This window comes from Harpia harpyja, chromosome 14 (assembly GCF_026419915.1).
Source record: "Harpia harpyja isolate bHarHar1 chromosome 14, bHarHar1 primary haplotype, whole genome shotgun sequence".
NCBI classification, from domain to species: Eukaryota; Metazoa; Chordata; class Aves; order Accipitriformes; family Accipitridae; genus Harpia; species Harpia harpyja.
This window is the reverse complement of record NC_068953.1, coordinates 24,702,499-24,846,677: the sequence shown is the minus strand read 5'-3', so window position 1 is coordinate 24,846,677 and position 144,179 is coordinate 24,702,499. Positions and strand designations below refer to the sequence as shown.

General features: G+C 43.3%; 2 protein-coding genes across 4 annotated transcripts; both read left to right on the top strand.

The window, feature by feature from the left end:
- The first annotated feature begins 23,894 nt into the window (after positions 1-23,894).
- Positions 23,895-26,835, top strand: BCL2A1 (BCL2 related protein A1). The gene is made up of 2 exons (XM_052809047.1): positions 23,895-24,449; positions 25,948-26,835. The coding sequence occupies exons 1-2, from the start codon at positions 24,030-24,032 to the stop codon at positions 26,050-26,052; spliced, it is 525 nt and encodes a 174-aa protein (XP_052665007.1). The 5' UTR covers positions 23,895-24,029; the 3' UTR covers positions 26,053-26,835.
- A 2,282-nt stretch (positions 26,836-29,117) lies between these two features.
- On the top strand, positions 29,118-108,787 carry MTHFS (methenyltetrahydrofolate synthetase). 3 transcript variants are annotated; one of them, XM_052807790.1, is made up of 3 exons: positions 29,118-29,331; positions 32,875-33,139; positions 108,627-108,787. In XM_052807790.1, exons 1-3 carry the CDS (start codon positions 29,191-29,193, stop codon positions 108,770-108,772), a joined length of 552 nt encoding a protein of 183 aa, XP_052663750.1. In that variant the 5' UTR covers positions 29,118-29,190; the 3' UTR covers positions 108,773-108,787. The 3 variants fall into 3 exon arrangements, with proteins under 3 accessions (XP_052663750.1, XP_052663749.1, XP_052663751.1); XM_052807789.1 differs by lacking the exon at positions 108,627-108,787 and adding an exon at positions 52,303-53,127 and having other exon boundaries at positions 29,131-29,331; XM_052807791.1 differs by lacking the exons at positions 29,118-29,331; positions 108,627-108,787 and adding exons at positions 32,271-32,289; positions 52,303-53,127.
- The last annotated feature ends 35,392 nt before the right edge of the window (positions 108,788-144,179 follow it).

Here is a 144,179-nt window from a genome sequence, read left to right as displayed (position 1 = left end):
TCTCACTGGATTTTTTTTTCTACAGCCACTTTGACCTCTGTTCTATGTCTTACCTTAACAGGACGGGCTGGAGTTTCAGTTACCCAGACCTACTGGAAATTGGGCCCAGCAGTCATTTGGCAGTGGCCTTTCGAGAGCAGCAATGCCAGCTCCCTACTGCAATGCTTACATTCAGAGATCTGTAGAATCTGCAAATTCTGCTTGTATTTGCAAGTCCAGAACGTCACTGACTTCAAGGGGGTTGTAGGATTTTAGCCAAGAGCAGAAATTGGCCCCAGATTCCCTCATGCTTCTGGTTATATGATGTTACCATCAAGAACTAACAGCATGCTTCATGACGCATTTCACTTTTAAATTACATAAAGGATATTTGCTGTGCCGATGCTACATAATTTGCAAGATGCACATATGGAAATGAAAAAACACTAATCACACTTAGGATTTCCAGCTTTCAGCATTCATTTTCCAAAACAACCCTGGGACTATTTCTTATCAAAAAAATGCACAAATGAAAATCCCATTTCTTGGCATTTATGTATGGCATTCTGGAGTCTTACTCACAAGTCTGTTGTGAAAATGGTCAGAATAAAAAAAGCCTCATAATGTACAAAAAGTTCAATACTCTGCTTTTATTTTCTGTATACTGGTTTCCTAGGCAGAGACATGAGTCCATCTCCAAAAATAATTAACATTCTTCCGCCTTTCAAGGGCTGGGAGAAGAGAAGGAGATCTGGGGAAAGCTGAGTGATCACCAAGGACAACAGGTAAAAACTCAGGAAAAAGGTTGAGAATGAATGGATCAAAACTGTAAAAACAGGTAAGCGGGATGCCAGGCAGAGCACGTCAGACAATGCCCACTGCTGCCTGAAAGCATCCGAGCAGTCAGTGGAGCCAGGTCAGTGCTACCCTGCCCAGAGCGATGGCACCTGCTTCAGAGCCAGCAGCTCATGGATACTTTCGGAGGTGCAAAAAGAACCTGAGAGCAAACTAGCTGCTCAGTGTCTTTCTGGTGCGGGGAGCAGCATAGGATGGAGGTCCTCCACAGAGCAGAGCTCCACTCTGGTTTTAGTCGGAGCTACTGGGCTGCTCAGTATCCTTCAAAATGAGGCAGACTGTTTTGCCACATGGTTACAAATCTGGGAGCTTCCTTCTAGATAGCCTTGTTTAGAAATCTGGGCTGGGGCCTTTTAAAGCCTTAACAACTCCCTACTTAAGCTTTTAATATCCGTGTTAAATAGTTCATTGAGCATGGCCTGGTATTCAGGAGAACAGTGTGCCATTGTTGGCCGATGAGTAACTTTAGGCAAAGACATTATTTTGTACCTCTGTGCTTTTTCTTCTCCTGCATCTGCTTTGTCTACGTAGATAGTAAAGTCTTTCAGGAAAGGAGTGGCTCACACTATGCACGTCTAGTCATCAACACAGCCAACTCCAGTCTCACTGAGAGCCCCTATGTGCCCCTCAGTCCTACCCGTAACAGTAGCATCTTAACACATCAGCCTCTGTATACGCTTGCTTTTCACCCTACTGTAGAAGCAGGGGTTTAGTATTAATTACTATTTAAAGTCTGGAGTCCTAAATTCTCTAACATTAAAGTATACATATACTGTGCTTGCATAAACCCTTGCACAAATAGGTCACTGTACAGAAAGCCCAGAGGCTACTAACTGCTGTGGCAACCAGGTGCTAAATTGTGCGTATAAAGGCTCTAACAGGACAGCAATATTCCTTCGGCCACTGGAAAGTCACCACGCACACAAGAAATCTCACCCTATCTGACTCTGCTCTAGTCCTTGCAATTTAAGGGGAGCATCAGGGCAGCACTGCTTGGCGATCCCTTAATAGCAGCGTTCCTTCCAAGGCCTTTAAAAGCCAGCAGAATTTAGTGCATCCCTGAGGGTGCTCTGGGCCAATTTTTGCTTTTGCAACTTTCTGTTGCCTCTACTGCATGTAGCAGAGCTCTTGGCTCATACTGTGTCACTGGAGTCTTGGATTGAGAGGGCTGTTCTGTGTAAATAATCTTGGTGCCTGGGCACATCCTTGTGTCTAGAAAGCAAACAGTGTGCTCCAAGCGTCTGTCAAGGATCTAGATACAAATGTTCCAAATGACAAAAATGTCTGTTCATCCATCTACCTGCCTGCTTAGGAATGCTGAGAGCACCAGAGTGCTACGGGTTTGACGCTCTTGTTTGTTCTGTTACTGTCCATCTGACCTTGCTGTTTCAGATAGGCTATTTGTCAATGCCACAGAAATCTGCTGCAACAACAGAGGGAATATCTGGTGTCAGTATTCTCCAGCTCCTTGAGGGAACTACCTCATTAGAGAAGCTGAAATGTCGCTTTGATTGCTTAGAAGCAAGACATTTGTTTTGCAAAAATCTCCAAGCGGTTATTCACTTCTTGTAAAATCATAATGCCTGAAGTCTTTTTCTAAAGCAGTCTTGGATACTGGAATGACTTGAAATTTGCAGTCAATAAAAAGTTTTACAGCAAAGCAGATCTGATCAGTGTTTCCTTAAGTGAGACAATTAATCTTCTCTGTCAAAATGTCATCAGATTTTGGTGGATTTAAAAAACAATAAAATGTTTTACTGGAGAAAGTAATAAAACAGGACATCTCTATAGCTTCACAGATGTTCATAATGCATTTGAGATTCTGTATGCTTTCTTTAGGAAATTTGGAGCTGAGACTTTTAATATACCTACAGCACATATTTTTGTCCCATAATATCCAAGTATTTTGTCACGATCAGCTTTGACCTCTCTCATAAACTTTGGCAGGGGACATCGAGCTGAAACGGGATGACTGCTGTCCTGGTATTCTACCTTAGGAAAGAAGCCTATTGGAAGATTGATAGCTGTGTTTGCTTTTGGGTAGTACGTTTCATTCAAGGATCCTAAAGCAATCACAGAAATCCCAAAGTCCTCCTAGCCAGAAATATGACACAGCCTTACTGCTTTTCTGAAGTGTACTTTACTCATTGTTGTATTGCATCAGGAGGGACAGAGTCTATCCATCTCTCACCTCTGTGCTGGCAGTTTCCCAGGGTATTGCTAGTGAACATAGGTTACAGACCACGCTCCCTGCACTCTCTACACAGGGAGAAGGAAAGGCCAGAGAAAGAGAGCTATCATGTTCCTGTTCTCCTGTAACAGATGGAAGTCCCTTGGGTACCATCACATGTGAGCAGCTCCTATGCATATGTGAGGACCACAATGATGTAGAGAATCGGGGAACAGCAGAGGCCTGTCCATCCTCATTCCCACCCTATCCCTGCTACATTTTATAAAACCAGACCTGGTCCATCTCACATACTGTTTAATTTCATTTAATCTGAAGAAAGTCTGGTGCTCAATTCCCTATAACATCTCATGCACTGTACAGGAGATATTAAAAACACATACTAGTAACTTACCAGAGTTACACACAGTAAATGCCCGGTGGACTTCCTGAGCAAAAGTACACGTAGAACAAGGTTGAGGATTTGGATCATTGACAGGTCTATGTCTGAAGAGAGGTTTTGTCTTAACATAACACGCACAGGCACATTTGTGATCCTGCTGTAAATGGTTCAGCTAATGTTTCTTAATGCACAACAGTTGACTTAGAACTTCAGAGGTTTCCGATTCCTCCTTTCTTCCCCATGATCCTTTCCTCTCTTCGTCTTTCTCCCTCTCTGCTCTTCACATTCCTCTCTGCTGCTGCACTATGAAGTACTTACTACTGAGTAGTGGGATTATGACACAGTTGATAAACTGGGAGATTATGACATCAAAGCAATAAATCACACCTCCCTCCCAGCCTTCTCTCTGCTTCTTTCTTCCTTTTCTACTTCTCCTCTCCTAAAAGAAAGAGGAAAATTGTGATATTAGAAAGAAGCATCTTCTCCCAAGCTCTCTCCTCCCAATCAGCCCTCTTGGCTGTGGTGATTTTATCCTTTTGTTTAAACATCTCTAGAATTTGCGATAATAAATTTATGCCCCTTCAATCTCCAAAATGAATGCATGATATTTTATTTCCACAGTAAAAGCCATTTAACAATATTCTGACATCTTACAGGCTTGCAAAATTTTCCCTCCTTTGGGAAATTGCTAATTATCAGAGTTGCCACAATAAACAACAAGTTCTGTAGAAAAAGAGCAGCACACAACAGTACAGAGGTCCAGACTGCAGTTGATTTTTTTTTTTTTTTTTTGCTTAGCAAAACCCTGGTATTTCTGAAAGTCACACCTCCTAGAATATAGTGTCCCACGTGTGAAGATATGATGGGTTCCTGTACACTTCAGCCATGAGAAAGTTGGGGTGTATAAGTAATTCAAGTTCATAAATACTGCCTTATAAAATCTACTTTACACTGTGCTTTGCTCTTTTATGTAGCATTCTCTAGAATCTGCTTGGGAATATTCATTTTGCCTAATTTCTTGTCCTCACTGAACACCTTACCCCACACCAAGCTCACTAGCTCTCGCAAAGAATTGTGCTTAATATACTGCTGTCAATTTGCTGACATACCTAATTATATAGTTGAATATGTCAACATTAAGTTATGTCTACATGACAGGCATTAATGTGGCTGTTATGTAATACAGACGTACTCAAACCACCTTAAAACGAAGCTCAGGCACTGCTACCAGTGTAGTCATTGCTGAGCCACATGGCCTGCAAAACCAATCGGAATAATATTTATTGAGTTAGAATCACTAGCCTGTGCCAAACTCTTGTTTTAACAACTAGAATGCTACTGGTAATCAAACCAGCTCATGAAGACCTTGCCCGGTGTGTCTACCTACACAGCAGCGATCACAGCCTTAAGTCACAGCTCTGACATGAGCACTGGTGGACTTAGCCACAGCAGGATAAGGTTTCATCATCCCCCTCTGTCTGCATCTTTTTTCTCCTTGAGAAGTTTCCACCTTCGTGGTGGGGATGGGAGAAAGGGATGGTAACCTAGCTTATAATTCAGCTGGCCCAGCTCACAGCTTAAAGCAGTGGTGGAGATGCATTAGTGCTAAAATGCTGGATTATGAACTGCGGTATAGACACACAACCTTTTGTGCTACTTTTATGCTAGTGTCAATAATGTCCAGCAGAAAATACTGGGGGAGGCATTGATCATTTACAACACTACGGCTAAATGTGCTGGAGCTGGTCTGTCAGAGCCCTTGCTCTTGGAAGAGAGGAATTGGGAGAAATACAAACCATAAAACAGAAGGTTATCTACTAACAAGACATCCCAGTGTAGTTCAAAATCAATATTAAGTCTTGAGTAAATCAGAGAAAGTAAAGCAATAAGTAAAACAGGGAAAATCATAAACATTAAAGACCTATGTATTAGTCTATATCTAAACCAAAAAAAGTTACTTCTCCAGGATTTTTTTCTCCAGTGCTACAACAGATTTTCTGCATGAACTTGGGAATATGCATAATTTCTCTCTGGCATGGTGTTAGATAATACTTCCCTACCTTATAAAAGCTCATGTTGCAAGTTGCTGAGTGTCAAAGAGTACTCATTAGATAGGATTATATCAGGTCCTGAAGAAGGGAGAGGACTTGCAAAAGGCAGATAAAAATGGGATGAGTTCAGTTGTCTTTGGGAGTCAGTGGAAGCTGAGGGCATGGCAGATGCTCAGGTGTTCTCAGGCTCGGTCTCTTGATAAGGAAGAATTTCCCTAACCAACATACAGGGAGCAGGTTTAGCATAGGGGCAAGTATTCACACTCTTTAATACTCAGTGGGCAAACTGATTAATTGCAAAAAAATGTTGTTTGATTTCTCATTCACACCACCTGTAGAAAATATTTCAGTGGAGTCAGCACTGACTCGTCTCTTGAGGAATGAGTTCCTGGTAAGGTCTTGGGAAACATTTGAGTAAGGTTTCAAATGGGTCAGTCCTGTGAATGATGGGGTGGCAAAGAACAATCCTGCACAAGCTTTGCTTGTTCAACAAAGCAGTGTAGTTATGAGATGTGCAGGGGCTGCACCAGCATAGGGGTCCCTGGTGGTGAAAAGTCTAAATACACAGTGACAAAGATGGAAGAAGACAGGGTGAGCATTAGCAGATGGCTGGGCATGTTACTCCTTACAGCATTATGTATATTAACTTGAATAAGGCAGAATGGGAAACACTGAAGAGTGCCAGCATTTGGGAAGTCACCAGTACTTTGAATTCATCTAATAGCTAAACCAAGTGACATTTTTTATGCATGGGTTTTATACCCTTTAAAATGATTTCCACCTGTTATCAGTGTAATAACTATGGACAGATCAGAACAAGCAACACTGACCATTTCTGTGCACAGACAAGAATCTTCCACCTGCAGTTGAGTTCCATTCCTTGGCTGTTACCTTTATTGCGTTATGTATACCAGAGCATCAACCCTTCAGCTTTGCAGCACTTTGTCATGTCCAGGTAATTAAAAGAATGCCACTGCACCTGGTAGAACTATAAAAATGTCCTTATAAAAGTCTCAGCAGCATTTAATATTTTATTCATTGCTATGTTGTTGTGTTTTGCCTGCAGTAAAACAGCCTCATGGAAGTGAGACATTACCACTGAGGGCTAACAAACATTCTCCCTTCAACATGTTATATTAGCTCTGTGTCTTTTTTGCCCTTCCAGTTTTGGATCCTTGTTTTTAACAATCTTTCTGCTTTCTTGAAAAGAAAAAAAAAACCACCTTTCTTTTGCTAGAGCAGGCAACTAGGACAGGCAGTGTTTAAGCTTTCATCCCTTCTCCATATGTGGAAAAGACTGTCTGAAAACTTTATTTCCCAGGGAAATATATTCCATATTTTAACCTTGTAATGTCTGAATAATTGCCTTGCATATAACATTATCTCTCCTATTAGTGACCCAGGAACTAGAAAGAAAAATAAAACAAAGTTTCATATATACAAAAACACTGATAGTTCTATTACAGAAGGTGTAGGAGGCCAAACCACACAAGCACAGACATAGCTATTAAAGGAAAATTAGAAAGTTGCCGACACAAGCTGTTCAGAAATAAATTTTCAGGTCCCCCAAAGCCACATGATTAGCTTACAGACTTTTAGTTTTCAAAATACAGGTTCGGTGTGCTCTTATGTGTCTTTACTTTTTGATATGCTGGGGAATCACATGAAACCAGCTTTATTTTACAAGTACGGAGGCTGAAAGTTTAATAGATATTCTTGAGTGATAACATGACTCCAGAATTGAGAGATTTCAGAAAACGACTACCAAGGCCACATGGCCAGCGGCAACGCTTTAAGATTTAGCATCATTAGTCTGTTCAATTCTAGCAAACTAACTGATGTTCCCATACATGCATTTCCCTGTAGGCATGCTATGTTTTTCCATCGAGCAACTTTGTCTCAGAGAAAAAGGACTCTGTCTAGGATTTACAGACTTCTTGTCGCACAAAGGAAAGCAAAAGCAAGTTGGGACATCATGAAATTCCCATTATGTTCTGTGTATGCTCAGATCATCCATAAGTACATATGCAGTATGTCTGACTCATCCCCAAATCCTGGATGTGAGTATAGGAGTCCCAGGTGGAGATTGTGCCAACAGTGCAATAAGCAACATGACTAACATCTATCATATGTAGTTTGTTTTCTTGTCCTTTTTTTCCAAGGGAAGGACCGCATGTCTTGGCAGGTACTATTAGCGCTCTCTTTGTATCCAAGAACACAAGCTCTAGGAATTGCATCTAGCACAGGAAGCAGAAGGTGGTGATGCCTGTGACGGCCATGAGCCCCTGGGGGAATTCATTACTTATTCTGGGATGGGGCCTGTCCCCCGCCCAGACAAGCTGCACTGTCATTTTGCAGAATCCCATTTATCCAGGGGATGCGGCTGCCAGCTAGGTGTTTAGTCTGAGGGTCTGGATGATGGGGTATGCCAAGTCCAGCCATTTGAGCATCTTGCTGTAATGCTCAAAATCTATGTCGAGAAAAGAAAAAAAATGACACAAGGCTTGGAAAAAGAAAATACAGAATGATATTCAGTCTAACTGTACCAAGCTGTGTGAAGGTGAAGAGGTGAAGTGAATATGCCAAGCCCAAGCCAAATCAGTGGCACAGTCAGCCATAGGCTGAAAGCGCAGTCTCAGGGGACAGTCCACCCTACTGTGACTTTCATCCAACACCAACCCATTGATACAATTTTTAAAAAGTCTCAGCAAAAGCAATTTATACTTTCTCGAGTAGTTTGACATATTCAAACACTAAGTGATTCTGCTGATGTGAAAAGCAAAACCCTCATTCTAGATGGAAAAGGAAAAAATCACTCATTTAGTTTCACTAAGTACAGTCAGTGACAGCACCAGTGTTGCCAATTCTGGACATTAGGTCTTATAATATTCACTGTTTTTCTGAAAACAAGAAATTATGTGTAGCTCATGAGAAACGAATGCCCTGAATTTCTAGCCTTCATGGTTGCAAATAAGAGCTTGAAGACCTGAAATGGGTGTGCATCACAACCTTAGAAAACCCAAACACTAACTGAAAATATGCATTTTATTGTTTTTGATCATCCTTGTGATTTTAAGCCATGCATGACTTTTCTTGGAGGCCTGACTCACAGCTTTTAAATGTTCATATGGGGCTGCAGTATCCCACAAAGAATGAAATGCAACTGTAAGAGCTGTACCCATGTTATGGGGCAACCAAGAAAACATGAAGCATTTTGTATTTGCCACAAATTTTTGTTTCATGTTGGCAAACACAAGGAGTCTCATGCTCTTGGTGTTTTATGGGAGCAGAGAAAGCTGATGAAGAGCAAGGCGAGGGGAGGAAGGATTCCTGCCTAACTTGAAAATAGGTGAAAGTTGATCCTGAGAAAAAAAATAAACTGAATTTAACTGCTACCGCTGTGTTAATGAACGGTTGGGAAGACAGCAAGGGAAGGCATGTGTTTATATCGCAGAGCTGGTAATAAGGAATTCTTGTTCTTGCCCTGATTCTGCCACTGACTCATCCAGCAGGGTTAGGCCTACTTCAGTTCTCACTTCAGAGTAGATTAGAATTAACTATAGACCCAGCTGCTGTCACATTTACTCATGTTGAGTAACACTTTCTTCCCTGGTGATGCTATTTGTGAAGGAAGAAACTCCATAGTTCACAGAAGGTTACTAACTGAGCCCCAGTGTAGAAACAGAAAAGATAAGAAGCATCTGCAGCACAGAGGTGCTCTAAGGCTTAGCTAATTAGGTCTATGCCTAATGCATCTCTTAATTAGTTGAGCCGTATGTAGATATTGGGATCAGTTACTGATCTGCTTCTCTCCAGGCTTTCCTTTGGGAACAAATGATCAGGAACTGAGGAAGGTTTGGGAGTTGAGATTTGCTCAGCTGGCAAGCCCATGGACTCATCCCACGTAGCCATCAAGGTAACAGAGGACAACCTAGCCCCTCTTCCATGCTTAACTCTGAACCAGCGACAGAGAGGGTGAAGAATTCACAATATCTTTATGAAGATGCTTCTAAAAATTCTTTTACTTAAGTCTAAGATGCTCCGCTCCAGAACTGAGCTGAGTTTGGAGCCCAGTATAAACCCCGTTTGTAGTGCTGCCAGCCTTCAGCGCACACAGCGTACCAACACCCGAACTTGTTAGCAATCACTGACAGCACGAGAGTGCTATTCAGTAAACCCTTCCAGGGAGTTTTTTTCTCACACAACCAAATGTTTGATTGAAAAATAAAGTTTTAAAATTCAATCAGTTGCATAGATCCCTGGACATCATTTGTTCAGGAAATTATTTGGTTAATACTGATGAGTATTATCAACATTAATATATATATTATTTAGAGGTGCCAGTTAATATGATCTATCTGCTTTTGTCAATGTCAGCACTGTGCCATGCCTCCATTCCCTCTTGGAGGCATCCTTTGTAAAATGGCTGCAGATCTATTAATAAGCACTACATTAGAAACTAAATCTCATAAAAACTACATCTGTTACAAATGTATTATTGGGGCTATGTTGTTTAAAAATAAGAAGTGAACTTTTCTCTTGATAACCCCTCAGATTTCAAATAAACTACATGAGGAGTGGATTCAGGCCCGTGCATCATTTGTGCTCTTATGAAGGCCCTTACGTTTTTACTTTTGATTAGAAATGTTTTGCATCATCTTCCTTTGCTCAGTCATCTCAGAGAAAACATTGCCTTGCTACACTTCCCAATTCCTAAATGATCTAGTTCACATTTATTGTGATCTAGTCTGGTACACAAAAATCAGGCTGGGCAGCTAAAGACTATCTGGTATTAAACACACACTTCAGAACTTATAGCTGCCATAAACCCCTCACCTTTATGCTTACTGGCTCAAGAACTTCATGTCCCGCTTTTATGACACATCCATAACTTACAGCAACATAAAAACACATCTTGTCTTTCCTGATAATTTTGCCATCCTGCTATTTTATGAGCCAGTCGGTTGGTCTGCGAGTACATGCACCAGGTACTGTATCTTGACGAAGGAACTGGATTATTGCCAAATAAAACAGTCAGACTATTATTATGGCTAATATGCTAGAAGTGTTTGCAATGGGTTTTTAAATAATCCTCTACATTTATATTGCACCATTCATCCTGAAGAGAACCAAGGTGCTGTGGAGGCTGATAATGGGTCTTTTCACTCATTGCTAAAACGTAACTGCTGCTAAGCTGGAGAAATAGTGACCATCCTGCACGAACAGTGTTATGCGAGTGCAGTAGGTAATGAAGCAAACAATAATATTGCCATTTGAAATCGCAAGCTAATTACTTGATTTGGAATTTGATGAGGACATAAGAGCTGATATGGTGCTGCTTGTAAAAATATGCCCCGAAGTGTTTTGGGGTTGTTTCATCACTTGTGAGCGATGGTACTTCCACCACTGTTAGGTTCCCTGTCATCACACTTGGCACACTATTTCCAGCTGAGCTCAGGGACAAGATTGTGACTTGAGCACTGAAAGCTTCATTTCTAGCAGCGCACAAGTTTCTCTAAAATATTTCCTAAGCAGTCCAGTGACTTGTGAAGCCCAGCTCCCTTTGGCTTAGGAGAACTTGAGCATACACAGATTTACTCACTACAGCCCAAACACGTGATACACACAGGATGGTGCCCGACAGGCAGCCTTCAGCCAGGGATGTGTCAGTGCTTTGCTGATGTCTGAGTTGTAATGCAGATAATACCACACTATTTAACAGACAGTGAATCTTTCCTAAATGTGGTAGGAGGACATGTAGCATTCTCCTGGACTTGGGAGACGCATAAGTGGTGCATTCCCACAGTCTGCCCTAACTTCTGCTTTGGGGCTGGCTCTGCCACATATACTTAAAGGATAGGAAAATCAGAGTTGAATATAGGAAAGGTGAGAAATTCTTCTATCTACATCATTTTTTTTATTCGTTGTGTTGCTATATGTAATTATGAAAGGACTTGGTTATTATCTGAAATAGCAGTTAGTTCCTGACAGACTGTCCATATCATGCTGCCTATATAACCTATCATTATAGGAATAGATCTGTACTGCAAGTGAAGACAACTGATCAGACCTTCCCTTTAAAAATTATTGCCAAAGGCAGATGGGAAGTACCAAAACAGCATACACCAAAGCTGAAATCTTGCTTACAGGGAAGATATAGGAAAAATTCACTACAGAAGTAGTGGTTTGTGTCCAAATTGGATCCAACGCCAAATTCTTTGCATGTTAAAGATCACCTAGACCCTACAGCTGAGTGTCATTTTTGAATCCAGGAGCCCAACTCAGTCAAGAGTTGCCCAACTGGACTCTTGAGACCTAGAGTAAGAAAGGTGCATTCCTAGCAGCAGGATAAAAGCTGGATTCATGGTACAGGCTTTGGATCTGTTACAGCGAGCACTGATGTCCCAGGACATCTTTACCTTAACACCAGTCTCCCCCTCTCACTTAGAGTATTGGGAACTGAGACATTCGCATTGCAGTGCTGTATTTTCTCTCTGGCTCCCATGCATCAAGCATAGTATGTCAAACAAACAGTTTCAGATAGTGCTTGTTCTCTGTGCTTAACCAAAATCATTAGGCAAATTATTTAGCAGGGTGCACAGGGATTTAGCAGTAGGATTCCCATTAATATGACAAGACATACATGGCTAAATCTCTGCACTAACATTTCCCTACACAGTATTGCCTTAATACTCTTTTTAACTTCAATAGTTTGTTCTGTCTATACAGAGATGCTATAGACAAACTGAAGGTAAGGCTCCCCAGATTTTAATCACTCAAGAGTCAATATTCCCTTTCTTTGGGTTCCTCAAGCCAGAATAAATCCTGTGATATTGCATGACAAAAGTACAATGTGCCAAATTAAAAGCACTGTAATAGCTGAAACCAATTGCTATTAATCATTCCTTTGTAGGCTGATAACTCAACTGCTCTCTGGAAATAAATTTCTACAAATTCCTTAGGAGTCAACACTGACTGATGCAATCATTTACCCATGATAACAAGGGCTAGCCTGTGCTGACTCAGCATTCTTCCCAATTTAAATATGTCAGAAGGTACCAAAATCCCAAACTTTATTAAATTGGGGGTGGGGACTGGAGACATCAACATTAGTTTGTTTAGTGTTAAAGATGACACAATATCTTGTCACCATACCCTAACTCAAATAAGTACAGGGACGTGGGCAGAAAGACACCACCAGTGAAGGTATTTAGCTTTAACAGTGAACTTCTTATCTATCATTTTGGTTGTTTAACCACTGAGCCTGCTGTAAAACATACCGGTGTACAGAACAAACTTTCACTGAATATCAAACAGGTACCTCAGGGTAGAAAGATGATTTACAACATTAATGCACCACCATTCAGATAGCTCCAGAGTCACATGCAAGAATCATCTCTTGAAGGCTCCGATGGACAAGTGGGATTGATTTACAGTAAGGCAGCAAGAGAGATTTGCCTCTGCCGTCAGGCTGGCTCAGCTCTCACATCACAGCTACTGCACTGCTCCAAACTGAGACCCAGGGGATTAAGGACAACTGAAATCGGTGTTTGTCCACCTTGATCCGCTGAGTTCCAGGTTGCAGCAGTGCAGATTCCGCTTGATGAATAGTCAAGCTGTCTTTGCAGGAGGGGGGAGAGGTGGGAGGGAACGACTTCTGGGAGAAGGAACCACAACAGTTGGTTGCAAGGCAAGTCATCATCATGTGTGAATCAGACCACCCGTTCTGGATTGTTAGATCTCTGCAAAACCATTAAAAGGAACAAAAGAATAAAGCTGTGGGGAATTCATCTATCTAGCAGAGCCTGTCTTAGCTGGGAGTTATGAGCTACACACAAGAAGGTACTAATTTAAATTCTATGGTTTGTATTATCAAAGAGGGCTGACTAGATGATCTGACTCAAATAACCATACATTTATCAGAAGGAAGGAACCTATTTTGACCTTATTCACATCCAGTTGCAACCTGGCTAGTGTAAATATAAAGCAGAGGTAAAACGCTACGAAGCCATGACTGCAATAACTACCTGGGGAAATGACTACACAGGGTATAGGGCAACCAGCCTAGAGCACAACCCCTTTTTATGGCTGGTGGCTAAGAAACAGTATTGTATTTTTACTTGTAAACTGAGCACATTTGGTCTGGACTCGGCAAGAGCCAATAATCCTGCAGCTCGGAAGTGACATTTTTAGTGAGTCACTTTTCACAGCAGAACACCACTTTCAGCGTATTACTGGGGTTGTAAATGTTTGTCTCGGCACTCCTATCTTGTTAGTATCACCAGGAATCGGGGAATACATTTGCTAAAACCTATTCCAGAGTATGAACTTCTGGATCACACTTTGTTATCCAGCCCTGTTTCCTCAGAAGATAACAGAAGTATTCATAACTCTTTGGAACTGAGATGGAAGCTTTACAGGTTGGATCCTGCAGCTGCAAACTACCTCCCTCTGCACAGGAGGATGCGCCATTAGTAAAACTTACACATGTGCATGTGAGGCTGCAGGACAGGGCTTTAAATCTGCAGAAAGGAAGAAAGAAGTTTGGATTGCGTGGATGTTTCAGGATGAAAACATTAGCGTCTCAAAGAGACACAATAGCTAGACATCTCCAATGCACCTAAACCACTTCCTGATTTCACAGGAGGCCATGGTTAATGTAGAAAGTGTTGCCTGGCAAGGAATTATTAGAATAAAACCCCAGTTATTTTCTTTGTTGGGTATCCAGCTGGACACCATGAACAGAAAACCTGACTACATCATGCAAGTGTGTTGTGCTTTTTACCTTCTAAGGGAGATCAGTTTCTATTAGATTTATAGTTAATTAACTATAAATGTAGTTTATTACCATTACAATTACTTCCGATTTTCCATTTGGAAAACATGACATACTTACAAAACTATTTCTTTATTATAAAATGAGATTTTTACCTTTTTATGAAATCTATCATTTTAAAATATTTTGGAGAGCTACACAACAAGTTAATTTATTACACTAAACACTAAAGAATCTGACCATGACTGAATAGGAATCCACTCACAAATTGACTATCCAGAAAAAGTGATTAGCAAGTAACAAGGAGAGACTACAAAAGAAATGTTGTTCTACACCAATTTCCAGATTATACAAAATTAGCTTCTATCTCAATGGTTAAAAAGGAAAAATGTTTTCAGGAGCAAGTACCTTGGATCAAAGATCAATGCACAAGAAAACAAATTGCCTCAGAGTGTGGTATCACAGTTTAATAGAATAATTTTACAGCTAGCAAGCCTTACTGTGAAAAAAAAGTGATTTGAAAAGATGAACTTGATAAAACCATCTTTCAGATTGCCTCACAAGCACTCAATCTTTGGTGACTTGACCAAAACATATGTCCAAAGAATTACAAGTTCTACATCTTTGGCATCTCTAAGGCAGATCTATCTGCTAGCTACAGCGTCATGTGGGAGAAAAATGGGATCCGAGAGGTATACACGCACGTACATATATATATAAACACCAAAACCAGCATCTCACTCTATAACGTGCTACATTAGACTATGTATTAAAACTAGCACCTAGGCCTGGCTGAGATCAAGGTCCCAGCATGCTCACTGCTGTACAAATAAACAGCTCCACTGACTTCCAACAAAGGATGGAAGAAAACAAATATTAGGGCTCTGATTCACACACAGATGGCAAATGACTGGAGCGATGCGCCTTTGAGTCAGCTCTTACCTGCTTCAGCTCCATTTGGCTTGTGGCCACAGACTTGTTGTCATCAGTAGCCTAGGCTAAGACGTCCCAGCATGACCCAGAGCAGCTGAAACACACACATAAAATCCCCTTAACATGCCTCCTTGGGAAGGCTGCTAAATATAGGCAAAAGACACACACCTGAATGTAATTCTCTAATTTCCTCTATTTTAGAGGTGGGGAACTGAGTCACAGAGAGACGAGTAGTTTTTTTAAGGTTAGGTAGGAAAGCTGTGGTATAAGTAGAAAATTAAATCATATTTGCTGAATCAGCAAATCTTTTGGAGAAGCCCATCTAACAGATGGGGCAACCAAAACTCAGAGAGTTGGAGGGGTCTGCCAGGCCATAGGAACACCAAGTTTTATACCGAATATAATGATTCTAGGTTTTGTGGCTTGCCACCTTTTGTAGAGAGCACTGGTCCCTACCAATAGATCCAGCTAAGGACTGAGCTGTACTCAAGTGGGACAACAACTCTCAATCCCCTGTAGGCAGCCAGAAAAATGAACTCCCTCTGGAAATGCACTGGCCATTTATTAACTCAGGAATATAAAGGAGGGATGTAAAGCAAACTAATTACATTTGATGGGGGCTTTTTGGATCTGGGTTCTGAGTTGCAAAATAGATTGGGAATATTTATTGTCAAGCCTCCAAAAGGAGATTAAGGGAAAGGAGAAACAAGGATGTTGCTATTATTTACGTTGCTTGAGCACTGGCCATTGGAAATGCATTTCTCATTGAGTGATTAACAGTTATCCAGCACAAAGAGCAAATAGAAACCTTGTCTAACTCAGTCGATCCCATTCTCTCTGGTCTTGCTGCATTAAATCATGTGAAACTGGCTGTTTTATTTACTGTCGCTCCTTAATATCATTAGTCTGCTGTGATGTCATGTTTCAAAATCAGGAATAATTAAGAAAACGTAAGAGATCTTTAACTAAAGTTCTTTTCCCTTGAAAATCGATAACTTTAGCCTTCATTTAGCTCCCTGTAGATAGATTCACATCCCTGCACAGATGAAGTTACTAAAATCAATAGAGCTTTGCTGAGGCACAGGGGGTCAGTCTGTGCAGAGCTCCTCTGACTTCATGAGCAAAGCACTCGCTGCTGGGTCCAAGCTTCCATCTGCATTTGGGTTAAAAAGGTTTCTCAGCTCTAGAATACACTATGAAAGCCCTTGATTAAGTCATTATGATGCATAATACCCTGGCATGCCAAGAATCTAGTCCCAAATTGATACAAAGGCAAGTCTGCTAAGGATGAATGGGTATTCTGGGGTTTTATTGTGAAAACTCAAAATTACATACACTGAACTGCTGGTATGGAGTTTGCTTGCTGTTGCTACCGATAGCCATTAAAATGCCTCACGGATGAAATGCAATCATCCTCACTGTTGCCTAATGAAAGACTATGACAGTCCCACTCCCGCTGTTTTGTGAAGCCAGTGGGCTTTGTGTCAGCTCAGCACTTCTCCCCACGCTTAGTGAGCTGGGGCAGGAAACTCCTCCTGGCTTTCATGGGTGAAACACCCAGCACAAGACAATCCCTACTCCCGACTGGGGACTTTAGGTGTTGCTTTATTGCCTGTAACAGTCAGCACAAATAAGTAAATGCTCTGCATTATTTGAAAGGGTCTAAAAGAATTTGGCTTTCTGAAAGACAGAGCATTCTAGGGCCTGAGCAGACATTGGTATTAGCATCATTACTAACACGCTTACAGGCTTAATTCCCTAGATGAACTGGGGGCTCTATACACAGCCATGGCGATGAAGTGATGGGCAAATGTAATTCAAAGCACAGAGCACTGTAAAGTTATATGATTAAAAAATGAGCTCAAGAGCAAATTTCTTTCTGCTTTGGTTAAAGAATGGCAGCAGGTTTGGATAACTAGTCATGGTAGCATCAGCTTCCTTCACACTTATTTAATGGGATGTCATTTCACTTAAAAAGATTGAGGGGATAGTATTACATGCTCAGACAGCACAGCAATGAATGTGGTATAAATACCTGGGGAGACAGATTAGTTAGCTATTTCTGCTCACAGCCTTCTCCTAGGAGCACAGAAATGCCATCTCAGCATGCTTTTTTGGAGGATCAGAAAATCATAATAAACACAGGGATAAAAATATACCATGAGAGTTACAGCTAATTTCTTGCTATAATTTGCAGCAATTTACACATAATCATTGTGGGTTTGAAAATACTGCACAGTGCCAACAGGAGAGTGTCTGCTGAAATGGTGCAAATCAGAAGAATGAGACATGCAGTTTGGATTAAAAAACCCTCCAGAAGGGTTGTTTGGGATATTAGGTTCACAAGTTCTTCCCTGCAGTTGACTTATGCAGGAGATTTTATTCTACCACATGCAGTCCAGTTTCTTAGGCTATAGGTGGATGGAACGAGTTTCATACCAACTGCTTTTAGACTTCAGAAAAGTCTTATCGAACAGCAATGTAGTCTGTGTCTTCCTCGTATGTTAGATGAAGGGATTTTTTTTTAAAAAAAAAAAAAGGCTGTAAAACATAGGCACTAGCACCACAATATTTTCATGCAAATACACATTTAAGAAGGTAATAAAATTGTAGCAAAATTACTGAATTAGGGTTCAGAAATGTGTTTTAATTTAAATATTTATTTCCAGCATATGAAAATTACTGAAATCACATTACACATTAATTTCCTTAAACATAATTTCTATTCAAAGATCTGGATTGATTATAAAAGAGGAAAATATTGTACACTGTACATTTGTATTTTTGTCCATTTTTATAACTTAAAATAATTCAAAACAATTTGAAAGGGGAATAAAAACAAATGTGCCCCCAGACTGGAACCCTGCATATAAAACAAACTAAAGCTGAGTTATGAACCTCCATGAAGAGTGATTTATAGTAGAAATACTAGCATTCCTACAACACTTTTATGGGGTCATCAACAGAGGGGATATCATAAAAGGGGGGTAAAATGATTTATAAAAAGAATACATTATCTTCTAAAGGAAAGATATTTCATCTATGAATCACTAACACTTGACCCAGTGCAAAGGTTTCTAGTAGTAACAGAAGCAGATACAAGCTTGATTTAAATAAGGGAGAAGTACAGGAGCAGATGCAGGCCTGATTTAAATGAGGGAGAAGCACAGAAGCAAGCATGCTCCTGGGAGGGCTGATGCAGAGGACTGCAAACCTCCGAGGCATCCAGGTAAATTGTACCTGGTGAAGTGAGCTTGAATTTTGAAGTGATTTATTTTAAAACCATGAGATACATATGCTTCCCTTGGAAAATCAAATAGCAAAGAATTTAAAAGCATGCCTAACTTTAGATTGTTAGTAGCCTTATTGAATAGCTGCAATTTTTTTTCAAAGGTACCTAAAGGAACTGGGCACCTATATCCTGTTCACATTCAGTGGAAACTCTTTACCTAAATCTTGTTCATATTTTGAAACTCTCATCCTGTGGGACTCTGTACGCTATGTAGGGCTCAGATATGTTACTGAAATGCTGTCTCACCATATTTTGAGTAGCACCACTATGTAAAGTAGCCTTAAAGCATTGGTGCAGCTGATGTTGAATGCCTGTCTCTCCTGATGGCATTATGTCTTTGGAAGACACAGATCTGAACCAAAGCTGCAGATCAATATACAAATGGACTTTGCACATGTCCACGTTGCACCTGCTATAGCAGAATGAACCAGAAGTCAAGACCACCCTTGACTTGTGGGTGCGAGGGACACACAAAGTTTTGGTGATCACATTGAGGCATGAGCTCTCGACTTCTTATTTCATGAATACTCACAAGCAGACCTTTCTTATTTTCTTTTTCCTTCTGGGAGCAAGTATTTTCAGCAATGAAGCTGGCTTCAGCAGACAGTGTTTCTGCTGGCATCTGCGAGATCTTGCTAAGCTTCTACCAAGACTACTTGTTCTTGCTCCATTGTCTGGGAAGCTTAGGGAGCCTTACGTTTCTGTGGCTCACTGCTGACAGCTATGACTATTTGTTCAAATTCTTCTAATCCTAGACAAACATTTGGAAAGGCTTATGAGAATGTAGAACATGTGTCTACACACATGCATATGATGACACACGGCACATGCATAGTGGAGCAGTGTGTTCGGCCGCCCCGTTGATTCATGATGATGAGAGAAGCTGGGATCCAGAAGAAGCCAAGTTCTGAGTTGAGATGAGTTACCAGAGGAAGTGACAAGGCAGCAGCTGAACCCTGAGCACAGCCAAACCTGGCCCTTCCCATAGTCCCCTTATGTCACTGGAGCGCTATAGAGGAGTCATATGGGGAGCGGAATGGCCTCTCGGAGAATTCTTCTCATGCTTCAGCAATGGAGAGCCACAGTGTGCATCTTCATATGATCCATCCTCCCAGCATTTGCTGCGTAGTATTTTGGGAACAGGAGAGAGCTTATGCCGTATTGCTCAGCCCTCAGTCATTCTGGACTGCACCACAGCTCAACAGTAAGCTGGAGCAGCTTCTTGCTTTAGTTTATGCTGGGGACCACTTTGGCTTTCCAATTGGCCCAGAAAATCTAAGTTGGCCCAGAAGATGCAAAACCAGCTACATCCTCCTATCCTTCCTGGAGTTCATCTTCTGTGCTTCTCTGAGACACGCAGAATATAAGCTGGCTCTAAGTCTCTGTTTCAGTTGCCACAGAATTTAAGATCCAGGATCCTGCTATTTCGTCTCCATCCTAGAAACATTAGGAGATGGGCTGAAGTGTTTTAGAATGAACTGCTCCCAAAACTTTTTACGGAGATGACCTTTCCAAGCTTTGGACAGGAGACTTTGGTGCTTCTCAGCTGACGGAATTCTTCGGGAAACACAATACCATTTAGTAATTTAGATCATTACCGGGCCTGAGCCCCAATCCTGCTGTATTTTAGTTCTTTGCTGCATAGCGAACCTCAAAGCACAGACGACTTGAGCGCGTGTACTCGAGACCCGGGCAGGTGAGGGCTTTCTCCCGTGCCGGGCTCCTTCCTTCCTCTGCGTGCAGCCAGGCCGGCTGCGACTAGGTGGCAGCACTCCACTGGGCAAACCCAGCCTCTGAATTTAATACCAACGAACCATTCCAGCTCACAGAAAAGCCAGCTTGCATATTCCAGTTTACAGGAAAAACAGAGGGTAAATAAAAGTCACCAAAGCCTCCTGAAGTCTTATATCAGGGCTGTGCAGGACAGCTGGAAAGCTACAAGTGAACTGAGCTGTTCTTTTGCAATGAAATCCAATACCACACAAAAATCACCCTGGTTTGGATATCAAAAAGAGAAGAAAACCAGAAAAAATTCTGCAATAATTTTCTCAAGGCCTCAGACTGTTCCTCCAGACAAAGCTCACAGTTCCCACATTCACCTGGAACTGGAACAACTCTGGCAAGGCAGATGCCACACGAATAGCTCAATGAAGCTTTTGTCATTTTGGCTTAGTTTTGCCTTGAACGCGATGAGATAACATCGTCTCTCACAAGTCAATTTTATGAGGATCTGTCAACTCAGTTCCCATCTGTTCTGGAAAATAAGCCTTTTCAGGTTAGGGTAGGATGTGGAGTCAAATCCACAGAACACAGATTTAAACTGAAGTATTTGAAGCCCCGTGCTATTGCCAGGTAGCGAGGGGAGGGTTTGCATTTGAGCTTCCTTTTCAAGCTGGTTTCTGTTTCAAACCTTTTATTAACACTTACCATTTATAAAAGAAAAAGTGTATACAGCAAAGAGGAAAAGAAGGAAGAAGCAGTGCAGTGTATAAGAATGCAGTCTAAGCAGCACTGGGGAGACAGAGCAGGTAGGAAGAAAAGTAGAGATACATTAAGTTAAAGTATTCACTTACAAATACAAAATGCGAATAAAGTCTGGTAGGAGAAAGGAAGGCACTGCCTAACGCAGAAAATGAGAATCAGCGCGTTAGAGTGGCACAATACAGGCAAGAGATCCCAAAGCTGATTTCTTGCAGCGCTCAGAGCTGACCATTAGAGCTTGGGACGACTGGGCTATGCACTCTGGTCTGACTCTGTATGTGTGTATACAGATATATAAACTGTCATTGCTACTAAACATCCAACACTTGGAATTGCCCTCTCAGCTATATGCTATTGAAAAGCCAATGTGTCTAACATTGAAGTCAATAGACCTGGGGCAGCTTCAACAGCTACATCCTGAGCTCTGGTCACCAGTGTCACAGCCTGCTCTTAGAGATGCCTGCTCAGAGCTGCCACCCCCTTCTGGGAGCTGAGCACTGAGCTTCACCTTACAGCCCTTTCAGAGATCAAGAGACTGTAAGTGGCAGCATTTGCACCAAAATTGCCAAGGTATTATCACTGATTTCTTTCAAAAATGGTGACATATTCATAGCCTTATTTCATCACCCTCCTCAGTATACTAAACACTTCACTAATGAAGAAATATCTGCTTCTGCCTGTGCTCTGCTGCTGTCCATGGCGAAGAAAACAAAACATCTCCTTAGGTATTGTTCACTGTTCTCATGTTCAACTATTACTTATATTCACAAAGAATACAAAAAGCTTTTCTTTAATCGGTTATTAAGAGAGTCAAGAGTGATCTATAACTTCACAGACTGTGCTACACAGAAAATGGATTCTTGTGATTTTTCCTCGAGTACTTCTCTCAGGCCTGTTTGCAGCAAGCATCTGACAGGAAGGAAGCTGTCTGGGTAGAGCAATGCCTTCCCTTTGCCCCAGAAATTTCTGCCCAGATTTAGCTGAGTTGGGAAGAGTTAAGGACTGTCACATTCTCTTTTTTTTTCATTTGCATTCCTCATAAAATGTTGGCAGTTTGCTGAAATCACTGAACATAATAAAGGCAAATCCAGCCTAACAGTTCTGCCAAAGCAGCAGCTGCAGGTATTGGACAGAGGACACCGCTGAACTTTCAGAATGAGCTTTGGTAAGAACGTGCATGTGTATGGAGGAGGTGAGAGCTAGCTTCCCACCCCCAGCCCATTCCCAGTCCTAGCATCATATCCTTCCCTGGGGGTAACATCTAACATGAGAGTTTCTCCAGCTCACACTGCCCTCCTAGACCCATTCTCTTCCAAAGGTGAACACAGCACCAAGCCACCTCTTTCCCTGCTTCCAAGAGAAAGTGAGGGAAATGTTTTCCTGAATCACTGAAGTGATTTATGTCTGTGCTATGCTGGTGATAGCTTGAGGTTTCAAACCCTGCTGTGCATGGAAGACTAATGTGTCATTCTGAGCCAGACTCCCCACATACAGAAGAAAAAACCTGATAAGGAACTGGAAACTACCCTGGTCTTCTACTGAATGGGTTTCTGCAAAACTGTGATGTCAGAGCAGCAGCATACACATTGCGGGGGGGGGGCTAGCTAGGGTTAGCAATATACTGACACCACAGCTATATTACAGTCTAGATAGATACACTTTGCTCCAGTATGATTAGGGGCCAGTGCTATCCTGACATCTGAGACTCTAGCCCTGTGCTGGCCCCCAGGCATGCAGCTTTGCTCATCTTCCATAGATCTGAGCATCAGGGAGCACCTGGGACTGGAAACAGGCTCACTGCCATCCCTGGAGCAAAGAAGAGCTGTTGGTGTGTGGGGCTGGGAATGCCTTTTGCTTTCAGAGAAGGAAGAGGCATGAATGAGAGGTGGTAAGAAGTAGAGGGATGAAGAAAGGAGAAGGGAGAAAGAGAAGGGTCTCCAAGCATCAAATTGATTGCTGCTCTGAAGCCTTTGCAATGGGTTGAGGTTCTATACAGACACATCCTGACCCTTTAGCAAGATCAGGTTGCCTCAGGAGACGTTCATAAGGAAAGAGTGGGTTAGACACCCCTGCCCTTTCTGCCCCAAAAAATAACTGCTTGACTGAAAATCTGAATCTAAGAGCAGTTGTTGTATCATGATACTTCTTCGTTACCTCTCATGAAAGATTCAGATGGTATCACGCATCACTAGCTTGGCCCATATTTTCCATTCCATGTTCCAACATGCTGACTGCATTAGCATTGTCTTTCATACTAATAGTGTCTTTTACAGCAGAACTCCCCGTGGGGGAAAGAAATCTTTGAAGCTACGCATTCAAATCTTCAAAGAAGGACCTTGAAGAGCACTCACAGAGAGAGTGTGGGAAAGTCTGGAACAGGGGATAATGCTATAAAGCTGGCTTTCCCTGTTTTCCATCCATACTTGTACCACTGTGGTGTTCCCACTTTTTGCAGTTATGTAAAGCTCCCTGAGTGCTGAAGAGTTTATCCATTCTTCCATCCTGTTGGAAATGTCTACCAGTTTCTTCAAAGAGTTGTGAACCAGAAATAACCCATTAACCTGCAAAACAGATTGCAGCCTTCACCCCTGGCAATGAAAAGATTGGGGTGAGGGAAGATGGGTGTGGGGGGCTGCATCCTCCTATAGCATACACTTTTTAGGCATGTTTTTTCAAGCCAAATGCCTAACCTTTGCTAGCATACACCATTCTCAGCATTTTGTAACCCAAATGCCAAACCTTTGCTAGTGTTACATAGCAAAAGTCCCTAGCAAATGCCAATTTATACTGCTAAAGAATGTGGTAAAAGCTGGTAGATTTTAGTTGTGGAATCATACTATTTAGAGAAATAATAAATCACTCAAGAAGACATGTTTTCTCCCCTTGAGCAGACACTTTTTCTTTCATTTCCGCTGTGACATATTCCACAACCCACACAGTCAATAAGTCATTAGGTTTCTACAGGAACTTCTGTGGTAAAAGCAAAAAAATTCCACTGAAACCAGATGATACAAAGCTGTGTGCATGTCCTGTGGCTGCTCATTACTGACCCTCATTAAGAGTGGTACACTGCTCTCTGTATTTCGTTCTGAATGGAAACTGCTGAGTTCTATTACGTTTATTACTTGGCTCAAGATTATCTGCAATATGTGCTTCAGGAATCACATCTTGGACCAGCCCAAACCAGGGTTGCTCATGTCTTGCGAAACATTGCATCTTCGCTGCAAGATCAAACCGAGGAGGCTCTCAGACCATTCTTGGACAGGATTGATATTACTTCTGTAGCTGTGGCCAAGAGAATTTTCAATGGTGTCATGGAAGAAAAATTTGCTGATGGAAATACTAACTGGGGACGAATTATGACCATATTTACCTTTGGAGGTCTTCTCACTAAGAAGCTTCAAGAGCATGGAGTTCAGCTCACTGGAGAGGAGAAGGAGCAGATTTCTTATTTCATCACAGAGTACATAATAAACAACAAAGCCGAATGGATAGATGCGAATGGTGGCTGGGTAAGTTTTTCATTTCCCACCGAAGTCTAGATTAGGAGATTTTGTTTAATTAAGGGAAATTATTGTTACAGACACTGTCAAAAACATTTTATTCAGGGTTTTATTTGGTAGTTTAATATTTGATCTCTGTAATGTCTCCTTGAGACTTACAGTGGAAACTTTGCTTCTGCTTTAAATAGAACAATGCTAAAAGACAACTTTCTTTTTAAAAAGGCACTTTCTGTACCTGTAACAGTTGAAACCCTAGAGTTAGTCTGAATCATAGGATCATACAGTAATTCAGGTTGAGAGGGACCTTAGGAAATCATCTGGTCCAGCCTCCTGCTCAAAGCAGGTTAAACTATGCATGCCATGAAACTTCCCATTATTATATCTAAAATTAAGTGGCATCCTAAGGTTAGTGGAGCAGTTTTGCTTCCATAGAGGAGTTGGTCCAAAACCACTGAAGTTCAAGGTAAGGAAAGAATACACAGGCGTGATCCTCTCAGCTAAGTCAGTACTCTTGCTGTGGATTTCAACAAAGCCATTATTTAATCCCCCAAATCAGTTTTACTTAAACAAACTTACAGATAAGTGCAATTGGGGTTAAATCTTTTCTGTTTGGACTGAGATAATCCTAGAACTTCCATCTATCAATGGTCAATGCTGACAAAAACATTTGTCAATATGTGGATTATTTTGCCAAGCTGCTGAAACTCCCTTCTGCCAGGGGAGAGGAGGTCCCTTTTGCTTTGCAGAGTTTCATCACGCCAGTACTTTTTTTCTTTTGCAGTTAGGGGAAGATGAGAATCAATGACATCAGTGTCAGTTATTTCCCTGGTACTTTTTTCTTTTACCTATATGTAAATGTTACTCTTTCCATCCCTCTCTCATCCCACTTCTCTTACATTTCCTATTATTTGCTGTTACTTTTTTCCCTTATTTGTTTTCTGACATCTTGCTTTTCCTTTTTTCTTTTTGCTTGTTTTGATCCTTCTCTGTCTGGTAGCAGTGAAAAAAGGTGATAGTGCGTCATGGACCCTTGATGCATCAGATTTATTGTAAAGGCTTCTCTCTCCCATCTCTTTCAAACAGAGTCAATTTCATTTAAGAGAAGTATCAACTCCTTGCAACATTCTGTCATAATAGGTGGCTCATCATAGTAGAATAAGGAGGCTTAAAGGAAGATATTTATAAGGATATCACTACATCAGAAACATAGTACTTGTATCTTCCTTGAAGATGTGGGCAGGATGATACAGTTCACGTTCATTTTCTATTTACACAGGGAGGGCACAGTCTTGACTTACAGATAAAACAAACATTCAGCAAGGTGCAGCTATTTTCAGCTACTGTTTTTAAAGCTCCAAATTCATCTTTTGGAGTTAGGGCTCTGAAAACCTGTTCCTCCATGTACAACAGTGTAGCACTCTGTTAATCTGATACTAGCAGAGTGTGGTGTGTTTTTCCTACATGTTATTTTTAAGCTGCCCCTAACTGTGCATGTTCTTTTCCATAGGAAAATGGCTTCCTAACAAAGTTTGAAAGAAGATCACTACTATCTTTCTCCAAAATCACAGCCATGTTCATAGCTGTTTTTTCCTTGCTCAGAGAGTACTACTGAAATAAATGGACCTGCCATTCATGTATAATCTAGATATTGCCACAAGCTTCATTACTAAGCTTTCCTCCAAGCAATATCAACAAGAAAATAATTTTCTTCCATAATTTGTTTTTAATTTATTTGTATTTATTTTTACTAAATACAATGTTTAACATGCTATCCTAATTGCCAAACCTGAAGATGAGGTCCCTCCCAAGAGGAATCGACACAGCATCATGCAGCAATTCAAGTCACCCTTTCCAGGCAGGACTGCTTCAAGAGAGAGATCATTCTCCACATCCAGACAGCTCCTGGAATCTCTGTTGCACCTCCATGAAAGGACATTGTTTTACTGAAATACAATCCAATGGGTTAAGAAACAAGTTATAATGTCATTTGTTTTGTAAATGAAATACTACTGTAATGCATTTTATTGCAACCTTTGCATAAGCAAAAGGGGGAAGTCTCTGTGAGGAAAAAGGAAATGCAAATTCCAATGTAAAAGTGGATAAAAGTTACTGATACAGACTAAGCAATTTTTATGCAAAGAACAATTTGTGGAAGCTAGCAACTTAAAAATGTGCACTCACTGTTAATGCAATCGTATGTGTTTCTTTGTTGTATTTTTTTAATTGCTCATATATACAGTGAATGTTCTTTCAAATTTGTGTAATGCAGTCATCTGGCTGAACTTTTTTTAAACTATATGTTTCAAAATAGGCAAGTACAAAATATTTTTAAAAAGAGAAATCTGTGTAAATACACTAATATTTTTAAAAAATACATTAAAATATGTATTTTAAAGTCTTATGGTTAGTCTCATTTCTTTCAGAAAAAATTGGAAGATGGGAAAAGGTCTACCTGAGTAAGATAACTCTTAGAAAATCTACCACAGTGCTACTAGAGAATCCAAGTAGTATACGGGTTTGACCTGAAGTCCATGGATGTCAAGACTTTAATTTTCTGTAGTACTTCTTAAATATTATCTGGGAGCTTGTATAAGAAAAAGACAGCTTGTGGCAAAATAAATGAACTGGATCGGCTCTGATGACAGTAATTAGTGGTTTGGGATACAGTGCAAAGCTCAGCAAATTAATGAATAGGACCTAACAGACTTCCAGGCTTTTATAGTCTGGGGCAACTATTGTTTTGACTCAAATTCCATTTGCTTTCAAAGGTTAAACAGTAGTTCTTCAAGAATTTATTCTAGAAGGGTTTTCTTTAGCTGTAGTGACTCTCCTACATTAGGGAACTAAGGCTGTGTCTAAACACTCTTCTTTTGTAGCTATGTTGGGAGGTGAACCAAACTGAGGCAGCAGTTGCCTGTGGCACACAACAGCATTATTCTCTGAGACAAATCCTCTAGACAATCAAGACTTTATGATACCGGGAGAATGAAGCAGCCTATTTCTGGTAATGGGTTCTCCATCTTTCATCTTGACGTAAGACATTTTTTACAGTAAGAACAACCTCCCCAGGGATGTGGTAGAGTCCCCATTGCTGGAGGTTTTCAAGATGCGACTGAACAGAGTGCTAGATAGTTTCATCTAGGCTCCCTTTCCCATGAAAGCTTGGACCAGACAATCTTTTGAGGTCCCTTCCAACCTGGGCTGTTCTGTGATTCTATGGTCTAACTTGGTGGGTTTAACTACAGAACACAAACAGATGCTAACATTTGCTTGAACCTGTATTGCTCCCTCTCCCTCTCCTTCTCCCTCTCCCTTTCCCTCCCCAATGAAAACAAGAAAGATTATTTAGCATGTACAGCAGAACTTCTGAGATAAATTTTGTTGCTGTTGAAGAAAAGATGGCAGCATCCTGAGGGCAAGGGGCAGCTAAAGGAAAATGCCCACCTCCAGAACACCTGTGCAAGTTCCTGTCAGAAGTGACATTATAAAACATATTTTGACATGTATTTATTTATTTGCAGTCTAAATCTTCATGATAAGAACAGTAATTCTTACTCAGTTCCTTTTTGTGCACTACTGTAAGCGCATATTGTAGTGGCTAACACCAGCCTATTAATACCACATTCACTTCCTTTTACACTAATCTAGTAACCTCTTTTATACTTGGGAGTACAATTTTTTAATTAAATATAAAAGGCTAACCTAGCCTTTTCAAAATCTAGGTGATGCAATAATTTTAGAACTTGCCTTCATGGTAAGGCCTGGGTTTAAACAAAAGAAGCCTGGATCATTAGTGGTCCAGTGAGCTCCACATTATCTTCACCAGGACAAAACCTCCATTTGCTCTGCATTTAAGAGCAAGAAAAGCCGCAATGAGATATACCACCCAGATTCTCAACATACTAAAATGTCTGAAAACAACAGGGCTATTAGCCAAGCCTTATAAAATAGTATAGCTATGCTTTGTTAACTGTCATGAAGTTATCTATACATGACACTGAGTAGTGTCCCAGCTCCCGGGGGACTGCTGTTTAAGGGATCCTTACGGCTGTCAGGTGATAAACAGGAGAACACAATGCTGTTTCTAGAGCAAAAGACGAGGTCAAAGAGCTGCAGAGCGGGACGGCTGATGACTTCATCACCACGCACAGCAGCTAAATTGAGATGTCATCAAATGCCAGGTAGAACACATTTATGAAAGCAACTCTTCTCCTACAGAAACGTCCCTTTCTGCACTTAAAGGTGGGCTGGATCATTAAAGGTGCCAAAAAGCCTGCCATGCCTCCCTTCGGACAGGGCTGCGCCGGCCAGCACACCTTCCCCGTGGGCGCAGCGCTTTCATTCACGACAGCTCCCTCATGGCCCGGGCCCACCCGCAGATGCCGCAGGGATACGAAACCGTTCGGTAGACGGTGGTAAAATATCCCGCCAACGTGTAACTTCCCTCTCTACAACAAAACTAGGAAAGGGGAAATGCTTCGTAATCTACGCCGGACAAAAAAACCAAGATGGGCCTTGCCAGGGGGTTGGCAGGGCCCAGGCTGGCCCTCCAGCACCCTCAGGGGCGGCGGTGGCTGAGGCCGAGTGGGGATGGCGGCCACCCAGGCCTGGCCGCAGCGACTCTCCGGCCGGCTGGCGGGCGGCGAGCGGGGCCGGGCGGCGGGCCGCCCCGGGAGCCCTGCCCGGCAGCGCCGCCGCCCCAGGGGCCCGCGAGGGCGAGGCCGGCGCCGCGGCCCGGCTCACTCGGCGCATGGAGCCGCCGGGGGAGGGCGGCGACATGGCGGCGGCGCTGCGGGCCGCTAAGCGGGCGCTGCGAGAGGAGCTGCGGCAGCGGCTGCGGGCGCTGGGCGCGGCGGAGAAGCAGCGCCAGTCCCGCCTGCTGAGTCGCAAGGTGGGTGCGGGCCGCGGCCCTGCCGCCGCACGGCGGCTTCCAGGAAGAGCGGCCCGGGGGCGGGGGGAGGGCCGAGGAGCCGACCCCGGCCCCGGTGCTGCGCGGGGAAGCCCGGCGGGGACTTTCCAGGCCCCGCCAGGGAGCGAAGCCGTGACTCAGGGGACTCGCCGGCTTCTCGGCCGCTGCCCCGGCCTTCCCGGGCCTGTGCGCCGAGTGGCGGGGGCGGGGGGTGAGCTCCGCCTCGGCCCCGGCCTTCCCGCCTCGTCACTCCCGGTTGGTGTCGGGGAGCGGAGCTGCCGGCTCCGGCGTGTGCCGCGAGTGCGAGGAGCAGGGCCAGCCGTCAGCAGGCTGAGGCACGGGGTGCTTGTGGAACTGGAGACGAAGCCTGTCATGGACTCGATGGGCTTAAAGGTCTTTTCCAACCTGAGCGATTCTGTGAACCCCAAAGCAGCGGGGTTTCTCGTGGGTTCGTGGTGGGTGTTCATCTCAAGATGTTTCACATCGGGCTAGCTTTATGGGCAGCTCCTAGCAATGCATATAAAAATGCAGCAACTGTCTCGATTTGGCCTCTTGTTTAACTGGCTGTCGTTTCCCTTCTGTATCTTTCAGTGGTATTTCTTCCGTGCGGTTTTATTTCTAACGTAATTTTTCTACTTTAAAAGACACCAAGCAGGGTTTACCTAACTGGTATCCTAGCACAGCATGACACCGGCATGTACTTTTGAAATGTCCTGTTTGCGTTTGGATTACAAAGTTTTTATATAGATGTATTTTATCATTTTAATAAACACAATAAAATTTTATTTTGCAGTCACTGCATGTAATAGAGCACAGTCCTCATTTTTTTTGCAGCACCAGCGGGTGCTTCTAGATGATGTACATTTATATTGTTATTTGCCTGCCAGAGGATCTCAAATCATTTCATGGACTTCACTTAATACTAATGTATAGCCACTTCATGAGTGGGACGTGGCAGCACACAAACTTTAGGTCACAGGAAGTTTAACTGGAACTCATGTAACCTTTTTTCCATTGGGAGTGCTTTTTTTAAAAAAATGTATATAATGTCCTACTATCATGATAATGCATTTTAGTAATCACACATCCTAGACTTGAATCTTTCAATTTTCAGAAAATAGCGGCATGCATCCTTTTCTAAAAGGCAGAGTCCTTTGCCAACTATATAAGCACCTAGCCCATGTAGTACCGAATTTTTAGGAGCCCTCAGCCTTTGTCTAGCTGCTGCTGATAAACTCAGCAACAGAGCACTCATTTCTGCTAGTGAGAGCACTAAAAGATGCAGCTTTTGTTTTGCTTAAAAGAAGGCATCAGGAAATACGATATATAAATTGATATTATCTTGCCATTTTAATAATCTGACACAAATGGAAAATTCTGAGCTCACTTGAGGCAGAGTGGCATTGCGCAAGTGGCAGAAAACAGTCAGCTTCCTTACAGGAGGGCAGTACAGCAGACAGGAAATTTTTGAAAATGCTGAGAAAATATTTGGAACAATATAAGGCTGAAAATGTAGCTTTATAACATATATCAGGGCTTGCAGCTCATAAAAGTGAGTAGGTTATTTTATAACACCTGAACAATATTTTTAGTTGTAAAATCTCATCTCAAAATGATATTTAAATTCAAAGTGAAATAGCTTCACAGGCTGACCGAGGCATCAGTATTTAATTAGCTTATGGATGATTAGTCTTTTTTAATGTTTATGTTCATGATTAAAGTCATGCTGTTTGCATGCTCTGATTCTGCAAAAATAGCCATCAGCTGGTGAAAAAAGGGCAGATAATATTTTTTAAGTGTGGAAATTTTTTCACTCTTCTCAGAAACTGCTCCGAGTCATATAGCAGCTTTATCTTCACAGTTCTGAAAACATCCGAAATTGTGTCTTCCTGCTAGCATGTGGTTTTACATCTTCAACCTCATTTTTTTCTGTACGGCATAATCGATGTGTTACTGGGCACGTTGGAGCAGATCAGACCTGTGTGGTGCCCACAGCACCACTTTGAAAGAGGAGAGTTTTGTGTCTCGGTTTCTCTCTTCTCCAAACCCGTGATAAGATTCAGCTCTGGAGGCGCACAGCAACGTGAATCACAGGCATTGTCTGGAGTCTGCAATTTGACTAAATAGTCCGTTCTTTCAAACAAAAGCTACCGTGGAAATTCTGTTGTTTAAGAGCCTAATCACTTAGTTGGAAAAATCCATGTGTGAGGTTGGGCAAATTACAAAAGGAAGTAAAATATGGTTTTGAATTGTTAAGTCATTTCTGTGGCCAAGCAACACATTACCTAATTTGGTCTGGAGTGGTTTTGGTTTGGTTTTTTTTTTTTCCCCTTGCAAAAATATATCCATCTTGTGAATATTTCACCTGGGCTTTTAACTGCTGCGCTGGAAAGAAAGAAAAAAAAGGAGTGAGAACCATATCTCAACTTAGATAGGGGCATTTATCTCTCAGAACGGAGACAGGGCAAAGGCTAAAGCTCAGAAGAGCAAGTTACCCTGCAGTTATGCAAACACAGAGCAGAAGATTTGGTGCTCTCTGTTCTGTAGATAAGCAGAGTTTCTCAATTGTCTGATATTTTTGACAGATTTTTGCAAGTGTGTAGAATAAGAATAAATCACATTTAAATGAGAAGGGACACATTTGTATTTGTTTTGTTCAGATGTAAGTAACAAAATAGGTAAGGTACTAGAGAAAGAGAAGACAAATTTTTAAAAACCTTCTCTCAAATTTTAATGTGGAATTCGATCTGGAATGGGGCAGAGACATAGTGAGGCATGAATCTGCTAACACTTTTTCACCATATAAGCATTTTTTATTTTCCTTCCTATATTCAGTCTTTTATAAGCCCAGCACAGCGAACCTAAATCAAAAAATGGGAAGGCCATCTTTCCTTCAAGTTCTGAAAAATGTGCAGTAATAAGATCACCTATTAGAAGCAGGTAATGTTTGAAGTCATATATCTGAACTTGCTGTAGGGAAGGCGTTTCAGGTTAAAAAAAGAAAGAGAGGGACCTCGTCTTGGAAGACTTTGTGCTCTGCAGTTATCTGATGCTAATTTTCTTTTGAGTTATTATCACTGATGCGCTTCTCATTCTACCTAGGCCTGGATGAGAGATGCAGTGTGTAAAAAGGGTGAAAGAAAAGGAGTGCAAAAACCTCGTGTCTTGCATAAACTTGCAGTTCTGACCTGCTGTATCTTTCTCCAGGGATGTTGGGCATTTGAGGATGCCTGCACTATACAGCACAAACGTTTAAAGGATCAGGAGATTGTCTCCAGAGTTGTTTTTTGCTGGCCCAAACCTGTGTTACAATGTTTTGTTTACTAGGTGCAAAAATTTGCCTATTTTGATTTCGCTGATGGTGTAAATGTTGGAGTAGGAAACAGTCAGTTTATTCTCTCTATGATGCACGGTAGTTTGTATCTCTACCTTTTTCAATGGATATTTTGCTCCAGCTGTGTGTTTAATTAAAGTCGATCTTTTAATAAACTTTTCATAAACTGATTGCATCAATTTCCCATGTAGGTGATTAGCCATCCCAAGTACCAAGAATCCAAAAGAATTGCAATCTTCCTGAGCATGCCAGATGAAATCCAGACAGAAGAAATCATTAAGGACATTTTTAAGCAAGGCAAAGAGTGTTTCATCCCACGTTACAAGCCTCACAGCAATCACATGGACATGCTGAAGTTATCATCAGCTGAAGACATTTCTTCACTTACTTTGACATCCTGGAATATTCTTCAGCCTAGTGATGATGACAGTGCAAGAGAGGAGGCTCTTGCTGGTGGTGAGTATTTTCTTCCTACATTGTGGGGTTGTTGAGCAGGAGTAGCCTGGAGGCCAGTAGGAAATAATCTGATAGCAAGAGTGAAAAGAAATGTTACGCTTCGGTTTTATATGTTGTAGAGGTGCTTAAGTCAATGTAAGCAGACACTCCTTTCTCTTGCCTGTTTTTCTCCACCCTGTGCCACCCCTGTGATATGCCAGCAGGGCAGGAACAAGACTGCACAGTTGATCCAGCTGAAGGAAACTCAACCCTCCGTATAAATCAGCTTCTTGGTCCAATTCATGGACATCATCAGTGCAGTCTCAGCAAGCATAACGTAGGGGCTTGTGAAGGAGGCAGGGCCTTGCCGGGAGTGGCTTCAGCTGCCATTGAAAGTCATGGGGATTCACAGTTTTGGGATGCACTCTGAGAACTTTAGTTTGCACTGTCTGAAAGGTAGGGAGCTTTCCAGGTGATGCCTGTAGGCTGACACGAGAATTTTCTGAAATCTTTGATCCCGCAAATTGTATTGCATGGATGAATCACAGTGCTGATATGGAGCCTGCCCATGCAGAACAGCTCTCTGGACTGAGACCTTAGGCTGAAAATAAAAGGACTTTCTTGTAGGCCTGGATGAATATTGCAAAGTCTTTTCCATCACTATTGTCCCACATTTTTATTGTTATCTTATAATGCTGTCTCAGTCACTGGATTCTTCATAAGGCTGAAAAGTTAAAAGTTCGTTTAGATCTAGCTAGTGGCATGTGTGTTTTGATCCCCAAACAACCTCTCTCTTTCTTAACCTAAAATTCCCAACTTCTACAAACTCGTAAACAAACTTACTTTTTCTTTGTCTACATTCATTATTTGCATTCTTTTTGTAAACGCATATCTTCCTGTAACATCTGCAGAAATGTTTAATGTTATTAATGGGAAACTCATGTTGAACTCACGCTTGAAACCTCAGTCTGGGAAAATTTTCTCTAGGTGGAAATTCACCATGCAGACAGCTTCCACACCTCACAGACTTACCAGCTTTTTAATGCTTGATAAAGGAACATAACATTTATATGACTCTGGTTGGTTGAACTTGGGTTTGTATTTGCTTTCAGATGCCAATGTACTCTCCCAGAACACTTCACTGTGTTTGTTTCTCTTTTATTTTCGATCTCTACCTCTTTCCTAATTCGGAACCCTTTCTGTGTGCACATTTTAGCTAGCAAGGGATTTCACTCCTTCATACAATCATCTTCTTTACATTTAATATTTAGCACTGTTACTTGTTTTCCTAATTTTTGTCAAAAATTTGTGTATATTGATGGGATTTTGGGGCTTTAGAAGGTAACCCTTAAAATGTCCAGGGTTTTGTTGACTGAGCTTCGTTCAGGCACTCTGGACAAGCTTTTGTACTACTGATAAGGTGCTGTTAATTGAATTTAACGAGTCTGTTGCAGACATCACAGAGTAAACACACAACAATTTTAGGTCCGATGGGAGCAAGGACTACCTGGTGTAGAGTGCACTGAGATATACCTGCTGGTGACAGCCCAGGTGCCAGGCAGTGAAGATGGGGGAAAGCAGTAGCAAGCTTTGGTACCTGGCTATTTATGGAGCTGTTGTTCTGTTCTCTGCACCAGGGCATGGTTATAGGCAGAGAGCAATGCTAAACGAGCTACTGCAGTCTACAGAGAGATGCCAAGAGAGCGGTTGTAACAACTTGTATATGTCCATGTCAGACTCGTTCTGCCTGAAGCTCGATTTTAGTTGGTTTATACTCAGTAACTTAGGAATAATTCGGTTTGGATTGGAAGTCAGACCTTGGTCCTTTATCCTTGGACAGCTTTTGTAGATTAGAGAATAAGTTTAAGTTTTATTCACTATTGCATAATCAGATCCCCCCTCCCCTCCAATTTGTCCCTACAGAAACACACACTGCATCTCAATGTGTCTTTAAATTCCTTTTGCTGGATTTTTTGTGTCAGTTATTATATTTTTTGAACTTTGGTACATTTGTAGGAATGCAAATTGCCTTACTACTACATCCATCCTCCATTGTTGGAATTATGCATGGATGAAACATTTATCTCTGTGATGTTATCAAATACTGTGGTGATCTGAGGCATTTACATTGTTATAAGGAGATAACATGGTGTTACATTAGTAATGTTCCCATTGCTGGCATAAGTTGCTATGTAATTTCCAAGAAATACCCTGCAGGTATATAAATAAGTCATGTCATTTCTGAGTGTATTCATTTTGCATGACAAAAAGCTTAAATTCACACTGTCCTTAAAACTTCAGGCACAGTTATTGTGAAGAATAGCTCAAATATAAGACCAGGTGTAATTTTTGCAGAGTTTCCCAGTCTTTGGTAGCACTCACAGGCAGTGCTGAATAGACATGAACCCCTCCTTTTGGAGACAGTCCTTTTTCTGTTGGATCAGAGTTTACCCATTTTCATCTTGGCAGTAGACTACATTGCACCTTGTTGGCATAAACAAAGATCACTGCAGTTTGGTAGTAGGTCTGTCATCTTCTCTACTATGTATGGGTGACAGTAATTGTCATATGAGAAGTTGCTTTCTTTGAGCTAAATGGGCACAGTGACAGAAAGAACAAAGGTGGAAGAAGTTCAGATATTTTGTTTGGAGTAGGGGTGTATGTAGGTGCATGATTTGGTTCATTTTCAGCTATACCTGCTGAAGGATTTAGACAACTTCTGCAGCAAGCCAGTGGTACCTTGTCTTAAGAGGTACCAATTCCCATTTGTATCCTTGCCCTTCAGAAGTATAAATGTGCACTGGTATTGGGTTTTGCCCAAGGTAATACTTCTGCTGAAAGTTCAGGCGGGTTGCAGTAATTGTTTACAGGAGTGTAGATACCTTGCACAACTTTGGAAGGAGTAAATCAGATAAAACCATGCTCCCTGTTTGCTTTTTATCACAACTCCTACAGAAATTTAAAGGACATTTCCCCAGCAGCTCTAATTTCAATGTGGTTTAGGGAGGCGGTGTGATTCAGCGGGCTGGACATGGGTTTCCTCATTTGTAATGTTATTTATTATTACTTAAACCTGCTCTTAGAACTGTGGGTGAAAAGCTAAGTTATTCCTCTGAAAAAGAGATTCTTACTGGGACTCAAAAAAAAAAAGGAAAAAAAAGACTAGGTTGAGTATCTCCATATGGTAAAATTCTTGGAGGTGGCTTCTTTGAAGGGAGGCAGGTGGCCAACTTTGCACTGACGAATCTCAACCGGAAGTCTTGGACCTAAGCAAATATTATGCTTAAATGTTCACAACTAAACTGAACTACTGACTAGTAGTTGAAGGTGTACAATAAATTATAGACAACTTTTAAAACATTCACCTGGGTGATGGGGAGAGGGGTTTTGGCCTAGGTATTTTTCTTGGGCTGAAAAATGAAGAGTTACTAGAAATTATGGCTCTGAATCTGCTTACTCTAATGGATTGTGAGGTGCTCTCCTAAGAAATGCAAGAAAACGGGTTTATGTGTCCAAACTTAATTCAGCCTCTTTATCTGTGTAAATTCTGCCCCGGTCTTTAAGTACATTATTACATAGTCCTTGCCCGTTTGATTTGAGCTCATTCAAAGGTGAACCCAGATGGAATGATCTGGGCTTTTTCAAAGATGCAGAAGATGAACACTGCTTCCTGTTAATGAATGCTGCTAACAAGTGTGCGCTCAGTCATTTGCTTTCTCTCTGTTCAAGTTAGAGCTGCAGGCCTTTTTTACCACACATTATTCAAACCTTGGTATGGAGACTGAGGTCATCATTTCTGTATGGGATCTTCATCACTACAACATTCAATGACTTAAAGATATTCACTAGTATTTACAGATGGAGAAGCAGCAGAGGCTCGGGATCCTGGTTCCAGCCTGAGTTGTGCAGAGGAGCTGCCCCAGTGAACACAAACGCTTTTGCTTGTTTTTCCAAACATTACAGTTTCTTCTCTGTTCCCTCCAAAATGGTAATTTCCCAGACTTGTCTCGTCCTTGGGCTAGACCCCCTTTTCCAAGCTTTAATTTCTCTGCCACCATAATGCCCCTTTCCATCCTTCTGCTCTTTGCCCAGCCTAACTGAATCTCCCTCTCCAAGTGTCCTTCTCTGGCCTTTCTCTCCATATTCCCATTTCTTCCTGCTCTCAGTCCTAGCTTGTCATTTCAGGGGCAGCTGGGCCAACATAAATAGCTTGCCCTTGCCAAAAGGGAGGAGATCATGTGCTTTGTCTTCTCTCACTTGTCTGCTTCCAGACATACAAGATTCACTGTCCCAATTTACTCATTTCCTTCCCCACTGTGCTGGCTTCTTTCTATTTTTCATTGGCTTAGAAGAACTCCTTCTCTGTTAAATAGTACTTTTGTACTAAACAGTACAAAGATATAGTTTTGTGATTGTTTCTTTTGGGCTGTGCCTGATTAAATAAGCCTCTGCCCTCTCTCCTCCCCTTGCTCCCTACCCTTCCTCTCCTGCACCAGCACAGATGCCCCTGCAGCCACGTTGGGAGCTATACAGGGAACCAGTCTTGGTTAGAAGTAACCCAGCACCAATAAAAGGCTCTTCTTTCAGACAGAGCCACCACACAGGTTTGGACTGATGCTACTGAAGGGCTAGTAGGAACCTGGTGATGAGGGGTTGTGTAAGCGGGTGGCATGCCAAAAAAAATCTTAGTGAAACTTCAGTCCTCATTTCCTTCCGTGTTTCAGTTCCCAGTCTTGCCCCAGTCAGCGGGACTAGGAGCAGCCACTGAAATGAAAGTCCTTTGGAGTCCTCGCAGTTGGGAGCAGGGCTGGCAGGAGGAGCTGAGCCTGCAGCTCTGTGTTATGTCTTTGCAGCAATACTGGCTTAAGGGGTTTTCCCTCCTCATGTTTTCAGCATGTTCCTGCCTCTCTGTGGTAAGCTGGATCAGCTTGCTGATCTGGATGAAGGGTATTTTCCTCCTTTCCTCTACCATGTTTTGGTTGGGATTTTTTTAACCTAGATGAGTGGATCCAGATTACCTGGTGGCCTTATCAGTGCAATGTGTGTGGGGTGGGAATGAGTAGCCACAATGGAGGGAACATCCCCTGTAAACTGTCGCTGGCTCGTAGAGAGAGTCCTGGGGCCACCCACGCCGTTGTGACTCCAGCAACGGTGTGGAGAGGCCCAGTGCTCACCCTGACACATCTTTCCTAAGCCTGTGCAAATGACAGGTTTTCAAACGTTTACAACATTGTGTAAGCCCAGCTCAAATGGATTTGAATGGGGCTGAAGCAACATCGTTGACACAGAGGGTACTACAAGCAAGATTTCAAGTTCTTGCCTCAAAGCATAGAGCAACAGAGCTTCCCCATTGCTGTTTTTTGCTAGCTTTGTTCTTAGAAACAAGTGAACCATTTTGCCTGAAATAAAAGAAATATAACCCCCCGCCTCAGTCTGGCATAAATACCCCAGCTGAAAAATGTCAGCACTTGAAAATATAGCATCTTGTATGTAATGGGGAATGCTGAATAATCTGCTACTACTCTACTAAAGCATAATGTATTTTTGCTCCCAGAAATCAATGTATTAAGAACTGGACTTGTAATTTGCAATTTAGTTTGGAGACTTTTGGCATTTTCAGTACTGGAAACTTTGGTGGCCTACCGATCACAGTATTTGTGTTGTACCTTCAAGATACTTAGTGAAATATTACTAGATAATCCATGCTTTAAATAACGGTATATTTATTATTAATAATAAGGAAAGATCCAGATTTCAAACAAATGAGGAAATACGTCTAGCAGCAACTTCTTGCAGCTTCATTTTCACATAACCTTTTGAATGCTGGCTTTTAAGGTTAGGGTAGTTACATCTTTCTGCCCTTACAACTTCCAGAACACTTTGAGACTTGCTGTAGCATAAATTACAACATGCTGGTAGCAGAAACAGCCAGGGACAGTTTACCTGCATGGATCATATTTGGTTTATGAGAGCTATTTATTGCCAGGAAGGGTGACCCTCTTGCAAGGAAAGTGCTGGCTACCTCTAGGCTACAGATCCAAGCAACCTCAAGTAGTTTGAAATTATTCTTGAGCCATATTTTAAACTTTGCCATTGGGATTTGCCCTGCAGAAACATTGTAGTCTTTAGAAGCTTTTCCACCTGTCTTTAAACTTCTGTTATTTATTCATACATTCAAAGAGGCTGCATTTGCTGCCAGGACTGATGGCCTTGTGATGCTGTCACGGTCATCAGTATTCTTAGTTATTCCAAATTTTAGCACAGTTCTTCAGAAGTGTGACTGAAGTGGTGGCAATACAGTCTTAAGAGGAATAGGTTTAACTTACAGATGCAAAATAAAATGGGATGTAAAAAAAAAGATAATGGGTTGCCTCCCTCTCCCCCCCCCAAAAAGATGTGCCAGAAATGGGAGGGTTTTGAAATATGAGGCATGTTAGAGTTTAGAAATAAAAAACAGTGTGAGGAGAAAATGCTGTGCCTTGAAGCACAGGGAAGGTCTAATATGCTACTTCAGCTCCATTAGATGTTGTATAGCTGTACATGAAGGCATAATGGGACCATACAAAATGATGCTAATCATTCTGAAAAAAGACGTGTAGTAAATAATGCTCGGGGGTAACTGTGAATATTTAAATGAGATATATGCAGATTGGAATGTATCTGGAATAAATTAAATACGGGTATGTGAAAAGCAGGGATATTAAATATTACTGCTTAGGAAAAAAAAACCCCAAATACCCCAAACAAGATTGTAAAGTGATTGAGGGTACTATTAGATTTTCTTTTCCTCCGGGAGACTTGATTAAAACTTACAGTACAAAATATGTCAAGGGATAGATTATAATTTAAAATCTTTTTACACTGGTCCTAAAAAAGAAAACCTGAGAGCATGGCATGAAACAAAATTGAAAATCAAGGCTTAGCTCTTAATGTAATTTATTTTTTAATGAAATGATTTAAAGTTTGGAATGAACTTCTGCTTGGAGACAATGAGCCATAGTATTTTGATATGCATAAGGAGAACAAATTCAGTGCAAGTGAGGCATTAACATTCTGGTGATGAGTTGTCTTGTAGAGAGAGGATGCTTCCCCTCACACAGTACAGGAGCACTGGACATGCAATCCAGCATCATGTGTTTTTACAAGAATCAGGAAATCTCACAACTTGTAGCTGTGTAGCAATAACTTAAATTTCTTCCTACCTCTGCAGCTGCAGTCCCCGGCTTATCCCGTTACAAACAGGTTCTGGTTTCTCTTTACCTGTGGGCATTTGGAGTGTTCCTCTAAGCATCTAATTATATTTGTATTAAGCCCTTGGCTCCGCTGCCTTCTGACAGCTGTGAGTTGTACTGGTTAGTTAGTTGTAATGTGAAATATTATGTTCCTTATTATGTTAATATCATATTATGTTCCTGTGATGTGTGAAATATTATGTTCTTTGTATCCATTTTAAATTTGCTGCTTTCAGTTCAAGTGCGACCTCATTCTTCTATGATAAGTAAATAAGGATGTTTGATTTACTTTCTTTTTATTATTGTTTAGTTAAACCTGAATTATATCTATTGTATTTTTTTTCTATCAAACTTTGTCCATTTACTTACTCTCATACAGAAGCTTTTCTAGATCTGTAAGAGTTCCAGCCATTGCTCTTTCAACCTTTGCAATCCCTCTGATGTTATTTTGGAGAAAAGATACCTGAGAGAAAATTTTATGTCCAGGCAAAGAAATACTGTGAAATGTATGTAGTGGCACTGTAGACGTTAATTCTTTCTGTATATACCATAACACTGCTTTTCAAATCAGGTAACTGGGCAAATCTTTTTCACCGATTCCCACACAGGTATCCCACAATGATGCATCATTACAAAAATGCCTGTTCCAGTATTAAAGGTCCGTAAAATAATTTTACATTATTCTGTCTAGCATGTTCTGTAACAGGTAGAGCTAGGAAAATGCCTGCTTGGAAATAAAATATTTAAGGTGTTGGACCCAACTGTGGTAGCAACTGTTACCCTCAGGGTTTTTCTGCATCCTAGCCTTCAGTTGAAAGACGTGGGACTTCATCCCTGGTGCTGGGATTGCTCTTTCCTGCAGCTGGTGTCTGCCCTTCTCCTTGATGTCTGCACCAGCTTCCACAGCTCTCTGAAACAGCTTAATAACAATCAGCACCCAATTTGCTAGGTGAACGCAGACACTTTCAGCTGAGCTTCTCCCAGTGCTTCTGTTCAGAAACAGGTACGGCATGATTACAAAGAGTCTCTTTCTTTGAAAGGCTTTGAAAAAATGCTCTGTAATGCAAAAGTTGATGTGTTTATGTGGCATCACTTTGTAATGCCCTTTGGTGTCCTTATGTCCTGAATTTCCTTGGTGCAGACTAAACTGTCAACACTGTATGGTTTAATTTTAATACCACCTGTGCCAGGCTATCCTGCAGTGAACCTGGAGGGCTGAGAGCTCTGGAACACTACAGCTTTTTGCTTTCATAAAGTTCATTAAGGCTTTAAAAGAGTGCTTTTCCTTGTAATCATCTGAAGTGTCACATCCATGTTTGCCTTCTTGCAGAAAACATTCTCTTTGCACTCAGCAAAACAACTAAAAAGATTACTTCTGCTATAATCAATTAAAGTTTAAAGAGAACTGAAAGCAACATAGGCAAGGGCTTTAAATTCACTGCAAGTGACTGTCAAGTGTTTTGTTTCAAAGAAGGCTAATTTTGCTACAGTGAGTGTGAAGAATAGCATTGTCATTTTCTTCATACTGTTTCCTGGAGACAGGAGTCTCTGAAAAGCAAGTAAGAGGTTAGGTTCATTTCTGGAGTGTGGCATGAGTCTGTACAAGAAACTCATACAGGGGAAATGCAAACATGCGAGTATCTTTGGCTGCGGCAATTAATCCAGAAATGTTTGTCTTCCTTTATTTTCATATTTGGAAAGGAAGAGCCAGCACCAAGCTCATCTCAGTGCCTTTGTGCATGTAATCTGGACAATCCGGAGAACAGGAGAGGAAGCTTTTTCCTGCTGCCCGCCTGTGTAGGGTGATGTGGATTGAACATGCGGTTCGGTGAGACAGCTGAGCCCTGCTAGCACCCGGCTGGTGCCAGAAGGGGCAGTCCTTCTGCCTTTTTCTTGCTTCCAGCTCTGTGCTCCCCTCGTCCTCCCAGCCCTGGTGCCATCTCCAGTATTCACTGCTGAGCAGATTCAGCTCATGAATCTGGCAGAAGATTGATACTTTTTTCTTTCTTTTTCTTAGGATTGGTTTTCTGCCAGTTTAGTGGGCTATTAAATTAGGTCAGCACTTTTTCAGCTACATAAGATTTGTCTTCCTGGCACAGTTAATCCCCACTGTCTTTGCTGAGATTGAAAATACACTGTCATTTCCCCTGTACAGTGGGAAATTCCTTGGACCTGGCCAAGAGCCACTGACTTTCAGGGAGCAGGAGACTCATGCTCCTGTTTCACGGTGTAAGGATAGCTCTTGGTCTTCATGCTTGGCATCATAACTGGACTCAGTTCCTGCTTGTGCTGGCTGTTGGGGATGTAGGATGGGAATCAGCTTTTGGGGTGTAGATGGAGGGCAAGTTCCTCTCCAGGAATGACATGAAGTCCATTGCCGGCAGGTGTCAGTATTCCATATATTTACTATGGAGCGTTGGTGTCATTTAGGCTGTTTCCCTATAATTAAAATCTCATCCAGGCATTGTACTCACTCACACTGGAGAACATGTTCTCCAGCCTAATGTTCCCCAAAAAATCAGGGGTTGGAGTGAGGGAGGTGGAGGATTTCGGGGAGAGTTGGGATTTTTAAGCTGTGCAAGCTTAAAAAGATAAAAGAAAATCTTGTGATGGACGAAGCAGGATTTCTCAGCTGTTGTGATGTTAACAGGTCTGACACTAACAGTGAAGGTGCCATCACCTCCAAACCAGCTGACTCTGCATGTTCAGTAAACCCTGCCTGTAAGCATGCCTAATGTTCCCATCAAGTGGTGTAACTCCTTACAGCAGTCGGGTTTATGCGCTGATGAAGAAGTTGATGCCTTAACTGTTCATATTTCACAAGCGGTTCTGCATATTTTACAATAGGCTGTATGCTGAGTGAGTCAAAGGGCATTGGAAATATTGATAGTGATGCATGATGTATTGAAAAAATCCCCAAATGATTCACTTCTGTCATATTTTGATTTTAAAATACCCAGACAGCAGCATGCAAAAGAGGACCAAGAGTGAAGAAATAAAGTAGTCCACATGCACATGTATCGAGTTGAAGTATTTAAATAAGTGCTCAGATAAACACTATGGGAAGTGTAGCTGATAAGATCTTAAAAGAATTTAATGTAAAAACACATAAAGATACACAAAGATTCTTGTATCTTAGGCTGCAGCAGTGTTATGACAATCCCGACAAACAGTTCAAGCACCAATGCCTTGTGAGTTTCTCTAAAGGAGCAGATTTGCAGTCAGCATTTGCTGATTTAACAAGATGTGTTGATGTGCTGTAAAGTGGCTCTAATGCCGTTTGTCCTCTCTTTGGAATTGCTCCTTGGTACATCTTGTTTCAGAGTATTTTGGTGGTTTAAAATCACAGGAGAACCCAGGTGCAAGCCTTTGAACCAAACATTTTTCGTCGCCCTTTTTTTCCCAATCAAACTGTTCTAACTCTGCTCACATATCTGAATATCAGGAGCAGATAAGTCATTTTTCACAGACTGATAACTAAAGCATTTCTAAGCAATTATTTCCTTTACTCTGAATTTGCAAGCCCAGACATTTTTGTAGGTGGCATTGAGTGATTATGGTTTATTTACAGGGCTTACACAGACTTGATGAATAATAGTGAAATAGGAAAGTACTTGTTCAAATTTTCTTTTAGGTAGGCATTTGGCAAATTCTGAAAATGAGACACCGGACCTCAGCTGACTGTAAGTTAAACCTCAGGGGAAATGAGTGTGATGGTTATAGCCTCACAAAGTCTTGCCACATTGTGAAACCGGCTAGATTTGAACACCAGTCTTAGCCTTCCTTATACAGTAGCTTCCCTGATGACACATGAAAGGATATTTATTTGTGGAGCAGGATAGGTTTGTTCGTGCAGGGCTGACGTACTACAGTTGATGCTGTGCAGTACACTTAACCTTTCAAATGCATTGGCACTAAATTTGTAAGATTTTGTTTTAAATGAATTCAAAATAGAGGGTGTTTGCTTGGTCGCAGCTTACTAGCACAGGAGCTGATCAAATAGCTTTATTAGTGTGTTTTGCAGGTTTAATAACAGGAGAGTGGCAGCCACTTGTTTGTTTTAAACCTGTACAACTGATAGCTATCATGTAGCTTCTCAGGGAGAAGTATAAATATTTTATTATGCTGTAGTTCAGAAGGGCAAGTGTGAACTGTGGAGACCAGTGTTTCATGCTGACACAAAGCACTGACATGGATGAGTAGACAGATAAACGCTGAGTTGCTCAGTGCTTGTTTGTAGATTCTGCTGATGGTTCTATTTTCTGCAAAATATTTTATTGAAGTAATAACAGAAGCTGTCTCGGTCATGCCAGTGGACCAATTACCTGGGGCGTGCGGATTGCAGAGGAGATAGTCTGCTTGGCATCTATATGTATGTAAAAGGTAGATTGGTGGGTTATGGGTGTACATAGATGTGGGTAAAAAGTTTTTAGAAGACAAAAGGACACAAAACCTTCCTGGTGCCTCCAATTCCCATACATAAATAGGAATGAAAATAAAGCAAGTGATTGCCCCTGGTGTTAAAAGCATTTCTCCCTGGATGAGGTGAGCATGAGCCTTGAGGGCCTCACGGTGTGCACCATAGCAGGAGACCATGGATGGAGCCTGTGGGATCTGGATGTGATACTTCAATTTTTGATTCCTGTGCCTACCTAGTGCACACTGGGTAAAAAGTGAGCATCTCTCTGGCTCTCCTTCTAAAGCAACATATGTCTATGAATAGTTAGAAAACAGTAAGTCCTGCTGAAGTGATGTGGTACTGCACAATTAAAGGTGTTCACACAGGGGAAACACCTGGAGGAAAAGCTACTCACTGTGGTTTAAAATGAGCTGGTTTTTCAATCTAATATGAAACACAACTTTTAGTCCGCTTAGGTAACTGTTTGGGGTCATAAGGAGACTACAGAGTGAGCACTAGAGGAGGGCTGTTTATGAACAACCAATAGCAAATATCTACAAGAGAAAAGAATGGATTTTTCTCAAACTCATGTCAGTAACTTGGAATATTTTTCATGTAGTTCCCAATATTAGTGCAGAGGGGGAGTCAGTGGGGCAATGCTGATTTACAGTAACTGAGGATCTGATTCTTTGTGTTGTAACTTGGGTTTCCAAGGAGAGGAGAATTCATGCTGAGCTTCTGATACTGATTTTCAAAGGCTGTATCATGTGCGCAAATAGGAACTATCGGATAAGAGTTTCCTTTCTGCTGAAGGGATTGCATTTGCATTTTAGCAGACTGGCTGGGGTAAAGTTAAGCGATGTAACTGCTTATATCTGAGATCCCCTGTGTTACTGGAAGAAGTCAGCATCATTGGTTTTGGTTGAATGACTGTTTTTCAAATGCTTATCGATTGCAGCAAAGGGTAATGTTTTTGTCTCCTTGCTCATTTGACTGGGGATATAACAGTATCTGGCTTTTCCAGGGCTTACTTGGGATAAGGAATTGGTTTCCTCTGGAAGCAATCCCAGCCCTTCCAGGAACCATACACCTTGGTAGGGTCTGGATTAGGCCTGTTGTGAACAGATCTGGCATTTCCCTTTTTGACCTTATATCAAGGCGAGTGTGTAAAAGCAGAGATGCAGCGCTTGAAACCAAGGGCAGGTTTTTTCCAAAGGGCAGAAAACTTTTATCTGGAAGGAAATACTAAGCTGTTAGCAACCTCAGTAGTGGTGTGAGGGGCACCCCGGGCATTCTAGGGAGAAGGCTTTGCACTAGTCATAAAGGGGAAGGGATTTGTTTTGTTGCAGCATAATTGAAATATTTGCTTTTGTGGAGTTGTTTTCTCTGAGGTCTGGTGATTAACCGGGACCACGGTGTTAGGTGCTGTCTAAATACAGAACAAGATGATGATCTGTGCCCTATAGAGTATATGTTGAGAAGCTAATACCTACCCAAGAGACCTAACTATGTTGATGCTGACAGTGGTTAAAGTTACAGTAGTGACTCTGTCATTAATTAGAACTTTCTGAGTTATTCCAACTCATTGGCTCATACCTTGCATGTCACCAAGACTGTTACTTAAAATGTTAGGATCAAGTGATTGAGTTAATTTTTTCCTCTCTGCCGGGGTAGCAGATAGAGAAGCAGCAGATGGTTACTGCACTCTCTTCATTCTGAAAAGTAAGGTTTTCCTGCAAAAGGGTTTGGTTTTTTTCTCCATTGTGGTCCTTGCTAGATCAGAAAAGGACCAAAGTAAGCTTTCATTCCTTGTAAATGAACACCTTTCAAATATTTGTCAGCTCCGCAGAGGTTGTGCATAGACTGATCTGACATTGTTGATGGGCGTGCATAACACCATAAACACGCCTTTCCTTTAAACAGAAAGTTGTTCTTGTCCTGGTTCTTCTGGTCCTGCACCTTATGTAAACATTTACATCTGAGCAAAGAAGGGGAGTCCCTGACTACCACCGCAGTGCGAGCTGTGCCTGCTGAAAAGCTTTTTCCTGCCCAAGGTACCAGGCTGGGAAGATCAAGCCATCCTTATGGTGATGGAGTAAACGATGCAAAAACTTCTGTGCTTCAGGGAGAAGCTCAAACTGCACAGCTGCTGCTGTGAGGAGCAGCAGCAGTGGCATACAGAGCTGATTGCTGTCGACCTCTTGTAGGCTTGAGCTCAGAAGGCATCTGTGCTGCGAGCATGATTTTTATGAGCACGTTGCCATTCTTTACAGGGACACAGGAGTTGCTGCAGGTCAGCCTGTGCCTCATCCTCTTGTAAGTGCTTTGGAGGCGAGGATCGAAAGAGTCCTAGCTCCCACTTTGATGGGTCCCAGGGCCTTCACCGTGTCTACAAAGCAAGTGGCGGCGAGGGATGAGAAGGTGGGATGGCAAAGTATTTCAGTTTCATCTTCCATGAGGACTGTCTCATGGAAGGAGGAGGAGATGAATGACCCCACACAGCTGGTGGCAGTGGGCTGGCGGAGCCCCGTCAAACCTGCGAGGATAGGGGCCATGCTGGCTGTTCCTACTGGGGGCAGGACAAGTCCCCAGCAGTCTTTACATGACCTGTATCTGTGCAGTTTGATGGACTCTTCTGTAATTAACCATTGTCAAGAACACTTCTGAGAATGCTGGCTGGCATTTCAAATAGGAACATCAGATTAGGAGAAGAGAGGTAATGAGGTGCAAGGAGAAAATCCTTCCCTGGGGAACAAATCAAACCTGATATCATCATGAAGGGTAATGAGAAATGTACTGCCGAACTGGGGAGATTCACCGCAGCTGCCTAGAGGAAGTGAAACCATGTATTCCTATTTAAAACACCAGAGAGGGGATGCTGATGGTTTTGGTCTGCTGGTTAAGTCAGGGGACATGCAGCTTGCACACCTGCCTTTTGCTCGTAGTTTTGCCACACGTTTCCTGAGTCCTTGGGCAAGTCATTTCACTTCTCTGTGACATAAGGTATGTCTACATAGATGTTTGCAACTCAGTGCAAACAGAGTGTGCCTGTACACCCACATGGCAGGTTCTGGAGCTATGACTGTATCTACACTGCTAAATAACACAGGGCTAAGTGGCACAGACTAGTCCTGTCCACACTACACAGAACTTGGACTGTCTCTTCTTTTTTGGTATCACATGATACCTCTGTGGCCCCAAGGCAATGCTGGGGTTTTTTTCTCTTTTCCCCAGTTCATAGTATCTTTAATAATATGAGGCCTTATGGCAGACCATCACAACAGTATTTTTGTAGCATCAGTCTGAGGATTTATATTGAATATTCTGGCATGTGGCAGGAAAGCCTGTGTCTGGAGAAGCAAAAGCAGTTTTGTTGGTGTAGGAGGAGTGCACAGAGCGGAAGGAGCCAAACCTGTACTCTTCTGTCTTTACTGCCCATGGGAATCCTGTCCCCTGGAGCGAGCATGGGTGTCACTTGGACTGGCAGTGCCAGACAGTGTGCTGACAATTCAACAGTATTGACCACCTGTGATCCTGTAAATCAATTTGTTTTCTGGCTCTGCTGTATTTAGCAGTATAAATGAAACCTGTGTGGCCGTGTCAGCATGGCTGTATGCCCACATTGATAGATAAGTCAGGGTATATTACTTCACGCACGGTGCTACACAGTTGAAGGAGCTGTGGCCACAAGAGCTCATGTCATAGATACAGCGAGTATTAGGTGACTGTCATCATAATTGCTAACCTTACTGGGATACCCAGTAGCTTAATTAAGTGTATAAGAAGCATTGATATTCTCTACATAGAAGCTGGAGCAATACATTGTTGCTTGAGACAGTGTTTTCAGCCTTTAGCAATTTGCAGACCACAAGCAAGTATTCCAGGAGAAGCACGTATTACCTATAGCAAAACCGTCCTGACTGTGAGTGTGCTTTCCTGGGCTCTTGGCATGTAGTCATAGGACCCTCGGGGATCCAAGAACCACCAGTTAATGACTATGGACACGTGGGGGACAGTGGACATTACAAGGAGAGGGATAGAAGTAGGTAGTGAATGTGAGCCCTCTCTTAGCATGTTTTACGAGGCACTAAAAACTGATTTGATGCCCAAATACCTGCTCTGTCTTCTCAGGGACAAGGATGCCATTTCACACAGTGGTCTGTGGGAGCAAGGGGAGTAGGATGTGAGAACAGAGCAAGCCTGCAGGGTGTCCTGAGTGGCAACCGGTGGTCCTGCAGGGCTGGAAGGGCCTGGGAGCATGAGGGCCCTATGCCAAGAGGGGTAAGATGTTCTTACCCTCACCTGCCATCCTGTTGATGTACTCTCATTGCTGATAGTAATCTTATGTGTCTGCAATCTTGGTCTCATCTGTGTCTGCAATCTTGGTCTCATCTGTGTGTCACCTCTCATCCTGTGACAACTCTTCCCCCGTGCTGCCGCAGGCACCACAAGAGGTTTTGTTGCTCCCCAAGTTATGTGGCGGGGAAGCGTTTTCTCCATGCAGCTCTCTGCCATTCATTCTAGATCCCGGGGCAGGATTTGGGGCTAATGCTGTTTGAACTGCCTTCAGGCTTCTTGCAGGGTAGCCGTGTCATTTTTCTACCAAAAGTCTTGCTTGGCATTTTACTTAAATCTTGTGCAGTGTGAGTTGCATAGATCTCAGACAGCGTGTTGTGAGTCAGAGCAAAGGCAGTATCGCAGTGCTCCAGCAGAAGAAAAATACAAGGGTAACTATTACAGTATTTACAGCATGATTTTTCATATTGAAACTTGCACAAGCTTGTTTGAGTTATTTGGCATAAAAAATCCGTGATTATGGAGGAGCTGACTCATTAAAACAGTCTGTTTCTCCAGAGAACCCAGAAGAAAACACAGTGCTTTAATACATCTAAGTTCACTCGAGTGTGCCTGGTGCTATCAGTTAAACTACATAGAAAATATCTTTCTTCCCTGCACTGTTCCTGCCAATTCCCTCTTTCCTTAGTCCTTCCCCTGACTTGTCTTCTTCCTGTCTGTAATACAAATGTAAGGAGAAATGGCACCTTTTTACTCTGCAGATTTGCCCCTTGTGTGCATTCTTACCTGCCAGCAGTAGTGACTGCAAATGTTTCCTGCTTTTTGACATGAGAGTCACATGGAGTGAAAACAGTTAAAAAGAAGTGTGTAAGGCAGAGTGTATTTCTTTCTGTGCATCATTAGTGTTTGGTACATACTGGTTTCTGGGCCACCTGAGTACCTATGCAAAGCTGATGTAAAGCAAATTATGGAGAGGATAACTAGTAAGCCCAGGAGTAACTTGGGGAGGATTTGACCTGCTGAATCTATTACTGATCGTGTTAAAGGGGAGATGATCAACTGGTTTCTAGGTCCTAGTTCATAGGCCTGACAGTTGGCAAATACGAATTTTTGCAAACTGAGGAGATGTGACATGGTACGTCTACCATGATGTACATGGTGATACCATAAAAATGGCATCTCTTTTCAGGTGAGACCATACTTCTGCCCTCATGCCTCTTTTCCTCTTTGTTTGCCATTTGCCATTTGTGTGTCCTATGAGTCAAAAGTTGACTGCAGTGTGGTAAAACACTCAGACTCCTTTTTATTTCAACCAGTAATATTCTGTGGTCTGCCCTTTGGCTAACTCCTTCCTCTTACTCCTCTGACCTCCTTAAAAAAGCCTTGCTTCTTAACTGTATGATGCCAGATTTGCAAGATTGATCTTCTCTAAGCATTTCACACTGTGTTGCCTTGCATATTTTATATCAGTGTTTTAATTAAGTCATCAGGTCATGATGGATGAGTGTTCACATCAGTGACTTTTCTCTGAATGATGAACAGTGGAAGGAAATCTCCAGGAACCTGGGAAGTGAGTGCACATGAGTTGGTCTTATGTGAACTTCTAACATGCTTTTCCAGGCTGAGTTTGGAGTTGATACGTGATCTCCAATGGGATCCCCTGGAAACTGAAAAACTCTGCTTAGCTCTGGCTTTTCCACTACATGCTCCCACACATCTCCTTGAACGTTGGGCATCATTCCTCAGCTAGATGTAGTGAGAGCAGCTCAATCCAAAATGACAGGAGAGAGTAGCTTTGGACATAGGAAAAGCAGAAAAATACCTGATGCATCCTAGCCCTGGTGAAGGAGCAGAAGCTAGTTATAGTAAAGCTGCTCAAGGCTAAGTACCGTTCCTGTAACAAGGAAGAAGCAGTGGAATGAGACACAGTATTTGCTTTCTTTCCAGCTCAGGTCAGCTGTGTTTTAGTCTGTGCTAGCTTTCCACTACCATTCCTGCGCTTCTCTCCTTAAGTGTCTGTCTGCTACAGCAGCAAGTAATGAAACTTTCTTTGCATTGTGAAACTAGTAAGTGGGATGTTCCTGCGTTCAGCAGTCCATTCCAGGCCAGCCAAGCTTATTTGCTTATCGGATGTCCTTGCAAGACTTCTCACACTAAACAAACAAGCCTTGCATAAGTAATGGAAATCTGCACACTGGCTGCCTCCATGCCCGGTGGTCGCTCAGCATGGCAGCCAGTTTCTTTTGCCTACCTGGCAGTGATGTGAATCAACTCCTGAAACAAGTGGGCAGCCAAGTGTAAATTGTAGCTGGCTACCTGGCATGATGCCGATCCAAATCCGTTTGCAGAGTATGAACAAAGCAAGAAAAAAAGGGCTTAGCTGATCTTGCCTTTTTATCAGGATCTGGTTGGTGGGGTCTTTTGTCAGGGTTTCAGCAGCCAGTTGGGTCTGTTTTGTCCAGATGATTGGCAGCTTATGCAGCTTGTTTCAGTTTTTTAACTGATTTTGAGTTCTAATCAATCTCAGAAGAGTCTTGGGGACCCCATACACCCCTCCAGAAGGACGGATATTCAGGGCAGGCAAGCAGAATGCCTGTGTGGGCTGCTGGAGCAACAGTGAAAATTGCTGGAGGCTCAGGAAGAAAGTTCTTTGGGAGAAGAGGAATGTGACATCATGAAGAGACAAGCCTTCAAATCTTGATCTTGATAAAAGGGCAAATAACCACTTTCAGAATATATCGTATTCAAGGCTCTTTAGTTTTGGGAGGTTGAGTAAAGGTTCATGATGTCTTACAGTTGTGTCAAGAAGATGTTCTGTCTCTCTTTTACACGTCTTCTTTTCATTCTTTTTTTCTTTTCTGTTTTTGTGGCTGATTTTGAAGTTCATTTGATTTTCTGATTCCTCCTGCCTTTAATTTCCCTGAGTTCAGTCTCTGCCTGGATTTAGAGTCATAATCATTAGTATTTGGAAGTGTGGGGTTAAAATGATAAAATAAATTTGTTATAATGTAGGTTTTTTTCCTTCTAGCTTTTCAAGGTCTAATTATTTTGCAGCTGATCTAGTATGCAATTGATAAGATGAAAATGTAAATTTGCAGGTTTAGCATTCAAAGTAGTTTTTATCAGATCAAAGAGAGGGAAGCATTTTGCAAAACACAAAGCTTGCATTTTTGCAAATGTCTGAAGTTATGTGGATGTAGTCAAGCCATCAGGAAATCCACAGTGCATCCACTAATGTTTATTTCATTTTTCTACAGGAGGTCTTGACCTTATCTTCATGCCAGGCCTTGGGTTTGACAAAAAAGGCAACAGATTGGGAAGAGGGAAAGGATATTATGATACCTATCTTGAGAGATGTATGAAACATCCCAGGGGAAAGCCTTACACAATTGCCTTGGCTTTTAGGGAACAGATTTGTGAATCAGTGCCTGTGGCAGAAAATGATGTCCAAATAGATGAAATCCTTTATGAAGACCGCTGAAAGTATCTTGATACCAACCCACCTTCAAAGTGACCAACCAAAGACATCAGATCCATCAATCATGACTTTTTGGTAGTCATACATGACTTTGGGAGCAATAAAATACACTATTTGTGTTTGAACAAAAAAACCCGAACAGTGTAAATGTGGTAATAGTAGTGAGGATTGCATTGATTTGCTTTTAATTAGCAAATAGCTGGTGTGAATTCTTATTCTAGAATCAATAGAAACAAGAATGTGTGACTTCATTATGGTAAGGACCATTTCTTCTCATCGTACTTTTGAGGAACAAGCTACCTGATACTTAACAGTTTTATTAAAAGTGAACTGTGTACTAATGACAGTACTAATGTGTACTTGATCCATTCTGGAATTAGATACTGTTATGGTGAAAGTTCTTAGTACTTAAATATTATGTGCATCCATGAGAAAAACAAGAAACTGCCAGATAAGTCCTATAGTAACTGGGCAAAAAATGGTGATTGGAAAAAAGCCTTAACGGATTTTCGTGTATACAATAATTTTGACTGTTTACTTGGCTCCTTGAAGTTGTCTTAAAATAAAGGGAGTATCTGTTAATAAAAAAAGGTTCATGTCCGTAGCTTTGGTATACGGTTCTTTCCTTTGTCTGAATACAAGATTGTAATGTCGTCTAAAATGCGGTCAGTGAGTTCTCCATCTGGAGGAAAACAGCTCTTTTTTTGTAAAATAATATTAAAAATTACTTTAAGTTCTATAATTTTGTACATGGGCCATTCATAATGTCCAAAAATATTGTGTGATGTATGAGTCCTATGTTAAAGGATAAAGAGATGCTAAGAATTGCAGAGAGCAGGTTTTATGGATTGAGTAAGTTTTTGGATGGAAGGTTGTTTGTTCTCCAGTTCTCCAGACCATCCTGGAAATCAGGAAGAAGATAGTGAGTCTACCTCTGAAAAAACTCACTATCTGGAGATAGTGAGTTTTCCTCTGCACGCTGTCCTCATCATAATAGGACACAATATTTCCAGTCAGGATCAATCAAACTGTCAAAATTCTGTGTTCTTTCTTCAGTGCAACTTCACTTTTTCTGTAAATGTTTAACTCCTCCTTTAATCAATAAATCAGTGCATTTATTTTCACCAAACTACTCTGTGTCATCATTAAAAAATCCATGAATTCTCAAGGACCAGCTGCAGAGCAGAATGACCTTAAGACTTCCTTAACTGCTTTTGTGAACAAAACCGTGCCTACAGTACGTATGAACCTTTTCATCTCAGAATCCTTGTATTCGGTTTTATTTCCATTTTGCTAATACAGTAACTAATTAAACCCTCTTGCTCTGGGGTGAACATAAGCTTAGCAACTCAGGTCTCTCTGGCCTGTGCTCCCTGGTGCTTCTCCATCCTGTGTTAACAAAGGTCCATCTGGCTGGGGTGAAGATACCTTCAGTATGGGCCTGCTGGGCTTTCCACCAGTGCATGCAGAAAAGCTGCAACCTGAACAAGACAGCTTGTAGCAGTTTGCAGTATGGGCTATTTAGTAAAATCATGGTGATCAGACTTGGCCTTCCATTGGTTCTTTATCAAACTATTTCATTCCACCAAATGAAAGATGCAGAGTAAGATGTGTTCATGTATCACAAAGGGCTGTGCAAGCAGAAGTTGAGATAACAGTATTGGTGCTGGTGCATGCGGTGGAGCGTCCTCCGGCTCCTCTCAGCTCTACAGTGCTGCCAGCTGTACTGCCTTGCAGGAGGGAGACAGACTCTTACGATTCAAGACCTTTGGAGAATAAATATGATGAGAAAATTGGACTGTTGTTTTTCACAATGTCTGTCCTGGCAGTATTTTAATCCCTTCTTCACTTCTGAACTTCTATTGGCATATGGAGAGCAACAAAAAAAAAGATGGGGCAGGCTTTGCGTGTGGCAGACCTATTTCTAGGTTTGTCTGCAAGGCTGTTTGAGTTCACCGATCACATTAGGCTCAGCACTATGCCATATGGCATGGCCTGCCATGGACATCAACAAAGCTACACTGAAGCCAGTATTTTTCACAGCGGAAACCTGGATCCTGAATCTGATGATAGATGTTTTAAATGCATATATTAAGTCCAGCCCCATTCAACAAGCTACCTGCTTCCACCTCATCAAAACCAGTGGGTGCTTTTAGTGGTGTCCTGCCCCAAGGTTTAGCCATGGAGGTTAATCTGAGATCCTGAGACAGGTTTACATGTTTTTGGTTAGTGTGACACTAGGCATGACTGCATGAATGCTGCTCCAGTTCTACTTTAGGCACAAAATTAAGAGGCCACATCAGCATAACAGAACATAATCAGAGGCTAATGACCTCTTGCTGCTACATTCAAGCTTAGGGGAAGCCACGATGTTTGGTTTTAAAACTGAATACTACTTCTTTGAACTGTTTTATTAGGATGCCTTGCGCCACATAAATCAAATGGCTAGTGTGAAAGCAGTTTTTTATCCCAAACCTCTGCACCTTGTGGCTTTTCTGAGGCATTCTTTATATAAGAGGGTATTATTATTATTATTATTATTATTATCTCAGATATGAGTTTAGTCACAACACTTTATGGCCCTTTGAATTAGCTTGTGATCTTGCTATCTGAGCTTTGATTTGTTCACTAGAATAAGGGCTAGCTTGACTTGTATTTCACTACAGGACATACCAGGTGAACAACTGTGTACAAAAAGGGCAGCATATGATGAAGAGACTTCAGAGCCAGCACTATCAACTGTACAGAAACAAAGTGCTTAGGGAGAGACGAGGACTTGGTCATATGTTTTGTTGTGTGGGAGTTCAAAATAGGTGGGAAAAAGCAAGAGTTCGAATGCAAAATACAGGCCCCCGTCCAGCACAGCCACAGCTAGGCACCAAGCTTTGTCCTCATGGGTTCTCTGGAGCTGCTGGAACTAATTGGTCTAGGACAAGCAAGCAAGCTTTGAAGGCTTTCAGGACTTGAAGCAATGAGTGTCCCCAAACTTCTTATTTCACAGATCACATTTCAATACATCATGGAGGCATTCTCTCTGTCTTTCACTCCAAACCGCCCTTTTGGCTACAGCAGCAGTGGGAAAGGATGAGGAAGCTATTTAATGTACTGTATCATTGGGAACAAGAGGAGCTGGTGCTTTGTTTCTTGCCAGCCTCTCCTGGGTCAGGAGGAGATCATCACAGGCTCATTGGCCAGGCTGAGGGAGCCACAGGACCCTGGCTGATGCAGATAGCTCTTAACATTTGGCTGGTGGGGATAGTAAAACAATATTTATGTATATTGTCTTGAGAATCACGGAGCTAAATAAATGTGACAGCTTTCATTTGACATCCCCAACCTTGCTGCTGTCGCTCAGGGTTTTTCTTTTTGCCACATAACATGAAATCACTGTCAGTTTGATAGTATATAGCAGTGTTTCCAAAGCACAAAGGTTAGGGGGTTGGTAGGTGCGTCAGAATTATTTACGTTTGCTATGCATAAAATGGCACTTGGGGAGCAAGGCAGGCTGCCAAGAAGGAGAGGAATCGGGGCTGTCTGGTTGCTCTTTTGTATCTCTCCATGCTGGATTGTCAGAGTAGGATTTATAAAAATTGCTTCAAAACAGTATCATCTTTCCTCAAATGGACGTGCCCCCGTCTGTTGCAGTGAATGCCATTATTGCTATTCTTATGACAAAGCGTCTATCAATCTCCACTTTGTTTATAAACAAATCTGTCTGCCCTGCATAAGAAATGGATAGGCTAAGGAAAAATACCATTACCAAAGGAATAAGTTAATTATATTTCAGGATCTCAGCAGGGATTGCTATCTCGGAGTATTCAGTAAGATCTGACCAGTGGAGTTGTAATTAAAAAATGTCCCCAGGGAGGAACTTGTAAATTATTTACTGTAAGGGGCTTTTCCAGGTTCTTTTAGTTTAATTACACACTCTGAAAGAGAAAGGCCTCAGAAACAAATTAACTAAGAGGTTGAAATGGCTTTGTTAAAATCATGTTCATGGCTAAGCAAGTGGAAGACAGTGAGCAAGGTTCAAATATAGGACGAATCTTTGGAAGCTGGCATTACTTGTGGTTTAAAAATCATATGGAAGGCACCAAAATGTCTGTGCATAGAAAATGCAATTACTGGTTTTGTCCAGTATTCCCACTGGCCTTGGGAGACTTCGTGTGTAGTCCAGATCTGACAGTGCCTCATGTTCTCCTGACCATTTGCTTTGTGGGGAGAGAAGCTGACTTTTGGGGCCTTTTTGATAGGGTATGGATGAAGTCCTAGGAGAGGGAGATGAAAGATTAGAGGTGATGAAGAGGCAGAATAAGAGGATGCTGGGACGGTATGAATTTTCCATCGCTCTCACACCGCCTATGGCATTTTAGCTCGAAACAGCCTGGTTAACCTTCAGTGGAAGGTGGGCTGAGTGTGGCCCTTGGTGCCGAGAGACAGGCACCCATGCTATTAGTGGTTCACTTTAGTCAGTGAAACCTGACTTGCTTGCCCTCCCACGTGAAACACGGCTTAAGTGTTTGCTACCGAAGTTGGGCCCTGGAGTTGGCCTTTGCTGGAAGACAGCTGGAGTGATCTCTGGTCAGCTGTGGAGAATGGAAGTCAAGAGGGCAGAGCTCTCCTCTCATCTCAACCGCTGACTCATTACTTGGCCAAGAGGGAGTCGTTATCTGTTTTCTAAGGAATAAGTCAGCCAGTAATACTGGCCTGCCTGTTGATGCCAAATTTTATGTCTGTAATGGCCTTTCAGCTGCAGTTGTCCTTGCATTTCTTTCTTTCTGAAAAAGCCCCACATCTGCTGTGGCACCCTTACCAAAGAGCCAACTGGCTGAGCAGGGCAGCCAGCCAGGCATGGCTGCTGGTGCATACGTGCTTGTTAGCCCATATACATGCACATAGCATTTCTCTTTTCCTTGTGTCTCCTTTTTCTTTCGAATTTATTGCACTTACATGTCTTGCTTAGATGGAAGCTGCCCCAGAGTTAAGTCTCTCTACCCCCTGCATGGGTACAGCCTTCAACACATGCCATTTGATTATAGCCTGAGGGTACCGTTATCACATCCTAAACAATAAGTTCTCCACCTTCAGGCAAACTAGCTGAAAATCCACAGATGAAAGCTGCTTTAGTCATTCATCAGGCAGATGAGATCTCTGCTTTTATTTTGTTATATTGTAAATCTGCTGCTTAGTTTTCTAGTCTCTCTGAAAACTACCGAATCATAAAAATGCTTGTAGCAAATGCCAGCTTGTCTGTCACCAGAATAATACATTAAATGGCTTATCAACTCTAAGAGAAGACTACAATACTTTTGAGATGATTTGGATATATAGTTAGGGAAGAAAATATGTTGACAGCTTTAGAATTGTCTTGATCAGTAGATTTTGTTTTGTATTTTAGTGTAGCGTGTCCAGTAGTACTTGGGGAGGAAAGAGAAGATATCCCTAAACTCCTGCACTTATTGATGGGGAAAACCACAGAAGAAGAGTGGAGTAAAACATAAACGTAAAATGAAGGATTTTTCTTGAAAGGGCAGAACTGTAAGGTTTGAATATTCTCAGTAGAATTATTGCCATTTAATTATTAGGAGTGGTGAGTCCATATTAACCTTTATGGAAAAGTACTATAGACTATAATAAAGCTGAATACTTTTCTATAGCCTTTTGTTATCACCTTGTCAAATTTAATAAAAAATTACTAATAAAGAAATTCTATTAGAAAGGCTAAAAAAAAAAGTACTGGAAAGGGTCATTTACTATTAAATAGTTTAGATTCATAGAGTGATTGTTATTAGACCGTATTACAATGTGTATGACTTTTTCATTCTGGATACAGCTGGAAAATGTAATTACAGATAAACTGTGCAGGGCCTTCGCTATTGTTGCCTTGCCTGTGAGCAAGCTTCTGTGGCTGGTTTTCTGTCACTGCTGTCCTGCATTCCCAGGGTAAGTCGGAGCGGAGCTAGGGACTGCCTGAGAGTGACCCAGGCGGGACAAGGCAGGGCTGAGCTGGAGTAAGCTGACATGGGCTATAACAAGGGTAGGGGAGACAGGTAGCATCTCTGACCACGCTGGTTGAGGGGATCCATCCAGAAGTCTCATCTGACAGAGCAAATTACCTTCAAGTCGCGCTAGCTGATTGTGAACCTGTGCTTTGGGTGCACTGACGGCGAAGAGCAAGGCTGCCAACCCTTACCAGCTGCGAGGGCTTTGCTTCTCCAGGGCCGGCCCTGGAGGGCAGCTCACTACTTCCAGCCCTCACAGAGAGCAGTGGGAATCTCTTCTCCAAGAGGCCCCTGAGGCTCCTGCAGCTCCATGTCCAAGGTGGCATGTCAGGCAGGGATGCCAAGAGAGAAGGGAACGGCTCCGTTTTACCTCTTTAAGGTCTGTAGTAGGGTCAGGCTGTGCAGAGGCTCTGACAGTTGAAGGGGCCAGACTTTGCTCTTCAGTCTTAGAGGTTTTGCATCATTTCTGGTGTGGGGAAGGTCTGTGGTCCCCTGGGAACATCACTCTTGGAGCCCACCAGCCCTTTGATACAGTTTGGGGCAAGAGTAAAAAAATATATCAAGAGAAAGCAGGTAAATTTAACCGGCAGCAAGATCTGAGGTGGGAATTTGGGAGGTTTAGATACAATCAAATCACACTGGAAAAAGGCAAAAAGAGATTACCGTCTGTAAGCTGAATTGCAGTGACTTGGTGGGAGATGAAAGGGCTTAGCTCAGACTTCAGCAGTTTTGCAGCCACCCTCCTGGGGACACCTTGCAAGAGTCAGTGGCCAGATGCAGACTACTCTCTTTACGACCGTGATAAACACTTTGCTGCGAAGGCTAAAAAAGCAACTTTGCAACTCGTTAGCTGGGAGAGACTTGCTTCCCTGAGACTTTGGCTGCCTAAACTGGTAGGACTTTAAAATGCTACCGGATGCGCTGCTGTCTCCCTAACATGAAACTCTCATGTATGAACACTCTTCTATAATAAATTAAGAGTAGTGGGAAAGGCCCTGGAAGTTAGCCATAAATCTGGTGGTAAGCGCCAGCGAGCAGCAGGGGCTCGGCTGTACATCATTAATAAAGATGTTGAAGAGGTGCAGGCAGCGTGTTGCTGTGGATATTGTTACTCAGGTCTCCACCACAGCAGAGCTGAGATTTGATACACACAGGACAATCAGTCAAAAACTCTCTGCTGTTGTAAACGTTACGCAGGTTACTGTTGGTAAAAGCTGTTGTTGGTGGCAAGGTTATTGTTTTGCTTTTATTTAAAGAAAGAAAAAGAGTCCAACTCCATTTTTCAACATAATACACATTCCTGAAGAAAACCCCAGCTTGTTGAACAGTGCTGTGAACACTTTGTTTTACATAATTTGCACCAAAATTAAAGTGAGGTTTAAAGCTCTTTAGGGCATTGGTCTTGTGGCTTTGTAAGCACAGTCTCCAGCACAACAGGCCTCTGGCTGGGATTAGTACCAGCACAATGCAGATTATTGAAGAGGGACAATAAAGAGGCAAGAAAAAGGTATTTAGTGCAAGAGGTTTAAATCTGGTTTTGAGTAAGGGCTGTGGAGCAGCAGCAGAACCAGTCAGGCTATTTTCTTACCACTTGAATAGTTCAAAAACAGCCTGGATATATAATTCTATGGCTTTGCCTCTGTTTTCCCTGATGGGTACCCAAATTTTTGGAATAACCGTGTCCTCCTTCAACAGTTGTAGGATACTCTATGGTGCATGGACAGAAGCCGTGAGGAGTTTGGCGGGTGTCTTCCTCAGTGTGGCACCCAGAAATGAAATGTTTTTCCCTCGGGAGAGCAGGGAGAGGACTGCAGCCATCTGGGTGTCGCAGGGGGGAACAAGGAGCTGACAGGGTGAATGGCCCAGGAGGAGGGAAGGGACCAGCTCTGCATTGGGGGCTGTCACAGACTCATCTCCTGTCAGTCAGGAGATTTTATATACAGAGCCATGGGGAACACAAGTATTTGTGGATTTGGGGGGGGGAAACAGAATGTAAATTAGATTTTAAAGCAAGCATTTGGCTAAAATTAGAAGCCATGGGCCTGATATGCTGTAGGCTGTGACAGGAGAAGTGGCTAATTGCAAGTGAGTTTCTACCCCACTTGATTATTGTTTTGACACGCAGATCATTAACATGATGGTCTAAACATGAAACAAATTGTTTAAATATTAAACTGTCAAGTGCTTCCTCAGATCTCTAAATCACTACCTAAAGTAGGGGGGATGTGTGTGTAAAAAATGAGGTTTGGGCTCTGCCACTGTCTGATGCCGCATGGCTCCCCGTCAGCATGGCGACTACTGCCAGGAGGCTGCAAAATGGCATTTTCAATCACCTGCTTTGTTTGCGGATGTATTTAATAACTGATTACGTGCGCTCTTCTGAAAGCTCTCACATGGGCACAGAGGCTGCTGCCTCCCATGTGCCTCCCTCTTCGCCGGGTCTCTGGCACGACTGGCCCTGCCCAGAGATTTGGGGCATTTGGAGCAAGGGAGATGGGGAAGGAGAGAGGCCATTTGCCAAACTACTGCTCCATCCTCTTCTGCTGCTGCGGATCCAAGTGGGAACTGTTCAGTGGTGAACACCCAGTGTCCGACCACCGTACCAGCATAATGGGGTGGCCAGCGAGGAGCTCCTCATGTTGCAGCAGTTGTGCAGGAGATGGTTGGCCTGGAAGGAGCCTTTGGAGCAGCTGCAGACAACTTCTGTGCTTCCAGGTACAATGTCTCCTTTCCTCCTGGATTTGCAAGATCTGTGGGTTTGGGAAGATGCCCTAACTGCCAGTTCATGCGCTTTGAAACAAACAGCTGTCTTCAGGTGGAGGAGGAGGTGACCACAGACAGCCCTCCTTCTGATGCAGGAGGAGTGTTGGAAGAGTGAGCACACTCTACAGTATTTTCCCATTTTCTTAGCCCACAGAACAACACAAACATCCCCTTGGTGCTCAAAATACAGTAAGCACTTCCCAGAGAGGAAGAATTTGGCTGTAGCTGAACACCCTGCTTCTTTGCAAAGTCTCCGCAATGGTGTTGCTCCATGAAATGACCTCAGTTCAGTGTCACCTTAAAGATGGGACAACAGCAGTGTAAGCACACTAAACTCCTATCATTTACAGTTCTGCCCTGTTGAATTTTATTTCTCAAATAGCTGTCGTGCCATACAAAAGGTGGTGTGCATAAAAGACCCAGTATAGAAACTGTTTTGCAAGAGAACAATGCTGTTGGGAGAAAAATACATGCATATTAATGACATTCAGCCAAGAGATTATTAAAGGCAATGAGCGCAGGGCACTTACTTATTTAGGAAACTGTCTGTTCAAGGAGGAGACTAACAGCTTTGGCTTCGTAGTTTCCTTCCTATGTAACACATAATAGCAAAGGAAGCCAGCTCTTAAATTCATGGGTCATAACCCTATCTGCTGAAGAGCTTGAGTAGGATCAATTTAAAATGAGTCCTAGCACCCTTCTGCCTTTCCCCAAGAGCACAGCAAAATTAATCCACCACTAAAGTTTCTCTCTGTCTGGAGCTAGGAAATACCAAGTGAAATTTGTGCTGATAATTACTTTGACAGCCATCACATGTGCATGTTGTAAAGGATCAGCACAGACACAGCTTCCAAGATGACGATAGTCCATGGTAATAGCTATGATTAAGAGGCAGCTAATTAGAATGCATTACACATTCAGTCCCCACAGTTCACTGTTCTTTAAGCAAATTTGCGTTTGGGAAGAGAGCCTTATTTTTAATATACATGGATAGTGTTGCCTGCAGACTTCCATTGATTTACACTATAGCCATTTGTACCAAAGCATTCTCTTTGGTAGCTCACCAAATATAGCAGCTTGCTTTAACACAGCAACAAAATTCAGAAAAAGATTTGTCCTAGTTCTCCTTACAGACAAGCATGTACAAAAATACCAAGCACTACTTACCTGGAAGAGAGATTTTAAAGGTTACCTAAGGAATTTTGTCCAATGCTACTTTTTTAGAGTTGCCTCGAACACTACCTGCTGTCAGTGTAATATGTAGAATAATGGATTGAGGATAAGTAGATCTGTTTCTTACACACGCATCCCACAACCAGACTCGGAATGAGTTAGAAGCTTTTGAATAGTACTTTGATTTCTAAGTCACGTAACTATTTGCAGTTTTACCCAGTATCAAGTTGCACATGCAAACAGACTAGTTTCAAGCAGCACGAGCGTATTCAAATTATTTTGTGCTGAAGGTATTAATCCACATATGGATATTCAATTACTATCAGAACAAACTGTGCAACTGCACTAGAATCAGATAAAAATATGCAAAGCAGGTAGCTTGAGGCTCATTTTATACTAAAATTCCTCTAGCTGTTTGAAGAGACTTTGCAACGTCAGTATACTCCCACGTGAGTGTATTCTTTATTGTGAGCATTGTTAAGTGGCCTTCCTGGGTGCAAAAGTTGGATCTGAATATGTTCATTTCAAGGGTGCAAGGTTTTTTTCTCTTAAGTAAAAAAATGACCAAAGAGGAAAAGTAACCTAATTATTTTCTTTCTTTCAAGAAATTACGGAATTTATAGAGTGAGAATTTGTGAAAAATGAATTAAAGCCTGGATTATCCCTCTCTTATTTTCTCCTGCTCATCTTTTATCCTTTCTTGTCCTTGTCGTCGTTCCCCCCTCTCCCCCGCTACATTATCATCCTTGCTATCCTTATCAGCATTATTACTTTTGTTGGCATCCAATTCAAAAGCCTGCCATCCCATCACAGGTTTATATTTTCAGATGTAGGGCAGAGGTTTCGGATAGAATCCCACCTTTTGGGGGCCCATGGAGATGCATGGGGAAAAAAAGCAGATAAGAACAGTAAGTCTATAAATCTCCACATCTATAAATCTTAAAATGGATTACTGATGACAGTGACTCTTTAATGGAAAGAGTGACAGTCCATGTAGACGAAAGGCAGTGTAATTCATGGAGGCTATTAAATTTGAGAGGCCTTTTCATTCTCATTTGTCTTTCAATGTTATGTGTCGATTTCTGGGAGATTATTCTCTGGGGAGAGATGTGCCCTACTCATCAGGGCCTGAAAAGCACCTGTGTTTATTTGTCTGGCATTTGCCGTGGTGGGTAATATATTTGCTCCTTCTGCACCAGGGAGGAAAACTCACAGCGCTGGTAGGGGATGGAGAAGAGGGAACCCAGCTGGCTGCCCTGCTTGTGACGTGTGAGAGCCTCCTGGTTGCACCCACTGTGTTCTTAGGGTTAGAAGTGTCCAGAAACCCATCACAGGGCAGTAGGAGACTCATGGCCAAATTCTCTACGTCTATTGATCAGCTGGGACGTGGCTGTGCCCAGCCAACCCCTTCACGGCATGGCATGACTGTCACAGTACAGGGGTCACCTTCACCGCGTGGGATGCGAAGTTGGGGCTGTATTCTGGGAGCTCCTCTGCCGCAGCTTTGCAACGGGACTGAGGTCTTGGCTGAGAGGTCAAGCCACTACAGAAATAGACACCCAGTAGAAGCAGTTTGTGGTTTATAAATACTAATGCATCAGAATAAGAGTGCAGAACAGCAAGCGGGCACTGGGGACAATTCACTTCTGAAAGCACTCGCTTTGCCAAGGTTGCGTTCCTTCATTTTGATCATGGATTACGATTACCATGCAACATGTTCCCATGGGAAACTAAAGGCCAGCTGAGTTTCATCAAGAAATGAGTTGCTTCTTTGACTCCAAAGAGGCTGGGAACAGGATGGTTTCACTCCACGGAGCAGGAGGATTTACTGTAACACAGTCATTTCATGCAGGTGATTGACTGTTACTGCTACCTGCGACAGCTTGAAATCTGTTGCCTTTGCATCCTTGCTGTTAGTACAATTGTTCATTCAGGGACTGAGACACTCGCGGCGCATCCAATTCCTCCCTGTGCAAGTGGATGCGATCCCTATCAAAATCAATTGACTGAAGTCAGACCCTGCATCTTCAGTTGCTAAGGAAAGAAAAATCAGTGTTGCTCATGAGAAGACCGCTGGTGCAGAAAGTCACTTAGCACTAGCAGCTGCTTTATGGCAGCAGAGCCTGGCAGAGGAGATTCAGAGATGCAAGCAGAGGCTGGAGCAGGATCCTACATTACGTAGGAGTCCTGGGGACATGCATGGGAGGAAACCTTGAGCAGAGGGTTGCTCCTTGACCGTGCGTGGAAAATTCCCATTCATTTCTAAAGGGAAGTGCGTGTGTGTAATTTATTTGTTTACTTATTTATACAGCTAAAAAGATCAAGGACGTTGCTGTCAATCTACAGAGATCTGGATCCATACCCTCTCACTGCAGCCAGGGAGCTGACAGGGGCTCCAATGCTCTAAAGTACTTATTAGCTAATGAGCCAATTACTATTACTTATTAGCATATTACTATTAGCTAATTAGCCCTTGGCTGGCCGTTGCAGCAGCCCTGTCTTGCCCATGCCCTGCAGAGATGAAGACCTGCTCAGGCCCAGGTCTGTGTTCAGCCCAGGTCAGTAGTGGCAACCTAAAATTGCTGCCCTTTCCCATAGGGAGCGGGTGGGTTGGTCTCACCCTGAACACTGGTGCGTAGTACCTTTGTCACAACGCCCCGCTCGCGTTTTGGCAGCCTTGCTGTTGTTTTGGGGATGAGTCACAGGAGACTGCGCTATCTGGTTGGGTCTAGGAGAGGCTCGGTTTCGGTGCTGAGTCACTGGCAAGGCACTGTAGGCAGCCCAGGGCTGCATTTGTATTGTGCCTCCTGCTTTATAAAGGACTTTCACTTATTTTTGCCCATCTAAAAGGTCATGCATCCCTTTATTGATGTTCCTCCAGCACATCTAGCCAAAAATGGGTTTGCTGGTTCGTGGTCCTCGCCGTGTAACATGAGGGTTTCATCACGGTGCATAACCCTCATCCACATTGTGGCTGCCTCCAGCCTGGCTCTGACACCAAGACAGATTCCACTTTTTCCAAATAAAACCAATATTGTTATTATTATGTATTATTTATACTGTGGAAAAATAGTGAGAGGAAGAAGTGGGAAAAATTAGCTCATTCTTTCTAGAATCTGCGAGCAGCTGAAAGGCAAAGAATATAGAATTTAAAAAAAACCCAACCCTCAGCTAATTTTGGAGCATATTTCATCTTCACAAGAGCCACTCATTTTGTAGCTAATTCTTTGTAAACCTTTATTCTTTTTGTTGCAAGTTTGGTATAATTTTACATTATACCAGGTTCAATGGAAGGAAAAAAAAGGGAGCGATGGTTTGAATTATTCCCCATCCCCCCATTCCACAAGAAAAACTCGGGTTTGAAGATCACTTTTTAATATGCAAGGATCCAGCCAAGGACGCCCTTGCTAATCTTTCAAAATGCAGCATTGTGCTCCTTCAAAGTATTAAAAGCTGCTTGGATTTTGACTGAATGTGTAACCCTGTATTAAACTTCTAATGGCTAACAAGACAGAACTTGGTTATGAGGACTAAAATATAGAAAATATAAATCAGCAGCCTGGAATGAGCACTCATCCTCTTTTACTTTCATTAAATCCATTTTAAACTAACTTTACCATTTATCTTTCATGAGATTTTCATTACTTTCCCATCCATTGTGGACAAGATGGAACAGTCAGTTTTATTGTTCATTTGTCTAATCTTCTCTTCACTGTGGGTTATTCAGGCATTTGAGTGTGATATTTCACTGCCAGCCCAAGCTAGTGTTTTAGTCTGTGCTGTCCCTTCTCCTCCTTCTGTACTCTTCCTTCTCCTCCTTGTGTACTCTGCCTTTCTTGCAGCTGGAAGGACAAAATATGCAACTTAAAAAAAAAAAACATCCTTTGCAGTGTTGTTCTAAGATGGAGCAAATCATGGAAATGATAAAAATGGCTTTTGTCAGCCCTGTTTCCCTCTAGACTTTTGCATCCTTAGTCCATATAGATTTTTCCTAGCTTGGAGTGACCTACTAGTTCTCCTGTCCAAAGACGCAAAGCTACTGCTCTGGATGTCCCTTAGGTTACCATCCGTAAGAAAGCTGAAGCTGAGTATGTCCAGTAGCGTTTCACTGGCTAAATCCTTCTTACCTCATTTGGGCAAAAAGTTGCACGAGTTACATGGGGTTTATCTTGCATGAGTAAGTAGCAAAGTCTGATTCGGTAATGTCAATGAGATTTCTGACTTTGGCTAAACTATAAATAATTAATTTTGTTAATGCATACCTATGAAATCCCTTGCAATGACAGCTCCTGTTAGCTAGAAAACATTTGAAGGACAATAACAGGGTTTATATAAGTCAATTGTATAGTTATTTGTGAGGACCGCACTGTAGCTCTGCTGGAAATAATGACAATTCTGCAGTTCTTCATGTCAACGGAGTGATGTTATTCCCCGATTGCTCTGCAATTAACTTGTGCCACTGCTGTAGCCCAGGAATGGAGTAGGTAGGATACGTCGTTAAAGAAAACTATGCATTTTTGAAGGGGTTCCCTTATGGCCACCAGCCCCCAAATAGTCGTTCTATTTAAGCGAGAGCTAGCTAAGCATTAGCAGTGAGGATCCACGGCTATTTTTTATGAAACTAAGCTCTGCGTTCAGCTCAGCGTTATTGATGGGGTCGCGTGTGAGGGAGGCTTACACCGAAGGGAAGAGTAATGGCATAAAGAGAGAAAATGGCAAATTGGCTGGCTGAGAAATTACCTGCATTCAGCCCCGCTGCGTGGAGCGCTTACGGCTGGGTAACCCCTTCGTGCTCGGGGCTGGTTGGAAGGCTAAGGCACAGCACACAGCCCTTCTGTAAAAATACTCAAAAAGCCATTTTTAGTGAAAATACAAATACCGATAGTAGTTAAAGAGGACAAGTCAAGGGGCACAGGCTGTTCCCTATGAGGCAGCATTGGATGGAGGGTAAAGGTTTGTTATTTGCATCTTTAAGGGGTTTTATTATTTTTATTGGGGAACAGGCACCTGTGATTGAAGCGCTAAGAGGCAAACCCCACAGCTGTGAGAAAGGCACGCAGGTCTCAGGAGCCACCCTTCAACCCAAGCGCTGGAGGAGAATTTACAAGTGATCGATCCCTTCATACCGAGTGGGTTTAGTTAAAACAAAGCGTGGCAAGAAGGCTAGATTTGCTGCAGACGTTATTGCCAGCAGTAATTCCCTCACCTCCGCTCCTGTCAGCTCCCTCGGCAATAATCAGCTGCTGAAGCAGAGCGGAGAAGGTGCTGAGCAGAGACATGTGGCAGGGACAGCATGTCCAGTCACGGGCCTGGGGAACAGAAACTGGCACAGGCAGCTCCCGGCAGGCGCCTCGGGGGCTTCTTAAAGCCATTTCTAGGGGCTGGAGTAGACAGAAATAGGGTCACAAGGCTGCAAGGAAAACAGATGATGCCGTTTCTATGAAAACAGATGTGCATTCTCAATGTGTGCTGTTGCTTCTGTCTCAACAGCTGGATTGTGTCCTCGTTCCTATCGCCCACTATTGCTGCGCTGAGCTATTGCACATTTAGTATGAGGCTTTTAACTCTTTTTATGGAAAGTGTCACCCAGTAATACATCTGCATGTGTTGGCATTGGGCTGGTTTCTGTACAGACATCCAGTGCTAGATGCTGATGAAGAGCCCTGAGCTGAAAGGCTCAGTCCCCTCAGGGACACCACACAGGTAAATGGGGTGCAGGCTCTTCAGTCCAGTGGACAAGGAATAATTCACTGTATTTTCAAGCTTGGCAGCTTTTTTCGTACAATTCCTTGAGAGATAGTAATTAAACATCATCGCATTAGAACCAATATGTCCCAAGTAGAGAACTAACTCATATTCATAATTATGTAGCCATCACATTAAACAAATGAGCTGCTCATTAAAAATAGATGCAAAAGATTCAATTAGATCTGTATTAAGGATTTGATGACATGCTGGCTTTATTTCCATTGGTTCTAGGCAATAATGAAACAGCTTTTCCTAGTGACCCAAGAGGAATATGTTTCTTTTTTAAATACCCATTTCCTTCTTAATCTTAAAACTACTATTAAGCACCTTTTCCTTTAAGTAAGGGGGGGGGGGGAGAAAAAGGAGCTTTATTGTTTTCTAGCATTCCAGATGGGTTTAGAGGCATAAAAGAAGGAGGGACTCCAATTTTTATTCTGTGTGCCACCTCTAATATAATTCAGAACAATGTAATAGGAAATCATATCTCTGTAAGGATGATTATTGAATGTACAGAAAAGGATGATTATTGAATGTACAGAATTTCTTCTAACAGTTATCTGCCTCTCCTATATGTGCACATCATAGCACCAGAAGAGCTGTGTGATGGTTGCTTCGATCCAATTCTGCTGATGAAGCCGTTGTCTTTGGTCTGTCCTCCCCACCCAGCTGGGCACTGGCTGCAGCTTCAACTTAAACTTAGCAATAGATCTTTCCCTCACAAACTGGTTTTATTTAAACCCTTGTCTGTGGCCCTGCCCCGTGTGTTTTGGAAGCACATTACATTTTGCCGAGCGATCAGGATTACGCTTGTTCCATTGCTGCTTTCCTTTCTCCGGAAAGGCTGCCCAGGGGACAGAGCTGTAAATTGCATCCCAGCTCCATCTTAATCCATCACCTGGACCAAGCAGCAGAGTCCTAGCGAAGACTGAAACAAAATCAACTTTGCTTTTTCCCTGAATCTCTCATCTAGCTTGCAATACAGACGCTGTCAACTTTTAATTTTGTGTGGGCAGATTATCCAGTTGCGAATGAACCATGTTACACCAAAAATAAAACACTTTTATTCCCATCATTGACCTTTTTCTACATCGTCACTCCAGTTTTCACTGAGTTTAATATAGAAAATAAAACATTTATTTTCACAATCTGATTTACACCGGTTTTGTTTGACTGTGCTTTACTTTATTTAGGTTAGTTCAGCTCCCTCCCCGAGTCTGGATAATCACAAGTTGACTGACTATAGTGAGGAAAGACATATTAAAATTTATAGTTATAAAATAGCCTGATGCAGCGTCTGCTGTAGATGGCAAAATAGATCGGATTGATTGGGCATTTGTCTCTGAAACAGAGGGTGGTTTTGATGTATGTGCATAATTTGTAAGTGAATTTGCTTCTCCCTAGCACTGCTGCGGTTGATGCTGCATAATTAAGAATTTCATCACCAATCTGAAAAGTGCCCTTCTGTTTAAAGTGTGGTTTGATTTCACAGAGAAATCACCTTCTGGGCACAGTGTATTTGGAAACCCCAAGAATCCCAGTTGCTCTGGGATATTTGCTATGATGGAAATTTAAGGGCTGTGTGCTTACGAGTGATATTGTTATAACGACCAATTTCTTGACTCCACCTTGTAAATCAGTATATTCTAGCAAAGGGCACAAGCCTGAAAAGTTGTCCACATAATATGTTAATCTACAAAAGATATGAAAAAGGGAATATTTTAGGTAGCTTTTCAGTCCAATTTCAGCTCTTGCTGTTGTGTCCAGTCTAGAGACAGCTGTGAAATCTCTCTTGCTTTTCAAGGTGTACTCTAATGTGGGAAATAACTTTGCAATGCTGCCAGCGCAGAACAGGAGATGATGGTGGTGAGGTGGCATCACTTCGCCTGCCTGGTGCTTGCTGTGTTTTTACGGTCTCAGGAAGATACAGACTCCTTCAGAAGTGTAACAGATCCTGATTTGGTCTGCAGTGCATATAAACTTGTGGTTTTGGGTAGAGAACTGCAGACTGGAAACAAGCAGACTGTCAGTCTCTGCTGAAACTTGAAGAACATATTTTTTTCCACTTTTGCCCACATACTTTACCCTAGCAAGCTCATTTCCCTTTTAAAAGCTTCCCCCCCCCCCCCCCCCCCCGCCCCCCGAGTAATGATTCCTTATGTGCCATTTCATTGTCATCTTCAGGAATGGAAGAAATCTATCGGAGCATTTCTTCTGATAAGGGGAAAATTGTGACCATCCTTAGCTGAACCACTATTGGTATTTCCCTTCACACCACTCTCTGTTCCGAAAGCTCTTGACTAGAGAAAAAAAGTATGCAAAAGGTTAGGTTTTCTTTACACTTATAGAGCCTTTCATCCCCCAACGACTGAATTTATTTCATCCATAAAACAAGAGTCTCGAAGGATCCCACCCTCCTGTACATGGGGTGGGTTGATTTGTATTCTGCTGCTGTTTTCTGTAAGATAACAAATACAGGAAGAGAACATCAATCCTGATTTCTTTTCTTTCTTTATCTCCCCTCCTGTTCTCTGTTGTGCAACGACTGCTAATAGCATTCTGGTTTAGTGGTGGATGTAATAAGATATGGATGCTGGATATTGTCTTTTTATACCTGTTGCACCTGTACGAATGTTGCCAGCAGACTTCCCTCCTACTTTCCTGCGTCTCTCTGAATTGAATTAATTTACCTCAGAATTACAGAGTTGTAGTCACAAATCCATTGGGTCAGAGAGATGCTTAGAAGAAAGATGTAGTCCACTCACCCCTCCTATATGCTCTTACATTGTTATCACTCCCTTGCCTCTCTTTTTTCTTTTTTCTGAAAAAGAGGGACAAATACTCCATTTTTTCACTTAAATTTCAGATCATTCACTAAAGTTGTTGTGTGTAACCAACTTTAATTATTTATAAAGGTGAGACTTTCTGTACTTGTAATAAATTTCTATACTCATAAAAAGCCAGGGATTCATAACATCCAGAACTAAATTATTTATCAGTCAGAAAAATGGTTGGATCCACAGTACAGGCTGTTTCTAAGGACCTCAGCTGACCAGAAGGTTCATCTCCTTTGGGTTAAGGGATTTGACCTTGCTCTTTTTGCTCGCTAGAGCTTTTCTGGCAGAGGAAAGCGGTGGGCATTATTCAAGCTCTGAAAATTACCCATTTACTAGGGAAAATATAGCATGGAGACATGATGTGAAAGTTAGGAACTGGATGTCTGTCCCTCATGCATCAAATGGGAAGAGTGAAGGTGACCGTCAGGGCTACTCAAGGATGGTGATGAAAGGCAGCACCTTCTGCTGCTGCTGCTCACGTTTTGCCCAAAACCACAGACTTTACTGGTGCTGAGTCACCTGAGCGCACATGATGCAATCTGTCTGTGCTCTCCGTATGGTGTGGCCAGGTGGGTGTTGAAAGGCCAGCCCAGGGCCACTGGATGTGGGCTTGAAAGTGTGATTTTGGAGAGGGAGGTGGTGCAGATTGTCCCCACAGTCAACAAACTGGTGTCCCCAGCGGGCCAGGCTCCTCGCCCACCCCTGTGTCTCACCCGTTTCTACCAGGGGGCTCCTGATAACATTTAATTACCCCACATGTTTTTTACCCATTGTGTACACTGGCCCAGAACACATCTGCCTTCGCAGCAGCAATGTTACCTGGAGCTCCAGGCCAGAGCCTTTGCCCATGCAAAACCTGTTTTCTTCACTCTATTGATGAAACTGCAAAATAAGATTTTCCACCTGTGCCCAGGAAAGCAGAATTCAGAAAAAAAACAAGAGAGAAAAACAGTCAGAAGAAGAAAAAAATTTCCACTTACCAGAGCTCTTAGCTGAATGTCATCACACATTCATAATTCTGCCTTCCACTAGCAGCAAGGCTTCAGGAAAAAAATCTCCATAGCAGACAGCAGCACAGGTGATCTTAGTGCAGAGAATCAAGGGCAGGAAGTTTTCCCCAGATTTGTGTTTTTATAAGTAACTGAGATTTTCAGTTTATTTTCATGATGAAAGAAGTGAGCAGAAAAAAAACCCCAGCTCCTTCCATCATGAAATACATATTGTGGCAGAATGCTGCATGCCTTGTGTCAAAGGATCCATAGTATTGATTTCTTCACATGAAAAATAAGTTTAAGGTGGAGTGCTTGGAAAAAAAAAAATCAATAAAATTTCAAGTGACTGAATAGAACTATCAACTTTAATGACAGCAGTCAAAAAGCTTTATCCAGTTCCATAACATTTTGGTGTCTGGACCTTTATTTTCATTAAATTTGTCATTGACAGAACGCTGACCTTACCTTACCAACCTGTCTGAAATTAGATTAAAATTAGTGCAGCTCAAAAATGCCTGTTTTCGTTCCACAAAATGTTTGTAAGCAAAAAATGAAAAACATGGAGCAGAAGTGTAAATGTCTGCAATGCAAATTGGGATGCTGCAACCCAGCCAACTGGGAAAAAACATATTTGAAACTGTCTCCTGAGATTTAAGGAACAGCCTCAGCCTCCAGTAGCTGTCACCAAAACCATCTCCCGGGCTGTTAGCCGGAAGGCCAGAACATGAGAACCTGGGTCTCTTCCAAAACCCTCTCTTTTTGTTGTTTTTCCCCTTCACTCGCACAAGAATTGGATTATCAACAGTCAATAAATAATCACCCCACGTGGGACTGAGGGCCGCAGCTCCCTGTCCGTCTGACTCATGGTATGGGACTTGCATCTGAGCCATGCCCATCACCATCATCATGGGGCTCCTGGGAGGCCAGCAAGGGCTCAAGGCTCATGCCGTCCCCAGGGCCTTCAACATCCCATGGGAAGGATCAAAGGGCACTTCTGGAGGCAGTTTGCTCTGCTTGGTGTTTCCAGGTACCTCCTGCTTGCCTTGGCCTATCCAGCTGAGTGTCTTGGGAGCAGGGTCAAACTCATTTTGATCCCTCTGCAGCCCGGCGTGCATTGCCAACATGCAGTAAATAAAAAGCATCATTAAAACTGCAGGAGGAAGCTGCTGGGGTGCTTGCACGCCTTGCAGAACAAATGCAGAAGACAACTGAGGTGCATGAGGCAGGAGGGAGGGTGCTCATATCGTCTCGTGGGCTGCTCCAGCGCACTGGGCACAGCCGGCCGCGCTGAGCTCCCGGCACCCTGTGCTGCATAAATATTAAACATGAACGAAGGTGCTAACAGGGCAACACTGGGGAAAGGCATGTGTGGGGAGAGGGGGTCAAAGCTCTTAGGGAGTGTCAGGTTTGTGCTGCTGCTCCAGTTAACGTGGAGGAATTCGTTATTCATTATTATAAATCATCTTATCTCGCTATAAATCACGTAAACAGCACCGTCCTTTTCCACAGAGGATGCTCCCCGCATGCTACATTGCTGTAACCCCTGTGTGACCAAGGCGGTGGCTTTTCTGTGTGCCTTGGGGAAGAGCCAAGGCCAGGCAGGGACCGGCGGGCGTCCCCCCTGCTCATTGCTTCAGAGCCTCGCTCCCTCCTTCATGCTTCTCCCTCCTTGGCTGCTTTCCCTGCTTTTCCCCCTTTGTTCAGTGAAACGAGGCTGCCGTGTGCTGCCAGCTTGGCAGCTCCCAGGGGACACACATGGCAGGTCTCCACAGCAAGAAGAGCGACTGTGACTCCCTTCCCACCACACTTCCCCCCCTCATGCTCATCCCCCAGCCGCTCTCTTGCTGCCCCACTGCCCTTCCTTCCCAAAGAGAGCGGGGACAAAGGGAGCCCGTGCTTTATTTTCATGCTCCATGCCCTTTCTGTTTTCTGTCTTTTTCCTTCAGATTTCTTTCTCTCTTTTTTTTCTCCCTACTTTTTTTTTTTTTTTTTCTGTTACAGCTTCTGAAAGCCTCACAGGGGCCACCTCCTCCTCTGCAGCTCCCAGAGCATCTCCCTGCAGCTTGGTGCACCCTTTCCCATCCAGTTTTTGACCAGCTGTAGCTGGGTTCCCCTCTTGAGCAGAAGGCACCTCTCCCATCTCAAACAAGTTTCCCTGCTCTGCAGTGACCTAAGCAGCCATCTAGCAAAAAACATAGACTAATCCAAATATCATCAGAGCAATGCTCGTCTCTGCCTTTCAGGTAGCAAGAACCCATGCTGGCTGGTGCATGGGATTTGCTTGGCCAGCCCCAAACACCTCCTTGCTGCTCGTAGCCCAAGAGACAGTAAAAGTGTGGTTTCTGGCTGACCTTCTGGAGGCTGCAGGGGCTATGTTGTTTAGATACTGCCTTGCACACCTACAGCAGCCTGAAATGGTTTGAGAACCAGAGTGTTGATATTGCTGTTTCACACTCTTACCAAAGCCCCATATTATTTCTTTCAGTTTCCCTGCCTGTCTGTCCATACTGACCCGCTATCGCTTATCTTTTCCTGGGGCAGACAAAGGCAATGGGGTTTTTGTTTTCTAGCAGTAAGCAGGAGAGGAAGCCGTCCTGGGAGGTCTGAGCCTGTTGTCTCCCCTGGGAGAGTCATTCCCAGCAGTGAGGGATAGCAGCATCTGCGAACCTGGCGTAGTCCCATCCTGTCCTTGCATTTCTTGGCAAAGAGCTATTCCTTAAGTCTCCCTGAAGTCCAGGGTGTGCATCTTGCAGCTGCTGGCCAACAGAAAGTGCATCTGTATGTATCTTTCAGGGTAAAGAGTCTTGGCCACCCTGAGTCACTGCATGGTACAGGGAGGTCCATGCCTGTGGCTGAGGCCCATGCTAGCAGTACAAAAGAGAAAAAAAAGGCCTATATTTTCCAAAGCTCTTTTTTTGATTTGTTAGTCTAGGCTGGATTTTGATATAACTGCACAAATGGGTTGAATGCAAAATACTTGGTTTTACTTTGTATTGTTTCAAGACTGTTCTTACAAGGCATAACCATAAGGAGATGCATCTCAATGTGCATGGCAGTGCCTCTGATATCAGATGCATCAAATGCTCTCATCTTGGCTATCATCAAAGGCTTCATGCCCTCCAGTATCTAGAGGTTCAGTCCTCCTCTCGGAGAATTTTGGCCTTCTCTTGTTCCAAACAATCACACGGAATTTGTAGCAGTTTCTGGGAAATATTTCTTTGTATTTGAAAAAAAAAAAATCAAGACTCTAAATAAGAAGCTCAGTGGCAAGTGATTTTGTCTTTCTTAAAGCCTTTTGAACTTTTCAAAGCTCCAAGTGTTTGATTTACTTTGTGGTTCAGATGCCAGCTCAGGCTGATTATTTTCGAGACTTGTTCTCTTGTCCCAGGTCATTGAGTTTTGCACTTGATCTTCAAGAGCACCTTGGTTTCCACTACGGGGTTCCTTTGGGAGTATACAGGCTTGCATTCAGCTGCAAGGAAAGCAAGTACAACCCACCCCAAAGTACTGGAGTTGATTTACAGGAAAAGGGCCAATTTTTTCCTTTATCGCTTCTACTGTTGCAGAGAGATGAATTCTCCATGGCATAATAGCAGAACAAAAATAGATTGCTTCTGTAATACACTATACAACAGGCTGGAATTCATCAGCCTTTTTCCTCAACGGTTCTTTGACAAATGAAACTTTATCTAACTAAGTTCACCACGTCATTCTCCTTCTCCTTTTTGCTCCCTTTTCCCAAATTCCTGCAAGTGCCAAAATGGTGCTTCTGCAGTAACACGACCGTTAAGGTCGTGCATTACCTCTACTGCTGCGATGCTGCTACTAGAGATATGCAATGAGATTGTGAATACTTAGTTGCTTGCTGGATGGACAGAGGTTTCCATTTATGATACTGCTGATGAGCAGCAGTGGTCAGGCACTCAGGCTCTGGGTCAGGTACTGGCCAGGTTTCCCTTATTTTGGGCTGTATTTGCTATCACAAATAACTCTCAGTAATTTTTTGCACTAAGTTTCCCATTCTGTTCAGTCTTGATGCAGGAAAAGTATTAGGGAAATGCCCTTGTCTATAGAAAATCTTCTAATTAAAACAACTGCTTGGCTTCACGCTATGGAAAGCAAACAACTCTGAAGGGAGCATTTGCTTTATTTGTACGTGAAGAAAAAGCAATAAATGCTCACAGTCTGGCTAAAAATGGATGTGGGAGTGAAATCCTTATTTTCAGGTCTACAAAAAGTAAAACCCTTTTAAAAAATTACATTTCAGACTCTGGGGAAAAGCCATTCCTTTCAATCCGGGTGAAATGTTCCCTTCAACATGAGGACTTTATGGTTTCACCCTCCCCTAGCACCTCAGCCTAGTGTTTCTGTAAAAAGGGATATCAAATGAGACTAGCAGGAAACCGGTTCCTCCATATATTGGGATTTTGTATGAAATATGTGTGCTTTGACCACCTTTTTTTGACTTGATTTATCCTAATCTCCATTACACTTTGGCAAGCCCTTATGGATGCTTTCAGGGCTGCGTGCTGAAGGCTACTAGCCCATCCAGCCCCAAGAGAAAATGCATCTGCTCCTGTCCCACCTCCTTTCTGCTACTGCCCAATGAACTTTGCTATCAAATTCCAAGGAATCACCCATAACTGCAATATTATATAAATGTATTTGGAGAGTCTGGGTTTGGGGCTGTAGGGACTGCTGCTCGGCGTGACAGGCACTGCACTCCCAGCACTCCTATCGCTGCCTGGGGCCAGCGCAGACGAAGGTAATGCAAACAAAATGTTCTAGCAGGAAAATGGGTATTTTATGATGGGTGAGGCTGACAGTTGGGTGGTACCTCGAATCTCAGTAGATTTCAAGAGACTTCACGCAGAAAGAACAGGCTAAACTTTTCTGCAAGAGCCACCTCAAGCAGACTTCCTTCTTGGGGTAAGAGCTAAAAGGCTGCGTGCCCTGAACAGTTAAAACATTCCCTGCATCCCTTCATTGTCATCCCTGGGAGTCTTGAAGACACATCCTCAGCTATCTCACAGACAAACCAAAATGCACGTGCCCAGCCCCATCTGCATTCCCAGAGCACAGTGAAGCCCAGCTCTGCCCCTGTGACATGCCAGGGTCTCTGGATGACCTTCCTCATGGTGGCATGTGGGTTTGCCGTGCCACAGGAGCCACGTTGTCCCAACTGGGGACAGATGTGCAAAGGTGCTTGTGGGAAACTGCTGGTTACATTCAAGACTGACGAGATCCAAAAAAAGTAAATGATAGGTTTCGGCATCATTGCAGGATAACCCTCCTCCAACTCGTTCTGCCCAGCACCTCAATGCCCTGAGCAATGGCCTCGTCAGGCACTTTGGGTGGGGGCTGCCAGATTTTGGGTGAGGGCGGGTGGGATGCAGATGGCAGGCGCAGTTTGTGAGCTTACTTTTCTACCCCGGGGCCTGCTGGGCAGGATTGATTACACCACTCAGAAAGCGGCATTAGCAGATGTTATTGATGTGGGACTGGCATTATCCACAGCGCATGCTGTCGGTGTAGAGAAATACCACAGATGGCATCATTTTTTAAAACATCTCTGCCAAAATCTTTTAAAACAAAACTTGCCATTTCTGTTTGCATTGATGCTCCTTTCCTGCTGTTGATTTTTGCTCTTTACCATTACTGATGCGAGGAACGGGCAGCGGCCGTTGTCGCACCAGCACATGGATGGAAGGAAATAATTTTCAGAAATCCTGTTAATGGTGGGGGGTCCTTGTTTTGTTTGGGTTTTGATTTTTGTTTTGCTCTACTCTTACTGCTCTATTTAACATCAAAATAACAGGGCTGTTAGACTGGCTACCAAGTCCCCAGATGGCCATAAGGAGAACTTGGTGGTGTATTTATGTGACGGCTGTACCATAAAAATGGATCAGCAAATGCTTCAAGCAGAGAGCTTGGCTTGAGCTGAGTCCCGTGACCCGACATGAGCTGGAGCTGAGGAGGGATTTCAGAAGCTGAACAATGCATTTCCAGGAGGGCAAGGAAGAACAGGAATTAGGGATAATGCAAAAGAAAACCTGAGACCTGCACGGTATCAGGACAAGGCTCAGTCCAACCTTTCCTCCATGAAGGGGCCCAAGGTAAGTTTGAAATGTTGCAGTGGTTTTGAGCTTGCTTTTCATTTGCATGTTGCAATTTCAGTCCTCTGCTGTTCTCAGTCAGATAACACACTGCAGAAAATAGGACACGACTTGGCCTTACGGTTTCCAGGAAGAGAGTTAGTCCTGAAAGGGTATCCCTAAGGTATGGGTCTGCGCAGAGTCCTTCAGCAGCAGAGCTGGTCTGAGCCCATCTCTGCTGCTGGACCAGCTCACTGCCTTGTCTGGATGTCCCAGCACAACCAAGGAGGCAGTGGCCTACATGGGGCAGGTTTTAGGGAGTAAAGAGCATATAAACTGCTGGACCCTGGTACTCTTAACCAGAGCCACTGTTAAAGAAGTTGTAATGTGAAACTGCACCTTTGGCTAGTACTGGGAGGAGGATCCAGGACCCCATGGCTTCTCCCCACGTGTAGCTGGAAAGAAGCCAAGCCAGAAGTGCAAAACCAGACCTTGATCTTTCCAGGCAAGTGTTGCAACCATGAGTCCTATCCCCTCACTGCAATCCAACAGCCTTTCCCTGCTTTTCAAGCAGTGACAACACCATGTTAGAGTAGAGAGAAGATCATGGGACAGGTTCACCCTTGCTGCTAGTCTGACTTTGGCCTTTGGAACCTGTCTTTTATGTAAACCTGAATTACAGAAAAATCTGTGCTGTCTTTTGTACCAAGAAGGCTAATTTGTGCTCAGTGCATTCTCTGCTGGCCAAGCATAGCCGAACGAAAGACCTGATGCACTTCTATGGGATGCTGCTTATTACTGCTTTTAGCCTGCCAGCTCAAAAGACATTCATTCTTAAGTAATTAGCCAGCAATTGTGTACCACTTGGTCAAGGACTGGGGTGGGATCCCCACACATGGAAATGTTTGAATATAGATGGGGGTTTTTTTCTCTGTGAGTTTTTCTGGTGCAAGCAGGATCTGCTTGAAGAAGACCCACAGACTGCACTACACCAGAGATTGGACACAGGATCCCTTCTGGATACTCTGGTCCCTGTAGCAAAAATCATGCACAGACATAAAGAGATCCACGTCTCGTCTGCCTGGTGGTGATCAGCTCAGGAGAGGTGGAGGGAACACTACAGACAATCTGATTTTATTCTTACTTGCTCCATTCATTCATTCTTATAAATAAGAAATTAGCTCAGCTCATCTAGGATGTAGACCTCATACTTCCAAATGAGGGGACAGTAGAGCAAACTGCTAAAATGCAGGCAGCTGTAACTGCACCAGAAGTATACAGTTTTGCTGAGAGTTCCCATATTTCAGCCCTCAGCTACCTGGACACTGGCCCCTGAATCAGGGCAAAAAGGCCAAAATCCCCTTTTTTTTCCTGGAAAAAGTTTCAGGATTGAAAAATAGGACAATCCAGGAAATGCAGATGCCTGGGAGACCCAGCATTAAATGCAGAGAGTAAAGATTGTGTATGTTTTCAACACTATTACATTTGCAGGAACAGACCTTTTCTTGCAATGTATTCACATGAAGTTTTGTGTCAAACAGCAGATAATGGTAATCATCCTGGTTCCCATTACTTTGGTGGCAGCTTGCCTCGAATACAGCATTCAGTTCTGGGCCACCTCATTACCAGGAGAAAACAGACAAATTGGAGACAATTCAAAAAGCAGCTAAAATGATTTGGGGGCTGAAAAGATTGATTTATGAGAAAAGATGATGAACTAAATATATGTAGCTTCACTGAATAATGACTAGGGTTACGGTTACTATGTTCAGGCAGACAGAAAAGTATTATTTTGTGTGCACAAAAATGTGATGCTAGGGGGAGCATGATAAAAATGGCAGAAGGGAAAGTCTGAGCTAAGAAACAGGACAAAATCTCTGTGAAATAGTCTCCTAAAAGGCATGGAAAAAACTCCCATCTTCTTATTGACATTTTAAAGACGACAGGGAGATATACAGACGATACAGTTATTCATCCAATTTATCCAATTGCTTTTTTATCAATCTATAACCCCAAAATAAATAAAATAAAAAAAAAGGGAGGGGATTAGTTTCTCCTATCCTCAGTATTCCTTAAAAATACCAGCTGATACTTTCTTGGTAAAACAATGATGGAGGAGAAATTTCTTCAGACTGTGTAACTCCCTGGGGGAGATCTGGATTTTGTAACCTTGGCAGTTCTCAGAACCTAACAAATACTCCCTCACACAGGAGACAACATTTCTAACCTAATTAGTCTGTGGGTTTTGGGGGTTTCTTTTGTTTGTTACATGCTGCAGGATCCAGAGTCCGTGGGCGACGTCCCCGTGCCTGCTCCTGTGCTCACAGCCACGCGTGGAGCTCAGCTGGTGCTGGAGCTGCCACCGGCCAACTTCTTCTCGCCAGGTCTGGGATGCTTGCAAGGGAAGAGCCATGAAGAGACCCAAGCCCTGCTTCCAACCTGCTCTTTTGACATTGTCAAATGTCTCCGTACATTTGTCAGCAGTGCAGAACTGCTTGCCTAGCCCTGATATATAGGGGACATTTAGGCAGAATGGAGACCGATAACTGGACAACGTGAGCAAAATGGACAAAATCCTTTTATCTGATGTCCATAGGGAATGTTCAAGCCATGGAGGAAATGCATGGTGGGTGGAATGAAGTGTTTTCATCGGACCCATTTTCTGTTCAGAAATGGTCTAGTTTGAGAAAAATTACTTTGGTCCAGACCATCTGAATTCGTTATTATCACTAACTTTGGAGCTTGCAGTCATGGGCTACTGTGCTTGGAGCTGCACAAAAGACTGTTGTCGATGCCATGTCCAGCTGAGAATTTCATGAAGAAAATCTGCACTTTTAAAATCAGCTAATCAGCAGAATAGCTAAAGAAGTAGTTACTTCCTTTGGATCACAACAATGCCAGCACTTTGCACAGCAAAGCATGTAAAAGAAGTAGCATGCAACATTAAGTGATATAAGTGAATATGTCATTAAAGAACCAAAGGGCTAATTTTTTCTAAATATGTCATTTAAAAAAAAAAAAAAGACACCTCATTTCAACTCGTCCAAAAGCTGCTAAACCAATTTAACACATTGCTGTTTACTTCTGAAAGATGTTGAGAGCTTATCTTATCTCCTCCTACCACTGTTCGAGGCTAATCACAATATATTAATGCATTCACAGTATGAAAATCTCTTTTCCATTGCAATAAACCAGTAAAATGAACTTAGAGATTTCTACAAACTCTGGTTTCCAAAGACCTATTCTTTTTCTTGTCTGAAGTGCAGAAAGTGGCTAAGAGATCAGAAGTGATGAAGGAACAGTGAAGCACTGGATCACCCAAGCTCCTATTCATGGAAGTGAACTACAAAAAACCTTAATGGGAAAACAGTGGGAGCTGAAAACAAGCTCAAATGACTCAGGCTGTCCCAAACAGGAAGGCTTTCCAAAATCCAGCCATCAGCAGGCTAGGGAAAAATTTCCCCTGCTAAAATCAGTCCTGTCTCCCAAAGGGGAAAAATATCAGCCCCGTAATAAAAATATCAGTTATCTGCTACCAGTGCAGCAGCCTGGGGTTACCTCCTCCTGCAGAGCTCCAGATCAAGGGCAGTGCGTGACACAGGCAGTGAATCAACCCACATTGATGAAACACTTTGATATGTGGCACACATAGGGACTTGGCTTTATTTTGTTTGTTCTCCCTGCTTAGAGAGGGACAAATAAACCAAGCGTGTTTCCATCCATGGCTTTCCTTATGCAAGAAGCTAGGGAGAAAATTTAGGGGAGGGCAGGAGAGACTGTAGAAAGCTTTGGTTGACAAAAACAAGTGGGAAACAGCAAAAGGAGGTGACAGCGTTGTGCAAAGGATCTGGGGATTTGCTTGATGCATACAGTTGGATCATTGCTTGCTTTCTCTCAGCACCAAACAGATCCATGTTTTCCCCCTTCCAAAAAAAAAAAGAAAAAGCGTGGTTTACCAAGGGTCAACAGATTTATGGTTAGCTTTAAATCAGTGCAACTTCACCTGGGAGGTTTAGTTTTGGATGTATTCAGGCTGGAGAGTAAACGTATGAATTATTCTGGTGTAGTGGTAGTAAATAGTCCAGCAGTCTCAGACCAATTTCTTTGGTGCCATATCTCATAAAGTCTGATAAATCCAGCATGTGCAGCTGCTGAGGAGTTTTGGCAGTAGAAAAAGGCCTGTATACCAGTGAGTGTCTCTATACCAGAGACTCACTGACCATGTACCAACCCTATCAACTTGCTTCTGTGATGCTGAGATTTAGTTATGGCCTCGGTCTCCTGTGTTTTGGGTAAGGGAGGAGAGTAAGCAGAGGAGTGCAGAGCAGCCGCAGGTGAATCTGCTGGAGTGTGTCGTACTGAATTTCCCAGGCTGGCAGGAAGGTGTTGTGTGTCTGGATCTCTCATTTACGAGTTCATCACATTTATAACAGGTCCAGAGATTTGGGGGGTTGTTGCTAACTGATCTCTCAAAGTTCTCTTTGCTATCCAGAGGTAGTTGTTTGAATTCCCTGGACCAAAGAAGGGGGTCTACCCAAGAGGAAAATGATCTCCAAGTCACCAGATTTGGGGAATTTTAGATATCCCTCCCCCGCTTCCCAAAGAACTTCTCCACTCCATCACTCCCAAACATTAGTATAAACATCTTAGCTAAACATTGGGGGTTTTATTCCTTATTATTTGTAAATGAGATTCAGCTTTACATGCAAAACATCCCACAACTTTTTACTGTGAAACATAAAAACAATCCTTTTCATACAAAGTTGAATTTTATCTCAGGAGGAAAAAAAAGTCATCCCAATCATTATCTGGTTCTCAATATTGGAAGAAGATATTACCATGTTAGATAATGAGAAAAGCTGTCTGTGCAGCTGGAACAGCTACTCGTGTCCACTACTGGAAATTAAAAACACAATTATAAAAATATTGTTGTTGTGTTCAGCACAGAAATACTGAGTGGCTCTTGTGAATGATCATGTTTTCACTAATGCTTCCTGGCAGAGCTGTATCCTTGTTCATGCTGAAATCACTGGGAGCTACTCACCAGGAAGAGGGTGGTTTAACATGTTTAGGAGGCTTGGAGAGCTGTCTGAAAGCAGTCAATCAGTCTGCACTGTGGTATTCTGGTTCTGACTGCATTTTGTTTAAAAAGCAGAGGTAAATGTTGCCTGAGGAAATAAAAAGATTTGAGAGAAAAATGTGACTATGGAAGGCCAGCTGTCAGTTATCCAAAACGTATTAAATCCTGGCAAACAAGTCTCCAAAATCAGCTCCAACCAATTTTCTCCTTATTTTCTTTTCCTCCGGCCACACACAATCTTTATTCCATCAGGGCACCTACAGTGAGCTGAAGGTCTCGGTTCCCTGACCACCACCACCACCATGAGGTTGGATAGACCAGCCCCAATGTCAAACAAAAGCCCACCAGGAGCACACCTTGTGTGGGATGTATCGGTGGTGAAAATTGGGTGTCTTGGCTAGCACTGAATACTGCACCATGCTGCAGCAGCAGAGCAAAACCAGAGCACATTCAGAAAACCAGCCCTGGAGACCTCCCTCTCAGTTATCTTGAATCATCCAGGACATGAGGGAGGTGTGAGACCTGCACCAATGTATAGCCACTTGTCTTTGAATTTACAAGGTCGAAAGCCATGGAAAATTGCCCTCCAAATCCAAACCTGACTTTCCTCAGATGGGTAAAATAGCAGGATTTTCCTGTCTGCAGTATCTTACACAGCTGAAGCTTTACTTGCTGAGTGCATTTCTGGTTGCTGTATATATGTATGTGGTGGTGGCTTTTTGCCAGAGCATTTTGGTTTCAGCAGCAGAGGTTGTCGGTTCAGCGTTTGCTTGATATTGCTCTTTGCTCAGGAGAACTCCTCTGTTTCCTCGTTTCCCTCGCAGCTATCGCTGTGCCTCTCTATGGTGCCCTTAGCACCATTTAAACCATGCCAGCACATCCTATTTTTACACACTGAGAAATGGCAAACCTATAATGAAATATGGGCAAGAAGGAGAGCAGTACAATAAGTGGCGCACAATGCTCACCGTGTGGATGAGTATATAAAACAGCTATGTGTATAACATCCCTGAGCCCTGCTATATTTTGGCAGCCTATTTCCTTCCGGTTACAATTCAAGCACTACTGCAGTCTATAGAGACTTGGACAGATTTGCTTTGGGGGCTGCTTGTCTGAAATACATACCTGTGCATCTCTAGCCTTTCAGAGCAGTCAACATCGGATGGGATTTTTTAGGCATCTGATCTGGGAGAGAGCTCTCTGGGGTCGATGTCACTGCACTCCACATGCTTATTTCCCTGGCAGTCAGTCCTAGCGGGTGTTCGATGTGCAGAAAGTGCTTCTTTCAAGCTGCAGACTCAATGAAGGCAACAGCCAAAGGACCAGGGGGCTCCTGGCCCCGGCCAGAGAAAATTACCATCCCACATGGAGAATTGTGCATTGGAAGAGAAATATGAGATGCCTGATTGCCTGCTGATGGGCATCATGTGCAGCTCCCTCTGAAATTGTTGCACATCAGCCATTAGAGGCGATGAGAAACCATCTCAAATTCGTGGGCAACCAGCAATCTGACGGAGGATATTCAGACATTTGCGAGGGCACTGCTGCCTTTCACCAGGCAGGCAAAGGGCACCTGATGAAGTATTAGGATCAGCCAGCACTATTTAGCTGCTTTCATAGTGTCACTGCAACAAGAAAGGTGGTAAAGTTGGGGTACAGAAATCCTCCTGGCTTTTGGGCTTGTTTTATCGTCTGGCCCTGTCCTTTTTTCCCCTCAATACTGTAAAACATCATTCTCCAAGTACATCCAAGTCATCTGAAACCTCAGAGTGGCTGCACGTGAAGGTCTGAAAGCCTGCATGAGCTAAGCCCTTCAGGGAAGCAAGAAATGTCCATTCCATGGGCTTGTTTGGAAGTTGGGGTCTCCCCCCACTGTGACTTGGGCAGTGCTGTGGAGCCATGGATACGTGCTACATGGGCAGCAAGAGAAAAAGAGAATGTTCTGGGAGGAGAAGGGTGGCAATATGGTCACTGTCCCTCCGTCCATCCCTACAGATGCCCTTGTAGATTGTGGTACATCTGCTGTGCACTCAGAGGGACATAGTCCTGGGAGGTCTAGGAGTGATGGCATTACAAGGAGGATCACACTAGTCTGTCAATGCTTTTGCAACCAGGAGGCAACCAGGTTTCAGCCACAGCCAGCTTTTGCATCCCAGAATTTGGGGTTGCCCAGCTGGAGGTGTCAAGGCTGGCTCCCAGCACAGACCTGTGGCCACCACAGCCCGGTGACCCCAGAGCCAGCAGCAGCATAAAGCCCTGAGTGAAATGGGCCAAGCACAGCCAGGTCTGGCCAAAGTCCATGGGATCTCTGGAGACGCAACGCCTGCATAGATCAGCCCCAGGGGCTCTCTAACATGAATAACAAAGGCAATTTGTCTTAAATTTATCCACTTAACACTTGTGCTTTCCCCACCTGATGATGGGAACAGGCAGCAGTGCAAGAGCCTGTAGTTTTCAACTTGAAATGTCTGCAAAACGTTCTCTGACCTGGGCAGAGCAGCTGAGACCCGAGCACAAAGCGCGGTTCATGTTTCTGCTTTTACGACCCAGATTTGCCCACTCTAAAGGCTGGACCTTGCACCGGGTTAGGGTTGGTGCGCGCCTTCGCCTTTCCTCATCAGTGCTCAATAGCCTGTGAAGAGGAAAGGCTTTGTTTTAGCGGGAGCAGGTGTTTGATTACCTCGCCTCTCTCTTTTCATATTAAACATATCCCCGGTTCACCTCTCTAGGAGGGATAAACTTGTGTTTGCAAAAGCGGCGAGGGAAATCACTTGAAAGGCGACATCGACATCGGAGGTAGGCTGTCTGCGCTGATAGTTTGATGAAACAAAAGAGCAAACGAATGAAAGAAAAGCATTTAAAGTATTTTCTGCCTGCGGAGCACAGCTCGGAGTGATGCTGCAGGCCAGCCTGTCTCTGCAGCAGGGCTGTCAGCCTCGCAGCGAGCCACTTCCCCAGGGGGCTGCCCGAGGCTGGACCCTTGGAGATTTACCCAGAAAAGGGGAGAAATTTAGCCCTCTTCCCCATCCCCAGGGCTGTCTCCCTGCTCAGAGGCTGCGCTGGTGGTGGGTGCTCTCCTACCCTGGACAAAGGAGCTATGGCATCCCCTTGCAGAACAGCATCCAAGGACAGCAAAGGCATCCCTGAAGGGAACATAAGATCCATTACTGCCCGCGCCAGGCTGCAATCAGGCAGCAGCGTGGTGCCCAGGCAAAGCAGCTGAGGACTTGGCACCTGAGCTGCCCTTGGCCTGAGCACTGTGCTCAAGGTGCCAACGCCAAAAGGGATGGTAGGCTGGAAATGGAGAATCATTCAGGGCATGGACACATGGACCAACACTTTTGGATGTAGAGGAAGAACTGGCGGGAACCCTGTCTGGTTTCAGTGCATCCCATGTGAACGTCCATCCCCTTGACTTCGGCCCGATTAAGTGAACAAGCAGAGAACTGTTACCCGGGTTACATCTTTGTTTCAAACAGAAATATAAGGTGGCCATGCCTCAGTGAATAAAAGCCCATTGCTCCCCTCTAACTATCTGTCAGGCTCCCTGCCATGGTGTCTGTGGGTTTGCTCAGGCGTTGATAGGAAATTACCCACCTTATATCACAGCAGATTGTCTTTCGCCTTCTCACTACTCCGTTCCCCTTGTGAATATTTTGGATCTTTGCCTCCAGTGGCTCAAATGCAGGTGTTGGATTATCGCCATGGAGAGCCAGGGACAGAGAATAAAGAAATTCTTGGGTGTCTTTGGATGAAGATGAGGTTGGAAGGAATTTGAGCCAGCTTTCTGAGTGTTTGCAGATACCAGCACAGCAGTGGGATCAAAAGAGCCATTGTTCCCCTTGGCACGATGCTGGAGGATGTTATCTAGAGACTGGTCCAGAGTACAGACTCATGGCCAAACTGGAAACGTTTGCGTATTGGAAACATCTGCTGTTCTCCTCTGCTTCTCATATGATTTGCCAAAATATATTTCTTGTACATTCCCAGCTCAGAACAGCTTGTTATGAGGTTTAATTCGTGATGTGTAATCTTGTGACACATTGCTGCCTGATGATGTAGGACATGGAGATGATGAAGGAGGACGACTGGAGTGTAAACGCACCAGAAAGAGGAGTGCAGTGCCCAGCTTGGAAGTTGTACAAAGTATTTTCATATGTGTTAGCTAGCTTTGCTGTTATTAGTCCTAAGAGCCAGAGAGAGAGAGAAAGTTACCACAGCCAAAGATAAAAGACCTTTCAACAAATGTGCCTCAGAATTGAATGTCCTGCTGAAATTTCCAAGGTTCCTCTGACCTCCTGATGTGATAAAGATGAGTGTCCTCCACTGATATCTAAGCTCCTCACTCCATGTGTGGATATCTAAATACCCTCAGCCACTCTGCATGCTTAGATGGCCTGTAAACCACACTGCTCCCTTAAGAAGTCCCCCTGCATGGTGTGGCGTACCTCCCGTGCCCTAGCTAAATGCCACAGCTCCATCCAGCCCTTCAGTTTAAGCATATCCTGAAGTGCTTTGCTGAATTAGAGTACGCCTTCAGTGCCAGGAATGGTGGGGATGCTCTCACTTCACCCCAGCTCTTTGGAGTTTCTCCAGGTTGGCCATCTCCAGTGTCAGAGAGTGATTTGACCCATCCTGAGCCTGGGATCTGAAATAGATGGGTTCAATCTATTTTGCTCTGATAATGCCATGGTCTCTCCTCTAACAGGAGAGGGAACACAGGAGAACAATTTGGCAAGACACACAGTGTTTGGACAGAGAAAGTCCCCCCCAGCCAAATGAATCTGGGACTAGGTGCTGATGTTCAGCTCTTTCAACCAATGAGATGCAAATGCTCCAAAAACTTGTTTCTTACTGATTTTTTGATTGGTTGAATTTAAAGGTCAAATACTAGACTTTAACATTACAGTCATGCTTTATACGAAAGATGAGTATATAAATACTTTATAAAGGGCTAATGAACAATTAATAGTTATTTTAAGAAATGGATAATTAAATGTTATGGATTGTTATACAGTCCTACAGGTCAATATGTTGCTTATGACCATAGCTGATTGCTACCCATAACACCTTGAGTGACGTGATTACGACCAGCTTTAACACAAGATGTTTGTGTCTGTGCAACATCTATTAACCCTCTCTCCACTATTCTAGAAATAGAAACCTCCTATAAAGCATGCTCAGGATTAATGGGTTATGATACGAACATAAGGCTGTGGGTTGTTGAGTAGCTCATTTGTAGCTCAAGAAGTTGATTATAGATGAGCTGAAAGAAGTAGAGAGAGATGAATTCAGACTGCAAACAACGAACAACATCTGCTAACTGAACAGGGAAAGCTCCGAGTGCCAGAATTGTACATCCAGAAATCCATGAGCAATGGGGCTTTTTAATGTGTGCTGGGGGGCTTTTGGGAGGATCCTAGAAATTCCTTCAAGGTTTAGTTGCATGCTTAGCTGTCTATCCTACTGTTTTAAAATTACAGCTTACAGAGCAGGTCATCTAACTACCCCATATGGGGCTGTGCAAGAGAAATTGCTTCTTCATTATGTCAGCCTTGCTATTATACAATTAATTTTGCTTTTAGGTAGTAAAGAAGCTCACTGGAAGTTGCCAGTTCTGATTACAGTGTGAAACATCTAACCTTGGTTTACAGTGACTACAGTTGTGTTCCTCGCAGCCTGGGATTTACTTGGTCTGAGACAGTGTTGGGTAAAGGGAGAAAAACAACCATGCTGAAGCCTCCTGGAAGGCACAGATCACTTGCACGAGACAGAAACACGGCCGATGGAAGAGCGGTGAGGGCTCACTCAACAACCGGCCTCCCGAAATGCAGCTGCTAGCACTGAATGCTGCAAAGAGTGTTAACACAGATGCTGCTTATTTGTCCTTGGAGCTGCGAAGATCGCTTGAGTGATGGCTGAGGCATTTCACACATCAGTAAGCGCGTTTTCCCCAGGTATTTCTGATCGCCGTACATTTTGTTTGCTGACAGGTTTGTGGCAATATGCTCACTCCAGCTAAAAATTACACACTGGCTAACAGAAGAACAGACCTAATTCTCCGTGCTTTTACACTGGTTTTGCAATCAGCGTAACTTCAATGACCCTCTACTTTTATACCAGAAATAGCACTGAGGAAATCGGATTTAATAGAGTAGAGAGCCGTTCAGTGTAGCTATTGTAGGAAGGCAAAGATAGGCAGAGACATTTTTCCACTCCTTCTGATCCTGGCATGGGCCAAAGGCCAAATCTGCCACTGGTACAAAGTAGAGCAACCTTCCGGCTGCTTTAAACAGCCTTGGTTTGTAAAAGCTGCTAGAGAGACTTATGGTACCCCTGGTTTCTGCATCACCATGTGCATCCTCCTCCAAAACACAAGCAGAGCTGCTGCCCCAGTGGTGTATGAGATGGTTGTGTTCCCTGTATGGCTGGTTTAAAGCCATGCACGCCAGCCCAGCTACAGACATTAACACGAGCCCTACTCTGTCCCAAAGAACATCAAAGGAAACATTCACTGTTTTGAGGTCTCTGAATCAACTTTTTCTGTCTTCTCTCATTTCTTCTCCTACCTGCTGAGTGTTAGCTGCTTGATCAGTCTGGTAGAACATGCAAATATTAATATTTTTCTCCAGAAGTGCTGACAGCCTTATGCATCTCTTGCCAATGGGTGCAATGAGTGAGAAATGCCTCTGGAACCTGCATTGAGAGACTGTCCCAGGGAGCCGGCACAAACCCCTCATGTCTGTGACCTTCAGAGGCAGCAGGAGCAGCTTCCCCCCCTTTTGCATTTCTTCGCTGGAAGGACAGCCCACAGGGAAAGGGCAAGGCAGGGGGGAGCTGAAGGTGGGAATTGGCTATGTTCCTGAAGGCATTTCAAACCATCTTGAGCACACAGGAGAAAATGCTTTTCAGCAAATGAATACCCCTCAGGTATTCATTGTGGAGAAAAAACCCTATCCTTTCCTCAGTACTTGTGTTGTCCTCAACACCAGTGGCCAAGTCCTTATTGGTTGGGGTTATTTTCTTAATTTTTTAATAGTGATCTAATCCTTGCCTGTTTTGCTGTGGACATTGGGTTTTGTCCCTTTCTTTCACATGAGTGTACATAGGAATGGGCTAGGAAAGGAAAACTTTTCACTTGCGTGGGTGGTACAGTAGTATTCACATCTCTGCCATGTCAAGATGTCCATGGGAAGCTTCTGGCTTCCTTATCCCTGCAGCTGTGTCTCAAGTCAAGGGTGGGTGGCTGCTGTGGGTTCCCACGCTCACTCCATTCCCAGGACATCTTCCCAACTGGCTGAAGCTTATCTAATAGAGGAAAATGAAAAATAAACCCTGCTAGTTTGCCAGTGCCTGCTGGATGGGATATGCAGCCTAGAGAAAGCAAGGTGTCTGCCACACTTGTCCTGGACAATGAAAGGAATAAATTAATTCGTTGATGGATGGCACTTGCTGAATATTAAACTCCTTTTTTGTGGGATGGATGTTCTCCAGCCAGACAAATTTTGTCCTTTCACACTTCAGGTGAGGGAGCTGCAGTGAGCTATGGCATTTGCTGAGCACCGGAAGAGATGGCACCTGCCTGAGGCAAGCCTCTGTAGCACTTCCAGAAGCAGCAATCTCTGTTTTAAAAGAACCTTCAATACAACTTAAGGCACTGAAAGTAACCCTGAAAGATCTGAAAACAGCTGCATTCAGCAGGGGTCTCACTATGGGGTTTTATTTAGCTATCCATTGAAACGCACAAAAAAGGGAATAAACTTAGTCTGTTGGATCGACCTGTCTAACGGTTCACATGATGCCGGTTCTCATATTGTGTTTCCCAGGAGATTGTGTTCCAGTCCTCCTCCTTTTTTCCCATGACAGGTGATAATATTAGCTTTTATCTGTTAATAAGATAGCATGGGAATCCTTGTACAATTTTTAAACAGAGAGAAACACGCGATTTGTTTCACCCCCTCAGCTTACACTGTTTCCTCTTGGTTGTGAAGAGGACAGGTTTTTCTCCAGGGCAGGATGAACCATGTGTCTGCCTGGTCCGAAGGGTGGCAGGACCACTCGTGCAGCAATGGGGGGTCCCAAAGACACCGCGGGATCAGATACTTGTTTCTAAAAACTGGCATGAATGAGAAGCAGAAAACACTAAGCCACCATGAACAAGGCAAGAAAGAAAAGGTGAACGATGGAAAGGAGGATGGGCCTTTTCAGAGGTCATCTAGTCCAGCAGGCTGCCCCACGGCAGAAGCAACTCTACCGAAACTACTCAACAAAAATTTCTCAAGCCCTTTCCTAAAAATCTCCCTTGGCATCAGTGCCAGCACTTAGTTACCCAAATGGCCAGAAGGCTTTTGCTGGTGTCTCACCTCAGAACTCACTGCATCATCTCACCTCCAGAGGCGGCAGGCATTAGCAGATGAGAGCTGAGGACTCAGCCTTTCGAGTGTAAAATTGAACAAAATCTTAAATATCAGCATATTATACATTCCATGCAGCAGGCCTGAAAAGGCTCTGGGAAGGATGAGGCATTTATGGTTTTCACAGAAAGAACTTAAAGGAGATAAAGACGAGTATTAACTTCTAAAATAAGGGCTGTATGTCATTTAATAACTTTCATTATCTGGCGCTGCTGGCCTGAGCTGTGTTAGTCAAGTGGATTTGTGGACTTCTAATCTGAATAGTTCTGCTTGTTATTACCCTGCTGTTACCAAACAACTCTTCTGTCAGCTGTGAAATGGGAAAGGGTCATTCCTGTTGTTATTTCCCTTCTGAGTCTCCAGGAGCTTTTGGGGTTCCAGGGAGGTCTGACGCAAAGATAGACGGAGTCCAAGGGAAGTTTTCCAGCAGAGAAAAACCCTCCAGAGAAGACACCACAGCTTCACTTCCTCAATAGCAGCTGGTTTTGTGGCTGATGTTGACACAACTGGAGAACACCAGGACACGGCTGGACTTTCAATACTCAGCAACCATACTTTTCGACTTACTTCCACTTCTGTATATTTTCAGCATAGGAAAAGCTGCAGAAAGGAAAAAGTGTTGTCCCCAACCTCAGTTTCCTTAGTTCACCTATTTTGTCACTCTTAGAAGAGAGGGACTTTCTTGGCCTGCTGGGAGCGGTACGGACACTTTCACAAGACGATGATAATTATATCCCAGAACTCTTTTTTAAGTTTCATTACTTATTATGGGCAAACCCTGCCACTTTGTTGTAGTCATGTCAGGCAGGGCATCGCCAGGTCCTCAGCTAGCTTCACTGGGAAAAAAGCAGATAATGACTTTCTACATTCATTACCTTCTTCCCAGGCAGTTCACAACACACCACTGACTGCATCTGTTGGTAGTCTTTGGGGTTTGTAATGCAATGAATTCTACCGCAATGCATTTCTCCGGAGGTTCATTTTTAGCACTTACTCAAATGAGAGATTCTTCTACAAATACATTAGTAGCAGCACAAGAGAAAAGAAATAGAACTTAGAGAGCTTGCTATCTACTGCCCTGTTTTTCTTTCTTTCCTGAAAAGATGTAATAATATACAACAGTGCAACAGCTAGCTTGCACATTTTAAAGTCTTTGCAATGCAACAGATCTTCACTGACTTTTTGCAAAGTTGTTTCTAAGTGGCCTTGTTGTTATGCTGTCTGAGTACCAAAGGTTGTTTTACTACCATGTGGAATTTTGGAAGTCATGAGTATTTAATCTGTGTTTTGATACTATGCATTTGTTTTCACTGGTATCTGATTCTTTCTGTTAAATAGGTTTGGCCTGTTTAAATTTTGCAACTTTCTCTAAACTAAATATAGAGTTTCATAACTTACCCAGGTGGTACTTGTAAGCATCTTATGCAGAAAAAAAAGAGCATTTCACTATGAATATAGTACAGCACTACAGAAGGTTTATACAAAACACTGCAACAGAACAAAAATATGTTTTTTTCAAAAGAAATAATTTGGATTATTTCAATGTGCCCACAGCCTAGCTGGGTTAGCTGAGTTGCTTCATTTCTGCCTAGGATATCATCACTGCTGTTTTTTATGTGATCTGCTTGAAAGGTAACTGCATGTTCTCACAAGTGTTAGCTTTACACTGTCTGTTGAGCGTTACAACAATCTAATCCTAATCTGCATTACCTCTGTTGCTTCAAGAAAAAGATTATTTGGAGCCAGTGTTGTTTTGATTCTTAGATCCTTACTGTCTGTTTAAAGAAATCCTTTTGTTCTGTTGACTTATTCCATCATTATAGTGCCTGAAATACTAATCAAAAATATCAATGTTCTTGTTGAGCCTGTGCGCTCAGGAATTTAGGGCTAGAAGGATCTTGCGGGTCACACAGGTGAGTTCCCTCTTACTGCAACGGTCTCCTACAGCCCTTTCCATGAACTGTGTCAGGGAACTTTAATTTCATCAGCTGTAAGATGCAGATTATTACATAAAGATTGCTCAAGCACACACAATCTGCATCAGAGCCACACAGTTAACCCCAGACATGCAGACACTTAACCAGAAACCAAGTTTTCCTCCCATGCATTTGGATGTGGAGAACTAGTTTAGGCACATACCTGGTACAAGATGAAGACAGTTCTAAGCAGAAAATTTTCTAATTTATTATTATCTTGTTTAAAGGAAAATAGAAACCACTTCATTGTAAAAGTCTGCATGGTTTAGCTTTACCTCTGCTGCCTTCCTTCTTAGTCTTAATGCAAAAGAGTATCTGAGAAGTGTATGCTTTTTTATTAGCAGAAGAGACAGGCTAAATTGGGATATGATTCATGCTTCCAATTTATGCCTTCTCTTCCTTTATTGTCAATGGCTAATGAGAGGTAATTGCAAAAGCTCGCAGAGGGAGGCACTTTTGGAAGGAGAGAGAAGAATTAGAGAAGGTGCGAGTAAGGTTGTTTTTACTATTCAGAGGCTTTCCATTCCGCTGTTGGTCTGTTCGCAACTTTCCAAGGTTGCTTCTGTCAGGGCTGGATATAATTTCCAGAAGTTAGAAATTGCTGGAGTGGATCAGTAATTGTTAGCGTACCCTGGCCATTGCTCAGGACGAGTCAGGAAAGGCAGTCCAGCTATGCGATGAGCTGTCGTTGAGTCCTCATACCGGCCTGATTTTCAGATGAGCTCTCTGCTTTGAGGTAGCAACACATTTTAGTGCTCCCTAAAGATTGTCCCAGTCAAATTACCTGGGCACAGTTCACCGTAGGCACAAAACGGCATCTATAGATGGAAGCCCTGCACCTTTTGTTTCCACAGAAGAACTAGCAGGATTGGGTACCCAAAAAAAGCTTGGAAGTCGACAGCCATTTCCCAGCATTAGGCTCCAGATTTCATTGTATTACACTTCTCCTGGTTTGATAATATTTATTATTAAAAGGCTTTTGTCGAGAACAGAGGCAGGGTTCAGTACACATCTATGAGGCAGACTGAGGTCACTTGCCAAGAGTCATTCGAGGAGAGTGCTGACTGAGAGAATTTTTCATCCTTTATTACTCATTTTACCCAGAGACCTCCCTAAGTGGAAGCTGGTGTCCCCCACGCAGGGGTAGCCCTGGTGCAGAACTTTTCCAGGTGACACAGCTTAAGTCTTCAGGCAGCTCACGGGAACACTGGCCCATGAAATCTCAGTATTCATCAGGTCCCTATGCCAATATCACTCCTCTCTCCTTGGCTGAGAAAGGATGCAATTAGAGCCGAGGACAGGCTCAGATTCCCTAAATCCCTCAGTCCAGTGCAATGTTGCGTTCAGTTATGTAAAAGAACTGAGCTAAAGGATACTGCCATGTGTCCTGGTTGTTTCTGGCAATTTAATGATGAAACATCTTCACTGCAGAAGAAAAAATTTACATGACCAGTCACAGTCAGCTTGTGGCTTCGGACAGTTCATACATCCATGCTGTGATCCCTCATCCTGTGAGAAGCTGGAACTCCTCATTGTGTTACAGCTGCACGAAGGGCTGACGTCTCCTTTGACATGTGATAAGCCAATCTTCAGCCTGATAAACTACGGGCAGCTAAACTGAGAACTAAGTACTGTAAAGAACAACTACCGATCAGTGATAAAAATAACTCACTCTGCAGTCAAATTCCCTGATTAAAATGATCTTTCTTAGTATCAAAGGTAATATTTTAGCTTAGTATGTCACATGCATCTCACATGACTCTCCTTAAACACTCTTCTGGCACAATCCTTTGCCACAACGTTAGTGCACGAAGACCATGGCCAGTTGCCTTGATGGATTTGGTCTAATTATCTCCTTGTACTTCTTTGTCTCTCTGGCTCCATCTATTGTCTCTCATGTCAGACTCAAATTGCCAGCTCTGGGACCGGACTGTCCATTGGGTCTATGCCTGATGCATCACGGTGGGAACTTCAGGCACTGGAGAGTTGTGAATAATAAATAAATGGAAGGTGAAATACAACTTTTGTCCTGTATAACCCAGCATAGCAAGATCAGGTTCCCAGGGAATGGCAGTGTATTTGTTTTCCAGACCGTTAGCTGATGCAAAGGAAAGTGAGAACATTTATTAGCCTCCCTAAGAATCACCTTTAACAAGAATGAATATTCACCACTATAAATAAGACTGTTTCAATTAAGTCTGCACATAAAAATGCTCCATGTTGTCACAGAAGGCTGTGCTATTTAAAAATAAGTGCCTAGATGAAAGTATTTAAGGCTGTATTTGAGAACAAATTCAACTGCCTCACTTCTGGTGTTTCACAGTTAATCACTGAAAGTTATGATGTTTTCATCTTATCTGAACATCAGCCCACAAGTTGAGATGCAGAAGAAACCTTGGACTTGTTTTTTTCTACCTGTTAATGGCAATCTGGTACCATGATTGCTTTCTTGCTCAACCTTAGATAATATATTGTGTTGGCGATAGGTTTTATGTTTCCCTGAGCATCACTAACAAAGAGCAGTTGCAGTACAGAGCTGCTCATTACAGCCTCCAGGGAACATCACCCGTGATGTGGCACAGTGACCCAGCCATCCTGTCCTGCTACACAGACTTGTTTTAGCATACCCCTCTTTTGCAAAAACACACCCATTTTCAATACTGCCTTCAAAAATGTTTATGAATCAACACTTTGCAGGATCAGGTCTCTTGCAACAACCCATCTAGACAAATTCACACAAGAAAATGTATTTTAGGCTGTTGAAGACCAGTACACTGGATCTCCAGCTCAGAAAGTCACTGGTCTTCTGACTACCAAGAGCTGGGAGAATATGTTGGGAAAGTACCGGTATTTGCTGCGATGTCCTTGCCCTGTGCCTTGGGAGCCTGTTCTTGGTTGTTCCCAGAGACAGGCAGCTAATGGGAACCATTGTCTGAACCAGTACAGCTGTTGTCGTGTTCGTCTATAAATGGCATCATTTACTGAAAATGAAAAGGAAAATAAAGAGAAAACAATGGCTCTAAAGTCAAACATTTGCCACAGGAAAACTAAGGATAGACAACAATTTCGTAAATGGGAATAAGTTGGCGAACAATCTCTCCCAGCCAACCTTTCCTTTTCTATTCATTGAGAGAGCTGTGATGTGCAACCACTGTTCTTTAATGGATGTTCACCCCTTGAAGGACAGATGCATAGATCCTCCTCTCTTCTTCATATATGTGAATTTATCCATCATAATAATACTCATCCTATTAAGAAGAACTCCGAAAAACATGATGCCAGCAATTATAGGGAATCAATGACAATATTTGCTGAAGTCAATAGCCTAAATTACCAACAAAAGGTAGCCAGTATAAGCAGTTCATCTATACTTCTCTGGGATAAAAATTAGAGCCTGCATCTAAATATGGTATCAGTGGCAACAGTAAATTATTCCAAAAAGGATTTAGCCTGTTACAAGACTGCCATAACACAGAAAAGTGGTAATCTACTCTGAAATTACAAATTAAATTCAGTTCATTCAATTCAAATAACTTCAGGAAAAGCTATATCAAAACTAGAAACCATGACATCTGTGTCACCCCAAGTAACAAATACAATGAGGCTTTGAGATGAACACCTACTATTAAATCAAAGAGAGTAATCTATGGGCAGTCACGGTTCAGACACCCTGATTAGCCTTAATTAAAATTCTGATGATCAGGTGGCTATTTAAGGGACAAAACTTTTAAAGAATCTAGGCAAGTGCGAAAGGCTGGAGATAGGGTAATAATTAGGAATAATATCTCTTGTTAAATTTAATTCCTTTAGCCTTGAAATTACCATGACAGATTTCAAATTTAGTGGCAGTTTTCCAGTCACTAAAAAGAGCTTAATTATATAGTTTAAGACTTTGGGAGAACTGATTCAGATAAAGCTACATGGGGCCCATATCAACTGTGTGGTATGCTTGAATGGACTCAGATAAAGAAGGAATAGATAGTAACTTGTTCAAGAAGCTTGAGATATCACATACCTGAACATTTTTTTGAGACACCAAAAAAGTTTGGATAACTTTTTAAATTTCTCTTGTAATTAATAACAATCACTCTCATTCAATTTGCCTTTCTACTTCTTGATTTCAGCTGGGACTAAAAGCAAGACAGAGATAAAGCAGCCAAAACTCAGAATAGTGCTGATACTAACAGAACTTCTTAATCATTGGAATTGGCCTATCTCTAGAGCCCAGGCAAGACATCTAGCAAGACGAGCAAAGTTCAAATCTGCAAGCTATTCCTCTGAGTTACAGGACACCTTGTAACAATCATCACTGTATTCTATTAACTGCTGTTAGTTTAGGAGAAAATATAAGATACTTAAGAAAATGTCAGATCCAGGAGTTCTGTCAAATGGAAGAAATATTTATTCTAATACGCAGTTCGTGGCAAAGCTCTTTTGGGTTTTCAGGGCCAGGGAACATCCTGAACGATGGATGGATCAGCAAGATGATTAATAGCCTGAAATACAGATGCAGAACAGTCTCTTCTCATAGACTCAAACTCAAGAAGATAGATGTTAATATTATTTTAAAGCCACCTTCATTGGATTCTGCCATATCTATGTAATACACTTATATGATCTCATTGTCAGGTTAACTGAACACTTTACAGTTTTAAAGACACTTATTCTCCCAAGAGCCCCATGAAGTAGGAAAATACAGTTGTCCCATTATATAGATTTGGAGCCATGGCACAGAGGTGCAACATCACACATGGTGAAGCAGGGCATTGAACGCAGCTTTCCTAAATCCCAGGTTGTCACCCTAACTACTGTTCCTACATACTCTTTACATCAAAATGAATGGTTAAGCCAGAGTCCCTGCACTGTGTTTCCTTCTGTCTACATTAATCTCCAAGCACCTTAGCAAGCCTGCAAGAGTGCTACATCAAGAGGATAGAGTGGGTCAGTGGAAGAAGTGCCCCATTTATTACAGTTTCTCGTTCATGACTGAACTGATCATATGCCTTAGGATCCACTGACAAAGAGTAAACAGTTCCCAGAGGTAATCTTTCAACGGATAAGAATGGGTTACAATACCTTACAAGAGTACAAATGAGCTCCCAGAAATTATAAAAGCAGGTACAGCCTGGACTCGATGAGCAGAAAAGGTTCATATTTCAGAAGTTAAATTCAAAAAGGGTTCAAATTTAAAAAAAAAAACACAAACCAACAAACAACCTGTCCTGGTTTCAGCTGGGATAGAGTTAATTGTCTTCCTAGTAGCTGGTACAGTGCTATGTTTTTCAGTTAGGTATGAGAAGAATGTTAATAACACTGATGTTTTCAGTTGTTGCTAAGTAGTGTTTAGTCTAAAGTCAAGGATTTTTTCAGCTTCTGATGCCCAGGCAGCAAGAAGGCTGGAGGGGAACAAGAAGTTGGGAGGGGACGCAGCCAGGACAGCTGACCCAAACTGGCCAAAGGGGTATTCCATACCGTGTGATGTCACATCTAGTACATAAACTGGGGAGAGTGGGGCTGGGGGGAATTGCTGCTCGTGAACTAACTGGGCATCAGTCGGTGGGTAGCGAGCAATTGCATTGTGCATCACTTCTATATTCCAATCCTTTTATTATTACTATTGTCATTTTGTTAGTGATACTATTACCATTATTAGTTTCTTCTTTTCTGTTCTATTAAATTGTTCTTATCTCAACCGACAAGTTTTACTTTTTTTCTGATTCCCTCCCCCATCCCACTGGGTGAGGGGCAAGTGAGCGAGTGGCTGCGTGGTGCTTAGTTGCTGGCTGGGGTTAAACCACGACACAACCCAAGACTGGTCATGTGCAGTCATCTTAGAATAGCAAGAAACCCCAAAGTGCTCGTTCTGATGCTGCTGAGCACAGAGGAGCCCTGGCAACCCCACAGCTGCCGACCACTGCAAGGAGGACACCAACTCCTCAACTCGGTGCATCACGTTCCAGAGAAGATAATTATTCAAGATGATTCATTCTGACTGCCGCCATCCCCTCAAGCTTTGAGCCTTGTGTGTGTCCATGCCTGTGGGTATTGAAAAGGGCAAACAGTTGCCCTTAAATGACCTCTGGACCCAATGTCTAATAGGCGCCATTTCTAAGCATCTTTGTGCACCTTAAGAAAATAGGACTGGGAATATCTCAGAGGCTGTCATCCATCTCCAATGTGGGACCAACTTTACTTACAGCATTCCTGAAGGACCTTTGTCCTGCACTGTGTGGCTGCACATTCTTACCTTATTTTCTTTCCTGTCTTTTTAACAGCATCCAAACCAGGGCCTGCGTACCGCTCTTCTTCAGTATTGAATTAGTGTTCGCAGTCATGGTGCAGTTGTTTTATGAAAGTTTCTATGCATTTTCTCTTCAATTTAGATTACTGCAAGACTCTCAGCTGTAGACTATTCTTAGCTCTGAGCTGTTTTAAACTTGCTCTAGAAATTAACACCTAATTGGGGTTTAAACCTAATTTTTCCTAATACAGATGTGAATCCACCATCTGGAGCTTGGCACAACCACACACCCAACCATTTTTAAGGATTAGATCAAATGTGGAAGTATTGCCAACATGCTGCTACACAAATACCTTTGTCTTTCCTCCTGGATGATACAAACATTTCACAAACACGTATTGCAACATATCCTCTCTTCATGCTAGTTCTGCCAGGACAGATTCATTTCATCACGCATGGAAATTGAAGAATTATTCCAGTTACATGGTCTTAATTGCAACCCCCTTTCTCTCCTAGGCTTTCCCTCTTCTGTGACCTTTTCTAAGTCACATTTGAATTTGAGGTTATAAGTCCTTGGGGAAAATTAAGATGGCCCAACCATCTTATTTCCCAAGGCTGAATCTCCATGTCTTCATTAATCTCACAGCAACTTCTGTGATGTGAAGCTGGAGAGGAAATGATGGGATGTTTTTGAGATACAGTGACTGCAGGAAGACACAGTAGAAATGATGGGTTTCCACGTCTCCTTTGACTGCAGTCATAACAGCATTGCCAGATTTAAAGTCTTTAAAATGTGGAATAGACCACTGATGAACGTGACACCATGAGAGCCAGGAAGGAGGGGAGAGACCCCAGGCAGGAGGGCACATGAGCCGAGGAGGAGCAGAGGTGATGATGGGGAGTCCTACATGCCCTACAGTCTAATGAGGCTTTTAGAGAGTAACATTGCCTATTGCCAGCCATACGTAGCAGACTGGGACTACTTCTGCACATTGCTTCTGCTGAAACCTTTGTCCAAGTAATACCATTTTAATAAAGGGTGCATGATTTGTGAATGTACTACAGGAAATCCCACGTTATACGGGACAGCTGGTGTCGCAGTGTGTGAGAGACTGGAGCCAACATGCTGTTTTCCCACCTGGAATTGTGTCCCATCTCCTTTTATAAGACACCTGTGGCAAACTCACCCGTGACAGGAGTCTTTTCTGCTCCCTGAAAGATGAAGGTCCCAGTCTGTGGTTTTATTTCTTTTTAATAAAATTGCTGAACCTTGTGCTCCTCTGTTTTTATTGCAGAGCTTAGCTTCCCTGTACCCCATATTTCCTCTCATGGTTAAACTAAAAACTCTTAATTTTTCTGCTCCAGTGCCTCCACTTTGTTAAGAAACCACAGTACCCAGCTTCTCGTGTGTTGTTCTAGTAGAAAAGTTTTCAGTCAGAAATCAGTGTATGATACAGGATGCCAGGAAAGCAAGATCCCAGCTTGATCCCAGCCTTTCCATTACTACAGGCGTAAAGAGACCTTTCCCCAGTTCTCTGTGCCAGGGGCAACATTAATCATTAGGAAATAAAAGTAAAGGCTGAACTAAGTTTTAATGAATATGCACGGTCTGGATCTCTGCAAAACTGAAATAATGTACTCCGGGCTTGTGATTAATTATGGGCATACCTAGACACTTCTTACAAGCTAATATAAAGGGAAACCAAAGCTAAAGCAGTTCAATTCAGAAAAAAGAGTTATAAGGATATGATGTAGCTCCATTAAATATAGACATTGATTCTTCTACTCTGCCACTGTTCACCACAACACAGAAATCTGAGCCTTTTTCCAGGATGGATGTACACGCACATGTGATAATAGTAAAGAAATTAATGACACATGGTCCTGAGAAACAGCTCTCTAGCTTTCTTGCATAAATATATACATCTGCAGAAGTTAGCTTATTGTAATGTTTACATAACATTCACTTCAGTAGCCCTTGAATTTATTTTTCCATGTTGCTGTGAATAGAGACACAATGGTGCTCTGCCTTGCCACCAGGCCAGCCCCACACTAGGGACAAGCAGGGCTTGGAGTAGTTGCACAAATACTGGACAATTCCCCAAACATTAAAGATAAGTAGCAGTTCCTAATTGTTATCACTTGCTTTCATGCCTCTGACTCATTCCTGAATTTTTGTTTTAAACAATATAGTTCATCTCTAGTGGAGTAGCAAAAGGGCTTACAGGAAAAAGAAAGAAGCACTTTTGGCCATTTTTGAAGGCTTTGTGTCTGGAACACGTTGACAAAAACCAAGGGCTAAATTGCCATTTGTAAACTGTTCAGGGGAGGAAGGAAAACATGAAACAGAAATATAGACTCCCTTTGATGAAACAGGTCTTAGGTCCCTGCTTTCTGCTGTGCTAAAACCCAACTATTCAAGACAGATGCTGGTGGAGTTATCCTGCAGCCTCTTTAGAGAAAAATACTTAGAAGTATAATAACCGCATGATTTTAATATTGACATATTTATACCAGAGAGCACAAGCGTGAGAGTTTTTCAGCATGAGCTTGTGAGCAATTTAAAAAAAAAAAAAGGTTGAAACATTATGCCCCCTCACCGCTACATATTCTGGATGTGCAGCAGTTTGTGGACAAGCAGCTTTAGAGTGCTATTAAATAAGTATTTCCAATCTATTTGCTTTCCCCCCTTGCTGGTATAGAAAGCTCTGTCAAAGTCATGAATCTAGCTACTCCAGCTTCAGAGAGAGTGTGCTAAATTCTCCCTGACACATCGCCAAATAAAATCCAAACCTACGAGGACTGAAAACAAGAGCCTGATCCCACCAGAGAGAATAATTTGACTTTCTAGATGCCTAGAGCACTGAAGAGCCCTAATGGTTCAATCCCCCCTTGCCCAGCACCCATCCCAGCCCTAGTACAGCACAACTGCTTTTGCAGAAGGAAAAGGAGGAGACCAGCAGAGCCCAGAGAGGTGAGAGCAGGAGTCACCATCCCTACAGCAGGGTCTAAGCAAAGGCATCTCTGCCCAAAGCAGAGAGGTGCCAGTTTGGCCATAGCACCTGCTGCATGGACCTGACAAGCCTGAAAGCGCAGAAGCAAAGTGTTGAAAGGTATAAGAGCAGCATCACATAGCGTGACCCATTACTAACCCCTTCTCTTCCTACCCCACATCACCCCCCACAAGCAAACAACCTACTTACCTCCCTTTCCTTTCCTTCTAAAACCTTGAGCTTGAACAGGCTCAGCATTGCCTTATTAGCTCTCAGCTGGTAGCATTTCCCTGAACTGCCTTTGAACCTTGACAAGGCATTAACCCCTGAAATCCTAGGCTTTGCCTGGCTCAGTAGGGTTGATGCAGGACACTGTGAGTGAGATGGGGAAGCCTGGCCAGCAGGTAGGGTGCTGCAAACACCCTGCACGCAGGGAAAGCATGGAGCATTCCTGGGGTGGGATGCTTTCCTCTGTCTTGTCCCTTTGTTCGCTCCACAAATGGTAGCAAAATTGCTGGCAGAGGAAGACTGATGCCCTATGGAGCGTGTTTGCACGGGCTGGAAGGGTGACAGCACTCGGCTGTCAGGATGCTGACCCAGTCCTCCAGGCTCGGCAGGACTGTGGCTGCCGCCGTATTGCTCAGGGCAGAGAGCTGCATAAGTCTTTGTCCTGCTCAGAAAGGGGAAATTTAACTTCACCCTCTATATTATGGAGCTAGGCATTTAAGTGTTTGGGAACTTATGGGGTCTCTCCTGATGGGATGCATTTTTTCCATTAAAAACGTAGAAATTAAAAAAAGCCCTGTACAAATTGAGCGTGTCAGCTGAAGTATGAAACTGTAATCTATGTTCTTATGTGAGCTCTAATTTTATGCCTGCTGATACTCACTTATACAGAACTTCAGCAAACATTTATATCTCTCAATTATCCTTTTTCCCTATTAATTTCTCTTATGTTCGATAAATGATCCTTATGCCTGTTGGTTTAAGACTTCCTTGTAAAGTTGTTTTTCCCTGCTTTTCCATAAGCCAGATATTTTAATTTCTTGCACTATGCCTCATTTGCTAGTAACAATGATGTATTTTCCTTTTCCCCATGTATTTATTTTTACTGAGAGATGCAGCCGTTCATCACACTGAAATGAAGAATTATTACTTAGCTATTATTATTATTGCTAGTGATGGTATGTAAACAACTATAATGATGTGTGGGCTTGTGTAGGAGCAAAGACCACAATAAAGATGTTGCCTTAGGGGGAATGAATGAGGAAAACGTGCAAAGATTTAACCAGTGCACCCTCTCCTTGCTGGTTTTGTCTCCTTTAACTGCTCGCTTCAGCTCCATGGCCTATTTCCTTTGGTCTTGATTTCCCACTAGATTGGATTGGGAGCAACTGGTCAATGGGGAGCCCTCCCCAAAATACAACTCGACATAACTACCACAAGAAGGACACATGCCAAGGCACTTGAGAACATGAATGATGTGGGGAAAGGGTTTTTGCTAATACTGTTTTGAATATGGATGGGTGCATGTGATGAGGAAGCGGTGTTTTAAGTGTGTGGGAAAGAGAAAAAGAGAAGCAGAAGATATATTACAGAGATGATGGCCCAAGCAAGGCTGCAGGACAACCTGGAATGAAGCTTTCAAAGGCCACTACTGGGTCAGTTTGGGTGCTCTGCATAGGAACAGACCCTTCTTTCTTTGGTTTCCTTGCCTGGGAAATAAGTCTTTTTTATATACATTCCTAATACATAAACAGGGTTACTCCAAAGGTATGAGACTCTGATGTTCATTTCTCTCCTAACTGGAAACAACCAACAATAAATCATGTATTTGCTCAGCTGCTCCATGGCAGTTACACTGCTACCAGGTGCCAACGACTTTGTCTAGAGTAAGTGGGTAGGTGACAGGGAGAAACAAGCCCCGCGCTGATTTTTACGGTCTTTAGTTATGTTTGCAGGCAAAGAAAAATCAGCAGAAAATAGGGAGAGAGCATGAAGAGAAGCCAGAACTGAATGGAAAAAAACCAGCTCTTTGGCAGACCCATAAAGAAAATTCAGACTAATAAAGTTCAGTCTCTTTATTCTGTGCTGCCAGCAATTTACTGCCCTAAAAATGAAGGCAGTTGGCTTTAGGAGGATCAGCCTTGAAGACAGTAAAATTTCAGTATCATGTATTAGCCTGGCTTCCCTTCTCATGAGTAGGAGCGTGAGCAGAAGAAAGAGGCATCAGCCCGGTCATCCCTCGTCCCACAGCTTCTGGCTGCTGCGGGAGATCAGCCTGACCTGACAAAGCTCTCTAGGGAAGGGATGTTTGTAAATATGGGACAAACAGAGTATTTTGCAGCAATAGGTGTTCCTTGAAAATGGGCCACCTTAGTCATAGGCTTCCCAAGACCATTGCAAAGGGCTTCTCTTGATCTCAGCTCGTAACACCTGGCTCCAGGACAGACTCACCCGCATGGTTCTCTGGAGCCACTGTGAGCTTTGTGAGAGCTGGTTTCCCACCTGAAGATCCAGGCTTGCTGCTTTTGGAGGCTTGTTACATTTTTTCAGTATATTCCTTAATGCTACCCCATTCCTGGTTCTCTCTGAGTTTCCTTTCTAAGCTTCTCTTTCTAAAAGCTTGTGGGAGCATTTTAACACCAATTATTTTCAACAATGAGCATTGTGAGCAAACCAATGAGAGGAAAATTCACTTAAGATCTCCAAAGAGCTTACCAAGCAGTTTTTACGAAGAGCTGACAAAAGTGGAAAAATAACTTAAAACATATTTTATGAACTCAGAAGCCAGTTCTGAGATAAATATTTTAGCCTTTCTTCTCCAAAAAGAGGAGTAAGAGTGAAAGAAAGACAGAGAAATGAAAAAATCATCTGTGTCGAGGATATGGCAGATATCACTAACCAAACTCTTTCAGGATTTAACATATACCAGAATCTGAAAAGCTTACATATTTATTACAGCTATTTTGCGTTCCTTACTGGATTTTGAAAGAGCTTCCCTAGTTTAAAACCATTCAGATCTTCCGTCACTTTTGTTCCCACTTGCTTCGAACCAGCTAGAATAATGTGTGTAAAGTAACGTATGCCCTATGCAATTCCTCTGTGCCACCAAGGCACAGACTAGGTCCAATGTTTTTAATAATGCTAATGGTGCTGCTCCTGGATGTCAGTTTCTGTCAGAGTCATCACTTAGCTAATGTGATCAGGGCAAAGGGACCAACTCACTCCAGAAACACAATGAGCTATTCTGCTTCCAGTGACTTTCGGGGACTGGGAGCAAAAGCAATCGTCCCCACTGGTCCCATGCAGCTGAAGACCAGAGTAGTCCTTATGAATACCAGCATGGCTTTGCATTGGGTTTGGATCTCTGACCCACTCAGTGTAGGGTAACAAAGACATTCTTATTAAACTCCCCCCATGCCTTTTCCCAGCCTGAACAACAGCCCTTATGAACATTTAAATGGAAGATGGTACACTATGGGAGCACATTGCAGTTTTGGGTTGAGCTGGAAGTGAGATTATGGTAGAGTTTTCACATCTTCACATAGTTCCCCAGACATAAATGTCCACCCCATATGGAAGAATAATGACAAATTCCTTGAAAAATTCATGAACACCATAAACAAGCGTTTAAATTGTGCTGGACATTAAAGGAAGATGTTGCCAGCAAAGCTGGGTTACACCCACTGATATTAAGTCGCTGGGGCTCGGGGTGGGAAGTGGCCGCTGCCTCTCGCTGCAAACTCCAAGAGCAAACAGCAAAATGCAGCGGAAAAGGGAGACAAAAATAGTCAGATCTGTGGGCTCCAGATGACAGGAGTTGAGGGACACAGATCTGTTTTTCTCCAATAATCATACCGCCAAAGATTGTCCTGGTTTGGGGATATTTCATGTAATATTCTCACCATTCTTCTGTTGTAGCTTTGCCGCTTTTATACGTTTTTTTTGCCATTGGTTGATGGTTTTTAACTCTCCATCCCTTCCTCCTCTCCATCCCTTCCTCCTAAAAAGACCTTTCTCAGCTTGTTTGTTTGCTTGTTCCCTTCCACAAGATTCTTCAACAAAATCACAGTCTGTCAAAAGCAAGGCGCCTGCATTTCTGAGCCCTCACTGCTTTCCCGGGTAATTTATGAAAATGGAAGAGCCTGTTTCAGGCGTAATCCAATTTGTTCTCTCTCAGCATCATAAGCACATTTGGAGCCAGATAAGACAATTATCACATGGATCTTTAATACCTGCAATTTATAGCTAAAAGGTTTATTCTGATAACTTTGTTTTCAAGTGCCATGTCCTAAAGCACAGTGACGGGGGCTCTGCAGCAGTGAGACAGCAAAACTGTTCCTGCAGCGGTTCCCCTGGCACGTCCATGCAACATCAATGCGGGGCACGTTTTTGGGGAGCAGACATACTCAGAGCAGCAATATAAGAGCACAGATTGCATTGCTCCTCAGGGGGAAGGGGTACAGGGCAGGCAGAAGACAAGGCTCGACTCCTCGCTGCGTGGTGACGTGTGGCTTCCCCATGAGATGGCATGGAGTTGCTCCAATGCTTCCACCACCTTCGACATGGAGAAGGATTTCAGAAAGCACCCGGAGAGAGAAGGTTGCTACTGAAATGTGTTTTCATAATCGCTTAATTTTCAGTTTCCAAATGTGACTTGTGTATGTAACCTTCAGCGCCTTGCAGAGCAGGAGTCTGCAGTCTAACAGTGACATTCAAGGCTGAGCACCAAAAAGTCAATATTTTCAAGAGAGCTCAGTGAAGTTGCTAGCAAGCCTGCAAACATTTGCTTTTTAGCACTATGCATGAATACTGATATCACAATGTATAGTTGCTCATTAGAAAAAGAATCTGATTTCTAATTGAATTACTAGCTTTTTATCATTGTTTATGACTCAGGGTGCAGAAATGAAATATTCTAATTATTTCATGATAAGAAATGAAGATAGGGACTTATGATTTCATCATGTGGAATGGTCTGTGACAGTGTCTATTTTCAAAAGATAAGGTCTGGTCTGATAAAGAATTAACTTGTTTCACTTACATGAGCAGAACCAACAGATACCATAACAGGTAGCCAGGGGTATTTTGAGAGAGCTAACATGAGGCACTTTTTAGTTCAATTTAACGTGGAACCTTTGAGCATTATTAGTGTTTGTATTTGGTCAGCAGTGAAAAATCAAGTGTATTATGACCACACACTGTAGGTTTGCAAATTAAAAAGTGATATATTTTTGTAAGGCAAAAATTAATTCATTTCAAAATGTTTATAATTCTATAAGAGTAAGTCACCACAACAGTTTAAAAGCCACACTCCTTCTCATAGCTATGCATCTAGGGCATTACCCTACTTTCTTATCAATCCAAACATAAGAATATTTTATAACAGTTAAGACTCTTTGATGTTCATGTGCTGCTTTGGTGAATTTTACTAGGAAGATCTTATATCTAATGCTATTTTAGCTATCTCTTGATATATCCAAGCCATCAGAGTATCTCAGCTCAGAAGGTCTGTGGTGCATTTCTTTAGGGACTTCATTAGTGGAAGATATCCTGACTCAGTATACGGGCTACTTTTGATGCATCATTCATACATACAATTCAACTCTACATCACAGGGTTGGGGGAGGGGGCGTATTTTATGTAGCAATTTATAATAGTTACCCAAACAGTGTTCTAAAATTAAAAAGTATTATTTGCATATGTATAACATTAACTAAAGACTTTCAAACAATAAAAACCTCTCTATCAGCTCATGCCCACATGACCGATTAGCTTTTTCTCCATAGATAATTTGACCTGCAAATTACCCAGGATGTTTCAGAGCAAACAGCCTGATCTGTACCTGAATCCAGAGAACATGAGTCGGCGTGAGTGCGGGAAGCCAGGCTGCAGTAGTACACAAGGGGATGAGAGGAGAGAGGGGATGCTTTGAAGGAAGGAGGAACTGGTCAGATTTGGGATAACTGAGGAGTGGGCTGAGCTGCTCAGAGGATGGTGCTTCTGCCCTATGACTTTGCCTTTTCGAAGGAACTGCAACGGCTCAGAGTCAAAGCAGGTAAAGTCCTTGTGTTAGCCTGCTGACTGCAGAGGAAATCGTTCACATTTAGCCAGAAAGAAAAATCTCAATGAGTAAATGATGAAATGGGAATTTTACCTTTTCTGGAAGATGGTATTTGGCCCTAAGACAGGCAGAGATTATCCATTCTCTATGCTTCTTATTTACACCTTGAGGAGCTGACAGCTCTTCTAAAAGCAGACTGAGGGTTTTTAGACAGTCTGAGGTCTAAAATTAGGCACTGGAACTAATAGGCTGTTATTGTCTCATAATTATATTTGACATGATGCTCTTAACTCTTTTCTGAAACATCATCCTGCATCGAATGGAGTCAGGATGCCGTAACTTTGTCTGCAGCAGCAGACATCAACCACGCCATGACACGGAGGTATCACGGCTGCTGCTCTTCCCACCTCCCTCTGGATGACATGCAGAGGCCCCAGCCTGATAGAAACAACCCACCTGGGTGAGGCTATACTTTTAGCTGCAAACTTAAATGAAGGGATGCTGCTTAGGATTGCTTCTTGGAGACCTAGCTGAGAGGCGCAATTCCTGCCCTGCTACTTCCTTGCACTGAGAGCAGAGGAAGCAATTTGTTGTTGGCCCATTCTAGCAGCTCCTTACAGCCCCTCCAGCAGTGGTTCAGGTGTCCTGGCTGGTGCAGCACACCGCCAGAACCGAGCCAAGCCAAGTCAAGCAAGGGCTTGCTTTCCTCTGCTGCGCTCCTGGCAGTGTGGGAAGCTGAACAGACCTTTCCTCTTCCCTTGGCGTGGCCCAGGGATCTAAGCAAGCACGTTTTCATTGCAGGAGTCAGGCAGGCACCAGCCTGCTGTCAGCAGAAGGAACAATAAAGGGTTGCAACTCAAGTCCCTTTAGTTACACAAGGCACTTAGGAGGTTCAGGTTTTAGGTTTTTTTGCCCAAGCTGCTGGAGCTGTGACCTTCAAGGTATTGCCTTGACAACTTGTGCTTTTTAATAAAGCACAGTCTGGTGGAAGGGAGTTAATTTACACGGGTTTTCATTCTTCGAGCTCTGTCATCAGTGCACCAGCCTCACTTATTGAATTCCCCTGTCGATAGAGCAACCAACTGCAGCACATTCACATCCAAGTGCCCAAATGAAGCACCTGTTCTCAGTTACTTGAGGATTAATTTCTCTTTTCCACTTCATTCCCTTTCTTTCTCTGTTTTTGGCTTCTGGTTCTCCTGGCACAGATGCAAATGCTAGGAGCTCCAGTTGGGGATGCAGCCACCTTAAATAGCCTTTTTATTTGCTTAGTGCCTTTTCTTTATTTGCCTTGCTCTGCTCTTTCAGCTGCCTCTGTCTCATCGGAGGCCCAGTTCAAACCAATCTGTGCAATCTAATGCAAGCCAACATGATTTTTTTGGTAGAGTTGTATAAAGCCAATAAATGAAAAAGGAAAATACCCCCATATTCCGGGTAGGTCTCTTAGTCTTACCAGGTTCTGCCATCAGATGTAGCATCGTCCAAGCAAAGAGCTTGAGCATATGACTACCTTAAAGAACCAGGTTGATCCCCCAAAGCCACCCCTTCACCTGGGCTGTGTAGTCCCATGGGTCCTTAGTTACCTCCCAGATGAAGAGCAGAGGACTTGAAGCTTTTTGCAGCACCAGATGCATAGGTTGTGGTTTGACACAGAAACCATTGTTTTGTTTCTCCAGCAGTTGTGCTGGGATAGAGCAAAGAATGAGATCTTTTTGAGTGTCTAGGGATGGTTGTTATGGGTTAATTAATGATTCAGCAGCAGTGATATATAAGGGAGAGTTATGCATGTCTAAGGTGATTCATGCCGCCTCACTGGATTTAAGTCTAATGGGAAACTTATTTCACTGTATTTATGGGTAATGTCCATCCATATCCTAGATATCTCTCCAGGGAGGCTTCTCTCCACGGCCATCCAACTCCTATGAAGAAATACGGACTCCTCTGTACCCATCTTGGCTGTAAATCTGCAATTAAGAGAACGGTCCATTTACTTCTCTGCGATGCCGAGATGCTACTAACTCGTGGCTCCATCAGGCTGGTTCCTCCAGCCAACAAGCCTTTTCCCCACCTGCCCTGCTCCAGCCCTCCCAGCCTGCCACCCTCACCCAGAGCAAGAAAACCACTTTCATTGGGGAGCTGCATCTCTGCAGGTTGACTTTGCAGCTCTTTTACTTTTCTCCCACTTCTCAGAGCCATTGGACACATCAATGGGATAGATCTGAGCCTGGCTTTTGGCCGTATGAACTGCTCCCCCCCTCCCAGCACAGCCAGTGCTGCCCTCCTCCCCCCATCCCCTGAGGTTTGATTCACTCGTACCCTCAAGGCAGAGCCATTTTTGCATTAGACCTTCAGGGCTAGCTTTTCTTTACGTGAAGTTATGTGATTAATTTCCCGCTGAGATGGCAGGAATAGAACGGTGACACGACAATCTGTTTAAATTCCCTTTTCTGTCTTCTTTTCCCCCCCTTTCTTTTATTGTTTCTTGGCTTATGCTAAGCCTCAAGGAACTGCTGTCTGGTAACCCTGCACCATCTGCTGCGCTGCTAGCAGAGAGGAGCTATGGCCGGAGCCATTTTTTCTTCCTTCTTTTTTTCCTTTCCCCTCTGCCAGGATTTTGCATGCTCACAGGTCCCTTTGAGCATATTCTCCCTCCTCCAATTCAGGGCCCACAAAGGTCTGGGCTGCTAAATTATCATGCAGAAATATTAGCATCAAACTATTCAGAGCCCAGCATTATCCTGGTATATACAGAAATATAGGAGAGCATGCATGTAGCACTCTGTATACCTAACTCCTCCTGCAGCTCTGTACAAGAGTGTGTAAACAACCTGAGCATGTGTGTTTGGAGGCAGAGAGAGGCAGAAGGAAGGGAAAGGAGAAACACAAATTCTGCCAAACTCCCTTGCACAGTTCCTGGAGCAACGCTGAACTGGAGCCCCGATTACCAGCGTGGCTGGATCCAGAATCAATAGAGAAATTGCTTGCACTGAGAAAGGAGTTAAGTGCCACCAATTCAGAAGACTTCCTTGTCTGAAATGAAGCCTGCAGGAACAGAATTTCAGAGAAAACTCAATTGTCTGTGTAAGCTGAACGCTTCTACAAGGGTTTTCATTGCATTAAGAAACACCTTCAAAACCCATTTTTCCCATTAGGCAAGTACTGGTGGCTGCAGTAACAGTCTGGAGGTATCAGTGATGCTTTTGAAATATGCTGGAGACTTTGTGCATATGAATGTGTCTGTGTCTCCCATAGCACAATAGGTTCCTGACCTATTTGGATGCTAGGCATGAATATATAAATACTAAATAACTGTTAAACTGCTACATCAATTCAATATCTTGACAAAAACCTTTGACTGAGGCTTTTTCAAACCAGCAAGATTTAGATTGTTTTTCCTTTGGGACAGTTTTATCTAAGTGTATTGCCACGTTTACCCCATTAGAGCTTTTTGCTGAGTTGAGTTAGAATACATGTTGAACAAAAGAAAGCTCAAAGATTTCTTAAGGCAACAAAGAGAAATCTTAGTCCAATCATGTCCCTGTTACTGCTCAGCCTGAGCTGCAGGAGGCAGCTGGGGCTGAATGCAGCATCCCAGCATCACCCCACAGGTTTGTGACCACCAGCCACAAAGCATGAGCAGGGAGCAGGAGTGTAATTTGGCAGCTGAAGGCACGCGGTTTTAGAAACAAGCTACATCTGCCCTCCCTCCATGTCTACAGGGGACCACAATGGTGCAGATAGCTGGGAAAAGAGAAGGAAAACCAGCAAAAGAGGTCCACCAAATACACATATGGAGAGTGGAGAGAAGGTGACAGTACCCCACATCAGTGTGACTGCACGGGGTTTGGACCATCGAGGTGGGTTTTGCTGGAATGAAAAGCAGTGAACTTGGGGATGTGGATCATGGCATGCCGGAGTATTTAAGCACTGTTTGTTGCTACTGACTGTCTGTCTCAGCTGGTCCCTTGGCTCATTTCCTAACCTTAGACTTCATGTCTGACCCCCATACCCAGAATCAGCCATAGTTTGAAAACCCTATAGCTCACTGAAAGTAAAAACTGGTGCTTCCCTCCTCCTTTTAATCCTGCTTTAGTATAGAAAGTGGCTCCCCATGGTCTACAAGGCTGTGACAGGTAGTACGATTTATTGGAGTGGTGGAGAATGGGGGGAGGAGAGAGGAGGAATGGTGCGGGAGGGTTTGCTTGCCCATGCCACTGGCTGTCACAGCATGCACCCCTGCATCACACGAGACAGTCCCCTGGCTGTAAAACCTCCCCTCGCCCTTCCCCATCTGCTCTGGACCAAGGTCTGGGCCCATTCTCCAGCACAGATTTGTGACTGGACCTGGAGGGCACGGTGGAGACATGGTGCCTCTTGGGCATAGGGCTTTTGTCTTTCATCCTAATGTTTTGAAGACATACTGTTATTTAATCCTCTTGGGCCAGTCTCTGGCAAATTGATTTCTGCATGCAGTCGTTCCTTGGGGATTACTTCGGGATACCATTTACTGCAAAAAGTTCTTTCAATGGCAGCAGCAAGAACCATGCTTTTCGATAGCGATGTTGAATCCAACACCAGGGCAAGGCATGCTGATGAATTTCCCAAGACTGTGTGCGCGACTAAGTAAAACTATGTTGTTATCAGCTCCCCTACCAGATTTTTCTGAATTAGTTAAAGACTTAGGGTATCTCTTAAAAGATTCTTGTGAACTGAATTTTATGGAATATATAATTTTTCACAGATGTCTCCTATGGTCCGATCCAAGACATGCACCAGATCTTGGATCAAGCTGAGATAATACAAACCATAATAAGAAACAACTTGTATCCCAGAGACACTAAATAAGTTGCCCAGGGTGGCAGAAGCAGGATCTCCCTTGTACAGCAATTCAAAGAGATTAAATGACTTGTCCAAGGTCACATAGGAAGCCAAAGCCTAGATTTCAACCCAGTTCTCCAGCAAATGCCTTAGCCCTTAAGTCTACCCTTTCCTCCTCAGCACAGAGTGAGAAAAATTATTACAGAAATCTCAAGTTCAAACTACTTGCTGCTTGGACAGCAGCCCATGTCCTGGCTGCTTTATCAGTTTATGTGGAAAGACTCCAAGACATTACTTATATTGACTCAATATTAAATGGCAATAACCACCACGACAGATTTACTGTCTGGCGATGTCTTCCTGTCTGCTATAGTAACAGTAATGATAAATTTTCTCCTCATTAAAAGAATTAGGCACTTAGTCCCTCTAGCAATATTTTGAATTTTCCTGTTCCTGGGAAGATCAAATCCCTATCAACAATGTTTTATCAGGGAAAGATCACATCTGATGGTACCGTACAGTGCAAGGCAGGTTTTGCCTGGGAGTGATGCTGTGTTTGAAGGCACCATTTGACTTTCATGCTGTCAGTGCCACGTGGCAGCAACCCACGGGCAGATTGGGGATGCTCTGGGAAGATGCAGTCAGCAAACATCTGCTGCTTTCTGAGGAAGGTTCAGCTCCGGTGCTGAAAGAAATGCCTGACAGTCATGGTTAGAGGCAACGAGTGGCTCTGGCATCGCTGTTGCTGGCTGAAAACCGGCAGTATGCATAACAAGAAAAAAATCTTAATTACGGACCTACGATAACGTAATACATTCTTTCTTTCTGTTGCCTTGGGGGAGGGTCCAAAACTGAGAAAATTTTAGGAACCTGGGTTCAAGCATCCCTTCATTGTAGCAAGACAGGACTTTAAAGCCGTTACCTGTCAGAAACCTGCCATAGCACTCGGTCTCAGGGTGGAACGAGCACCTCCCCGTCCCAGCCTTCAGAGGCAGGGTTTCAAGCACCCAGCTGCTACCTGGAGCTGTCATTAAGCAGGCAGATGGGCCTTATTTCCACAGAAATCCTGTACCTACTGAAGCTGGCCTGTTTGATACTGATTTCAGCAGGACCAGGTTTTCAAGCTATGTTTGCTCATTAATTTATCTCACCTTTGCTTGCCTAAGTATGGTGTAGGTGACTGAAGTGATGTGATCATTTTAGTTGCTCTTTGGTTTTTGAGCTGCAATTTGCTCTTGTCTACTGTTACCAAACCACACAAACACTCATCCAGCCTGCTGCAAACATCAAAAATAGCCTAAATAGCCCTGGTGTTCCCTTTTGCATTACTGAAAATAGCAGGAGGCAACAAAGAAATAGAATTAAGGAAGGCCATGCATGCAGCACTTGCTCCTTGTTTGTGCTGGCTCTGTGCATGCAGACGCCGGTGCGAGGGACCTCTTCACGGCTGAGCCATATGCTGGAGGGAAGCAGTGGCAAATGTGAGATGAATGATTTTTCTGACACCTCCTGCACTCAGACGGGCTCTGTGAATCTCACCTTGCTCATCACTGCTGTTGCTCTCTCATTAGGAGCAATTACCAGACTGTTAATACCCCAGGGGAGCATGGTGGCCTCTGCTCTGCATCGCCAGGCTGTCCCCTAGCTGAGCTGCTCTTCTCTCACTCACCTCCCTTTAAATCTAGATATATTTTTTTTAAAACACATCAAAGGGGTAAAGGGAGAGAAATGTCAACAATTAATCTCAAGATTGGTGCTGAAGATCTGTTTTTCCATGCTAAATGTCAGAATCTGTGTCCACCCCTTCAAGAGATGAAATAAGGCTAATGAGCTTGCCATGCAGGAGACATGGTTCTGCACTCTACCCTGGAGGGACAGAGGAACAGGCACTAGAGGAGATATTATAACTAAACACTTATTTGCTGAGTATCTCTATTCCCTGCCCACTCTTTGATGATGGGGTGTCTCATTATTCTGTGCTGAGCAAGCACAGAACCGGTTCAGGATGGTGCTTAAGTGCATGTTTAATTTTAAGCTTGTGCCTCTGTTTTTACAGTAGTTCAAACACATGCAGAAACACTGTCCTGAATACTGACATGCTGCAGAGTGGGGTAGGAGAAAGACAGAAGCAGCTATGGTATATGACTCAGAATCTCATTAAAGAGTATCTCTGTCCAGGCTTTTCCTTCTTTGTTGACTTTGATTACCCCGTTTGGTATCCAAATGCCACCCATCAAAACTAACATGGATTGCAGGTGACGAACACCTGCGGGCTTTCATGGAGAGAGGCTTTCCAAGTGAGCAGAAGGGACGCATGGGCTCAGGCAGCGATCCCAACCCAGGCACACAGAACACACTCCTGGTGACACCCTCCAGCCTTGGTCATGACCACGAGGTATTTTTTTCCTGCATGGGATCACAAGGCATCTTTTCCACCTGTTGCACACACCTGGCTATATACACAAAGCACTCGCGTTTCCCACTCAGACAGCAAGTCCCTATAAAGCCCTATATGTATAAATGCTACGCAGAAGAGTAACTCCAGGTGAGGGACTTACTCTGCTGCACACTGCGCATCAGGCTGCGAGAATAACCCCAAGCAAAAGCCCAACGTGCTACTCCATGGTGGCAGCGGCAGGATGGGTACCATCACAGGCCTATGCATGGGAAATCAGAGTCAATATTTGTACAGTATTTTGAAGCGGTAAGGTAGGACTGTCTAAATTATTCATTCCAATTACATTCTTTGCAAATGTTTCCCTTTTCCTCTCATCTTAATTCATTTGTGAATGAGTTTGAATTTCATTTGATGCATTTCTTATAATTGACCAGATGCTGTTTGGGCACACAGTTTCCAAACAGCCCTTGCTGTCTCACAGGCAGTGCTGTCTGACTCTTCCACCCCACACATATCCCCCCTCCCGCTGTTCTTGATTATTATTGCAGCTATATGGCTGGCCATATGTATTCTTTCTGCTTCCTAATTACTCTGAAATTTTTCCGGAGGAAAACTGAACAAGCATACTCCTGTTTGATGGGGATTTTTTTGGTAGGAGATCTGAGAATTATTCTGAATAGGGAAAAAAAAAAATGCATTCACCCAAGGAGCTGTGAGTAATGAACGGCAAGGGGCCAAAAAATAGACTGGGCTGCTTTATTGGGCAGAGCAATCCATCTCTCCTCTCACATCTCCTCTCCTTGTCCTCTACTCTTGATTTTCACATGTTCAGCCTTGTAAAAGTGACATCATCACGAGGCTCTGGAAAGTGGAAGATCCTGGGGTTTCCACGTAATTTTGGATTTGCACTGAAGTTTGTCAGTGGTGTTGGTGAGAAATGTGCGGCACCAACCACAAAGCAAGGTCAGGGAAGGCGAGTCATCGCTTGCATAAGCTGTAGCGTCCTTGTTGCAAAGTTTAACCTTCTTAATAAGCACCGGCAGTTTGATTTAACTAATGCTAAGTGATGCCGGCTGGATTTCACCTGGGGTCCCTGCTGTAGGTATTCTGCAGCTTTGATGGGAATATTCCTATTAATCTACAATGAGGACAGGTTTTTGCTTGATGTTAATGACGCCAATGTTGCAAGCACTTGCTTGGATCTGGAGAACTTTTAACTGCTGACTGCGTCTATTCTTGCTTTTGTCTTCCAGCAGTAGGAAATAATGATCCATCGACTCCAGTGGAGCACCGCCGATTTACACCTGCTGAGCATCCAGCCTAAGGTGTTTCATTGATTCCCTCATTGAAGAAAAATGAAGTGGATCATTCTGGTCTAGATTATGAAAATATATTCTTTCTGATGGAGCATCTGGGCAGCACATTTAGAAGAGTTTCTCCTCTCCTGCACAGTACCAAGTACTGGTGTTATTTTGTATCATGTGATGATTTTTAAAAATGTATTCAGCTTTCACCTTCTATTATATTGGATCATTAGCCAGCATCCTGTTATGCAATGTGATCAGCAAAGCTTGGTGCAGTATCTCACAATGTGATATCATTTCTCAAACAGAGCATGCAGTGGGGAAGAAATTAATTTCTCAAAGCTGCGGCATCATTACTGACACGGTAAAATGAGATGGCTTCCCTAGTTGTTTTAAAGGTTTTAAATGCTCAGGCTGAACACTGATCTGAGAACACCAGGGAGTTATTTAATATAACCATTTCCAGGACAAGAGGGCTATTTTCTTTTAGGACATGATTACATTGGTGAATGATACCTTCCTGTGCTCTCCCAGGTTTCCCTTTTCTTTGGAGCTGTCAGAACAAACTCTGATTTGTGGGCATAGCCCAGATATAAGGGAGATGAAGGCAAAGGGAAGAACAGATGTCCATCCACAGGCTCTCTGATATCCTCCTGGAAAGCAATAATTTAATGAATGCCCCCAAGGCAGCTCCGCTATCCCTGCGCAGGGTGCAAGCTGGGGACCTGACTGGCCATAGATTCATCAGACAAGTCAGTGTACTGCATGTATGCAATACAGTCACAGAGCATCCCTCGCCACAGCACAGATGAGAGATGTGGGGTGCAGCCCCCAGCCTGCCCATTCTGCAGGGCACAACACTGTGCAGACTGAGATGGTTCAATAGGTCTTTGTCCCAGGGGACAATGAAAACGGTTGTGTGATTTTCTCCTGAACAAATGACACACTGACCTTCCCTAGATAAGCCACTGGAAACAGAAGAAAAATGCTATATGTTTTTGTTCAAACACCTGGACCCCTTTTGTACATGCAAAGTTTAGAAGCAGGAATCAGTCATGCAGAGGCATTCATGCAAATAAAGTGCTGTGCACCACTTGGAAAAATTACCTCTAGAAATATGGTTCAAATGATGCAAATCCAAGGGATGCGATATGGTGTTGAGAACTCATTAAAACCTTCGCTTCAAGAAGTTTCCTTAAAAATTGTTGTCTGTGCTGGAAACAGCCACACAGTCTGAGCCTGAAAGCAAAATTAGTTTGTTTCTTCCTTAGGAATGGAATAGCCAAAGTTCATTTCAGATACTTCCTTGCACTTTTTCACCCCTAAATTGTTATCCACGTATAAATAAAGTAAATAAGATGTTTGTCCTTGCCCACCAAGCCCAAAAGGTGCGAGAGGACATCAACTTTTCTGCTTAAGCTGTGACATGCTGTGCATGTCAGCAGCTGGTGGAATTGCCTCTCTGAGGCGAAGAGGACACCTCCCCATCTGCTTTGCATTTATTAGCCTTGACTTAAAAAAACAAACACACATTTTGCAGCAGTGCTGCTGGAAAACTTACTTTTTGCCAGGATGCATGTCAAGCAGCCTACAGGAATCCAGTTAAGTGCCCCAATGTCATAATAGTCTAAAAACCTGAGCACAAAACGAATGCACTGAACCAGCCCAGTGGAGATGTTCCTCCACCCTTACATACAAAAGCAGAGACAAGCAGCTCCCATTGAGGTAATCTCAGCAAAATGCCTAATTCTTCTTCATCCAGCCAGGATCACAACAATCTCCTCTTTCTGCTCTGGGGACCGCAGAGTCATAGGATTTCTGAGGATCACTCATGGGCAGAAGAAAATGACACCTAAGGCTCCCCACGTCACTTCTGGGCTAAGCTTGGGTGACCTGGTGTTGTGGTTTAACCCCAGCCAGCAACTAAGCACCACGCAGCCACTCACTCATTTGCCCCCACCCAGTGCGATGGGGGAGAGAATTGGGAGGAAAAAAAAGTAAAACTCGTGAGTTGAGATAAGAACAGTTTAATAGAACAGAAAGGAAGAAAATAATAATGTTAATGATAACAATAATAAAATGACAATAATAATAATAGGATTGGAATGTACAAGTGATGCACAATACAATTGCTCAACACTCGCTAACTGATGCTCAGTTAGTTCCTGAGCAGCGATCCACCGAGGCCAGCTCCCCCCAGTTTATATACTGGGCATGACATCACAAAGTATAGAATATCCCTTTGGCCAGTTTGGGTCAGCTGTCCTGGCTGCATCCCCTCCCAACTTCTTGTGCCCCTCCGGCCTTCTTGCTGGCAGGGCAGTATGAGAAGCTGAAAAATCCTTGACTTAGTCTAAACACTGCTTAGCAACAACTGCAAACATCAGTGTGTTATCAACATTCTTCTCATACTGAACCCAAACCATAACACTATAGCAGCTACTAGAAAGAAAATTAACTCTATCCCAGCCAAAACCAGGACACCCAGTCCTGGTGGGTTCATTTTCTCAGATAGCCTGGGCTCCAGATCACACAGCAGCCAGCAAAGTTACCCAGCAGGTAGCAAAGCCCCACTGCTGACCACGGCTCCAGCACTAATATCCTCCAGTGGCCCAAAGCAGCTGCTCCACAACCACCCCACCCTTGAACTCTGTTCGTTTTGCAATGTCCTTGAAACTTTCTCCAAGGGGCTCTGGAAACTATTTTCTCCCCTTATTTGTTCTCTGCTCCTTTAGGAATACAGTGAGTGTGCACTTGCATCGGGCAGCCCTGCACGCTCTGAACACCAGCTTCTGCAAAGAATTCTGCCTTTCTAACGCACATCTTAGGAATGCAAATTTTTGCAAATGAGAAATGTTCTCAAACATTATGGATACAGTTTATGGTTTTGTGGAGATCAGAGAATCTGGCAATGTTACACAGTGATGACATTATTCCAACTCTGAAAATTCAAAAAATCATTGAAATGCTGTCAGTCATGGATCTAGTTTTTCTTTGTGGACTGCTGCTCCTACCAGCTGCCTGTGGCTACCAGTTGGTGAGAGGAAGGGCAGAGATTACAGGCACATTCCAAATGTTTGTCTTTTCCACACATTTTTCAGAGGGAAGCAGCATGTTTCGAAGGGAAGCAGGAGATTTCTATTTCCCCAATCCAGCTAGACCTTCAACTGCTTTAGGAAGAACTTGCAATGAAAGCAGCAAAGCATTAATTGCAGATATACCAAACTTTTTGCCTTTCTTCCTCTCTCTCTCTGCTAATATTGGGCAAATTTTACAAATGGTACAGTTATCAGGTGTCTAAGCAATATGACAGCGCTACTTTATTCACCTTGTTGCCCAAAGCTATGCTTGATGGGACACATAACTCAGTGCTAAAAGGAGAGCGATACTGCCCGAGTCTAACTCATTTTTCTAAAAAATTGAACTCATTTCTATTATCCTGTATAAAACCCCTGGCAGCAGAGAGTGGCAGGGAAGGCAGGTATTCATCCTGCAGCTTTACAAAAGAAACCAGGATGGGAAGGTTAAAAGATGTGCCCAAGGCTACACAGCACAGGAGTGTCAAAGTGTAGGTGGAAATTAGCAGCCAGTGGTCCCCTCCCTTCACTTAACCAATATGTTGTTGCCCAGTTGAAAGAGGCATTTCTTCCCCAAGCCAGGAAGGGTGGCATTTCATTGTGTGCAGCCTCTGTCAAAAATACTAGTTTAAGTTTCAGTTACTCAGTTTACAAAGAGAAACACTAAAGGAAATGTTTGCAAGCAATTTCCTGAAGCAAGCATATAAAGCAACAAAGATTTTATGCTGGCATATTTCATGTCTGCATGAAGGACCTGGGGAGTGGCCTAATGAGGGATAGCAATTCATTTCCATTCCTTTTACTTATTTTTGCCTGTTTGCCCATAAATCTTTTCTTTGTTTGACGTAAAAAAATATAAAAACTTAGGATGGCAGCCTTAGATATGAGAGATTGATGAGCTGGTGGGGAAGCGGCTGAACAGGCACTGCTTCATTACCAGGGAGTAACTCACTGAGGAACTTGCATCTCTTCTGCTTCTAATTCAGAAGGGTTTGCAGTTTGTTAAGGATTTTGGAGTACAATGTTGTTTCTTGTCTGCACGTGCATTGAGCCTATGAATACCCTGTACATAGTTCAGTCTGGTTTTGCAGTAGTCAGGTGGGCTTTTGGTAGGAACAGGGATGCTGGCTTAGAGGCAAGATGCACAGGTAGGATACATCATTGTCACCACATTAGAAAGGAGGCTTTTCATATTCGCCCTGCTGGTAAATCTCCAGTGGCTCAATTGACCCAGAAGCGTCAACACTTCCTCTGCAGGTATCGCAATGCACGTGATGAGTATTTAATGGTCAGAGATAGCCAGATGAAACCTGGCTTGGAAGCACACAGGAGGATTCAGAGAATTTCTGCATCCCTGAGTAGCCCTTGGTCAGCTCTGTTGTCCCACTGAAGGAATAGGGATAACTCTGTCACTAAAACCAGCTTGACTGATAGAAAATTTGCAGAATCCATTTTAGAGCCAGGTAGAGATTAGTGGATGAAATCCTACCGATATCATCAGCAAAAATGCCATTGATTTCAGGGGTGTTAGGCTTCTTTTCTTGTCCAGGGCCTGAACCAAAGTCCAAAAAAATCCATTGAAAATCTGTCATTGTTTTTGATGCTGTGTTGCACTTTGTTTATATGCAGACTTCACAAATGAAATGCTTGTCAAGTCCCTGAAATTCGTGACAAAATTCCTATGACTTGAAGTGGTGTGGACTTTTGCATCAGCCATACCCAATGCTACCCTTTTTCGCTCTAATGACTTGCTTCACTTCCTCGGGAGCTTGTGAACAATGTTGCTTTAGGAAAGAAATAGTGAAAGAAAGTTTGCCAAGAGCCTTATTTCTCTGTTCGACATTCACAGATGGTCAAAGAAATAACCTCTGCCAGAAGGATGCACTAGAACAGCTTTAAAAACCAGAGCCTGTGTATCCAATCTTCTGAGTTCATGAGCTTATTAAGTTTTTAAAACCAATTCTGTAATTCCCTTTAATTCCAATAACCTTTGCATGGGTTGTTGACACTTCTATTGAAACTGCCAGATGCTGTTAACTGGAATTGCCCGTCAGTTTTACATGTGCAGGTGCTGCTGTTGTGAGTAGCTTTGTGCAATTAATTCAGCTGTCAGAGAGACTTTGGAAGCCTGTTGTAGATCAGATTGTATCCGTCTATTTTAGGGCTGATCAAGAATCGTCCCCAGCCAAAGGTAATCCCTAGATGGACCACATAGGCATTAAATCCCAGCCCACTTCCAAGGGGGCACAGGGACTGCTCCCTTTCTTCCCCAATCACCGTGGCCAGAATGACCAGTTTGAGGGAAAGAAAGTAGCTGCTCCAAGGACTGGAGTAAATCATTTCCTTTCCTAGTCAGAGGCTGTAACAATACTGCCCCAGGGCAGTAAAGCTCTGCCTTACTTGCAGGGTTACTTGAAGTTTACAACACATCATTAAGCACTTTTGTCCGGATTCATCTCACCCAGCACGAAACCTCTGCAGAATCCCACTCTAAGAAAGGCAACCAGGTGCGCAAAGATGCCACTGGATACACCTTCCTAGGGAGCCAGACTAAAAAAAAAGTCAGCATCTACCCCGTGCCAAGTACCCAAAACCTTTCTGTAGTTAAGTCTTCAGAGCCGGTTTGACTGTCCTGAGGTTTCTGCCTCTTTGTGCCACTCTGCTTTGGAAACAGATTGCCAGCCCAGACCCTCTGTTTAGCTCTGCCAAACCCTCCCGGTCCGACTGCCTGCATCCAGTTAATGTGCTGCTCCACGGTAGTTTTAAACGGAGATTATTGACCAAATGCTTTTTCACCCTGATAAATACCCAGATTGATACATGAGGGAAACCAATATCGATAAGCACTAAAGATCAGCACAGCGCTTCCCACCACAGGATAAGTGCTAGGTTATTGTTATCATCACTATCTCTTGAGTTAAGCCTTGCTCCACATTTTAGAACCCTAGAAAATTAGGTGGGAAGATAAAAATATGTCATGGAAAAGAGAGACCGTGGGTCGTAAGCAAACACCTAGCAGAAATGGGCAAGGTGGCTCCTGAGATAGGTCGCTGACCTTGAATTACTCTTTGCTACTCAGTGTGGCAGGGACTCATCCTCCCCCCAGACAGATGCATGGTGCCTTAGAAACATCTTTGGTTCATTGCAGCTCCCTGCAGTCCCTTAGGGGTCAGGTCTCCACTGAGACCCCCGCGTGCAATGGCACCGGCAGTCACCAGAGCTGAAAGCAGACCACCCGCCACCTTAAGCTCCTTGCCTCAGGCAACTTTATTAATCTCCTGTCATTAATTGCAAGGGAATTTCTTCTGCTTTAATATACTGTTACCCAATACCATCAGCACTGCAAATCTGAACTGTTTCCAGAGCCAAGAAAAGACAGGGGTCTTATGGTTGTCATGAGAGAGCACTTCTAAAGCAGATTAGTATGTTATCATTTCCACAGCCCATATCATACTGCTGCTCCATCTTTTCAACAAGGGTCACCTGGCACTCAGCTCTCAGGGCACTGCTATTTTTCCTCTGCAATGCAACATGAATGAGAAATTCAACAGTCTGGGGAAACAAGTCATCTGGTGTGGGGCAGACAAGAAGGGGCCCCTGTAAGGTTATGGACTCCTTATGTATTTGAGGAATTAGGGAGCATCCTTGCTTTGTCTTAGCAAGTCACGCTTAGGCCTGGGCTCCAAGTTTGGTCTCCACACCAGCCCACCCTGTGACCTTGGATTAAACACTTACCTGTACCTCCACTTCTTCCATTTGATGATGATGGTGGGTATGACACAGATCTCCCTCATTAAGTCCCTCATGAACATCAAGTATTTTTATATTCTTTTCTGAAACCAACCTCCTCTTGGATTTTGACCTGACTGTGAATCTGACTTCACTGGTCCCAGACCAGTTGCCACCAGCTGAGGACCCAGCTCTCCCGCTGCCTCCGGCAGGCAGCTTCCCCCAGTGCCACCCTCCGGGGTGATGCTGAGCAGAACCAACAGGCAGATGGGTGGTAGTGGTTCCCCTGTGCAGCAGTCAGGAGTGTTTTGTGTATCTCTCTCCTCCTCTTAATAATTACAGAATATTATGAAACAAAGTAAGATTTCTCACCTAATGTCTGTACTTCATAAAAGCGTGTTTAGACAGGCAGTTGATAGAAGAGAGGCAAGTCCTCCTACACTGCAACCTGAGATTTAACAGCATAACTTAAACAATGACACTGATTCCTCAGTGAAGCATTGGAAAACTGTGAGCAATGGAGCTCTGACATAACATTTAGTCAGGCACAGCACGAGTTAGGCAGCAAACCACCAGAATCAGCATATTTTCTTTTGTTTCCCTTACAAACTCTCATGTCAACAGTCTCAGCAGTTGTTCTTTGGAGGGCATTTATACTGTCGCACATCGCATTACACTGCTATTTATTCTTTCCTGGCTTTGTGAGAGGAAAGCAGAACGGCAGACAAAGGCATGTGGAATTAACACATCCAAGAGAGCAATTCAGGGAGTGAATATTAAAGCAGAAGAGCTATGCGACACATCATCACCCTGAAGCTGTAGGTTTTTTTCATTGAAGTAACAGTGCTGCTGCCTGCGTGGAATTCATCCACTGGCAATAACGTGATGCTGGTGGTGCGTTAATCCTATGAATGCTCGAGCAAAACCAGTGGTCTCCCTGCCTCTCTATGCTGTGAAATTAAGAACAGATTCAAGACTGGCTTTATGAACACTGATTGCTGGCTATGTTGGCACAGATCTACCATACACATCCACGGTGAAAGCTTTCAGCTTGCATCCCCATCACATACCCTATCAGGTATGGCAACCACCCACCTAGTTATTAAAGTTATGTTTATATACGTTTGGCCTCCAGGACTGACTTTCGCAAGAGCACAGCAAAGTTTGGAGGCTCCCCTCCTAGGGATTTGTGTTCTGGGTTTTTTTCCCCACATACATGCAGTACAAACCATACTGGTTTTGTCAGCTGCTGGCCCAGTATTTCCAGACTCGCCAGTACTGGCCAGCTTGGGACGTTCCTGCTTGGCTAGTGGAGTAGGTGATTTCTTTCCTGCTCCCAACAAAGCTTCAGTGGCTGCCACCATGCAGCGAAGCACTGCACTGCTACTCCTGGTCACAACAGCACAAGAAGCACCTCACCGGAACCTATCTCCCGTGCCAGCTCCTCCCTCATGTTGCTGGATGTGGTGCGTAACAATTCTGAGCTCGCTTCAGCCTCTGGATCTGTGATTTTGCAACACTCGGTCATATTGCCCCATGTCCTCTCCTCTCCAGACGGGGAGATGCAGCCTCTCCTCATAAAGCAGCAGCTCATTCCCCTCAACCATTTTGGACTACCTATTTTTCCCTGCTAATGGACTCTTCAGACACAGCTACACAATCAAGCCCAATGGCCAGAAAACTACCATCATTTCAGTTCCAAATCAGTACCACTGGCAGGCTAACACCTAACCAGACATGTGATATATTCATGACCTACAGCAACTACAAGATCTGCATGAGTGGTTTGTCAGTTTAAAGGAAAATTTGCAAAACACTACAGGTTTCCAGCACTCTGCTGACCTCAGAATCCTCCTCTCTTCTCCTCATATCTGTGAGTAACACAGATTTACCCAGAAAGTGCCCTTCTCCAGGTCAAATAAAATCCCGATAAGAAGCAGTTGGCTCCAAAACAACTGAGACAAGAGAGACAGCCATTGGTGAGCAGCTGGGACCGTGGCAAAATAATGGAAAAAAAAACAAGTTACCTCACCCTGTGCTCACAGCATCTCCTCTGTTCAAGAAGATGGATGGTCTTAGGGTCATATAAGCCTCATCTGCTATGGTAACAGCCATGGCCAAAATCAAGCGCTGATTGCTAAGTGAATTTCCACAGGCTCCTTTTGTGCCAACTCCCTGAAAATAAACCACCTTGTACATTCATGGGTAGGAGTGCTCAGTGAGTATGGAATTTGGGCCATCTGTACAGTGGGGTGCATCGTTATCCTGCCACCCACACCTCAGATAGCAGGTTGTGGAGGGAAATAACCATCTCCCCCCTACTCGGGTAATTGCGCTCTCTGCGAGAAGCAGAGGTTTAGCTCCTTCCTCCACGGGCAGCAGATGGTCCAGCTGCACCAGAGAGCTGGAGGATGTGTGCTGGGCCAGCTGCAGGCAGATGCAGGCTCTGCCCTCCTAGAACAGGGAGGCAGACCGAGACGTCAGTTGTACATCTCTGGTTGCTCCTGAGGCAGCCCAACAGGTTCCCCTATCTTGTTGTCCAGCCAGCAGCCATTTCTCCGTGGTAATGACAGAAAGTTGTTTTATAGCATCAGTGCCATCACCAGTCTCAGAGTTCTTGGCCAGGCGAAGCACAGGAACTGTGCATGGAAAATCCAAAATGGGGCAGCTGCAGCAAGCAAGGTGCAAGCAGACCAAAGGGATGCATATAAGGGCTTCTAATAACCAAAGCAGGAGTTTTTAAATGCAAAGAGAAGCAAAAGGTAAATTCAGCAAATAACCAAACCACTGTCAACAGTGTTTCCTAAGGTTGGCTTTAACCACCCCAGAAAGTTAAGGCAACATCAGAAAAAGATACGCATGAACACAAAGATCTGAATTTCTGTTCCCCTCGAGTGCCCTATTGCCAGGTTTAGGACTGACGGTAAATACACTCAGAAACTGCAACTGATCCAGCATGTAATGCCACAGCTGCTGACTTGTACAGGCTGGGAAAGCATATTCTGTCCTGTTCTGTTCAGCTCACTTTTCCTGGCACAGGTAATTCACATTCTGACTCTGCACCCTAGAGCAGCAGCAGCACAAGTAGCAGAAGCGGAAGATTTTTTTTTTTTTTTTCCCCAGAATGAAAATTTTCTTCCCTACTTCATAGAATCAAAAAGCTGGAAAGAACCTCAGCATCTCAGCAATTTACTTTCTTTACTGCCTTCCCCTGTGAAAGCTCAGCCATGGCTATGTCACTCTTGATAAATATTTATCCAGCCTCTGCTTGAAGACCTCCAGCTGTGGAATCCCTACAACCTCCCCAGGAAACCCTCATCCTTGCCATTAGAAGATTTTTCCTCCTCTTTAGTCTGAATCTTCCTTGCTGAAGTTTAAGCCGTTACTTTATCCTTGAGAGAAGAAAAGATGATTCTCTTCCTCTTCGCAGCAACCTTTATAAGTCTCTCATGTTAAGTAGGAGATCAGGGAGACACAGCAAAGGCTGAAGCCCTGAAGCTGTTTCTGCCTGTTTTAGCAGTTTTCCTCACTGAAGGTAATTAAGTGTAAAGAGGTACTTTCTCCCAGTACAACAGGCATGTCACTGACATGCAAGTAGGCTTTGTGCCATCTGAACAGATGCACATGCACGTAGGCAAGAAAAGGCCGTGTTTGAGCATAAGGCATGAAAATGGAGTTCAAATTTAGACGGAAACAGTCATATATTTCTAATATCATAGTTTTACAAGAAAGAAGCAGAAATTAAATGTGGGTACAACATCTTATCAAACTATGATAGTTCCTTTTTTTCCCCCTTTCTACATTATTTATCCTTTTGAAATCAGAGTTCAGGAAGTTGTTACCAGCACCCAGAAACCAGAGCCGGGGATGCAGCATGGAGTGGCACCAACATTCCTGCAGCAGGTGGGAAATGCCCATCTCCAGGCCCACCAGGCAGTGACAAATCCCCCAAAACCTGAATCACCAGCTGACAGGAACTTCTTCCAGAGTACCAAAGCACATGTGCCTAGAGCTATTTACCCCATTTGCTGTAAGCTCACAAACCACAGCCAGCCTGTAACCCACATTGGTACAATGTTGAGCTCTTCTACCGACAAGCATCAGGGCCCACACCTCTGGCTGCCGTCCTCAGGAAGATGGCAACTGTCTCCGACTATAATCAGTTCCCTCCATCCTTTCTTGCTCCCAGAAGCAACTGTCCAGTCTAATGCCAAGAGCTGCATGGAGCTAACAAGAACCAAAGAGGCAGCAGGTGGTTCCAGCTGAGTTCATCACATCTTTGCCCAAAATAATCTGCTGGACAGCTGTGAGGAGGAGAATCTCAACTGGTTGTGAATCAGCGTAAGCAGGAGAGATCGGATGTGGAGTCAGGCAGAAAGGCTGTCGTGGATTATTTATGTTTCTCAGTGGACGGACAGCTTTCCTAAGTTAATAACCCTGTAGTCAGTGCTTTTTTTGGTACTTCTAGAGCAACAAAGCACATCTGGTCTCACTTCTCAGGCTGGCAAGTATTAGATTGCTAGGGAGATAGTGTCCTTGATGCTAAGAGGACTTTTCATCTTATTTTGCAGTATATACCAACATAATCAAGAGGCAGCACTGGGGAAAGAGAGTCCCATGTACTTTGTCTCTGCCAGAGACTGCTATATTATGAAGCGTTGAGGATGCTTCTCTCTGCAGGGCTTTGCAAGAAGGAAATTGCTGTCTGTCTTAGGCCAAGAGACCAGCAGGTTTGTGTCAGACCAGGACTACAGAGGGCAGAGAGCAATTCTAATTAAAATGTTTTTACATGCTGTCACTCACACAGCTTTTCTTTGTGTCATCCCAGCTTTCCGAGGTGGTCACCCACCTTTGGTGTTTTCCCTGCGAGTCTCTTCACAGAGTGTATCTTTAGCCTGAATCACTCCTGAAAATGATTCTTATTCCTAAACTGCAGGAGGAGATAAAGGAGAATGCAAGTTTTAAGATCACTCCCAAGGGTCACAGCCAAAGTATTAAGGCTTCCCAGAGCATGGTTTGTCGGTTGGATGGAGCGTCCAGCAATTATCTACTCTGTTGGATAAGCTGTTCATATCACATATCATTTCTGTGCATTAAGCTGATCTATGTTGACATAAGTGGGATATTGGGGAGTACGTACTGGGACTCCTGATACTTCACACAACGCAGACATGGATAATTGAAAAAGATTCTCCCTTCCACAAAGCACTGCAGGCCACCTCATCATCCTTCTCTTTCTGTTCCTCCTTTGTGGGTAAATTGAAAGCGAGTGCACTGCTTGCCTCCCGCTGCTCTTCCCACTGTCTCTCTTTCATGCTTCTGGCAGCAGAGCTCAGTGTTAATGGATAAGCAAATGGGAGATGCCCATTACACTTCTGCTGTTGGGCCATGTCACCGTGGCCAGGAGGCAGGCGGTCAAACAAGGCAAACCTGTCCTCAGATAAAACCCAGACAAAGACCACTAGGAATCACATCTTGTTCCTGAAGGCATTATCTGGATCCAGCTTCCCCTCCTTCTGACTTCTAAATGCTTCAGCATTTGCGTTTAGATAAAACAGTTCTCATTGCACACAGCCACTTAAGAAAGCTATCCCCAAAATCCCAGGCCAATGGTCAGGGATGCAGGATGAGAAGAAGGACCCCCATGGGATTGTCACTCCAGTCCACTGGATCACCCACCCACCTCCACACCCCCACTCATTCCAGTCCTCTGCTCAGTGACCAAAGTAACTATGCTAAAACACAGGTAGAGGAAAGCAGAAATGCACTGCTCGGCACCAAGCTGCTCCCACCCAGGTGCAGGGATAACCAAGGTAGCAGCTGTGTTGCTTGCCACCAGGACTTCCCAGGGACACTGTGAAGCTGGTACCATTTATGTGCCATTATCTACAACCTCAGCCTAGCCTTGGCTCTGCCCGGCCCCTATCGATCTGTGGTCTGGGCTTGAGGGAGGTGCCGCTTTCTTCCAAGACCGTTCTGTGCTGCGTATTTTGACTGGAAAGCATGATTAAGTCTGAATGTCAAAATGTACTGAGGGGTTGAGGAATAAACTCAAGGGAGATGAATGTAGTGAGATGTGCTATTATTTAAAAATACCCTGGATGATTTATGCACCTTCTGCAGCCCTCATGCACCCCCCTGCTAATGCTTATGCATTTATGGACTTTAGTTTTCAGCTGGCAGTGACGTGTTTCTGCATTGAGCAGGAGATAAAGACTCCTGACACTGAACTGAGGCTCATAACCCACTATAAACCCAACACCACATGTTCCTGGCCTTCTTCCACACTTAAGAACTAGGAGGTACCCAATGAAATGATCAGGCCACAGGTTTACTACAAACAGGAGGAAATTTTTTTTCCCTCCATGCTTAATTGAGTGAGTCTCTGCCACAGGATGGTGAAAGGATAAATAAATTCATGGACGGATTAGATAAACTTATAGAAGACAGGACCAAGTAGTGGCTATTAAGTGGGGTGATCGAGATGCAATTTCTGCTTAGGAAGTCACCAAATTCTGATTGCTGCAAACTAAGGCAAGAAGGGGAAGAGAAGCCGGATGCTTAAGGAAGGACTGCTCTGGATGCTCCTCCAGTTCATACTCTTGTTTAAGCATCTGTGAAATGCCACTGCCAAAGGCAGGAGCTGGGGACAGAGGGATGACTGGTCTGATTCAGAATGGCTGTACTGAAGTTCCTACCCCAGCTTGGTCAACTCCCCCCACGCACCTGCATCTCGATCCAGACCTGACTCTCTGACTCAGCCAAAATGTGTGGCTTGAACTGCAGTGAAGTCACCCGGCATCAGTATCAGGGTGTGGATCACTATCAGCAAGAGGCTGTTCAGCAGCAGTGAGCATTAACTTTGGGAGGAAGATAAATTATAGAACTCATTTTGGGGGGTTATAAAACCAGTTCATTCTGCAGATATAAACATTATAAAATAAAACATAAAATAAATCATTGAAAATGGGAACACAGCAGGAGAAGAAAGGAAGTAAGGAGAAAGGAAAGGAGAGGTAATGAATCTGGAAGGACAGATAAGCAGCTGGAAGATGAAAGAGGAAAATAAAATTAGAAAACAGACCTGCAGTGGAAGGAGAGTGTCACAGAAATACACATTTGAGGGGCAAGTTCATTTGGTGACTGAAGTCAGTGGATTTAATGTTGCCTGCAGATTTTCAGCTTAAACTTTCAAGGAAGTAAACTTCTGATATTATAATGTCATTTAACCTTCCAGAAATATCACCAAGTAGCTAACGTTTATATATGCACGCATAAGTGTATATATATGCACATTATATGTAATTTTACTTATATATACACACATGCATATTTTTAATATACACACATATATTTTTTTAGGACTCCAGAAGAAAAAAAGCTTTTTGTGAAAGTATCAATGTTTGCTGTTGTCAAAGAGGGAAAGCTACATACATTTCATCTGCTGTTATTTCCTAGCTGTGCCAGAGGTATATCGCCAACAAGATGTTACCCAACAAAGCTTGGGAATATGACAACTTTGAGTGAAAGCTTTGCGAAAACAGAGACTGAAAGCTTTGTAAATGAATCTGAAATAAAACAAGTATGGCAAAAAAACCATCCAACAGGACAACAAATTTTAAAATTCAATGCTATGTCACCAGTGATGGCAGTTTCTTGAAAGGTGCAATCGCGTGGGGAACTTGCCATAGCCCCAGTTCCCTGCACACAGCTTCTGCCTGCAGCTGAGCTGGTGCTTGGGGTGGAGAGAGGAAATTCTTGTGCATGCACACACACACGCTGCAAGTGTATAAGCCATTACTTTAGAGCAGCAAGGCTTTCTCTGACCTTTAGATATTGCATATCGGAAAATGGCACCTCATTATGCAGCTGTAAGAAGTTGGCGTAAATGTTGGGGTTTTTTTTTTCTCCACTGTAAAAAACAAAACAAAACCAAAACCCCCAAAACAAATAAACAAACAAGTCCAAACCTGTCCTACAGCCAAGATGCATTTGAGTTCTCTCCTTGGTTCAAATCCTCCTCTGTGGAGTAATACAGCTCAGTGAATAAAACCATGCCCCTCCTTCCTAATTCACTCCAAAGTAGAGATGATTAAAACTAACCATTTATCATGGTCCCTTCTGCACAGGGCCAACCACTCTGAGCTGCAAGGAGAAGGTGTAGTATCGCTTAGTAAGGAAATTCCAACAAGGACATGGCACACTTTCTTAGGACCAAATCCAATTAAAACATTTCCATTTTCATCTCCTGACCACCCGAAGTAAAGCAGAGCACATCTAGCTCCAGAGCACTTCAAAGCACTGTTTAATTGTATGAATATTTTAAATGTAACACAAGAGAGACAGATTCTCTGCTGCTCTCAATTAGCACAGCTTCACAAAGCCAGACCGATGCGCACCAGTGAGGAGTCTGGCCCCAAATGGGGTTTAATGAAGAAAAAAAACAAAAACAAAAAAAAAACCCCAAACCCACAATAGCACAGTACTGGAATTCAGCTTTTGCAGAACATTTAAATATTTCTAGTGTTGCTTCTCCAAATGATGCACTATATGATGCACAAATTTACAAACAAAGGTCTGATTTTAGCTATCATCCCTGTCTGGCAGGGCCAACCTTGCTTCTACCTGGTGGGGTTGCAGCCTAAACACCCGAGTCCTGCCCAGCCGAGAGCTCCTGCTGCTGCGTATCTGTCTGTCCTGCCTTAAACTCCCTGGCTGTACAGGAATCCCAATCCCCAGTAACATGAGATTAACCATTTCTGAAAGTCTTAATTCTCCAGGCTTTAGCAAAAAAGATAATTTAAATACCACTCGAAATGTGATACTGAGTGCTCAGTGTTGGAAGGCAGCCTCGTCTCCTGCACTTCGTGTATCACTCTGGAGCTCTGTGCAGTGTTTCTGGTACAGTGGCTTTCTTGGAGTTGTCTCATTTAAGGAAATAAAACAAAACACACATTGAAAACAGCCTCCTGCTATTGAGTCCAGTGTTCAGAGCATTCTGAAGCTGAAAAGGCCAAGGAGATTATGAAACAAATACTTGTGTTTCCTTTTATGTGGAAAATTGCAGAATTTCAAGATCTCAACAGGAAAAGATACACTTGACAGGAAAACATTCAGTAGAGTTTAACAGATTTACATCACTGCAAGAGACATATTTTGGGTAGCTAAAACCCCCCCAGACAGAGACAAATTCTCTGGGCTTTTTCAAACTATTTCTGTGGAACCCCATTAAATTTTTATAGAGTCCTGGAAATTCCCTCTCTGAGGTTTCATCATTAAGGCAATTCCTGGAAGAGCACTCTGCTGTTAGAGGAAGGGCGAAATAAAGCGAGCGTTGCATCCCCCAAGAGCCAAGATACACACAGAGCATATTCACAGGGGCTGCAACAAGCAACCTGAAACCATAAAAGCCAATGACACCATATTACTAAGTTGCTCTTCAGAGAACTTTGCTAAGTCTTATGCTTGTACCGGCGATAATGAAAGTGATTAGCACAGTATGATTAAACTCCCCATAGGACTTTTTTTTTTTTTAAATAAAAGGTTGGAAGTTGGAATTATCGTCTTCTGTAATGACTTTTGGATTATGCTGTCTGAACTGCATGGTTTTACTTGGTATAAAAATATTAACCCATGAGAGAAGCCACTGAGGTTGGTGGTGTTATCAAGACTTCAGAATCAAATCTAAGAACTCCCCTTCATCAACTTTTTTTTTTTTTCCTCCTTATAGGTCTTTAAAGCAATAAATAAATCTTAATTTCACATGTTTCTTAATCTCAAGATATTCAAAGCACTACTGAGTGCAACTGGCCTCATCTCAGCAAGCTCCAGCTCCCTCAGCCTCAGAAAAGGTTGCTGAGTTGATCAGAGAATGGAAGGAAGAGAAGCTCATACTTTAAACAAAAAAACCCCCCACCCAACCAAAAAACCCACACAACCACCTCAACGCTGAATAACAGCTTTCTCAAGCTGAAAATGAAAATCATCACCCTGGGACTAGCCACTTCACCGCACATGAAAGAGCCAGAGCTGGACAGGAGGGTCTGAATCCCCACACCATGCGGTGGAAGGGGGCTCTTGGGTTGGGCTTGGCAGTTCCCAGCCCCCGTCCTTCCAGCAAGGAGAGCGTTCTGCCCAAAAAGCTCGCAGCTGAGGAAGGGAAAGGGTTTCTAGGACTAATCATTCTCCAGCATCAGGCTGGCAGCCCCTGAAGATCTGCAGGACCCCACAGGGTACTTTGCTCCCACGTAAGAAGGTTTCCACCCACACAGCCTCACTGCCTTCTGAAGGAGCTGCTTGACAGCCACAGCTACGGTGTCTCGCTGCTATAGGGCTTTATGCATTCATCTTTCTAATAGTTTCACATGTCACTGACAGAGCAGCCTATTTAGCTTCAAGGCCTTTGAAAAATTAGAATGCACCAGACCCATGGCATTAAACAGACTCTCTGAAAGTTAATGTATGCAGTTTCACACCCATTAAGTGCTGGGAAAATTGATCTGATGTCAGGTAGAGGAAATTTTTCCACAGACCCTCTTTTTGGGCAAACACCTAGAAGGGAGGACCTCAGGCATCCTCCATTTCAGGTGTGGTGGATCTGCTTGATCCCCTTCATAGCTGAGTTCCCTCCGTAACAGTGTCCCAAGGACTCCTGCTGCCATCAGGTCTAAAGTAAAGCCCACAGTGGCACCTTCCAGTCTCCGTTCATATTTTTGTCCCATGATAGGAAGGGCCATAAATGCAGTACTGAGCTCTCCCAAATCAGCAGCCTTACTATCCAGAGCAAAATTGGGGCTTCAACTGCAGGCCCAAGTTGCACCAAGGGATTTGCTCACAGTCCACTCTGGCAGGATCCTATGCAGAAGGCCTCCCTTCAGAGTGTTATCTTACATCCTAAAATTGTTTTTCTCTGGACAACAAGTAACTAGATACATAGTGCACGGTTGCACTTCTTCAGATGCATTGCCGTGGCCAGAAGTGCCTTACAGATGCAATACTGGCCTTTTGCAAAATTTCCCCATGGTCTGAGGTAGCAGATGTTTTGCAACAGCCACCTGTGACTTCCTCGCCACCTCCTGCCAGCCTTAGCCTCACAGCCAAATCCCTGTAAGTGTCTCCAAAAATAAAGACATGGGCAAGGAAGGTTTGTTCTTCTCTGTGGTCATGCTAGTACACCATGTAAAATAACAGTAACCCAGACCTCCGTAATGAATTCTCCTGTCTGGTAAGGGATGGGATGCTGTAAGCAAAGCTCACAGTGCTGATGTTCGGGAAGCTGCCTGACTCCCCCTGCCCGCACAGCTGCCCTGACTCAGGAGGGAGGGAGGGAGGGAGGGATGCCCCCTGGGTGCTGGAACATCCCTGTCATGATTTAAAAAGAAAAAAAAAAAAAAATCTATGAAAGGAGGCAGAATAGAGCATGAGACTTGGAGCTGAAAGTACTTGACTTTAATGGCTTAATGACCCACAGGGTTTGGCTGTGCTGGGGCAGACTGTGCAGGATTTGTAAACCCTTGCCTCCCCAACACTGCTCAGTGACCCAGAATGAGACTGCAGCAGGCCAGAGCACAGCAACTGCACCCCACTGATATATGCACAGTAACACTGTGTTTCTTCCCATCCCAGACAAATTTCCTATGTATTATCCTTCAAGGGTATATAAATCTACTTTTTTTAGTATCCTGATCACAACGTTCTTCAATGTCAAATTAAATTTCTGCCAAATTTCAGAATCAAGTAGACTTAAAAAAAAAAAAAAAAAAAAGCTTCCAGTGTCCAAATCCTCTCCCCTATCCTTAATATTATGATCTGATCTACTTACCTGCCCATTGAATTCTAAGACACAAAACCTGGGAGACAGGGTCCAACATTTGCTACTCAAGAAAGGGAGAAGTCTGTGCATCTTGCTGGACAAATGTGGTCTCTGTGTTTGAAAACAAGTTATTTTCTCCCTAAATATTTGTGTAAAGTTTTGCCAGCATGAAAACATTCTTTAGACATCACACTTTTATAATATTGTTTCTGAGAGTTCAGCTTTTCTTCAGTGTTATTCATCAAATCTGCCACTTTCTACTCTCTTGACTTCCACTGCACAAATGCCTCTCCTAGGAGGCAATTATATACACTTTTTTAATATTCTTAAACATTATCAGATGCTTCTGCAAAACAGTTGTCAGATCTCTTACAAAAATCTAAGGGATTGCTGTTTTGCTTAGAGTGCCTTTGCTTATAATAAATCAGATTAACAAGACTAACTAAGTGCAGTTTAACTCTTCCCACTGTGACTTGAGACTTTTGTGAACTACATGCACGGCACTTTTCAAGCTGTGCCAGCTCTTTTTACCCATTAACTGAAAATGATTTAGGGGAGAAGTTCTCCATAACATACTTTATTTTTCAAATCAGCATGAGGGATGAGCACAGTGTCTGGCAGTTCTCTCAACACGCACCTCTTCCCCTGTTACACGAAGGGGTCAAAAGTCCAAAGTAGCGAGGGGGAAGTTTGGGTGCTCGAGCTCAGAGTGACTGTCTTCAAAACTACCCCCAATAAACACACTTTTGCTAGCAAATCCCTTACGTACCCTATGTTTTGCTCCTGCATTAGCTGCAGGCTGCTAGCATCCCGGCAGGGCAGCTCAGGACCTTCCTCCCATCCGAGATGTTCTGCCTGGGGAGTCTCCCCGGCACGCAGAGATGAACACCAGCAATCCCAACACACTTTCTCCAGAGCACACCACAGCGACTGACAGACACACAGGGACTTGTCCCCTGGTCTTTGCCATCCCCGGCTGCAGTTCAGACCGCGGCAGAAAGCGCAACCAAGAGGACTATCTCTGACTCTTCCTTTGGTGCCAGCCGGGCTGCAGCAGAGTAGTGGCCCATCAGTCTGGGGACTGGAAGGAACACCCAGACAGAGCAAGATAAGCACCCCAGGTTAGGGGCTTGAGGCACCAGCAAACAAGGAGGCTGCAGAAACATCCCTATCCAGCGTTTCCTATTGACTCATCTAGGCAGGTCTCTGGCAGGCTGGGGACCCCTCTAGAGAGAATCCCTCCTCAACCATCCTAAGCCATGGGTGACAGGAGCTGCAGAGAGCACCAAGGATCCCAGGCTGTACACAGCAACCTTATTAGCCCAGCAATTAAGACTAAATTTGACTAGCGCTTTGCCAAGAAATTGTACTCACCACTTGCACACAGTGCCTGGGGTATTTAACATTTGTTGACCACTGCATAGCTCAATTAACTTGTACCACGGATTACCTGAGTTTATAAAAAATAATAAATAAATCAATATACAGCTATCAGTTCTCATTTGTAAAGATGAGCGGCAACATCAGTGCATTTAATGTGCTGAGGTGGAAAAGAGCAGAGAAACAGATCTTAGAGAAGGTGCCATAAACACATTACCATCACGCTGGCCTGGAGAAAGGCCAGTGGAAATAAAGTGTTAACAGCAAGACTCTTATTGACTTGAAAGGGGCTAAGATTTCATCCTGCCCATTTCAGAGCATGGAGCTCAGACAGAGGAGCAAGATACCACAAGAACACCTCTCCAGAGAAGCACTGCCTTTTTATACACATAAAAATGTGCATTCATAAGGAGGCAGATGTACAAAACTTAGAGCTACTATTTTCCAAATAAGCCACTCTCATTGAAATTCCTGATGGATTTGTGTTCTCAGGTATTCTCTCAAAAAGCATGTCACTGTCAGCAGGGTAGTGACTGGGAGGAGAATGCACAATCTATATCCTAAATCAGAAGGATCCCAGAAAATGAGCTGGCCAAGGAACAGCACAAGAGAAATGGGACATATGATGAAAACACATAAATCTGTCCTCCAGCAACCTTGATGTCACGATTTCCAGACACCCTCTAAGAGGGCTGGACTTCTGGTTTCCACTTCTTTTTCATGGGTAATTCAAATTCATGAAGTGGATTGAAAACTTCAGCCAAACTCGTATCACCCCACACAGACTCAAATATTCATGGGGCTTTTGCATTATGAATTGCTGTGCTATCTGGTGCGTCCACAGGCAGCTCAGCTGTCCCTGGCTGCTCTGGAGCTCAGCTCACACAAATGCTCAGGTGATTCAGAAGTCAGTATGTTCCTGTTCAGAAAATCTCTCTAAGTCTATTAACCCCTCTGACCAGTGACACGCGGAATAGTAATTTTAAGACAGGGCAATCCAAATGGCAGACACAGTTATACTAGATCTGGACCGCAAGCAGATCTCACCTCGACCTTCCCAAGATCACAGCCCTGTGACATCTCCTGTGCTCAGGTGGGAGATGCTGCAGACCCCCAGGGCACTGCACCGAGCTGGTGCCTGCAGCCACCCCAGCCCCACATCCCACTCCCACGGTGGCAGACAGCACTTCCATCACCTTCACGTGAGGTGCCAGAGTCCTAGTATGGATGGGAACCCATCGCTTACCTCCTAAACTGCCTGGCTCCAAGCATGAAAAATAAGGATGAGAACAGAGCAACAGCAACTTTTTAATGCACTTTTCCAAGGTAAAACTCAGCGGCTCATCTAAAACTATCAGAGAAACTTGCACCAGTTGCAAAGTATATTCCTTCAGGCACAGTAACCCAGTGAAAAGGATAACGCAGAAAAATCTCACTGCACTTAAATAAGATTCCAAGGCTTTTCCTACGTTCCTTGTCTCTCACCTGGGCTACTTCCTACTAATTGTTTAATAACAGTTCAGCCACCAGTGCCGTAACTGGTGCCATGCTTCCATAAATGCTCTGAGCTGAGCCCGGCCTCGAGGAAGCTCACTGAGAACAGGAGTTAGACCAGCTGTTCATTTGACCTATGTATTTATTTTTTGTTAAATATGCAATTGCAAATCTTATCTTTTCTACACATACGGCTCCTCTACAGAAAATGTTGTTTCTACTAAGAGAACCTCCAGGGGTGTAGCATTAGCTGCAAGCAAGCAATGCAAATACTGAAACGCTTTATCACCATACAGAGTCCAAATGCAAAAGCAATATTTGACCCAGAGATATTTTTCAATTTATTTTAAAAAGCCAGATGACTAAAGGCTTCTGTAGGTACATCCAAATAACAAACAGTACAATTTAAATAGCAACTGCTTACTGACAAACTACAGCCAATGAGGCATGGTCCTCACAAACTCAATCACAGGTTGTGGTAATTTACCACAAATTCACATTTTCCCTTTACCATGAATCTTCAGATAACCCACACCCATAAGTAGGCCAGGCAGAAAAAAAAAAAACAGGGGAGAACTGAGGTAGGTTTGCCTGAGACAGAGAAAGGATGCTATAGAAAAGTGGAGCCTGGAGGCTTTTGGGGGGTAAATGTCCTGCTGTGTTACTTGCACACATCAGTGTGGAAAAAAAAGTGTTCAAGGAAAGGTAAGTTTTATACATGAACACAAGGCTACTCATGCAGCCTTCCCTCAGGAGATGAAATTATTGCACTGCTTGGGAAAAAAATAGATCAAGCTTAGTGCAAGCTAAGGAACTTCACAGAGCAGTTTGGAGCAGGAAGCAGCTACTGCAGCGACGTGGACTGCCAAAAGCCAGGGACAGGGGATGCAATAGCTGGATTATGTCAAAAGTACCGTAAGATATTTAACAGTTCCCTCTGGGCGGCTGTACAAGATGCCACTTCAACACTGCTCCTGAGAATTTTTTTATTGGGTTTTGGGCTGCAATGTGAATTCCCAGTAGGTGTTTCATGATAAGCTTCTGAGTTCATATATATGATTATTTGATTGAACTCAGAAACTCAGCTGAAACTGCTGAGCTTCATCCAATTATGAGGTAAACCAATGTAAAAACCAAACAGTGTCTGGGCAGCTGAGTCAAAGGTCAGAATTTATAAAACAGAGCAAACCCAAGGGAGTTTCCTGCAGGTTCAGATTTCCCAATATTTCTGACACTGCAGAGATAACTTTTGATCTATTCTTATAAATCCACTTTTTTTTTTTTTTTAATGTCCTTAACATCCCCGAGTACTTTAGCATCTCTAGTTTTGCAGGAAACACTGCTGGGTTCTTTTGGAGTCTGTGTCCAGTTGGGTTTATGTGAACTTGGCCTCACACCTGGTGAAGTCTGCCAGCTCAGTGGTTATCATGAGCACTGCTGCCTTGTCATTCTTGGCTGCTTTTTGTCCCAGCTGGAATGTAAGACTTTCACTGTGTGTGGTTATTGAGAATTAACCATGTATTGATCATGACATTTAGACACTCAGGATTAATCAAAGAAAGGCGAGCTATCCATGTATAGGTTAGCAAGAATACCGCAAGCCTTTATAGAGTGAAATTTTTTCTTCTACTGCACGTACCCATTATTTTCCCTCTCAATTTTTTGTTGGTTCCCCCCCCTCCTCCCATCTGAAACAGAGCACTGCGGTCTTGCCAAGTCTCACTTTCTAGGACTAACCTTGCTTATTGGACCACCTTTCCCAGGCACTGGGATTATTACTGCTGGCTTTCCAGGTGCTCTCCCTTCATTGCAGCCATCATTACATGCGCAAGAGAAGTCCATAAACCTCAGAAGGAATCATCTTATGCTGAGAGCTCCGTGTGGCTTAGGATGCTGCCTAAGCAAACCTGTTCTCTTCAATACATCCATATTTATTTTTCTGAACCACTGAGGGGACTCCAACAAAATGTAAAACCCTCACAAGTGATTTTTGAAGACAAGGGAGCTGTCAGCTTTGCTGTTAAATCAGTTTTCATGATCTCAGGTACAGGCTGAGCTTCTACTCTGCTTTTAGATTATTTCTGAAATCCATGAGCAGCCTGCCAGTGAGCTTGACTTCAATAGGTAGCAAGCCTGGGTCATCTTACAGACGAGTTTTCACTTGGGCATCCTTTCTAGGATGTACCGTCACTATTTATCGTGTGAGAAATGATGGGGGTTTTTGTTGTTACAGTAGTTGGCTGACTTGGTACGATCAGAAGAATGACTAACAGTACAAGCTACCTCTCCTTTTAACTCTGGGGGAAAGCAACAGAAAGATTCACACTCTTGTCAGCTTTTTCTGATCTGCAGAAACAACACGGAGGCATTCACCAAGACGGGCATTGCAGAAATCCCATTCCTCACAGTAAAGACTGCACCATCATTGGTGATCACTAAGGCTTTTATAATCATCCATAACGGGTTACAGTAACCATATGAAAGCCACAGAAAGCAGGCTGAGAGGTGTTCATGCAAATCAGTTTAGCCAATTTTTTCCATTTTTGTATCCTGATGCCATGGTGAAAGTTCTGGGAAGGTACAGAAAACTAGCACAGAACTGAAACCAGAGCCAGCTAAAAGTTGAGAAGAAGGGACTAGATTAGAGTCAGGGCAGGTCCACAGGCAGGAGGGGAAAGGGGCTTCCTACAGGCACAGGCAGGAGGGTAAAGGGTCTGCATATAGACATACTGAAAATCCAGAACTGCGCCAAGGCATTACTAAATGCATTGAGCAAATTCTAAGTAATAAGTTTCTGCTCTCTCAAAACTAACAGGGTTAAAGTATTATCACTTTTCAAAAGAGCTAATCTCTTATTTGAGATCAGTTAAGAAAATGAGGGTAAGGAGCTGTGTTTTTTGTATGTAAGCTGTCAGGCCTCATCAAAATTGATGCTGAAGGTGAACTTCAACCAAATGTGACAGAGAAAAGCCAAACAGGTACAAAACATGGAGGGAGCTGGGGCCAGATTGTGCTGGGAACCCAGAGCACCTCAGCATGCACGTGGCCAAAAAAAGATGTGTTCCTGCAAAAATGTGGTCGTTCATGTGAGGGTTACTTTATTTTTTTGATGGATATTTGTGCATCTTCAGAGGCACCAAAGTCACAATTTTTCATGCTGCATAACTGAATTTTGAGCAAAGCACATACAAGTGTGAAAACTATTCAACTTCATTTTTCTGTAAACACTCCCAGAGAGCTTATTCTCCCTTCTACCCCCATGCTCCAGCCACGAGACAGATCCATAAATGATATACGAGATAAACACTCCCAAAAGCATTTATGTGATTTGGAGTGCTCTGGTACTTCTGAAAACTGCTCATCAGCAATTGCAGTGTCTCCATAGGACCCTTTAAAACAATCCTTGATTATTTTGTTCTTCACGTACTCTTTCTGTTTTGTAGTGTTTTTCAATATGTCTTACATTTTAACTGTGATCATCAGGGTACACTGAGAAATCCTTTAAATGCTTTGATGGATTTCAGAAATCCACATGCTCGCTCTTTTTACGATCCATTATTTATCCCAACTGTTGGCGATAACTCTAAGATCTCACAAATACAGACAACTATTGCTCTGTTCTTTGAAAGCACATTAACCCAGTGTCCTGGTTTCAGCTGGCATAGAGTTAATTTTCTTTCTAGTAGCTGCTATAGTGTCACGTTTTGCATTTAGTATGAGAAGAATGTTGATAACACACTGATGTTTGCAGTTGTTGCTAAGCAGTGTTTAGACTAAGTCAAGGATTTTTCAGCTTCTCATACTGCCCTGCCAGCAACAAGGCTGGAGGGGCACAAGAAGTTGGGAGTGGACACAGCCAGGACAGCTGACCCAAACTGGCCAAAGGGATATTCTATACTTTGTGATGTCATGCCCAGTATATAAACTGGGTGGCCTGGGTGGATCGCTGCTCAGGAACTAACTGAGCATCAGTTAGCGAGTGGTGAGCAATTGCATTGTGCATCACTTGTACATTCCAATCCTATTATTATTATTGTCATTTTATCATTACTATCATTACCATTATTATTTTCTTCCTTTCTGTTCTATTAAACTGTTCTTATCTCAACCCACGAGTTTTACTTTTTTTTTTTTCCTCCCAATTCTCTCCCCCATCCCACTGGGTGGGGGCAAGTGAGTGAGTGGCTGCGTGGTGCTTAGTTGCTGGCTGGGGTTAAACCATGACACCCAGGCTGCCTTTTGTAGTTACCACAGGACAGCAAAGTCCTCAGGCTCTATAAGGAGCACTTGGAGGCAGCACCAAAGAGGTCGTGTTAGGGAAAAAACAACAGCCACATGGCAGCTGGTGATTTATCATTACTCCACCATTTTCACTCAACAGTACTGATTTAGGCAAAAGGCAAAAAAAAATGTAGCTTTACAATCTAAGACACAGGGTATTTAATTTAGCTGGAAGAAAAACCTACAGTGCTTCTACCCTGCCGTTACAGCTCAGGGAAAACATCTGAGCTGTATTTTGACATCTTCTCTTGATCGTTCCTGTTGAGAAGGACACCAAAGGCAAGAACCTCAGCAGAAAAGTCACATCTTCCCTTGGACAGAAATCCACAGATCAAAAACACCAATACTTCTGCCTCTGACCTGATCTTGTGGTTGTGCTGGCCACCAGCTAAAGGCTGTGCTGCAGTGAGCATTCCTGCAAACCACCAAATACTTTTTTCTTTTTCTTGCACTTACAAACCCAACTGCGCTTCCATGATACTGCAGAAAAGGTGAAAACAAGAAAAGCACCTCATTTCCACCAAGTTTGGTCTAACGGGAAAAGTTTCTACTCAGCTCCCTGACCAGACAACTGTCTCATACCCCGAGGGGCAGCAAGAGAGCTGCAACCCCGAAGTAAGATTACACAAACAGGAATGAGAGATCTGCTCACATCTTTGTCTTTCTGGACAAAAAGAAAAAACCCTAAATCTCTGGCTAGAGCAGTGCCTTACCTTGCAGCCGCAGCAGGAAGGATCCCCCAGACCTCCTGCTCCCCAGGAGCACTACTGCCATCCACCTCCCGCCTTGCAGGGGCAAGCAGGCTCAGCTGCTGCACATCAGCGCATCACAGAGGGCATAGCTTAGGGCTACCTGCTGGGACAGTGGGTCTGCATGTGTTTTCACTTATGAAACAGCATCTTCATTAGTATGCCCTGCCCAAACCACTGCTCTGCTCCAGCACAGAACAGCTTGTGAGTCTCTGTCCCAAAATCTCTTCCAACCC

What these genes read in the sequence shown, in the direction of transcription:
- MTHFS (XM_052807789.1), top strand. Translation starts at nt 29,191, where the DNA reads ATGGAGCCGCCGGGGGAGGGCGGCGACATGGCGGCGGCGCTGCGGGCC. An exon ending in CCCGCCTGCTGAGTCGCAAG is followed by an intron (nt 29,332 to 32,874) that starts GTGGGTGCGGGC and finishes TTTCCCATGTAG; the next exon opens with GTGATTAGCCATCCCAAGTA. An exon ending in AGAGGAGGCTCTTGCTGGTG is followed by an intron (nt 33,140 to 52,302) that starts GTGAGTATTTTC and finishes ATTTTTCTACAG; the next exon opens with GAGGTCTTGACCTTATCTTC.
- BCL2A1 (XM_052809047.1), top strand. Translation starts at nt 24,030, where the DNA reads ATGGAAACTGCTGAGTTCTATTACGTTTATTACTTGGCTCAAGATTAT. An exon ending in TAGATGCGAATGGTGGCTGG is followed by an intron (nt 24,450 to 25,947) that starts GTAAGTTTTTCA and finishes TCTTTTCCATAG; the next exon opens with GAAAATGGCTTCCTAACAAA.